General features: G+C 39.1%; 4 protein-coding genes and 1 long non-coding RNA gene across 11 annotated transcripts; all 5 read left to right on the plus strand.

Moving 5' to 3' along the window:
* Window positions 1–3,263: 3,263 nt before the first annotated feature.
* On the plus strand, window positions 3,264–41,046 carry LOC113089325 (immunoglobulin-like domain-containing receptor 2). Of its 5 annotated transcripts, XM_026256025.1 has the most exons (11): window positions 3,264–3,468; window positions 6,459–6,791; window positions 9,241–9,360; window positions 18,362–18,418; window positions 22,650–22,796; window positions 22,880–23,041; window positions 23,787–23,906; window positions 28,396–28,594; window positions 28,676–29,396; window positions 29,820–29,923; window positions 31,255–33,105. In XM_026256025.1, the coding sequence occupies exons 1-10, from the start codon at window positions 3,396–3,398 to the stop codon at window positions 29,910–29,912; spliced, it is 2,025 nt and encodes a 674-aa protein (XP_026111810.1). In that variant the 5' UTR covers window positions 3,264–3,395; the 3' UTR covers window positions 29,913–29,923; window positions 31,255–33,105. The 5 variants fall into 5 exon arrangements, with proteins under 5 accessions (XP_026111810.1, XP_026111887.1, XP_026111780.1 ...); XM_026256102.1 differs by lacking the exons at window positions 29,820–29,923; window positions 31,255–33,105 and adding an exon at window positions 39,955–41,046; XM_026255995.1 differs by having other exon boundaries at window positions 29,820–33,105.
* Window positions 13,030–17,757, plus strand: LOC113089825 (uncharacterized). The gene is made up of 3 exons (XR_003286726.1): window positions 13,030–13,189; window positions 17,116–17,118; window positions 17,517–17,757. It is a non-coding gene; the product is annotated as an uncharacterized LOC113089825 (long non-coding RNA).
* A 26,658-nt stretch (window positions 41,047–67,704) lies between the features above and the next one.
* Window positions 67,705–69,463, plus strand: LOC113105857 (paraneoplastic antigen Ma2). The gene is made up of 2 exons (XM_026267250.1): window positions 67,705–68,610; window positions 69,062–69,463. The coding sequence occupies exons 1-2, from the start codon at window positions 67,705–67,707 to the stop codon at window positions 69,461–69,463; spliced, it is 1,308 nt and encodes a 435-aa protein (XP_026123035.1).
* An 11,285-nt stretch (window positions 69,464–80,748) lies between these two features.
* LOC113090069 (immunoglobulin-like domain-containing receptor 1) lies at window positions 80,749–95,871 on the plus strand. Its single transcript, XM_026256166.1, has 8 exons — window positions 80,749–81,148; window positions 81,614–81,784; window positions 82,177–82,326; window positions 86,569–86,688; window positions 87,018–87,164; window positions 87,248–87,376; window positions 87,758–88,464; window positions 95,163–95,871. The coding sequence occupies exons 1-8, from the start codon at window positions 81,100–81,102 to the stop codon at window positions 95,199–95,201; spliced, it is 1,512 nt and encodes a 503-aa protein (XP_026111951.1). The 5' UTR covers window positions 80,749–81,099; the 3' UTR covers window positions 95,202–95,871.
* A 6,766-nt stretch (window positions 95,872–102,637) lies between these two features.
* On the plus strand, window positions 102,638–114,377 carry LOC113090212 (transmembrane protein 39A-like). Of its 3 annotated transcripts, none has more exons than XM_026256227.1 (9): window positions 102,638–102,903; window positions 103,644–103,809; window positions 105,927–106,149; window positions 106,801–106,884; window positions 107,302–107,456; window positions 107,912–108,239; window positions 108,788–108,975; window positions 109,203–109,323; window positions 113,077–114,377. In XM_026256227.1, the coding sequence occupies exons 2-9, from the start codon at window positions 103,703–103,705 to the stop codon at window positions 113,311–113,313; spliced, it is 1,443 nt and encodes a 480-aa protein (XP_026112012.1). In that variant the 5' UTR covers window positions 102,638–102,903; window positions 103,644–103,702; the 3' UTR covers window positions 113,314–114,377. The 3 variants fall into 3 exon arrangements, with proteins under 3 accessions (XP_026112012.1, XP_026111988.1, XP_026112045.1); XM_026256203.1 differs by having other exon boundaries at window positions 102,642–102,903; window positions 103,644–103,815; XM_026256260.1 differs by lacking the exons at window positions 102,638–102,903; window positions 103,644–103,809 and adding an exon at window positions 105,317–105,427.
* The last annotated feature ends 25,175 nt before the right edge of the window (window positions 114,378–139,552 follow it).

Raw genomic sequence — 139,552 nt, forward strand, 5'->3', positions numbered from 1 at the left:
GGGGGCGTGTTTAAACCAGTCGTTTTAGGGGGGCGTGGCAGAGTCTTAACTTTGATAAAGAATATATCTCTGGGTTTGAGACTCTAGTCTTGGCAACTTTACAGATCTTCTTTATGCACTAAGAGCTTGTAACACTCCAAAGAAAAAGGAAAATTTGTAATCACATCATATGACCCCTTTAAAGGTGCCATATGCAAAAATTGAGGTAAAAATATCCATAACATGACCTACACGCATCAAAAGAACGAGAAGAAATAAGGGCGATGATGTCATTAAAAAATGTCAAGTTATAGTGCTGCAGAGATATCAACCTTAATTAGCATTAGCATTACTAGCCCCGGCCCTACAGGTGTCGTAATACCAGTTTCTGCCATGGGAGGCGATATGCGGGCAACATAACCACCAGCCAACCTGCAGTACACGAATAACTCGCACGGCTTGTCGGCGTGCCTGAACCTCATGTCAATCATGTGGAAAGTACAGCCCACTAGTTCATTTCAGTTCAGGGAAGAGAGAGAAAGGATGACTGTAGCCCTTGGCAAGAGACCACCACCGCGCTCGGAATCACAAATCAAATCCGATAAGAAAAGGAGCCGAACCAGAGTAAACATCGGCACTGCTTTTAATCCCTGGAGACAACTAATGGACCTGAAAGAAATGAGGTTCGACTCCGAACTTGCAACATTTCTTTTGCATTGGTAAGTTAGATGCTGTTAGTATTTCGCTAGAAGTTTGTTTTATATGTTTGTGTATTTGTTTTCGGGAAGTTATAACATAGAAATGTATCGAAGGCTGTTCGATAAACGTGCTAATGTTAGCGATGGCTAACCGTAGCTGCGTTTGATAATTAGCTAGCTATAACTTAACGTTACCCATTTTATTATATCATAACTAACCTGCTCAGTCTAGTCTGTTGGTCTCTGTGTCCTCTTTGCTTCGTGGTTTTTCTGTCCATGAAAAAATTGATGTGTGGCGTGAAAGCGTGTGAAAAGAGTCAATGGGCTAGGTGCACAAGATGGCGCCGGTGAGCTTCAGCGACGCGAGTGTGTGCATATTTATTTCCGGTCTTGCGACGCTCGCATTGACTGTAAGGGAAACTCACATACAAAACGTGGATAGATGATTTTTTTAATGATTTTCAAATTTAACAGCGGATAGTGGGTATATCAAAAACATGGGGAAACATCCTCCCTACATTTTACGTACCTCTTTGTGGAAATTCATCAAGAGACAACGCGGAGATTGCTTTATTCTTCTGTTGATTATGCGGATCAGCGTCAGGTCAGGTCCACAGGGATTTCTTCTTTCAAACACAAACCTCTCAAATATGCAATACTTTTCATTTTCGAAGAGCTGGTTTTGTTCTGACTGTTATGTAAGATCAATGTTTCTGACTGTCAAACAAGACGCACAGAGATTTCTGATAAAGCATGTTTTATTAACTTTATTTGATAACAATTTATAACTAACTGTACAATTAAACGTAATATAATTATGGTAGGTTTGCCTTAAATAAAATATCGCTGTTTGCATTCATGTGTGTGTGTTTTTATCTATGTTTATTTGTTTTGTGAAAGATCTGCAGCATAAATCATTATCTGTCTATGAGCAGCCATGTATATTGTTATTCTTTTGCATTAATTATCAGATTAAACAGATATTAAAATTAGTCATGTATTTTTTTATTGTGTAAAATAATAAAATATGTTGTGAAAATAACGATGAAACAGACTGATGTATGTGTACAATTGAGAAATGGATACTTCTGAAGATAAATTGCAGTCCATGTCTCACGAGGTAAATATTTAATATAAAAAATAATAATAATAATGCAAACATTTTCGAAAAATAATTTGTACATTTACATATTTGGTAAGATAAAAATACATTATGTAGCTGTGTATACACACCATGAGTTCAACTTTCCTTTCGTGAACAGTGGTGAACATTACTGTATTTAATTCATTCACCAGACCCAAACATACACAAGTTTCAAATCCACTGGCTCAGTTAACATTTATAGTATAGTGATAATAGCAGTGTATATCTTATTTGCATTTGAAGTGATATTATAAATCCTGTAAACATATAGAAGGTAACATTTGGACTTCTCCGGTTCTCTGCACTGACTTTAAGCACAACCGGAAATATCTACGCACACACTCGCAAGACCGGAAATACAAGATGGCGGAGATATGCAACTAGCCCATTGCGTGTGTCTCACGGTGAATGCTTGAGAGTTGTCACATCAGTTCCCAAGCAGAATAAAGGACAGGTTGATTATTGCTGTTTAGCGTTTGTATTAATCTATGATGTGTTCCTGTTTGCGTACAGGGACATAAAAAATAAATTAAAAGTGATACGTGGACCAAGGTGTCTGAGATTGTTCATTTTAAGTAAAGGATCCTAATATTTCGTCCACAACAATATTTAATGAGGTTAACTTATAACTCCTTGTGGTTAGTGTGCACGAGATCAACAAGCTTGTTTGCTTTGCGGCCGCTTTAAATACAAAATTAGCATTCGATCTACGTTAGAGTGTCTGAGCGCTCACAAACTTTCTGCAGCGTCGTGAGCAGAGCGGCAAGAGCGATTTTTGACACTCTAGATGCCGGCGGTGTGAACGCACAGTTAGGCTTCGGCTATGGCTGTAGTGTTGTTGTCAAAGTAGGGGCAGAGCATGAGGACTATGCCGTTTCTCGTTTGTTACTCTAGAGTAGACCATTCCACTTTATTGAGGCATACTGCCCCCATCTGGTATGGAATGTGGAGTATGACTTGATTTTTTTTTTTTTGCCAAACATTACAGATGGCACCTTTAATGTCACCTCAATGTTATTGCATTCATAGAGCAAATCTTTTATTGTTTTCAATTTAACGGACATTACTCCCATAATTCTTGGGGTGTGGAAGACGTGTGATATTGTGTTCCATAGTTAAAAAAATATCATATTAGAATTATTAAAAACGTTTTAGGGGTTCAGTTATAATATGACACTCATTAAGACATTTAAACAGAGCTGCTACATTGATGAAAACAGCAGGCGAAATCACTGATACGTGTAATATTAAACTTAATACTTTAGACAAAAATGACCGGTTTGCTGTGGTTGAAAAAAAAAAAAAGGAAAGCCGTCACAAGAAAACGAGAAGTACGTTTTGTTTATATGTATATGCTTTTCTTACCAGTATTTCGAGAGAACAGAGTTATAAATTAATGAAATAATGAATGTGAGTAATGTTTGTGTTGTGGTCGGTAAAGCGTGACCGCGCTGAGGGCGGCGCGCGCCTCCTTTTCTTCAGACCCGTTACTCACGAGACGCAGAACAAGCGGATAGAACAGAAAAGAAAAAAAAAAACAAGAAAAGCAAGAAAAACACGGCAGAGATTTTGCGATGGTTCACAAAACGGAGCGGTTTAAAGTAATTTCTCTCATCAGATGCTGGATTTCACTCATGACATTCACAGGTGCGTCACTTTCTGAGAGTTTGTAGAAGTTGAGCAGCAGCAGCAACTTGTTTTCACTCCTTTAACTGTTCACATCCGTCATTGCTGTTTAGAAACTTAACCAACTTTGATTTAGGATTCTTTGTTAACTACTAATTTAACGTTAGTATCAGTAAATCTACTGTACGTTTAGCTGTTGTATTTACAGTAAATGTGATGTATGATCTTTATCAGCACTTTCACTTCATGTGATTCACGTTCAAGGTTTTTGGTTTATGTAGGTAACGTTAAGTTGGTCACTGATGATTTTGAGCGCGTTTAATATAGAGCGAAATACGGAGTATGAATATTACAGCTGCGTTAACTGCGCGACATAACGTTTGGCCTAACAATATTAAATGATAACCTGAAAAAAATAAAGCTGTTAACAGCAGTTGTTCGATTACCACGGTAACGGTCTAAAACTGCTTACAGAGCAGTTACACCTCAACGTGTTTCTGACCTTGCGACACTGTGTAATGTAATTATGCCTAAACCCTCTATAATCAAGAGCAGAGCTTCTTTAACCCTTATCTACACTGCAAATGCACTGCAGATCTGCTAGTGAGATATACAGTGAAATTTGTACAAAACTTTTCAGTTTGCCAGCTCAGTTCTGATACGCTGTATTCGCAAGATTTATTTTAAGAAATTTCCTTGCATGTTTTTCATCACATGACTTTTAAGAATCCACAGCAGACAGATAGACAGATAAAAATCAAGACATTATAAATTGATCAATATGCATTTCGTAACATAACTAACAGAACACATTAATAGCAAACATTACAGTTTAATTTGATTCACTGTTTTTAGAGGTTAAACAAAATCCACATACATATAAAGACCCTTCTTATCAAGCACATGATCTCCTGCTCCCTTACCAGTGAACACTCCCTGCCTGCTTCTCTCTGTCTGTCTTTCTGTCTGTCTGTCTGAATCTTAAATATTTAAACCAGCTGTTTCTGGGTGTGTTACTTTATAAACCCACCACAATCTGAGAAGAGCTATTGTGTTGACCGACTAGATTGATAGCAGATATTCAGAAGTTCAGAGGAGACATTGAAAGTCATATGACGTTGCTAAAAAGAACATTATTTTGTGTATTTGGTATGATGCAATATGTTTATGCAGTTTAAGGTTAAAAAAACACATAATTTTTACAAAGCTCATATTTCTGGAAAGCGAGGTGTATGCTGATTGGCCAGATATGCAGTGCATTGTGATTGGCTGAATGCCTCATGTACGTGACAGAACACCCCTAACAAGATGTGATGCCATCTCCTGGTGTGAGGAGACAAAACCAATAAAACACATTTCAAAAGAGGCATTTATTGCATCCATTATTTGGAGCCGCTCTGAGACACCATATTATTAGCTGATCGTGTGCACAATGTACGTGCTACACTTTAAAACAAGCAGCGCAAACAGACTTGATACATCATATTACACTTTCGGTTTAATTCTTTTGACGAATACTTGCCAAAGCAATGGCGTGAAACACAATGTTAAAGAACTTCTATGTTACAACCCTCTACATTGTGAGTAAATCACTCGCATATGCGACTAAATTTTAAACTTTTTCAGTTCATCTCAATGGACGCACAGCGCACCTGTATTTGATGCACTGTAAACTCTGTGAAGGTGCACGACTTGCTGTCGCTTTGCTGATAGCGCTGTTTCACACACATGCACAGAGAGAGAGAGCGAGAGTCTTACCACGCTGAATCGACGCGCTATACATGTAAACTATATTCTTTGTTGTATTTTCCTGTCAAAATAATGGAGTTCATTTAGAATTATTCAGCTTTTTACAACAAGCAGAAGATATGCCGGTTTCTCCGGTAATGGGCGGAGCTAATGCGCAAACGTCAACTCATCTATTACCGTCCCTGTTTTGATCTCAGCAAATCAGTTCCACCGAACACAGACAACGTGATTAACATTCATGAACCCCAGCGTCTCATCAATCTGTAGTGCATTGTATATTGTTAGTATGGTAGTAGTATTATCTTTTAATAATAATTAATATGATCTATTAATATATGTATATATATATATATATATATATATATATATATATATATATATATATATATATATATATATATATATATGATGGACCGCAACCCCGTGAATGCTGGAATCAGTTAACATGGGTGTTTAAAAAAATACGAAACGCATACGCACTGCAGACAGAGTATGTGTGAAACAGGCGTAAGGTTGTTTGGAGCTTGTGCAATGTGGAATTAGTTTACAGCTTTCTCAAGCACTTTGTGATGCATTTTGTAAACAGGAGATGAGCCCATGGTCTAATGCACCACCTGGCTTGAGAAACCTGTTCTAAAAGACTTACTTTTAGTCATTATTTTATTTGGGTAGCACACATATTTTGAATGCCTTTGGCAGAATTCAAATGAGCCATTTTAATCTAGATTAATCTAAATTAATTCCAAGATTACAGTGAGATTTATTTAGATAAAAAAAAAAATCTATGTGCACGACTAATTAATATATATATAACAACAGTTTTTTACTAGCCAATGACGATTATGTTGCCAAGGTGTGCGTAGAGGGTTGTGTAATATGAGGAGTGTATATCTTCGGTTTATTGTGAAACTATGGGCTGCCACAGTCTAATTAATGAATGGGAAACACTGGGTTCATTATGGTCCCTACATAATGTAGGGAATACCAGGGCACACACACATACTCACATACACTGTGCTGAATCAGCCACTCAAGGTAATGATGATAATATCAGTGTGTAGGGAGTTAAAGAGCATCTTACAACAGACAGAAACACACTCCATGCCTCACCATTTTTATTGTTTATTTATGATCAAAGAGAATTTATTGATGTTAGTGCATATATTATGTGATTATTTCTTCATGTTATGTGTCTTTCCACTCATTATCTATCAATCACAGTCATCTCGTTTTTTTCTCTGTCTTGCCTGCCCTGGTCTCAGCGGTGTCATGGTGTGAGGCCGTGCAGGTCTCAGTTCGTGATGAGCGCCGCTTTGCGATGCTTTTCCAGTCAGTGGTTCTGCCATGTCATTACACCAGCATCTCTTCTCAGACTCCAGTCATCCAGTGGTGGTACAAGTCATACTGCCGTGATCGCAGCCGCGATGCCTTCCGCTTCCCTGACACGCTGGCTGTCCACGGCTCTGAGCTCGGCTCTTCTGTTCACCTGGACTGTGGGGACAGCGGGCGGACAGTGCGCATTGTGGCATCTGGACAGGGATCGTCCATCACCCTCGCTGAATATTACAAGGGCCGTGACATTTCCCTCATCAACAGTGAGTTGCTGTGATTTCAGTTTGCATACGTGAGGTGCACAGCCATTAGCATTTACTCCTCGTCATGTCGATCCAAACTTGCTTGAGTTTCTGTCTTCTGTGGTACACGAAATGTTCATGATAAGTATTGGGGTTGCTGAGCTCCATGAAGCTCCTTGATAGTATCATAACAGGACGTATGATTTGTATAAGGTACATATTGGAGAACAGTTGAATTACGGCACATCAATGTTTTACATAAGTCAATAGCTTGTGAGTCTCATTATACATGCAAATAAAATTTTAAAATAAAATAAAAATAAAACTTAAATTTGAAACTGTTCCTCATGCAAAGTATCATATGACCACAGAAAACTTGTAAAATATTGCATGAGTGGTATGGATAACTGTTATGATGCTTTAACTGAGCTATTTTTAGCTATTTTGTTTTGTGCTTTAATTGTATGATACAGAGCAGCATGAATATTCTGCTAAACATGAAAGAAGACACACGTTTGAATGGCATGAGGGAGTGTAAATGATGACAGGATGTTCTTTTTTGTGTGCTGAATTAAGCTTGTAAATGTTAGCAAGCAGTACATTTGTAAGTTTGACCTTTGAAAAGCTCATCAAATGCAGTATATTGATCCTGTTATTTCAGTTTCTAGTGCTCTATTGCTGATAAGCTTATGATACTTGTAATCTTGATGCACACACACTTGTGTAAGTGCTGTTTTGAGTTTGAATAGAAGACGTGAGACAGGAGCTCCAAATTGATAATATAGGGTCCTATGAATCCTTTTTTTTATTTATTTATTTTTTTTTTTAATCAATTTTTTCTGTTTTATTTTTTCTGGATTCAATTTTGTTTTCCGTTTTATATTTTTGGGACTTTTTTTAATGGTTAGATTAAATTGTATTAATCAAAAGCATGACTAATTAATTAAAATAATGGAACTTATACAATTGTACATTAATTTATTAAAAGTTTAACAAAAATTCAATGTTTAGGGCCCTATGAATTCATATTTTTTTCAAACCATAAGTTGTTAGCAAATTCTGTGTTTTAGCATGTCTAATTATTTGAATACATACATCATTTATTCAAACTTATTCTTAAAATAGCCTTATGAAATGTTTTTCCCCCCTCAGAAATTCTGTGTTGTGATTTCATCCAAGGCATATAACATCCATTTAATTTATCTTTTAATTATTGAAAATTAAGCCAACATAATTTTTTCATTTTTTGGTAAACAAAGGGGATTTACAATTACAATTAAAACATGGAAGAAATCTCTGTTTCATTCTAGTAGTAGTAGTAGTCTGTGTACAATCTACTGAACAATAGTAATATGTAATTATTACTATAAGTAATATGAATTCAAAATTTCTTCTAATTAAACTAGACTTTTATTTTGATGGATTGTCGACATGAATACCTTACAGTTCTGTTTGTATATGGTATGACGCTATTTTTACTCAAATTAAAAGGTAAAATGCTCATGAAGTGACTCTCAGAAGAGTTTTGGAGATGTTGTTCATGTATACATGTCCTCATTTAGCTGAAATCACCTCGAGCATCCCGCGCAGTTCAGTATGTATGTGGGATTTGTGTCTGAGGCGTCTAGGGAACACCAGGCTGATGTCAGAAGTAGGAGGGATCTCTACAATTACTGACATTCAGAACCGCCTTGTGTTTAAACCAATTTGAGAACAGAATGATGATGTTACTGTGAATTCATTCTCTGCTCACCAACAAACATAATGCATTGATTTGTATACAGACTTAGCAGATGCATAGGCTCCATTTGCAGTGGCACAAACCATCTGATTATTTTTACTGGAATCAAACCATTTGCCACTTGCCATTGCTATCATTACGCTCTGCTGTGTGAGTGAGAGCCTATATTAACATGCAAATTAATGCAATTCCTCTGATTGTGCAGCAATATACACATAGGCGACTATAAAATCACAACCAAGCCCAATTAGCCAAGAAGCGCCTGACCTAAGCTTGAGTTTAGTGACCGATGATCTAATGTGGCTCTGCTGGATGCCTTTTTGTCTCTCCCTCCTCACAGGAAGTGCTGCTCATTGTACGGACTGTTTCCTGTTCCTGAAATTAGTCTGTTTACTCACTCCAGTGGCTGCAGGAATGATCATATCTCTCCTTCCTCTGACACAGTACAGTTCATGCACATTTAAAAGTGTATTTGATATAAAAGTGTCCATGTCGTTATTGTAGTGGTGGGATGAGCTTCTTGTTAATCACCCCTGTTTTTTTATTTGTTATTTATGTAAAGACCGGGGTTTTTTTCTAGTTTGTGTCACCATCTTTATGTTTTCATTATGCGAATTATTGGATAAATTTAACAGTCAAGGTCAGTAATTTAGATACTCCTGTCATGTGAACATCTGTTTTTAACTCTGGATTGACCAATATATGTCTGTCTGTCTCTCTGTCTCTCAGAGGCTGACCTGCGCATAGGTGAGCTGCAGTGGGGTGACAGTGGTGTTTACTACTGTAAGGTGGTGATTTCTGATGATCTGGAGGGACAGAATGAAGCACATGTGGAGCTTCTTGTGTTGGGTGAGCGCACAACACTCACAGGAAACACACACACTCACAACAGGAAATGAGTGACCAGACACTGGGCATGACATGAGATTTTCTCTTAAACCAGTTAAAATAAACCTTGTCCTGCAGACCCATCCTAAAAATTTATACGTGACCGTGCTGATAACCTACACAACACTGAAACAAATGCTAACTGTAACCTGCCTTAAGCTTAGTGTAGCATCCTGAACTTTTCCTGATTATTGACTGTGTGATTGAGTTGAGCAGTGAAATCTTCTGCGGGGTTTGTGCTGATCAAAATCACGCATGCAAACAGATGCTATGAGCATGTGTTTAGAATCATGACAGTCTTTGTTTCTTTTTTTATCAACCACTGATGGTGAAAATGTTGTATTCATGTGTCTGCAGTTAGAGATCAACAGTATTAGTAATAATCGATATTTCATTATGTTTAACAGTCTTGTTCACAAAATCCTCCTCAATATCTGAAATGACTCTGATATCTACAGTCTATTTGGAGTCTCTGAGCTTCCCTCAAATGGCTTTATTTTGCCAGTGGAATGAGAGGCACCTCTGTCTCTTACAGTGTATAATCTAAAGCAATATAAAGAGCTCTGACTTACCATTTGAACAACTGAAGTACATTCCTGATTTATGCCGGTTCATGACCCATCCGTTCACTGTTCTGTGTGGGTTATTCTCTTTTTAGAGCGGCTGCTTAGATGTTTATAAACTGGAGAGCCGGAGCTGAATTTAGTTTGTAGAGATCTGCCTTGACAATTCAGCCCATTTTAGAAGATATAGTCATGCATATAGTGTGTTTAACATTCAGAACATGTTGTTCATCCACCTTGGGAGGTCAAACTAAATATTATAAATGATTATAAACACTAAATAAGTATAAAATAAATTGATAATAAACAGTGCTCACTGCTCAAGGAATATACTTAGCAAGTTCTGCATGTTTCCAAGCAGAACATTTACAAATCTTAATTGGCGGTTATAGAGAGCTAATGGAGAGATAATTTACAAAATGTTGTATATTCAAAATGTATTTATGCCAGCCGACCACACAAAGAGCAGGATCATCCAGTGCTAGATGTGCTGCCATGGAAACAGTGAGGCTTTCAGTGTCCAGCTGCGCAGTGTGACATAAGGACTCATTGTACAGATCTGAATGGAGACGTGTAGTGTACAGGAATCAAATAAATAGCACACCAGTGATTAAGTATTTTACCTTTCATTTCAAGGGCAGGAGTTTGTCCCAATAATTTGCAGAATTTTCACAACATTTCTGATAAAATGAAGTTGAGCTGCCATGAAGTCTTTCAGAAGTAAAGTTTGAAATGAGAGATGTCAGTCAAGAAAAGCAGCAGTGAAAGATAACTGATGTTGACATTGTTAATACCAGTCAAGCACTTCAGTTTTCTCATTCTATTTACCTTAATGCTATGCATTAATTAAGAAAGGAATAATTGACTCCAGGCCGCTGAATTATTAGAAAAATAATGCATACCTGAGGTGGTGATGTGGCCACAATTGGTTTTCACACCTCTGGTGTGCATTATTTTTCTAATAATTCCGTGGCCCGGAGTCAATTATTCTGCTTAGACTACGGTAACCACACCTCAAGATATTGATCAGATGACATATTTAAAGGCATTTACATTTAAATTTGTCCGGATTATTTCTTCCACGTCTCATCCAACGCCTCTTTTGCTAGTTCCAAAACGTCATTTTAAAGCTGGTAATGGAGGCTTGAGCCATTGATAGCATTCCAATGCAATTATTAACCCTCTGGAGTCTAAGGGTATTTTTGGGGCCTGGAGAAGTTTTGTCATGCCCTGATATTTGTGCCTTTTTCAGTTACTTAATAGATATCTAAATAGCTAAAATCTAATCTCACTGTAATCAGTACACACTAGGCTATAATAATGGGTGAAAGAGTCTCTATGTGCTGAGAATTTACTGACCTCTGTGACGGGAGGCAGCTAGCAGACGGTCAGAAAACAGGGACAGGAGAACCAGATAGAATGGACAGAGACAAACAACCAGGTGGAATGGAGAGACAAAGACAGGACAACCAGGTAAAATGGAAAAAACAGAGACGGAACAACCAGATGGGATGGAAAGGCAGAGACAGGAAGGTGTAACACAAAACAAGGAGTCCAGGAGGGTGGTGGACCGCCGGAGGGAAAAAGGGGAGGGACGGAGGGCCAGGTCCAAAGGAGGAAAATAGACAAACAAATGCAAACAAAAACATGGGTAGTTGAGGACATTAGGTGATGCCCACCCGGGCGGAACAGAGGGCCATCACACCCATGTGGTCAAGGCAGAAGGCTCAAGCTGGCTGTACCACGACTTAGTGACCTTTAGCAAGGCACCGAAACCCTGCAACATAAATGGCTGCCCACTGCTCCGGGTGTGCGTTCACGGCTTGTGTTTGTTCACTGCTGTGTGTGTGTGTGCACTTTGGATGGGTTAAATGCAGAGCATGAATTCTGAGTATGGGTCACCATACTTGACTGTGTGTCATGTCACTTTCTGAAGCAGCATCTCTAAACAGTGCTGTTATTACCTTGCTAGTGAGAAATGCCACGTGTTGCTTCACTATATAGGCTAACTGATAAAATTATCAGGGCAGCGCTGACAACACCTTTTTGTGCAAACTGTAGTGCGAGGATGTGTGATTGCATTAATGTGTGCTGTATGGGTACTGTATGCTAATTTCTGTTATTACAATTAACTATAAGAAGTGATATGGAACTCAAAAGATCTGCCTGGAAATACGTTAACCGTGCATTTCCCTGAAAATAATTGCACACCAGAACGTTTGCCAGCCAATCAGATTCAAGCATTCAATGGCCCCGTAGTGTAAATGAAGTACAACAATGATCTTTCTGTACTTAAAGGGATAGTTCACCCAAAAATTACATTTTAATGTTTATCTGCTTACCCCCTGGGCATCCAAGATGTTGGTGTCTCTGTTTCTTCAGTAGAACACAAAGATTTTTAACTCAAAACATTGCAGTCTGTCAGTCATATAATGGAAGTGAATGAGAATCATGGCTTTGAGAGGCAAAAAAAAAACATACAAAAACAAAACCAAATTAAACCCTGCGGCTCATGACAATACATTGATGTGTAAAGACACCAAACGATGGCTTTGTGCAAGAAACTGAACAGTATTTATATAGTTTTTTACCACTTGCTTTACGGTGGATCACAGACTTATAACTGCATTACTGCCACCTGTCTTTCAAGCGCATCATTGGTAATGCACTTATAAGTCTGTGATCCACAGTAAAGCAAGAAGAAGAAGAGGCAATGCGCAGGCTGACAAAGAAGATCTGAATTCTCTCTGTACAGTTCTGACATTGTGGTGAATATCAGAGGTAAAAAAAATATATAAATACTGTTCAGTTTCTTGCACAGACCGATCGTTTGGTGTCTTCACACATCAATGTATCATCACAAGCCCAGGGTTTAATTTTGTTTGTGTCACAAGCCGGGCTAGAAGTCGGGTCTCTGGAGTGGTGGTTCAGAGATCTGCCACTAGGCCACAGAGGCTGAGATGTTGGATCCAAGTGAAATACTGAAGGCATTACTCCAGGCAATGTTGGTTTATTAAAAAAAAAAGGTCTTGGCAAGGCAAAAATACAAAAGTTCTTCTCAGACAGAGGAATTAATAACATGAGAGATAATTGAGAAACAAAAATCACAAGGGTAAATAAAAACTCCACAAGGGGGGAAAACTAAACTAGAGCATGTGGACAATCAAATAACGAAGAAAACCTTACTTGAGGTAGCTTGGAAAGACTTGGAAGGACTTGGAAATTAAGTCTGTGTGGGGTGGCAAACGGAGAAGACAAGACAGGTTTTAGTAATGAGACATGAAATGTGGGGTTAATTCTAAGGGAACGAGGGAGAAATAAACGACAAGAAACAGGGTTAACTTTCCTTGCTATGCGAAAAGGCCCGATGTATTTCTGGCAGAGTTTCTTGGATTCGACCTGGAGTGGCAGGTGCTTTGTAGATAGCCAAACTTTTTGACTGGCTCGAAAATTGGGTGCTGTCCGGAGGTGACGATTAGCCTAAACTTGGTATCTCTGGGAAGTCCGAAGGAGGGTACGTCTGGCCTTCCTCCACATAAGCTGACAGCGTTGGGCCGAGGGAACACCAACTTGTGCTTCTTCCTCTGGGAATAATGGAGGGGTATATCCAAACTGGCATTCAAAGGGGGATAGTCCAGTGGCCGAGGACTGGAGGGTGTTGTGGGCATATTCAGTCCAAATAATATAGGTGGCCCAAGATGTGGGATTGCTAGCCGCCATACACCGTAGGGTGGTCTCCAGATCTGGATTAACACGTTCTGTCTGGCCATTAGACTCTGGATGGAACCCAGATGATAGGCTGGCCGTGGCCCCAATAAGCCTGCAGAAGGATTCCCAGAACCGGGACTAGAACTGGGCACCTTGGTCAGAGACAATGTCCTGGGGAATGCCAAATATACGGAAGACATGGTTCATGAGGAGCTCTGCAGTATCCTTAGCCAAAGGCATCTTGGGCAGGGGAATGAACTGGGCAGCTTTGGAGAACCGGTCTACAACCACCAGGATGACTGTATTGCCCTTGGATGGCGGAAGCCCGGTAACAAAGTCCAGAGAGAGATTTGACCATTGCCTGTGGGGAATAGGTAAAGGACGGAGCAGTCCCTGAGGTCACTGTTGTGTAGACTTTCCTTGGTTGCATACAGGGCGGGCCTCCACATAGACCTTAACGTCCTTCTTGATGGATGGCCATCAAAACCACCGCTTAAGAAAGTCAAGGGTGCGAGCACTTCCTGGATGGCAAGTCAAGGGAGACTCATGACCCCACTGCAAGACCCTGGATCGGGCAGCTTGAGGAACAAACAGGCGTCCAGGGGGACTACCACCTGGAGAGAGGGCTCTTTCCAGTTCCAACTGAAGGGGCGTGACGATACTAGACTTGGAATTATTGGTGTCAAGGGCTTCTCTTGTGCCTCAGGAGAGTAGGCTTGAGACAGGGCATCTGGCTTGACATTCTTGGTGCCGGGTCTGTAAGATAGAAGAAAATGGAATCTATTAAAGAACAGTGACCATCTAGCTTGCAGAGGATTCAACCGCTTAGCCTGCTGGAGATACTCCAGGTTTTTGTTGTCCGTGAGAACCTGGAAAGGGTGCTGGGTCCCCTCGAGCCAGTGGCGCCACTCCTTCAAGGCCAGTTTTACTGCGAGCAAACTCACGATCCCCCATGTGGTAGTTGTGCTCGGCATCTGACAGGCAACGAGACATGAAGGCGCAAGGATGTAATTTTCCCTCTTCACCTCTCTGTGACAGGATGGCCCCTACCCCCACCTCTGGGGCATCCAACTCCACTACAAAAGGTCTGTCTGGTTAAGGGATCAGAAGAATGGGAGCGGAAGTGAAGCGGCGCATGAGATCTTCGAAGGCCCCTGCTGCCTCAGGACCCCACTGAACCTTGGTTCCTCCTCGCTTAGTGAGAACCGTCAAGGGGGCCACGACAGAGCTGAAATTCTTAATGAACTTTCTATAGAAGTTTGCGAAGCCAATAAAATGTTGAACCTCCTTGACAGTAGTAGATATGGGCCAGTTGTGGATCGCCTCTACCTTAGAATCCATCTCCAGGTGGCCAGGAGTGACCAAGAAACTGAGCCTGGGTAACATGAAATTCACACTTCTCTGGCTTTACATAGAGGTGATTGTCAAGGAGTCTCTTGAGAACCCTGCTAACATGCCCCTCATGCTCCTCCAGTGACTTTAAGAAAATAAGAATATCGTCAAGGTATACAAAGACGAATGGATTAAGAAGGTCCCAGAGGACATCATTAATTAGCGCTTGGAATACTGCGGGGGCACTGGTGAGTCCGAAAGGCATTACGAGATACTCATAGTGGCCTGTGGGGGTGTTGAAGGCAGTATTTCATTCATCTCCCTGCCAGATAAGCACAATATGGTAAGCTTTGTGGAGATCCAGTTTAATGAAAACAGAGTCTCCTTGAAGTACTTCAAAGTCTGTGGCCATGAGAGGTAAGGGGTATCGATTCTGAACCATGATCTTGTTGAGGCCCCGGTAATCAATACAAGGCCTAAGACCCCCGTCTTTCTTCTGAACAAAGAAGAAACCTACCCCAGCTGGGGAGGTTGAGGCACGGATGATACCGGCTGCCAAGGACTCCTTAATGTAGAGATCGATAGCTGAGCGCTCTGGGGGAGACAAGGAGAAGATCCGACCCCTGGGAGGGCAGGAGCCAGGGAGTAATTCAATAGCACAGTCGTTAGTGCAGTGAGGTGGTAAGGAGGTAGCCTGGGACTTGCTGAGCACTGCCTTAAACTTATGATAAACTCTGGGGACTCGAGACAGGTCGACAGACTCTTGAAACTCAGAACAATGAGCTGGGGAACTCTGAAGTAGGGAGGAGAGAGGACAATTAGAACCCAAGCTTAGGATAGTGCCAGTGGGCCAGTCGATATGGCGATTATGTCTGCACAGCCAAGGGTGACCCAGGATAACAGGGTACTCGGGTGAGTCCATAAGATAGAGGGTCGCCTCCTGCTGATGTTGAAAGATGGTAAGTCGCGGGGATTGAGTGGCCTCTGTCACTTTGCACTGTTCCAGAGGTCTGCCATCCAAAGCAGTAACTGCCTGGGGGTGAGGAAGAAGTTGGGTAGTTTTATTAAGTTTCTTAATCAAGGTTAGATCTAGAAAGTCGCCTGCGGCCCCAGAATCAATCATAGCCTGGACCTGATGCTGGTGGCCCTCCCAGGACAACATGACTGGAACTGCTAGGACGGCATTAGCAGGAGGAGCTATAATTTTCGCCATCACAGCCCTCCTGTTGTTGTATGGGGACAGGCATTTCCCAAGAGCTCGGGGCAAGAGGAACGGAAGTGGCTGGATCCCAGTTCCTGCAGCAGAGGCAACGATGCTCCCTCATGCGACGTCCCCTTTTGTTGGGAGAAAGCCTGGAACAGCCCAATTGCATTTCTTCTGGGGAATTGTGGAGCTGTTCAGGAGCTGGGGAAGTTCTGGATGAAGGAATACAAACTGAGGAACCGGACCTCCTCAGAGGAACTTGGGACTGAGACTCCTTGGGACAAGCTGTCCTCCGCTCTCTCAGGCGATTGTCTAGGCGGATGGCCATTGCTATGAGGGACTCCTGATCTTCAGCCGGTTCTCGAGTGGCTAACTAATCTTGAAGGGGCTCAGACAATCCTACCTGAAAACAGACCCTCAGTGCCTCATCGTTCCATCCACTTTTTGCGGCAATGGTCCGAAACTCTATGGTGAAATCTGCAGTTCTACAGGAATCCTGACGAAGAGTGAGTAGGCGCTTGGAAGCCTCCCGACCACTGACAGGATGATCAAACACCCACTTGAATTCTTCTACAAATGCCATGTAGGACTTACAACGAGCGTCCTGGGATTGCCACACTGCTGAGGCCCAAGAGAGTGCCTTGTCTGAGAGAAGTGTAATAATGTAAGCAATCTTAGAGTGATCCATGGGGAAACTTGATGGCTGAAGCTCAAAGGTGAGAGAGCACTGGGTGAGGAAACCCTGGCAGGAACTGGGATCTCCAGCAAAGGGCTTAGGAGGTGGTAGTCGGGGCTCCACCACAGGAGAAGGCCTGACGCCACTCGGAGGTGATGCAGAGGAAGGTGAAGAACCCAGGAGGTGATCAAATAGCTGGCAGATGGAACTCATCACATCGGCCAGGAGTTGAGAATGTTTGGCCATTAGCTCTTCTTGTCGGCTGAGAACGGCTTCATGGCACTGAAAAGATGCCTCATGTTGAGCAATCACTGCCAATAGGTCCTTGGAACTGAGTGTTTCTGGGTCCATGAATGACTTGGTTTTTCTGTCACAAGCTGGGCTGAGATGTTGGACCCAGTTGAATACGCAAGGCAGTAGTACCCCAGGCAGTGTTGGTTTATTTAAAAAAAGGTCTTTGCAAGGCAAAAATCCAACAAAAGTTCTTCTCAGACAGAGGAATTAATAACATGAGATAATTGGGAAACAAAAAGGGTAAAGAAGGGTAAATAAAAACTAACAATCTAATCAAATAACTAAGAACACCTTACTTGAGGTAGCTTTGAAAGACTTGGAAGGACTTGGAAATTCAAAGCAGGTAGCACGCAGCCTGGACTCAAAAACCAAGTGTTAAACACAGGGAAAGACTCAGCTAAAATACTATTAGAGAAACAAGGCACAGGTGACCTGGATAATGCTAACAAGAGTAGACAAAGAAGAATTAAGACAAGGGAACACAGGGGACCTCTAGGGGCACTGAGACAAACTACAGGAGGTCAAATGCTGACAGTTTGTGTATGTTTTTTATTTTTTATTTTTTTTACTATCAAAGTCATGATTCCCATCCACTGACATTATATGATAGACTGCAATGGTTTGAGTTAAAAAATCTTAGTTTGTTTTCAACTAAAGAAACAAAGTCACATACATCTTGGATGCCTTGGGGCTAATAAGATAAACATCAAATTTTCATTTTTTAGTGAACTATCCCTTAAACTATGTAAATAAAATCTTGTTTTTAAAGTAATGACAATTATATATTCATATTATGGAGTTTAGATGTGCGTAAATGTCAAAATAATGGATATTCTCAACATCTCACAACTGACAAACATCTTAACAAGCCAGAGATCAGTCCTGAGTCCTGGCAAACAACAACCTACATGAATGAAACAGATACTCCTTTAAGTGATTCAGGCACACCATTTTTACCTGCTAGACCAGAAAAAAAGAAAAAAAAAATCAAATTTCAGTATAAATATTTCATACCACAATCATTCATGTTTTAAACAGGCCGCTCGCTCTGCTGAGGCATACCTTATCAGATCTTCTCTCTAACTGCATGAACTATCTATCTGTAGCACATGATTCTCTGCTCAGTCAACAGCTGTCACTCTGCTTCACCTCGATCTGTCTGTCTGTCTTTCTGTCTGTCTTCAGGTCAGACAGGTTTTGCCGATGATCTTCTGCCTGGAATTAATGTGGAGATTGTTCCAGGTATGAGCTTTCAAACATACCGGCCTCAGTTTTCTATCTGATCTGCCTCGCTCCCTGTTTCTTATACTTTTATTCCCCTCTGATGTAATTTCCTGATAATCACAGCAACAATCACCAATCAAACCCTCTGATGGATCACTGTAACAGATGTTCTGTCTCATCTGATAACATCTAAATTAACTGATATAATTCAGCTCACTGATAATTTCATGACCAGATCAACCGGACTGTTACTTTACATCATTGTAAGGATTAAATCAGGTACAAATAAATAGTAAAAACAACAAAGGCAAGTATTGCTGACCAACGTACACAAAACTACCGTATTTTTGGACTATAAGTCGCACCTAAGTATAAGTCGCATCAGTCCAAAAATACGTCATGACGGGGAAAAAAACATATGTACGTGGCAATGGACTATAAATTGCATTTATTTAGAGCCAAGAACCAAGAGAAAACATTACCATCTACAACAGCGAAGAGGCTCTTGCGGCTGTAGACAGTAATGTTTTCTCTTGGTTAATTTCCCTTTGTTCATGTCAAATTAATTTTGATAAATAAGTCGCACCTGACTATCGCAGGATCAGCCAAACTATGAAAAAAAAGTGTGACTTATAGTCTGGAAAATACGGTATGTCATTAATGAAGATTTAGACAGAGAGCTTTCAGTCCCTACATTGAAAGTGTGTGCACGGTATACTGTTGATGTCCAGAAAGGTAAGGAAAACATAATTAAAGTAGTCCATGTGACATCAGAGGGTCAGTTAGAATTTGTTGAAGCATCGAAAATACATTTTGGTCCAAAAATAGCAAAAAACTATGACTTTATTCAGCATTGTCTTCTCTTCCAGGTCTGTTGTGAGACTGTTCAAAACACTGCAGTTTAGTAATATCCGGTTTCATGAACGAATCATTTGATGTAAGTCGAGAACGAGTCGATCTTTCGTTTGTTATCTGGCTCGGCTCGGTGTTCATCTTCAGTTCTCTCTTCACAGCAGTTCAGTCAGTCTATTGTTTGAGTAAACAAATTACTCCAGGGTATTGGTTTGTTTTAACTCAGAGGGAGTGTCAGCCACATTAAAAAAGTTAACAGCTTACGTCATTTTTGGATTAATGCTTATTGGAGATGCAAACTGTTTAAAACGATTCAGTCCGATTTGGTGAACTGGTTCAAGAAGATCTGGTTACATCGAATGATTCGTTCGCGAACTGGATATCACTAAACTGCAATGTTTTGAACAGTCTCACAACAGACCCAGAAGAGAAGACAATGCAGAATAAAGTCGTAGTTTTTGCAATTTTTGGACCAAAATGTATTTTCGATGCTTCAAACAATTCTAGCTGACCCTCTGATGTCACATGGACTACTTTGATTATGTTTTTCTTACCTTTCTAGACATGGAAAGTATACCGTACACACAGTTTCAATGGAGGGACTGAGAGCTCTTGGACTAAATCTAAAATACTCTTTTCCGAAGATGAACGGGTCTTATGGGTTTGGAACGACATGAGGGTGAGTCATTAATGACACAATTTAGATTTTTGGGTGAAGTAACCCTTTAAGGCTGCTGATGCAGCAATCGCATCAGTGATGTTTTTGGGTTTGACATTCAGTCGCATGTTTACTGTAAGATGCTGTGTGAAACTGTGCAGTGGGTATGACTCCAACACAGGAAGTCCATCAGTGTTGAGAGCTAACGAGGGAGTGTGTGTGTGTGTGTGTGTGCTCTTGTTTTTGTGACATATCAGGACACAACTCTGTATAATGACATGGGTATGACACAGGTATTACAAGGAGAGGGTGACTTATGAGGACATAACCCATGTCCCCATTTTTCAAAATGCTTATAAATCATACAGAATGGATTTGTTTGAGAAAGTAAAAATGCACAAAGCTAGGCTTAGGTGTAGGGTTGGTGTAGGGCGATAGAATATACAGTTTCTACAGTATAAAAACCATTACACCTATGGGATGTCCCCACTTTTCACAAAAACAAACATGTGTGTGTGTGTTTGTGTGTGTGTGTGTGTGTCATTGGTCAATTTTATAAAGTGGTGCTGTTTGTATCCAGGGTTGGGGAGTAACGGAATACATGTAACTGCGTTACGTAATCAGGATACAAAAATCCAGTAACTGTAATCCGTTACAGTTATGTCAAAAAACGTAGTAATCAGATTATAGTTACATTTTGAAACAAGTGGGAATACTTTCAGGATTACAATGATTTCATTTAAAACTAAATAAATCAGTAATCAGGCATAATAACACTTAATTATATTAAGCGCAGCTTGATTATTGACTCACGCGAGTCACGTGTGCCACCCGCTGGTGCATGGGCGAATAACAGCTGTCTACAATCTCCTCAGACGCAGATTGAATCACTGCTGCAAAAACACGTTAATTTCATGGAAATTCCGCTGCTATTTTGTTTAAAAATAAGAAATTGCACACAACGTTGTACAGTGCAAACTGTGCCTTCCAGCAAAGAAAACACTTTCTTCATCGAAGGATTCGACATCCAACCTAAAGAAGCATTTGCACTTTTAAAAATTAGTTTTATATTTGCAAAGATAAAAAAAGTGTATTCTCTATTTTCCTTTTGAAGAAAAATTTTACATTATCTAAAAATTGTTCTTATTATATTTTCATTGAAAAAAAAATGAATCTGTATTCTCTATTTTCCTGTTGAAGAAACATTTCCTTAAAATTCTTTCTTATTATATTTTCTTCAAAATAAAACAAAATAATCTGTAATTCCAATACCATGCACTAGATGTCTGTATAGACCTTTACATATATATTAATTCAGGGCTGTGAAATTCTTAATTAATAAATGTTGTTGTTTTTAAAAAATTATTTTTGACCTTGAAGTAATCCAGAAGTAATCCAAAAGTAATCAGTTACATTACTTTCTTATTGTGGTACTTGGATTACATTACTGAATACTTATTTTATGAAGTAATTAGTAACTGTAACGGAATACATTTTTAAAGTAACCCTCCCAAGCCTGTTTGTATCCCATTAACTACTACTGATATGGGTGACTGGAAAAATCACAGAGAACTTCTGATTAATTATACTATATTTTATGTATTTAATATATTTGATTGTTATTTCAATCTGATTAGAGTCTCTATCTGATCTCTGTTTTTGCTTTACTAAGACTGGACTTAAACAGTGTTCATTGAGGTCCATCTTTTGTTGGAAGTTTACATATTAATGAGCAGTTTTAAAAGTAGTTCAGTAGTTCACACAAAGCTTTAATTTAAAGCTGCGGTAGGGAACTTTTGACGCTCTAGCGGTTAATAAACAGAACTGCTTGCGTCTTGCGGAAGAACATCGTAGCCGGAGCTACTTCTGTTTATGTCTATGAAGAATCACAAAGGTACTGGGTTACTCCGCCGTGGTACCCCCGAAGCAATCTAAAATAGTCCGAATATAAACACTTATTATAGGTGTACCCTAGTGATTCAGGACAAGCTAAAAACACGGTTTGGAAAATGGATTCATGGTGTACTCGCTTATTATGTTAATTTTTCTACATTTTGAACACAAACAAAGTTACTGACCGCAGCTCTGATTGGTTGTTTTTTACCGGGAGCGCATGACTTTCTGCAAATGGCAATAGAACCACTGGGAGGAGCCAGAGGAGCTTGATTTTTTTCACAGATTATCTGTCTCATATTCTACTGTCAGGACATAATGACAGGTTTAATAAATATGTAAAAAATATTTTTTTACAAAAGTTCCCTACAGCACCTTTCATTGATTAGATTTTTTTAACTTTTTTTTAACTAAATCATAATGAATAAGTTCCACATAAAAAACAAACATTTGGGTTAAAAATGTGTTTATTACATTCTTTCATGAGTGATTTATTTGGAATATTTTATATTTATTATTTTACCCCAATATTAGAATACAATAGTAATCTTTACATGCAAATTACATTTCTTATTTGTTTATATACTGTTTATATATTTTTTATTGTTTAATTTTATGTATTTTATAAATTAATTAATCTTATATTATTAATACATTTTATTTTATTTTATTTGCTAAAACATACGTACAGTGACTTGAACATACAACTTGAATAAATGAACATGTTTATAATTAAAGTTTTTTTTTTTTTTTTTATGGAAATAAGGTTACTTCAGTTTGTAAAGTCATGCGGTGAAATTTGCGATTGTCATGATGACACTGACCTTTTTGTGATCTCTGTGGTAGAGTGGGTGTTTGTGGGCACCGTGGTCATGGGCAGTATCCTTGTCATTCTGCTGGTGGGTGTTTGCTGGTGTCAGTGTTGCCCTCATTCATGCTGCTGTTACGTGAGATGCTGCTGCTGCCCAGATACCTGCTGCTGTCCTCGACACCGTGAGTCCTGCAAACACATCCCATCATGCCACCAACATGCACCATCGACATGAATGTAGTCTGACTGTATCTCTCTTAAGTAGTATATGAAGCAGGAAAGGGAATCAAGTCAACACCTCACACACCAGTGCCTATGTTCCCCTCATACTACATACCTGGGATGCCCACCATGGTGCCTATTGCTCCGCCTTCCCTCATTGACCCAAACCTGTCCACTGCACCATCACTGGAAAACAATGGCTCAGGTGAGTGTACTGTAGTGAAACTGAAGTAAACCTGTTTACTGTTGATTACTGAGCTGCTGTCCTGTTGCGACAGTGTTAGATGCTCGAAAACCACAACATGATGTACTGGCACATTATAAAACATTTTACCACCCCAGTATTTCAGAGTAATTTTTAAGAATTTAAAATGAATTCAAACATCTAAAGTGAATGTGAAACATCTACAGACAGACTCATACTGTACATGTTGTTTAGATAGTTTACATTGTGATTTCAAAAATTGTAATCAAGCTTGGGCACAGTGTGTCATATTAAATATATACAGGCCAAATGTTCATCCATTTAATTATTGCTTTCCAGCTCCTTTGGGTAAATCCACGGAGTTCTTAGAGCTCACATTGGACTCCAAACCAAATCTGTTCACTTTCACCTCTGTTCAAGGATTACATTAACATGTGAACTCCTGAAATAATATGATTTAACATCCAATATTAGTCCACATATTCTTTCACGAAGATCAGGCTTCTTCAAAATCCCCAGTGATTTGAATGTCTCAATAATCACTGATGTGTATAAGTAAAAAATACAGTAAATATGACTTAATGACTGTGTATTGTAAGCAGTGTTTTTGTGCAGTGTCCTCACTTCAGTTTGCTTACTGATTCATAGTATTTATTTTCATCTGAGTAAAAGGCTATGTTAAAATTGCCTAAATTACCAAAAAAAATATCCTTGTAACACACATACATGGTGTTATCTCCTGTAGTGTGGAGTGGTTTCCATCTGCAGCCTGTGTCAGATGAGAGTTCTCTGAAAGTGCTGCAGTACGTGGAGAAGCAGCTCGCTCAGTTCAACCCATCACAGACTCTTAGCAGCAGCCGAAACTGTAAGACACAAATGCCATTTCAGATGCTTGACCACTGCATGATCCACTCAACATTCCCACTGCACTTGACCACTGCACACGGCCAACAATACAATCAACTGCAGATGTTTCGCTCAACATTCCTACTGCACTTGACTACTTCACAATCTACTGCACTCAAGCCCTTGCAAGATGTCCCATTCAGAATTCCCACTGCACTTGACCAGTCCACGATCCCACTGCATATGACCCCTGCACAATTCACTGCACTCAACCACTGCATGATTCACTGCATGATCCACTCCTTCTGTCTAAGCTTCTCTATATTTCTGTGTAAGAGCTGCATGCTTGACGACTCCTTTTCATGTTCCTCTGTGATCTCTTAAGCACTTTATACTTCACTTTCTTTATATTCTTTAGGTTTTTCATGTAGTGCTCTAAATTTTTCTACATTAATGATGACAAGACATGAATGAACGAGAGCAGTGCAATTATGGTTAAACATTCTAATACATAGGTCTTTAATCCTGCTCCTGGGGGACTGTCCTGAAGAGTTTATTTAAACCCTAGTTTTTCTAAATAAATTACACCTGAATTATTTAAAGGGGGGGTGAAATGCTCGTTTTCACTCAATATCCTGTTAATCTTGAGAACCTATAGAGTAGTACTGCATCCTTCATAACTCCAAAAAGTCTTTGGTTTTATTATATTTATAAGAGAAAGATAGTCTGTACCGTTTTTTCCTGGAAAAAGACGAGCGGCTGGAGGCGTGACGTGTGGGCGGAGCTAAAGAATCACGAGCGCCAGTAAGCTTTTCGGTTGAGAGCTGGAAGGTGTGACATTACCCTGAGGACCAAAACAAAACATGGCTAACAGTCAGATTCAGCCGTATATTTATGATCCAGAATCAGATCCAGAGGCTGAAATTGAACAACAGCAGCAGCAGCAACGATTACAGCACGGGGTCTCTATGTAGTATGTATTGAAACTGTATATTTGCTTAACGGTTTAGGAAAATGACCAAGTTCCACTTTATGTTGTCTTTTTTTTTTTTTTTTTTTTTTTTTAAGGTGTACATGTGGAAAGTGCAGTTTGATGACATCATCGCATGTTGTTTACTTGATGTGCTTACGCGCAGATAGCTAAGTTAACAACACAGAGATATTTGAAGCAGTTTTACTCACCGCCTGCGGTTCCAACACACGATCGTGACCCTTTTTCGTTGGGACTGCATTATCTTTAAGAAATAAACGAAATGCAAATCTGGCGTCAAACTGGGCCTTGTTTGTAAAACAAGCATATTCGAAATGCAGGGAACAAACAAAAACACTTGCACAACTCCGTTGATGCTCTGTAAAAAATAAACTCCATCCACTGGTCCCTTAATGCTGTTTTTTTTTTTTTTTTTTTTGTAATCTGTGCAGGGTTGTCTTGCCCTGGCAACCAAAAACACACTTCTTTTGTGACATTTCGGTCTCTCGCTCTGATCAGTGAATGTCTCTGCTCTGGTCTACGGGCGCGCGTGCTCTTCTGGGAGAAGTGCCCTTAGGACCCATATAAGGAAATTCCGCTCCATCTAACGTCACACAGACCCATACAAAAAAAACTTTCCGAAACTTGTGACAAACCTGTTAAAGAGTTGGATTCCCATGCTAAACATGGACAAGACTGGACTTCCAAAAATACTCCTTCAAACGTACAACTTAATTTTTTTAACTTTGTCCATGTTTAGCATGGGAATCCAACTCTTTAACAGTGTAAAAAACTCAGTATGCATGAAATAGCATTTCACCCCCCACCCCCCCTTTTATCGAGGTCTTACTGATCACTTGAAATATCACAGGCCCAAAAGGGAGGGTTGAAGACCTAAGATCTAATGTCAAAAAACTGTGATGGTAAGAATTTGCAAAAAGAGTTTGTCCAAACTCTCCAAATCCCCTTTCACACTGCGATTCCGGAAAATACACCGGTAATGTGTTCCGGCAGTTGTTCCCGGGTCACTAGATTTTACACTTTCACACTGCCAGTGATTACCCGGAATATGTGCGTGCGTTCAAACACAACCCGTAAAGGTCCCATAAAGACATGTGACATCAAGATTTACATTACATTTAGTCATTTAGCAGACACTTTTATCCAAAGTGACTTACAAATGAGGACAGTGGAAGCAATCAAAAACAACAAAAAGAGCAATGATATATAAGTGCTATAACAAGTCTCAGTTAGCTTAACACTGTATAAGTAGCAAGGGCTTTTAAATAATATAATAAATAAAAAGAAAACAGATAGAATAGAAAAAGAATAGAGCAAGCTAGTGTTAGAGGTATTTATATATATATATATATATATATATATATATATATATATATACACACACACACACACACAAAATTGCATAATAAATGAAAAAATAGAATACAAAAAGATTAGAAAGGTAGTTAGATTTTTTTAAGATTAGATTAGATTAGTGAGTGTTAAAGTTAGAGGGTCAAATAAAGATGGACGAGATGGGTTTTAAGCCGATTTTATGAAGATGTCTAAGGACTCAACTGCTCGGATTGAGTGGGGGAGGTCATTCTACCAGGAGGGAATATTTAATTTAAAAGTCTGTAAAAGTGTGCTTCTTTGGGATTGAACAATCAAGCGATGTTCACCTGCAGAACGCAAGCTTTTAGAGGGCACATTAAGCCTGATGTTATAAATTTAGGTAAATGGGTGCAGAGCCAGTGGTAGGTTTGTAGGCAAACATCAATACCTTGAATTTTATGCGAGCAGCTATTGGTAGCCAGTGCAAATTGATAAACAGAGGTGTGACGTGTATTCTTTTTGGCTCATTAAAAATTAATCTTGCTGCCGTGTTCTGGATTAATTGTAAAGGTTTGATAGAACTGGCTGGAAGACCTGCCAAGAGGGCATTGCAATAGTCCAGTCTGGACAGAACAAGAGCCTGAACAAGGAGTTGTGCTGCATGTTCCAAAAGAAAGGGCCTGATCTTCTTGATGTTCAATAAAGCAAATCTGCAGGACCAGACAGTTTTAGCAATGTGGTCTGAGAAAGTTAGCTGATCATCAATAATAACTCCAAGGCTTCTGGATGTTTTTGAAGGAGTTATGGTTGGTGTGCCTAACTTGATGGTGAAATAGTGATGATACGATGGGTTTGCTGGAACCACAAGCAGTTCTGTGTGTATATATATAATTTCAGTTCATGCATATTTTATATCAAGATTAAGTTCACAAAGATAGCTCTGCTACAAATCACACTAAAAAAAACCTATTCTTCAATCTTTATTATTAACTATCCAAGTATTTTTATGTGAATTTTGGGATATTGCGTTAAAAACACTAAATATTTTTAACGCAGTATTTTAGATAAAATCTTAAAATGTGCATTAAAAAAAACATATGCAATTTTGGCAATAATTATGAGGTGGGGAAAACCCTGTAAAAAACACTTTTTTATTAGTGACACATTGCACTAGTTTCCCAGGAAGTGACAATTTTGTGTTTTATTTGATAATCTTCATTTAGTTCTGAAGTTAACATTCGTAGCCTGGGAAGGAAGCACAACTCTCATCTGATTCTGTGTGTGTCTCGCATGTCTCATCTCAAGATGTGATGTGTAATGTACAAGTCAAAAACGCTGGGCACGTTAACTTTGTCTTAAGCTGGCAAATGATCTCAGCTTAGGGTGACCATATGCGCCGTTCATACGGGACACGTCCCAGCCAGGATTTTAATATTGGCTAAAATATCCAGGTTTTGGCTATTTGCACTGTGCAGGTTGATCGTTGTGTAACATTCATGAGAGCTATAAAGAGCAGAGCAGATGGCTACTTATGCTTTCGAATCACTTTCACATGTTTGTTCGTTCGTTTGACTTGAAGCATTGTTGTGCACTTTCTTTTTTTTTTTTGGATTTGTGCGCAGCGACGCTTCAAGTCAATCGAACGAACGAACAAACATGTGCGCATATTTGCATCGCTTTGATCTTTCCCGTCTTGATCTCACCTTCTCACACGCAGCCCCACGATTGGTCGATTATGTACAATACCTGCATGTTATTGGTTAAACTGCTCTGGATGTTTTATGCATTATTAAAATCCTGGCTGGGACGTGTCCCGTATGAACCGCGCATATGGTCACCCTATCTCAGCTTCAGCGCGGAAAGTGAGGAACTAACTGATCTCTGATGCATTACAGTTTGCACATATTTTTTTCATTGCGAACATTGATCTTCCTTCATAACACCTGGTAAAAGATAACGTGCGTCCTCACTTCGACACGGCATTAGTTCTGGCTTTTGTTCACACATCGCTTGTTCCGGGACTAAACCCGGCAATGTTACTAGGTCCCCGACCCGGGACCAATCCCGGAATCAATCCCGGGACGTGTTTGCTTTCACACAGAAGGTGACCTGGCAATGTTCCGGCGTTTTCCAGGTCCAATGTGCAGTGTGAAAGGGGCTCAAGTAAGCTTTCAGAGATATCTGTACTGATTTCTCTTTGCAGCCTGCAGTAAGTCTGAGCTGAGTTCCTTACATGATGCAGAAACAAATTTCCATCAAACCTATCGACAAGTCCAGAAAAAGGCTTTGCCTGCCATTCCTGATCTTGATGACCTCCAGACTACAGATTTATCTCCCATTCATGAGCCAGGATGCACTCAACAACCCCAGCATAGAAATCATGTAGCAGATGAAAACCCCAGGTAACAGAAGGCTGAGATGTAGTACAGCACTTGTCTTACTACACAATGGGCAGTTTAATAGTATTGATCTTTCTTTTTCAGGTGGAACCCTCGCTCAGAGCACTTGCAGAGGAAGGCTTTCCTGGAACGTGGACGGACAGGATCTTTGGATGAGCTTGAGGAGTTTACTATGGCATTTATGCAACAAGGACATCACAATGATCTTGGAAACAGGGAGGGTGACTATAGAGCAAACAAACTGGAAAAGGAGCGCAAGAGGGAGAGAAACCGGGAGCTGGAACGGGATCGTTACCGATTTCATTGTTCAAAGCATAACTCTCCGAAGGCCAGTCCAGTGAGATGTCCACCCGGCCCTCCGCTCTTACCTGGAAAAAGACGGGACCCATGTGACAATGGTCAACCCCAAAGGAATACACGAAAGTGGGATAAGAGCAGAAGAGTTTTCAGTGGTAGAGGGAGCATGCAGAACTACAGTGATGCCCTTCTCAACAGCTCATTAGAACGTAAAGCTAAAGCAGTCAAAAGCTGTTCTTCAAAAGTAGGACAGGCTGAAGAGGACTTAGACACACCTGCCAAAAATAGCTCCAAAAAGAGTATTGAAGGTTTCCACAGCAGGTCTCCATGCAACCAGTCACCTCTTGACTGGATGGCAGAGGATAATGAAGCATTACCATCCCACACAGAGAAGGAACAGGAGTGTTCCCGTGGAGCAGAGTCTCGACAACAACCTTTCAGCTACATAGGCTCTGGTCACGGCTCTATGCCAAGTGGGCAAGAGGAGCAGAACCGCCCTCGTAAAGTGGTGAGTGATCTGTAGGACTCTTTGTGACTTTGCTCTTCCATTGAAAGGGGGAAATTAAACCTTCACAGCACTGTCAACCTGAGTTTGTCTTGCATGCAAATGGATGCATTAGTGCAGTTAAAGAAAAGCACCAAGGTTCCACAGACTGAAGCCACTTCAATAAAAGCAAAGCCGTAGAAAGATCTTTATTTAGAGGAAGTGAAGTATGTAGTCCTTAAACCCTCCAACACAACTGGTAACATTATTGGAAATTTGTTTGTAAAAATGTATTTCAGAAAAATACCTCAAGTATGAAAGTTTAGTTAAAACAGTCATAAAAACATCCAGTACATGAAATAACATTAGAACATTAGCCATAAATCCACTTTCACCAGAGAAGCACTCTAAGATTTGCTTTTGTCAGTCATCATCCTTCTCTTGTAGACATTTTGTGATGAACAAAGTGTGCAGTTTGATTCCGACCTAGGTCTTTCAATCACGGTTCAATTTGTACCTCGATTTGACGACAGAAAATAAGCTGTATACAGGTAAAAAAAAATGTCAAATTAAACACATCTCTGCATGCTTCTTAATTCCTCCCCAAAATGTATTTGGAGCACAGCTTAAACTGTATATAAACTCCTAACCCAACTAATGTTACAGTGGTTCAAGAAAGCACTAGTTTGAAGCTATAAAACCTCTATGTTAGAAATGTTATGAGTATGAAGCTAAAGTGCTCCATTTATGTGTATAAATACCAAAGACTATATAACACCCAAGATGTGTCACTCGTATAGTTTTGAATGGGGAAAAATGTAACACTCTATAAACCCTTTTTCTGTTAGTAAACATTGTGACATTTTTCTGTTGGCAGAGCTAAGGTGGTGGCAGAAAAAGCCCCCTGATCGCACTAACACTAGCTATGAATAACAGGAGAAATTCAGATTTTATCTGCATACTGTATGTAAGGCCACTTACTGTCCAGGACTGCAATTGTTATTTGAAAAGGTTAACTATAATGAACGAAACCAGATTGGCCGACCCACACACGCTTTTACTCAAAGGATAGACAATCTGACAGGATTTCCTTCGGTTGACTGACTCACATCTAAAGAGTATTGCAAAGACAAACTCACAGAGTCTATCTAGTCATGAAAATGTATATATTTAAATTTCAGCAGGCAACTATTTTTACAGCTACTTTATTATTCCAGCCACAATTGCTCACAATGTATATACCACAGCTGTTGGTTTGTTTGTTTGTTGGTTTTTTTGTTGATGTTTTTTGGTCTTTTAGTGGCAGCAGCATTCAAATTTCAATATTTAAAAATTCAGACTTTTTCTCGCAATTCCGAGATTATATCTCACAATTCTGATATGAAAAATCAACTAGCCATTATCTCTGATAATGCCTATATCCCACACGTCTGAGCAAATATTTGATATTTGAGCAAAAGTAACAATTATGACACAGTTGTTATCAGATTTCTTTGATTTCAAATAATACATTTAATAAAGTTTAGTGAACAGTTTTGTATAATTTTTTTTCTCCATTAAATGAGATAGGAGTTGCTTTTGCACGCCCGAGAGGCGATTCACAGATGGCCGCCGAGTGACATGACTTGTCTTAAAAGGACTTTGATCAATACAGATGGAAAACTTATTCAGTATAGCTTGGAGAATAGAGTAGCTTTTCAAGTTTTGACTTTATTTCATTTTATTTTTTGTTTGTAGCATACATGTCTGGTCCTAATAATTCCAAAATAATCACTGACAGCGCTTCACCTGCCACTCTCACTGCTACACAAGATTAATCTACTCAAACAAAGCTGGCTTGGCTTGCTCATTCTGCTCACTCTTCTTTCCTTTCTTTGAACAGAGCACTCTTCTGAGCAGAGACTCGCTTGTAGTTTGATGTCTCAGAAACATAATGGGGAAGTCACCACGCTTGCAAAAACTCCACCGCCAACACACACTGATCCAGTGGAGCACTAGCGCTCTGGAAGGCAGGTTTGTGAGGTCTGGACATGAGTGTTGAAATATAACCTACCCCTTTGGCTCATAGCTTTGACATTGAGCTTGGATAAAATATAGAGTATTCATTCATGAGGCTCACTGGACAAGAGACTTTTCCTGACAGTTTAATGGATTTGTATTTGATGAAAACATTTGCCACACAGTGGAATGATGAAGTTTACATGGAGCATTATTGGATGTTATATATAGCATAACTACTAGCATGGTTGCCCTATCAACACCAGCTTTACTTCCCAGACAGCAAGCAGTTTCGGCCTAGATCTGGCCCACATTTGGCCCGCATGGATTTCATGCAGGCCAGATGTGGGCCGGTTCTGGGCCGAAACTGCTTGCTGTATTTTCATCTATATGCATATAATTTTAAAGTGCTTCATATGAATGGATTTTTAAATTTGCTAAATTGTTACATTCTGACAACCTATATGAATAAACATTCATAAAAAAACAAGACACTTGGTAACTGCTGTGCTAGCTAACTGTGCTTTTGCACATGTTTGCACATAATATGAATATTATTGCAGATCTTGTTACAAACTCATGCTTTTATTAGTATGTAAGATACAGACAATTTATTTTTCAAAGTAACAAATTATAATATTGTGTGTCTTGGGATGACACTGGTTTCCATATGCAAAGCTGAGCAAAGACTTAAAGATAAAAAAAGAACAAGATTACAGGGAGTCGGTTCCAGTGGTTTGTTATTAATTATCAACCAATCTCATCATATTAGATAAACAAGAAAAGATTTTCATTGAATTACTGTTGGTTGTGAGTTCATTGAAGCACACATCTGGATCATGTAGTTGAAGATTTCTGACAAAAAAAAGTACAATGTGGAGCTGTCTCCATTGAAACACTTCAGTATTAGTACTGAATACCAGCCTCACATATAATCATTTATCTTGTAAAGGCTCAGTCATTGTTATCCGTGGTACCTTAAGTTAGTGTTAATAGTAACAGTGTGACGTATATGTACTGGAGACAAGTGGACACTGCACACGCCAGCGGTGACATCATGGGACGATGTGCTCATCATTCTGGTGTTGGTTCTGTTGGCGATCAGGCTCTCAGACCGACATCGCTGTGTCAGATGTCAGTCTTCACCTGCAGTGCTTTAACTAGTTACAAGTCTTTTTTTATCTTTAAATTGATGTTTATATATGGTAGCTGTATCAAGCAAAGTGCTTTTGTCCAAATGCTTAAGGAAGTTATCGATATAATTAAAATTTTGCCATGAGGACTAAAATTCATGGTAATACAACTGTTTACATTTTTCACATTTACTGCCTTATGGAATATGTACAGTGCCCTCCCTAAGTATTGGAACAGTAAATACAAAATAGCTTTCTCTGGTGTGCAGTTAAGACATTTGCAAATATGATTAAAAGATGAATATGCTACAAAACTACAGAATGTCACATTTTATTATAAAGTCTTACGACACACATTTTACCAAATTAAAAGGACAGCACTTTTAGAGTTCATCCCACTATTTGATGTGAGCATAAGTATTGGAACAGCTGAATTCAAGGCATATGTAAATGATTCAAAGCTAATATTTTGTTCCAGATCCCTCACATGCAATCAGAGCAGTGAGTCTGCAACCCATAGACATCACCAGACTCATGGTCTTATGCTTTTCTCCAGCCTTTAATGCAGCCAATTCCAACTGTTAATTGTTTGGGGGAGTTTCTGTCTTTAGTCTGAACTGAAAACTGAACTGGCAGGGTGTTTTGGGTCATTGTCCTGATTTAGGGCTGTGCGATATGGACATAAAAAAAACCTATCACGATTTTTTGATAAATTTTGCGTTTTCGATTTTAATCATGATTTTGACACACAGAGATATGCTTTACAGTTATAAATGCCTTCAGTATAAATTTGAAACATATTTCCAAAAGAAAACCAGTGAGAGCTTTATCAAAAAGTTGTAACATGTCTCTAGAACAGACTTGAGGCAAAACAATGACTAAGTAAAGATGTCAAACAAAATCTAGACATATGGAAAAAAAATGATAATAAAAAAAATTAAATAAAACCCGTGTTCAGCTCACTGTATGATGCGCATGCTTAGATCATTGACTGTTTAAGGCTCAGATACACGTTGCATTACAACGTGTCTCCTCTCGCTCAACCTGTGTCCTGTGCACTCACAACTCTCTCTGTGCTCATGCGCAAGATATTAAATCTTTTCGCACATTTCTATTTATAACCTTTTCTGTTCTCATCTTTTTACTGCGTGCAGTGTGAACGTTCTGATCCGTTAACATGGGCTCGAAAAAAAGGCTAGGCATCACAGACAGAGTGTGTGAACCTGGAGTTAGGCATATGCCCAATCTGCTCTGTTCTCGCGCTCCACTTAGGTGCGCTGCATCTTGATTGGTTCAGATAACATACTCTGGGAGGTCGGGGCTGCGGAAAGTTGTGCTATAAATCGATTTAGAAATCGTGCATACTTTCTAATGTGCTTTCTAATGAATTTGGTGGCATTCTCTTGAATATTGGTAGCCAAGATGATTTTGTACCCTTCCAAATTCATTCTACTACAGCCTTTACTCATACATTAAGTCATCATTAAAATTAAGAGGTCCTGTTCAAGATACATGCATGCCCATGCCATGACACCACCTCCAACAAGCTTTATAGATGTGGTTGTATGCTTAGGATCATTTGCAGTTGCTTGCTTTTTTCTCCACACTTTTGCTTTCCAATCACTTAGATAAAGGTTAATCTTTGTCTCATCAGTCCATCAACTCAGTTCCAAAACTCTACTGGCTCACATTTGTGAAGAATCTTGCCTTTCTATTTGTGGTGCCACAGCATCTCGCTGTGTAGCTTCTGTAATTTTGTGTCAAAATCTCCTGTGGACAGTAGATTGACAGAGCATCACCCAATCTTTCTGGAGGTTGTTGGTGATTTTACAGACTTGTATTTTAGGGTTAATTTTTACAGCTTTTATGAAATGTCTGTCATCAACTACTGTTGTTTTTCTCAGCCGATCAGGTCGTCGTTGGTTGCTGATGCCGCCGGGAGTTTCCAAACTCTTGATTTCTCCATGCCCTTTGTTTTTATTTTATATTTTTCTTTCAGAGTCGGCTTCATCATGGTTTGTGTGTGTCATCGTCAAATGCAAGACTTAGAATGCAGAAGCTATGGATTTAAGTGATAAGACAGATTCCCTGCCTTTAATATCTGAATAATTCATGCAAAAGGACAAAGCTGAACACTTGCACTGAGCAACTGAGCAACTGTTCCAATACTTATGCTCACATCAGATAGGGAGAAGAAACCCTAAAAGTGCTGATCTTCTTAGCTGGTAAAATATCTTTGTGTTTATTCAACCAATAATAAATTGTGACATTCTGGAGTTTTGTCGTATATTCATCTTTTAATCATATTTACAGATTTCTTGACTCAACAGCAAACAGAGCAATTTTGTCTTTACTGTTCCAATACTTATGAAGGGCACTGTATATTAGCTGTATGCAGATTCATCCATGTTAACTACATCAAATTAATTTCAATAAAAAATCTTGACATTCAAATGCTAGCAGACTCATGTTATACAAGTGTTTTGTTATTTTTCTGTAGCATCACTTTGTTATATTGCTACAGCATTGTGTTTGTCTTGTGTTTGTGTCGGTGTAAATCAGTGTTTGTAAGTGTGTCATGAAACTCTTTGTTCATTGTTTAGACAATAGTGATGCACTGCAGCACATCAGTGTTGAGATGGAAACCTTGCGCATACACACACACACGCACACACAAACATGTTGGTATATTTGGTTTACGGGGACTCTCCATAGGTATAATGTTTTTTTATAATGTACAAACTGTATTTACTGTATCACCCTAGACCAAATCTAAACCTACCCCTCACAGAAAAAAAACAATATATAAATCATTTCAACACGACAATGTCCCAGAGTGGCCTCAGAGATTTTGTCTGCCTTAACTAAATTCTTGGGGACAGTTTTATCACCTCACAAATAGCTCACGCTGCCAAAATAAACTAACGCAGTCAAATAAACGGCTGTGGTGTTTGAGGTCTTCAGTATTCCCTGTTTCTGGCTGTGAGACTACGTTGGTGGTTCCTGTGGTCATGTGATGGTTTTCTGCAGGAATGTGAGGAATGTGGCTGAATGACTCACACATGCCTCAGTGGAGCTTCATGTCACGCTCAGCTTATATCTCATATTAAAGTGTCTTCTCATCAGTCCAAGACATCTGAACTCTAATCAATTGTTACCCAAAGGTTGCGAGTTTAAGTCTCAGTTCTGGCAGGAATTGTCGATGGGGGGAGTAAATAACTAGCGCTCTCTTCAATCCTCAGTACCAGACTGAGACCCTTGAGCAATATGAATGCCCACTGCTCAGAGTGTGTTTATGATGTGTGTGTGTGTGTGTGCACACTTGGATGGTTTAAATTCAGAGCACAAATGTTAAGTATGGGTCATCATACTTGGCCACGTTTACTTTAATTATCACACCTGTTCTGATGGTCCATGAGATAACTGATACCTAATCTTTTTTTTGCTCCTCATATTTAAAGTTTGTGTGAAAGCCTTTTGATTGTCACATTTTAAAAAGCAGAAAACACACTGCACATTCACAACACTGCTGAGCAGTAGTGTAAATTAGAAATCAGTTTTTGTACTTGTCAGTAGCGTAGCCAGAAATGAGACTCTGGGTGTGCATATAAAAATCTGGGTGTGCCACATTTATTGTCAGATTACTGTGCAAAATTATGGGATAGTATTTTTGTCGCACTGCTTCCGTCCAACCATACTCCCAGTGGTAATTTGCAGGTCGTGTCAAAATGTAGTTAATTGTTAAATGTAATCATTTTCTGTAATAATTTTGAACTTCTGGTACGATACTTGGACATTTCCAATCTGGCAACACTGTCTGTTGATGTTGGGCCCGGGGAGGGAGAAACATCCTCATCAGGTGTAACGTTAAGGCCTTGTGTCCGGCTGTTCATCAAGCCAAGGTTTTTTGCTAAAAAAAAAAAATTAAGAAAGGAGCTCTGCTACATATTGCTAGCTAGCAATGTGCAATCAAAAATTATCTGTTTATATCAGACTGCTGGGTTCACAGTCAGCTGCTGTTTGCAGATTGTTGGCAGTCCAAATGTCGGCAGATATATTTTAACAAAAATAATTTAAAATGTAAATTACATTTTAACATTTTTAGCATTATTGCACCATATATTGGATTCTTATTTCTGTGCCCCTGGCCCTGAGAGTATGATTTAGAATGTTCAGTGACGTCACAGAACTGCCAGATTCAAACAGCTTTCGCACGTTGACTGGCACTGAGCCAGAGACGGACGTGCTCAGCGCTTGTCATATATCACAATTAATATGCAGTGTTTTCAACCACATAATGTTTATTTTAGGTTTCATACATTTAAATATAGATAATCACTAGTAAAACAATACATTGGTAGTTTGTAAAATACAGACTGATGTCTGTGGAAGCAGCAAAAACTATCTATCAAATGTAATTTGCAGACGTGTTTTATTCATATATCAGACACACATAGCAGAACAATAAAGTTTACTCTATTCTTCGTCCAGTTCAACAGCCACTTACTTTCCTGTATTTCGGGAGAACCCTGGGGAAATCAAGTGCTTTACGTTAAATCCGGCTGACAGGACTCTGAACTGCAGTGCTCATCTCGTTATAGATCAAGATTATTTATAAAGGTTTTTAAACGAAGAATCGGAATATCAGATAGTTGACATGGTAATCAAGTTTGTGTATATATTTTAATAAAAAATGAAAAATGAAATAAAACGAATACCGATACATCTGTTAGTGGCTACGGTGTGTCACGTGACAATCATGACGCGTCGCCATGGAAACAAGGGGTCAGTTAAAATATTTGTAATTTACGCGTGAAAGGATTAATAAAAATAAAAAATAAATATATATATATATATATATATATTTTTTTTTTATTGATCCTTTCACGCGTAAATTACAAATATTTTAACTGACCCCTTGTTTCCAGGGGAAACAGGGGAATTTTGAGGTGTTCAGATTTATTTTGATTATAGAAAATAAATTTGATTGCTCTCCTCACAAATCAAATGTTTACTGTTAAGTACTGTTAAAATGTATACTAGATAAGCTAGACTTTAACTTAAGTTGTATTTGTAATTGGTGACTTGTTAGTCATGTTTCCTGTAAGGTACCTGTACATTTACTCAAGTATGGATTTCAGACACAGATGCTGGAGCTGCACAGATGTAAGGATCCATTTCAATAATCTGAGGAGCCAGAGATCAGTGATTATCCTCAATGAGACACTGACACCATCTGTTGGAGAAATGAGAAACTTCATCAACAACTGAAAATGGCTTCCCTGATCTGAGGCCTGTGGTAGATGAAGAAAAATAAAATTGCCCTAAACTATCAACAATCAAACAACCAGAACTATAGTATTGTTTATGATGTTGATATTAACTTATTTAAAAGTATTCAGGTAAACATGTTGTTGGGTAATACTTTAGAATACTGTTCTGTCATTAATAACTACACAGGAAGAAATAACTAATACACTAATAAGATTCTAGTAACTACTTTGAACTAACAAGAAACTCGTAGCTCCATGTAGCTGTTTTTTCTCTAGAATCTTTATCTTACTATCACTCTCTGTTGTTTAAAGTGATACAATATAACTTAATTCCCACAATATTTCTGATATTATCGATCAATCTTATCAGATTGATTTTGATCGTTCACTTTTATTTTAAATCCGTGAGTGCAGTGCACCTGCATTGCGTTAGCACTCATTACTGTAGCTTGTCATTAGCGTTTTCATTCGTACCTATCGCTGTTTTCTTTTCTCCTCTCCTCTCTCTCGCTACTCTCTCTCGCTCCAATTTTTCAAAGTTCATCAAACAACTGTGGTAAGGCTATTTCATCAAGCATGGTGAGTAATGGCTTCTCCTGCTATTGTTATTTGCACCTCTTGCCACATGTACAGTTTATCTGTCTCTGTCGCTGATGAGGGATTCACATGTGATAAATGCAGGGAAATAGTTAGGCTGACAGAGAAGATTTCAGAATTAGAAACATGCATCCAAACTTTAATTGAGCAATGTTAGTATGATAAGAATGTTAGGGCTCTAGATACGGCTTTGGATGGGTCTAGCTCAGGGATTCCTGTACATTGTTCGGTTCCGGCAGCAGAGCCCCTGCAGCAAGGCAACTGGGTGACAGTGAGGTGGCATAGTCGTGGGTCAAAACAACGCTCTTCTGTTCCGATCAAAACATTAAAAAGGTTCTCCCCACTCAGTGATGCACCTACTGAGAAACCTCATGAAAGTGCTCTAGTTATTGGCGATTCTATTGTACGGAACGTGAATATAGAGACACCAGCCACCACAATCAAATGTTTACCAGGACCCAGAGCGCCTGACATCTTGTCAAATGTAAAAGTGCTGGCTAATGCTAAACATAAATACAGTAATATTGTTATTAATGCCAGCGCTAATGATGTTCCACTTCGTCAGTCAGAGATCACTAAAAATAACATTAAAGAGGTCTGTGAACTTGCAAGCACGATGTCAGATACTGTAATATGCTCTGGTCCCCTCCCTGCTTACCGTGGTAAAGAGATGCATAGCAGATTGTCATCACTCAATGGCTGGATGTCTAAGTGGTCCCTGCAGAATAACAGGTTTCATAGAAAATTGGATGAGCTTTTGGGGCAGACCTGACCTGTTGAAAAGAGATGGTCTTCATCCCTCCTGGGGTGGCGCTGCTCTTCTCTCTAGAAATATGGCACATGGTCTTGACACTTGACTAACTAGATACTTGACTAACTGGGGCCCAGGTCAGAAAGCAGGCAGACTGCCTAAACCAACCGTCTGCTACCTGGCTCACCTCAAAGAGGTCAGTTAATTCTCAGCACATAGAGACTCTTTCACCTAGATATCACACTATAGAGACTGTATCTGTTTCCCGAACTAGAAAATACAAAAAATGTCCAAACCAATTTAAGAGTAACAATTTAATTGAGGTTCAACAAATACAAAACAGTTGCAATACAGATAAACAAATGATAAAGCTTGGCTTATTGAATCCCTGTGTTTGCACTTTGTGGTGAAGTCTGTGTGTTTCACGTCAGCACTGATTAGTTTGTGGGCGTCTCCGTTAATTGTCATCAGCAACAGCTGTCACTCATTACTCATTCCCTATATATTGGCTTGTCTCACGTCTTGTGTTTGTGAGATCATTGTTTTATGTCGTTTACTCTGTTTGTTGGCTTCAGTGTTGTCTGTGTTGGATGTTTGTGTTTTTCCCGGAACCTCATCCACTCATCCATCCACTTCCACTCAGCCACAAACACTTACCTTCGGCTCTATTCCCCGCAGTTCCTATGCCATCCTCTCCTGCTGCCTTCTCACCACCATCATTCGGATTCCTCACCACCTCACCACCATCTTGGATTGTCGTCTTCCCAGCATCATTGTCTCTTCTTGTTTGTTTATTTTTATTAAACCTGTTAACTCGCTATTGTTTCCAGTCCTTCCTTCACCCCACCGTCACAGAATGATCTCACCCATATGGAAGCAGCGAGCACCAACACCCTCACAGACTTCATGCACCACAGTGTGAAACGAATGGATCAGCACCTCAAACACATCAGCATCTCGAACACCAGACGCGCTGTCCAAGCGCTGGTGGCACAGGTGTCCGAGCCTCACCCAGCAGATCCATCAGCTCACATCTCCCACTGCGCCCATCCCACCGCCTGCGCCGCCTGTCCCCTGGGAGACCCCCCAGGATAACTTCCAGCCAGAGCCGCGACTTCCGGCGCCTGAAAGCTATTCCAGTGAGCCAGCATTTTGCAGAACTTTCTTGAATAAATGTTCTATGCATTATGCTTTGCAGCCCCGCACCTTCGTCACCGAGGAATCCAAGGTGGCGTTTACCCTCACGTTACTGTCGGGCAAGGCCACCCTATGGGGGACGGCGGTGTGGGAAAATCAACATCCGTGTTGTGCCTCGTTCCACGTCCCTCTCGGAGGAGATGAGGAGGATATTCGATCGTGCCACGGCCAGCAGGGAGGCCACTCACCAACTCTCAGAACTTATCGGTAACGGATTATTCCATCAAATTCCATACCCTGGCGGCCGCGTGCCAGTGGAATGAGGCCGCGCAGTGGGATCGATTCCTGCATGGGTTATCCGACCGTGTTCAAAAGGAGATCTACCTGCTCGAGCTGCCCCTCACACTTAACGGATTAATAGACTTGGCTCTACGAGTTGATGCACGGATTAACCGCCTGGGTCGCCAGCCTAGTCCAACACACCATACCATCTCTCCTGTCAGGGGGCGCTGGAGTCGAGAGAACGCGGTCGGTCCCGTCGACGACCATGAGCCCATGCAGGTGGGTAGAGCTCGGCTGTCCCGGAGGGAGAGGGAACGGCAGAGGTCCCAAGGACTATGTCTATACTGTGGAGGCTCAGCACACAACATCTACTCATGCCCGGTAATAGAGCCAGCCCGGTAGTAAATTTGAGGCTACTATCGGGTGGGATCTCCGCTGGGAAGTCCTCAATTACATCATCGACCCTCCTTCCAGTGAAACTGCGGTGGGAGAATCAATCTCACGAATGTCACGCCCTTCTGGACTCCGGAGCTGAAGGTAATTTCATTGATTCTTCCCTTGCACATCACTTGAACATTCCTGTCCTACCTGTGTCTCTCCCCATCCATGTCACCGCACTCAACGGCCAGGAACTGCCTCATGTCACACACCATACAGAACCCATCACACTGCTCACGTCTGGAAATCATTGCGAAACCATATCCTTTTTTCTCATGGACTCCCCTGTTGCTCCCATTGTGTTAGGTCAACCCTGGTTGACCAAACATAATCCACGAGTAAAATGGGGTTCCAACACAGTCACATTGTGGAGTGAAAGTTGTCATGAGTCTTGTCTGGTTTCTGCTTGTCCTGTTGTCCCTGTTTCTGTCTTTCAGAAGGAGAACATGGTTTTGCCAAACTTGCCCGTGGAGTATCTGGACCTGAAGGAAGTGTTCAGTAAGTCCGGTGCTGCTTCTCTTCCTCCGCATCGTCCCTAAGACTGTGCCATAGATTTAGTGTCAGGTAAGTCTCCACCTAAGGGCAAGTTATACTCTCTGTCTATTCCTGAGAGGGAGGCCATGGAAAAATACATTTCTGATTCTTTAGCATCTGGGTTCATCCGTCCTTCCTCTTCTCCAGTGGGGGCGGGATTCTTTTTTGTGGGTAAGAAGGATGGTTCTCTGCGACCTTGCATTGATTACCGAGAGCTGAACAACATCACGATAAAAAACACCTATCCTTTACCACTCATATCTTCAGCTTTCGAGAGGTTCTGTATTCACAAAATTGGATTTACGTAATGCTTATCATTTGGTCCGCATCAGGAAGGGGGATGAATGGAAAACCGCCTTTAATACCCCTAGAGGGCACTTTGAATACTTGGTAATGCCGTTCGGGCTCTCCAACTCGCCCGGGGTTTTCCAAACACTCGTTAATGACGTGTTGAGAGATATGGTAGATCAGTTTATATATGTTTACCTGGATGACATACTGATTTTTTTCTTCATCTCTCCAGAAACACGTTCAACACGTCAGACGAGTACTCCAGAGGTTACTTGAGAATGGGCTTTTTGTCAAGGAGGAGAAATGCGTATTCCATGCACAGTCTGTTCCCTTCCTAGGATATATCGTCTCGTCCGAGGGAACACGTATGGACCCTGACAAGTTTAAGGCTTTTGATAGATTGGCCATCTCCAGATTCCCGTAAGGCCCTACAGCGGTTTCTGGGGTTCGCCAATTTCTATCAGTGTTTCATTCGCAATTTAAGCCAACTAGCCCCACCTCTGACTGCCTTGACCTCTCCCAGTACTCCGTTCAGGTGGTGTCGCTAACCTCAAGAGCCACTTCGTTTTGGCTCCCATCCTTGTGGCCCCTGATCCCACACGGCAGTTCGTGGTGGAGGTCGACACGTCAGAGGTGGGGGTAGGAGCAGTGTTGTCCCAACGTGCTGCTTCAGACAATAAGCTACATCCTTGCGCGTTTTTCTCTCATCAATTATCTCCTGCTCAACGTAATTATGCGCAATAGAGAGTTGTTGGCCATCAAATTAGCGTTAGAGGAGTGGCGTCATTGGCTGGAAGGTTCAGGGGTTCCTTTTATTGTTTGGACCGATCATAAGAATTTAAAGTACATTAGAACTGCCAAAAGACTCAATTCCAGGCAGGCTCGGTGGGCTTTTTTTTCCGGTCGTTTTGAGTTTATTTATCGTACCGCCCAGGTTCCAAAAATATCAAACCCAATTCTTTATCACATCTTTTTGATCCCTCCGTCCGCCCGGTGACTCCCGAGTGTATTTTACCTGAGAAGTTAGTGGTCTCAGCACTCGTATGGGAGGTCGAGTCGAAGGTCAAGACGGCCTTACAAGGGGTAACGCATCCATCCGGTTGTCCACCAAACCGCTTATTTACGAATACGACCTTGTTACGAATGACTAACTAAAAGGTCTACTCAAAGACCTAATAAAAGTAACCCGTAACAATTAACAGGGATCCCTCTAGGAAAGATCCCTGGGGTCCCCGCTCTCATCCCCGTTAATCTCAACCACCACACAGGAATTAAAGGGTAGATAATAAATTTATTCAATTAAATAAACAAAAGAAACATCATAACTTCGGGAGGGGCAATATGCCAAAGTAAATTACAATAAACAAAACTAATTTTATATTCAAACTAACCTGAAAATCAAATAACAAATAAAACACAAATGCTTACCTCCCTGCCAACATAAACAGGAGAAAACGAACATAACAAACAGGCAGCCACCTCCCTACCAAGCGCCACTTAAACATGGAGGGGGAGCGAAACACCGGACATAAAGCAATATAACAATCAAGCCACTATTTGAGTGAATGGTTGACAACAAATGTCTACAACAGCGATCTATCGCTAACACGGATCACACCTCAAGATCAACTATAAAAACGCCAGGAGAGCGGGGAGCCAACGTTTCCTTCCGCCGGGTGGCTTAAATACTGCCGCGATCCTTCCAGTCACCAACCAGCTCAGTCCCAATCAGCTCTGGACAGCGCATCGGCAACAATATTCTGCGAGCCCTTCTTGTGTCGCATATCCAAAAAAAACTCTTGCACCATTAATGACCAACGCATTAATCGTTTATTCGAATTACACATCCTAGCCAAGAAAACCAGAGGATTGTGATCAGTGTAAACAACAATTGGAGAAACACTTCCACTCAAATACACCTCAAACTGCTGCAATGCTAAAAGTAACGCAAGAGCTTCCTTCTCGATCGTACTATACCTGCACTGACAGGGCGTAAACTTCTTCGAGAAGTAACACACTGGATGTTCAATTCCGAGTTCACTCTCTTGGATGAGAACGGCACCTGCCCCAGTAGCAGACGCGTCTACTTCCAACTTGAACGGGCGTCCAAAATCCGGCACTGAGAGGATAGGAGCGTTACACAGCAAATCTTTAGCTGCCCGAAAAGCTTGCTCGCAAGCAGGAATCCACACAAAAACTCGAGCTGTGCTGAGAAGATCCGTTAACGGGGAAACAACACTGGCAAAATTACGGCAAAAACCTCTATAATACCCTGCCATACCTAAAAATCTGCGCAGTTCTCTTTTATTTCTAGGGACAGGAAATTCCATAATAGCCGAAATTTTTGCATCAACTGGGCGTACTTGACCTTGTCCTACCATCTTTCCCAAATACACTACCGTAGCCTTAGCAAACTCGCATTTGGCCAGATTCAGTGTCAGGGAAGCATTGGCCAAGCGTGAAAACACTTCACGTAGAGAACTCACATGTTCTTCCCAACTAGAAGAATAGATCACAATATCGTCCAAGTACGCTTCACAATTCTTAACTCCATTCAATACAATTCTCATCAATCTTTGAAATGTCGATGGTGCATTGCGCATCCCGAACGCCATGACGGAATACTGCATAAAATCGTCAGGAGTCACAAAAGCAGAAATCTCAGAAGCACGCTGAGTAAGGGGCACTTGCCAGTATCCCTTTAAAAGATCTAACTTCGTTACAAATCTTGCTTGACCAACACGATCAATGCAGTCTTCCATACGGGGAAGTGGGAAAGAATCAGGTTTCGTTACTGCATTAACTTTACGATAGTCTGTGCAAAAGCGCACCGATGAATCAGACTTGGGGACTAACAAGCAAGGCGAACTCCACGCACTTTGGCTGGGACTCGCAAAATTGTTCTGACATAAATACTCAACCTCTGCTTTCATCAACTCACGCTTCTTGGGATTAAGCCGATAAGGATGCTGCTTTATAGGCTGCGCATCGCCAACATCGATATCATGCTGCAGAACTGTAGTCTGTGACGGAATATCACCAAAGAGTGAATGTGACTCTGCAATCAATGCAACAATATCCGCTCTTTGATTCGGAGCTAGATGGCTTAACTGAACACTTAAATCCTTCAAGGCTATAGAGTTCGACAAACGACCAGAAGACACGGTAAACCCGCGTTCGACATCATCAACATCTACTACAGACGGGAATGCAACAACAGCACTCGGTTTCACTGCAAGAGCAGCTGACGCAACGTCATCCTTCACATAAGGCTTAATCATATTGACATGAACCAAACGCGTCTTTCTCCGACGATCAGGCATACAGATTAAATAATTTGTGTCGGACAACTTCTTCGTCACTGTATAAGGACCAGAAAATTTGGGATTCAAAGCAGAACCTGGGGCAGCCAGTAACAGCAAAACTGACTCGCCTGGCTGAAACGAACGAGCGACAGATTTACGGTCATAATACTCCTTCATATCAGCCTGAGACTCTGCTAAATTCCTTTTCGCTCTCTCACATACCTTGCGAAGTCGTTCACGAAATGACGTAACATATTTGGACACAGGAACCAGCGGAACGTTATCAGCAACCAATTGTTCGCTCAATAACTTCAACGGCCCACGAACCGTGTGGCCAAATATGAGTTCTGCAGGACTGTAACCTAATGACTCTTGGACGGTTTCTCTAATCGCAAATAAGAGAAAAGGAAGATCATCAGCCCAGTCCCTACCAGATTCAACACAGTGAGCACGCATCATGGATTTGAGTGTCTGGTGAAATCGTTCGAGAGCGCCCTGTGATTGGGGATGGTAAGCGCTTGACACTACGTGACTCACAGAAATTCCATTCAACAATTGTTCAAACACTTTAGATTTAAAATTTGTACCTTGATCTGTCTGAACCACGCGAGGCAGACCAAATGTTGAACAAAATTTAATCAGCTCTTTCACAATGGTCTTTGCTTTAAGGTTACGTAATGGCACTGCCTCAGGGAAACGTGTTGTTGCGCACATTAACGTTAGGATATACTGGTAACCAGCTCTTGACTTTGGCAAAGGGCCAACACAGTCTAAAATAAGACGCTCAAATGGCTCTCCCATCACCGGAATAGGCTGCAAGGGAGCCGGTTTAATAATTTGATTGGGCTTACCAGCGAGTTGACAACTATAACATGAACGACAGTATCTTGACACAGCTGATCTTAAACCAGGCCAATAAAAATACTTAGCCACAGGCTTGAATGTTTTATTACTGCCCAAATGACCAGATAATAAATGATCGTGAGCAAGTTTAAGAACTGTAGCTCGATAACCTGTAGGTAAAACAATCTGGTAGTCCGCACTTAAACCAAATTCCTTAGCATCCTGAGACAACCACTTACGCATCAGTACACCTCGATCCCAAAAATACTGCACCTCATCTGCATTCTCTCCTTCCCCTTTCTTTGCAACCTCAAGACAACGTGTCAGGGAAGCGTCAGCTTTCTGGGCAATACCAAGTTGGTTTCTTCCCATCACCAAGGAAGATCCCTTATCAATAGACTTACTCTTACTATCGACTTCAACAACAGTGGGGTGTACAGATAGAGTCAGTTCAACAGGGGAACCTGGAGAAACAAGAAAAGTGTCAGACAAATCAATTACATCCTCATTTTTGCGTGCTTGTGCACGAGTAACAACGCACACTGGAAACGTTGCCGGGAATTGACTAACAAGCTCCCTATCACAAACAGGAGTACTTGTCACAATCGGACAAGGAAACACCTTGCCACCAGCCAGGTTATTTCCTAAAATTAAATTCACACCTTCTACAGGTAGTCTTGAACGTACTCCCACTTTTACAGGACCTGAAACTAGATCAGACGTCAGGAACACAGTATGAAGTGGGACCTTTAAACAGTTCAACACGGACCAAAACATCCGTCCCTGTATAGGTCTCATTTGAAAAAGGTAACGCACCTTCAAGGATGAACGACTGTGCTGACCCTATATCCCTCAAAATAGAGATGGATCTCACTGTAGAATCAGGAGAAACTGCTACATTACCCTTAAATACAAAAGGAGTAAAAGCAGATACATTCGAAGAGTCCTCATTCTGAACATTAACCATTGGTTCACAAACAACATTGGCAACACTTTTAGGTTTCGATGCAATGTTTTTCTTCTTCCAAGCTTTGCAGTCGACAATCAGATGACTAGGATCTAAACAATAAAAACATACTCTTTTATTCTCAGAACTCTCACCCTGTTCCTTATGCTGCTCTGCAGAGCGCGTCACAGGTTTCATAAAATGTGAAAAAGGTCTGTCGGTATTCGAAAATTTGACATACCATAACTCTGACCTGTAGCAGAAGAAAAGGCAGTCTTTTGAGTGAGCGTGTATTCATCCGCTAATACTGCGGCAGCTGAAAGAGAATTCACTTTTTGCTCATTTAAGTAAGTCACCAAATTATCTGGCAAACCACTCTTAAAATCCTCTAACAAAAACATTTCTTGCAATTGATCAAACGTAGTCGTTTTAGATGCAGCACACCATTTATCCAACAACATTCTCTTATCGCGTGCAAAACCAACAAACGTTTGCTTCGTTGATTTGGTGTAATTACGAAACTTCTGTCTGTATGCTTCGGGAACAAGTTCATAAACTCTCAAAACAGCAGCTTTTACTACATCATAATTTAGAGAATCTTCAATGGGTAAAGCAGAACATACCTCTTGTGCCTTACTTACTAGACTACACTGCAGCATCAACGCCCACATATCTCTCGGCCAGTTAAGCTTAGTTGCAATTCGCTCAAATGCAATGAAGTAAGCGTCAACCTCTGACTCGCGAAACGGAGGTACAAGCTTAATGTGTTTACCAGGGTCAAATGGAGTTACAGCAGCAGGTCTATGTACAACATCTTCTGCAGGCTGATCAATTTGAGACACACTTAGACGCGTAGGTGAAATAACAGTTCGCGCATATTCCCTTTCTTTATTTTTTTCTTCATAAAGCATTTCAAGTTCACGCAAATGTAGTCTACTATTCTCATGCTCTTGTCGTTTAATCTGTAATTCTAGCTCTTTTAATTTAAAAAGAAGCATAGGATCTGATTTAGATGAAGTAATATCAATTGCTCCAGCCATTTCAATTCCATCACTTTTTCCCTTTTCACCCTCTAAATCAGCTTCTGCAAACAATAAACCTTGTTCAACAAGTTTAGCGTACACTTCAGTTTTAATTACTTTTTTAGCTGCAGCACTTGATACAGAAATGTTCAAAATTTCAGCAATTTGCAAAAGATCTTTCTTACGAAATGCATTAAATTGCTGTATAGTAGGTTTGGAAACAAACGCTCCGATATCTGGCTCCATACTGACTAATGCTCTTTACGTTTTTACCAACAAGATAAACTATTTTTTTTTTTACCCACTGAAACAGTTAAATCACGGTCCTTTTTAGACATTCGTTAAGAATTTGTCCAAAATAACCAACAAAAAAAACGGACGAGCCCCCATTTGTTACGAATGACTAACTAAAAGGTCTACTCAAAGACCTAATAAAAGTAACCCGTAACAATTAACAGGGATCCCTCTAGGAAAGATCCCTGGGGTCCCCGCTCTCATCCCCGTTAATCTCAACCACCACACAGGAATTAAAGGGTAGATAATAAATTTATTCAATTAAATAAACAAAAGAAACATCATAACTTCGGGAGGGGCAATATGCCAAAGTAAATTACAATAAACAAAACTAATTTTATATTCAAACTAACCTGAAAATCAAATAACAAATAAAACACAAATGCTTACCTCCCTGCCAACATAAACAGGAGAAAACGAACATAACAAACAGGCAGCCACCTCCCTACCAAGCGCCACTTAAACATGGAGGGGGAGCGAAACACCGGACATAAAGCAATATAACAATCAAGCCACTATTTGAGTGAATGGTTGACAACAAATGTCTACAACAGCGATCTATCGCTAACACGGTCACACCGCAAGATCAACTATAAAAACGCCAGGAGAGCAGGGAGCCAACGTTTCCTTCCGCCGGGTGGCTTAAATACTGCCGCGATCCTTCCAGTCACCAACCAGCTCAGTCCCAATCAGCGACACCTACAATCAATTAAAGAGACAGCGGGAGAGAGAGAGAGAGACAGGGAGACACAGACAGGAAGATAACCTACACACACGCTGCGGATTACCCTGGCAACATGCGAATCTATTCGTAGGAGGAGTTAAGGTCCGAGGTTGTCCAGTGGGGTCATTGTTCTAATGTAGCTTGTCACCCAAGGATAAGTAGAACTAATGGGTTGGTTAGACAACGATTCTGGTGGCCACGTATGGCTTGTGACGTCCATGATTTTGTTTTGGCTTGCTCAGTTTGCACCAGTGGTAAGTCATCTAACTGACCTCCTGATGGGCTTCTTCAACCGCTGTCTGTCCCTTCGAGACCCTGATCCCACATCACACTAGATTTTGCTACTGCCCTCCCGCTCTCTAATGGCATGATGGTCATTTTGACCGTAGTGGACCGGTTCTCGAAGGCGGCACATTTCATTCCCTTGCCCAAATTACCTACAATTAAGGAGACATCGGTCACTGTCCTAGATCACTTCTTTCGGCTTCATGGCCTCCCGGTAGATGTGGTTTCTGACAGGGGATCTCAATTCATATCCAAATTTTGGAAAGAGTTTTGTAAATTGCTAGGAGCGTCAGTTAGCTTGTCATCGGGTTATCATCCCCAAAGTAACGGACAGTCTGAGTGAGCCAACCAAGATTTAGAGAGGACGTTGCCATGTTTGGTCTCCAAGAATCCTTCTTCCTGGAGTCAACAACTCTCTAAGGTGGAGTACGCCCACAATTCATTGCCAGTGTCAGCTACGGGCATTTCTCTTTTTCAGTGCAGTTTAGGTTACCAGCCACCAGTTTTTCTCAGTTTGGAATCTGAAGTCGCGGTCCCCTCCGCTCATGCATTTGTCCAGAGGTGCCATCACACCTGGACCAGAGCCCGCGAGACTCTGCTCCGGGTGAGGGAGCGCACTAAGGTCAAGGCCGATCGCCACCGGTCAAAGCCTCCCGTTTACGTCGTGGGTCAAAAGGTGTGGCTTTCTACCAGTAACATTCCTCTGCGTTACGTCTCTAATAAATTAGCTCCCAAATTTATTGGCTCGTTTACTATCACCAAGATCATTAGTCCGGTGACAGTCCGCCTCAAACTACCTCCAGTGTATAGGAGGATACACCCCGCTTTCATGTGTCCAAAATTAAACCCGTGTTTTATGTATGTATTAATCCGCCTCCTCCGGTCCCCCCGCCGCGTCTTGTAGATGGCGAACCGACTTATTCAGTTAATCGTATTCTGGACTCGAGACGGAGGGGACAAGGATTCCAGTACCTGGTGGACTGGGAAGGTTACGGTCTGGAGGAGAGGAGTTGGGTACCTGCTAGGGACATATTGGATCACTACCTTATTGATGAATACAATCAGCAGGTAGGCACTTCTGGGAACTCCAAGAGGAGCTCTTAGAAGGGGGGTACTGTCACGGTTGGTAAACCGTGATCTCGGGGTGTTTGCACTTTGTGGTGAAGTCTGTGTGTTTCGCATCTGCACTGATTAGTTTGTGGGCGTCTCCGTTAATTGTCATCAGCAACAGCTATCACTCATTACTCATTCCCTATATATGGGCTTGTCTCACATCCTGTGTTTGTGAGATTGTTGTTTTATGTCGTTTACCCTGTTTGTTGGCTTCAGTGTTGTCTGTGTTGGATGTTCGTGTTTTCCCGGAACCTCATCCACTCTACGCACTTCCACTCAGCCACAAACACTTACCTTCGGCTCTATTCCCCGCAGTTCCTGTGCCATCCTCTCCTGCTGCCTTCTCACCGCCATCATTCGGATTCCTCACCACCTCACCACCATCTTGGATTGTCGTCTTCCCAGCATTATTGTCTCTTCTTGTTTGTTTGTTTATTTATTTTCATTAAACCTGTTAACTCGCTATTGTTTCCAGTCCTTCCTTCACCCCACCGTCACAATCCCTTTCTACGAAAGCACTTTTTGTAAATAATATGATCACTGATCATATTATAGATGTGCTCTGTTTGACAGAAACCTGGCTAAAACCTAATGATTACATTATTTTAAATGAGCCCACCCCCCAAGATTACTGTTATAAACATGAGCCGCCTCCAAAAGGCAAAGGGGGAAGTGTTGCTTCAATTTATAACAATGTTTTCAGGATTTCTCAGAGGATAGGCTTCAAGTATAACTCGTTTGAAGTAATGGTGCTTCATATAACATTATCCAGAGAAACAAATGTTAATGATAAATCCCATGTGATGTTTGTACTGGCTACTGTATACAGACCACCAGGGCACCATACAGACTTTATTAAAGAGTTTGCTGATTTTACATCCAAGCTAGTTCTGGCTGAAGATACAATTTTAATAGTTGGTGATTTCCATATACATATTGATAATGAAAATGATGCATTGGGATCAGCATTCATAGACATTCTGAACTCTATTGGGGTTAGACAACATATCTCAGGACCTACTCATTGTCGAAATCATACTCTAGAATTAATACTTTCAAATGGAAATGATGTAGATGGTGTTGAAATTATGCAGCCAAGTGATGATATCTCAGATCATTATTTAGTGTTGTGCAAACTTCATATAGCCAAAATTGTAAATTCTACTTCTTGTTACAAGTATGGTAGAACCATCACTTCTACCACAAAAGACTGCTTTGTAAGTAATCTTCCTGATCCGAATTCCGTAGTATATGCAAAAACTTGAAGAACAACTTGATGATGTAACAAAAACAATGGACTCTCCCTTTTCTAGCATTTTAAATAGTGCAGTATGGAGTACCTCAAGGCTTAGTATTAGGGCCGCTACTCTTAACGCTTTACATGTTACCCTTGGGAGATATCATCAGGAAACATGGTGTTAGCTCTCACTGTTATGCTGATGATACTCAGCTCTATATTTCCTCGCGTCCTGGTGAAACACACCAATTTGAAAAACTAATGGAATGCATAGTCGATACAAAACACTGGATGACGAGGAATTTCTTACTTCTAAATTCTGAAAAAACATAGGTGTTAAATATAGGACCTAAAAACTCTGCATGTAATAACCTAGAACACTGTCTAATACTTGATGGCTGCTCTGTCAATTCTTCGTCATCAGTTAGGAACCTAGGTGTGCTATTTGATAGCAATCTTTCCTTAGAAAGCCACATTTCTAGCATTTGTAAAACTGCATTTTTCCATCTCAAAAATATATTAAATTACGGCCTATGCTCTCAATGTCAAATGCAGAAATGTTAATCCATGCATTTATGGCCTCAATGTTAGATTATTGTAATTCTTTATTGGGTGGTTGTTCTGCATTCTTAGTAAACAAACTACAGCTAGTCCAAATGCAGCAGCAAGAGTTCTTACTAGAACCAGGAAGTATGACCATATTAGCCTGTCAGATCCTTTTCCTATTTAGCACCTAAACTTTGGAATAACCTACCTAACATTGTTCGGGGGGCCGACACATTCTTGCAGTTGAAATCTAGATTAAAGACCCATTTCTTTAACCTTGCTTACACATAACACACTAATATGCTTCTAATATCCAAATCCGTTAAAGGATTTTTAGGCTGCATTAACTAGGTAAACCAGAACTGGGAACACTTCCCATTACACAAAATGTACTTGCTACATCATTAGAAGAATGGCATCTACACTAATATTGGTCTGTTTCTCTCTTATTCCGAGGTCAACATGGCCACCAGATCCAGTCTGTATCCAGATCAGAGTGTCACTGCAGTCACCCGGATCCAGTATGTATCCAGACCAGATGGTAGATCAAGCACCTAAAAAAGGACCTCTACAGCCTGAAAGGCAGCTGAGACGAGGACAACTAGAGCCCCAGATACAGATCCCCTGTAAAGACCTTGTCTCAGACTACCACCGGGACAAGACCACAAAAAAACAGATGATTCTTCTGGAATTTAACTGCTGGATTCCTCTGGTCAGAGGAGAACTGGCCCCCCAACTGAGCCTGGTTTCTCCCAAGGTTTTTTTTCTGCATTCTGTCAACGATGGAGTTTTGGTTCCTAGCCACTGTCGCCTCTGGCTTGCACATTTTTTCTTGCACCATTGTGATCAGTACATGAGTGTGGCAGTTAATAAAATGTAATTTGAAGATTTTATGAATACCTCCTGAAAATTTTATAGAAGAACCCTGACATACAGAATAACATTTCTATTAATTATGTGATATGTAGAGCACCGTCCGTTTTCTTCAATGCCCGCGAGTATTATGAGTCAGAGCACATTCACTCTTTTTCTACACATGAAATATAAAATAAATTTTTTGTGTGTTTTGTATGCAGCTAATGGTATTTTTATAGCAATAAAGGATGTTTATGACAAATATTATCTGTTATTAAACATATAAAGTGTGCATGTGTCAGCTTATTGTAGAATTAAAATTAACTATAAATTAAAATCAGGAGTTATAACAAGCATCAGTGATGGTTTGAAGTGGGCAAAAACATTAATAATTACGTTTTCAAGTGTAGCTTGATGTTAATTGTACAGGTATATCTCAGTAAATTACAATGTCATGGAAAAGTTAATTTATTTCAGTAATTCAACTCAAATTGTGAAACTTGTGTATTCAATAAGTTCAATGCACACAGAGTTCTGAAATCTCAACAAATTAGAATACTTAATAAGACCAAAAAAAAATGTACTCAATACTTGGTAGGGGGTCATTTTGCTTTAATTACTGCAGCTAATCTGCATTTTTGGCCTCTTGTTTGTCATTTTCCTCTTGACAGTACCCACAGATTCTCTATGGGGTTCAGGTCTGGTGAGTTTGCTGCCCATGCAGTCCAACACCATGTTCATCTAACCAAGTTTTGGTGCTTTTGGCAGTGTGAGCAGGTGCCAAATTCTGCTGGAAAATGAAATCAGCATCTTCAAAAAGCTGGTCAGCAGAAGGAAGCATGAAGTGCTCCAAAATTTATTGGTAAATTGGTGCAGTGATTTTGGTTTTCAAAAAAGAAAGGGTACTACTTTACAGTCTGAATCTTGTATCATGTAATCCCTCAATCAGTGTTTCAGCCGCACAAAGACGTCAATATAACGGCTTGTAAACAATGTCACGTAACATCACAGTTACCTCAGAAACAAACATTTGGTGACCATTAGAAACTCATTAGTCAGCTAGAAAAATAAACTGTAGAGAGGGGTATTTTGCTAAAAATATGCACCATAACATATTCATTATAATTCTTTACTGTGCTTATGTTTAATTTGTTTGAATAAATCCATAATTTTTTTTTTTTTATGACAGCCACCATTTAAATTTTATATTTAAAAAATACGAATTGAAGTAGAAATATTATTATTTAATTGTATGCTTTAGCTTACAAATCAGTCAATTTATATACATAGTACCAAATGACATATAGGCTATTCTACAGCATTAGTTGGGACAATTTTTGTTCCTTGAGAAAATTTGGCACGTACTGTACCCGATATACATCCAAAACAATCGATTTTGAATCAAATCAAAAGTTTGTGAATGAGGATCGAATTGAATCATGGAATTTATGTCAAAACCCAGCCCTACTTAAAAATGTTGAATGGTAAATGCCCACTAGAGGGAGCTGTTGTATTATGTGGGGAACTGGTATGCATGTGAGAAAAGAAGAAAGAGTGTGATCATGTGAGTTACCTAAGCTGTGTCCAAATTCAGGGTCTACATCCTTCGGAGGACTCATTTGAAGGATGTTAGGTCACAGCGCCGCGACGAAGGCTGTCCAAATTCGTAGGATCCTTCAAATGCGGCCCACAAATGCGTCCTCCTTTTCCCCGAATTGGAAGGATGGGTGTGGTGGATCCTTTCGCGTCCTACCTATCCCATAATTCTTTTCGGCAGGACGAAGCGAGCGGTAGCGGAGTGGGGGAGGAGTATTATTTTCGATGTTTTTTAAAAACTGGCTTTTCAAAAATATATATTTTCAGTGGTTTTCTAGTTAGGCATTTTGTTTTAGCGTTAAGTATTTTTTTTTTTTTTTTTTTACATTTGTACATGTATATGTAAAAAAAAAAAAAAAAAAAAAGTTTACTTTCGTAAACTAGCTTCTTCCTTACTGCCTGTGTGAATATCCCCTTACACACAGCTTATTTGTTAGTGATTGAAGCTGTTTTTAACGCTTCTAAGGACGAAAGAGCAGACAGAAGTGTTTATAAAGCTCCGGGGAGAGAACGATGAGCTCTTCACCCTCGTCTTGCTTGGCGCTGTCCCGGTTGCTAGGCGACAGGATATGAGCAACAGGTAAGGGAGGGAATTGAAAGAAGGGTAGGCTGTCCAAATTCACAAACACCGACTTCCGGTTTTTGCGGTCGTCGGAGGACCCATCCTCCTTCAACCGGGTAGGAAGGATCCTAAGGAGGATGCAGACCCTGAATTTGGACACAGCTCTAGTTACCCAGTACATCGCTAACTCAGTTTAAATGGATTTGATTTTTGGATGATTAATAGTAATAATTATATAGTAATAATTAAAATTATAGATACAGCCCGTTTTACTCACTGAAAGATTTATGCATCATAATTACTTCATAATTGTATTGAAGTCTTACACACATGCTATACAGATAATTTAGAGTTGTGCATCAATTTGAGTGATGAGAGCTATTATGTGAGTGGCTTGATGGAGCACAGGAGATGCAGATAACATGATCTTGACCCTTAAAGTGAGTGGATGTAGCATTAGGCTTTGTAAACACGCTAGCCGAGAAAGCAATTGAAACAATAACTATTAGGTCCTTCTCTAATCGGAACCCATGGGTGGACAGAACAATCCATGCAGCAGTTAACAAATGCACTGCTGCATACAACGTCAACGTCTTTTGTCGGGAAACATGAGCAAGTACAAAGCATCGTGCTATGCTCTCCGAAGCTCAGTAAGAGCCACCAAACTCCGATACAGGGAATGCATAGAGTCTCATTTTCAGCTCACTGACTCCCGATGCATGTGGCAGGGACTAAGGATCATCCATGCCTTTGGAAATTAATCCTCTGCAGAGGTCAGAGCAGATCTGTCACTGGCTGATGAGCTAAACTCTTTCTACAGCCGCTTTGAAAACAATGTGAGTTTGTCGATCAGCACATCAGGAAGCAGCAGTCAGAGCAGTGATACCGTATTTTTCGGACTATAAGTCGCACTTGAGTATAAAGTCGGATCAGTCCAAAAATACGTCATGATGAGAAAAAAAAACATATATAAGTCGCATTGGACTATAAGTTGCATTTATTTAGAACCAAGAGAAAACATTACTCTGTAATTACCGGCTGTAGACGGTAATGTTTTCTCTTGGTTCATGTCTCTGTGCTGATCAACTTGCTGGTTTGTTTTTACATCCATCTTTAATGAGTCTCTTGCTACCTCGGTGGTTTCCACCTCCTTTAAAAAAATCTGTCATCATCCCTGTGCCTAAGAACAATAAATCCTCTTGTCTGAATGACTGTTGCCCAGTTGCCCTCACATCAATAGTCATAAAGGCCTTTGAGGGACTGGTTAAAAACTACATTTGCTCCTCCATCCCGGATACTTAAACCCTTTTCAGTTTGCCTGTCGCCCAAATTGAGCCACTGAAGATGCCATCTCTCATATCCTGCACTCTTCTCTCACGCATATTGACAGCAATAACGGGAACTATGTAAGGCTTCTATTCATTGACTTTAGCTCAGCTTTTAATACTATAGTCCCCATCAAGCTTGCTTCTAAACTCATAGACCTTGGTCTAAACTCTTCACTCTGTGACTGGATTCAAGACTTTCTCACCGGCAGACCTCAAGAGGTGAAAGTAGGTCATTTCACCTCTAAATCCATCACCCTGAATGTGGGAGCCCCACAGGGCTGTGTCCTGAGTCTTCCCACAGCTCCACATCTTATTATCAGATTTGCTGATGATACTGTGGTTCTGGGCCTCTTTCACAACAATAATGAGACCGTTTACTTGGATGAGGTAGAGAAACTAACATCATGGTGCCAGGACAATTGTCTCTCTCTGAATGGGAGGAAACCTAAAGAGCTGATTGTTGACTTCAGGAAGAGACAGTAGCAGCCCTATACTCCTCTTATGATCAGTGGGACCCCTGTGGAGAGGGTGAGCAGCTTCAAGTACCTTGATGTAAACATCTCTGGGGACCTGACTTTGACTACCCACATTCAAACACAGGTTAATAAAACCAGGCAAAGACTGTACCATCTGCGACAGCTGAGAAAATTCAGGGTCTCACCAGCAATCCTGAAAACGTTCTATTCAGGGGCCATAGAAAGTGTATTGATTCAGTGTATCTCGGTGTGGTGTGGGAACAGCTCCAGTCAAGATTGCAAAGCCCTGCAGAGAGTTGTGCACTTAGCTCAGTGCATCTCAGGGTCTGCTCTACCCTCTCTGTGGGACATCTACCTCAAACACTGCAAAAGCAGAGCTGTTAAAATCATCAAGGACCCACCCCTGTAACCATCTTTTCAATTTGCTGCCATCCGGTAGGAGCTTCTGTAACCTGATGGCAAAAACTGATAGTCTTAGGAGGAGTTTCTTCCCCCAGTCCATCAAGCTCCTAAACTCAAAACCAGCCTCTTAACATCTACATGTCTCCACTAAATATTCACATAATCAGTAAGATATTCATCATTCTCTACCTCATATTGACTGTGTATCTTAATATTTAAGACTACAGTATAATTAATATTTGCCTCTTGTAAAATCCTGTGTATCTTAATATTGAAACTATATATGGGATAGTAACTGTGACTTCTGACCTGTGAACTATAATGAGTGAAGCAGATTAATTAGCATTTTGCCTGGCATGAGTAGTGAACATGTAGTGCAGTGCTTCAATGGACAGTTTCCACCTATCTTTTTGAGAGACAGGAAAGAAGATTTTCTCCACTGGCGCAGGTGATTGAAGTGGAGTCCACTGATCGTGGAGGCTAGTGCTGATTCTGATAACGCCAAGTTGTCTTGGTGGTACTCTTTTTATCTACGGGGACAGTTTGCCTAAGCAAGACTATAAACACGTAAAATAAAATAAAATAACCCTCTGAGGTTTAGGGGTTTTGGGTGGCCTGGAGAAGTTTTGATATGCCCTGACTTTTGTGCTTTTTTCAGTTGCTTAAAATTTTTAAAATATATTTAAATAGAAAGCAGTTATGTTAAATAGTAAAAATATTGAACAATATTACTGCTTTAGCAAACTTGTATTGACTGGTATGGTGTAATGTTGAAATATATAAACGAACATCACATAACTAGCATTTCCAAAGTGTATATCGTTTATGTTCTCTGAAATAAAAATGATAAACTACATTATTAACATTATTTTGATGGTCACTGATACTAGTAGTACAGTAGAAAATGTATATGATGTGAATTAAACTTTATAATGTTTCACTTGATTATGCATATAGTCAGGAAATATAGTTTGGAAAAAGTCTAACTAGTAAAATGTGAACATGTTGTGTGATAACTAATACAACAAAAAAAAACTTACTCATGTTTATGATCTCTGCTGAATCAAGCACTTAATTCTTTTTTCTGAGGAAATCCAAAACTCAAATCCTGAGGTAATCCTCAGCGCGTCTTCTTGGGATGAATAATGTCTTATTCCTGAAAGACGAACGCACCGTTTGTTTTCTTTATTTTGTAAATGCACAAAGTTTTGTTGTTATTATGGGTGTATACAAATAAAAGTAGACACTTTACAGATTCGATTGATGTTTTGCTCTTATCTGTACGATCAAAACTGAAAGTGTAATTTAAGTTGTTTTCAGTGTTATCAGGAGAAGATGCCACAAAATGCGTATTCGCGTTAATCGACTCCAGAGGTTAAAGCTGTTTTCGGAAAACAATGTTATCTGTCCACAAGTTATGTTATATGAGGCTAATGCAAATAATGGAGAAAAATTCGGACGTTTTGTTGCTGTAATTTAACCTTATCTACAGCTTTGCATACATGAACAAGGTGTAGATACACTGGATGCTGCTGTTGCATTGGCTCTGCAGATTGAGAAGGAACATCAAGCCATCAAGGTGCTGCTGCCGTTTCACCCACAACAGTGGAGTTCCTCAGCAACAGGAGTTTTCCCTGGATCTAGCCTCAACATCCATCCACAGACAGTATCTACCTCTCCCTGCTTCACAATGTCTACTTCCTGCGGTTCACTCAGCTACATCAGGGGACTTCATGAAACTTCAACGAACCCTGGAAAGTTTGACAGAGTTGATAAACTTCAGCTTAAGGTTAACAGACAGAAGTATGCCGGCAGACACCCTTCTTCACCAGATCGACAGCATCGTACTCTTTCCCCGGGCGATTCACTTGGGTGCACATCAGAACATCGCAGGTATGGACAGACATGCATATACTGACTGTGACACTCTGAGCAAAGTAGACCATCTGAGCAAAGTAGACCATCATACAGAGATATGAGTGGTGATAGGGACTAATACAATGCATGCATACATGAGGGCTATTTTGATCAAAGTTCTAGGATGTCACCAGAACGTGGACAGCATATTACAACTTGGGACTATCTGGATCGTGCTTCTTGTTCAGACAATGGTCGAGGTGACAGGTCAATGGCCCGCTACTCAAAGCAGTGGGTCATCGGTTTCTAAGTCCTGGTCACATACATTTCCAGTCTCCTTCACATGTTCATCAACTCCAGGGAAACTATCAATAGTTGACAATGAGGGCCATTTGCCAACTGCTACTGACATCCGGTCCACTGATAACATTGTTGAACATCATGTGACTTTAGACACTGGTCAGGCCGAGACACAAAATGTGGCACTTTTCACCACATTTTGACATAGACACAGTAGTCCATGCCTTTATTGATACTGGTGCTGATGTTTCTTTTATCAGTGGAGATTTCAGAATGTCTACTCCTACCTTGCATCAAAGTCCCTTGATGAAACAGTTTATACCTCTGACATCCCTTTCTCGTGACACTTTAAATTCAGTGGGTACATTATCAGTGAATCACTCTGAGAAAGCCTATAGTGTCACATTAATTTCAAGTGATCAGAAATTGCCCAAAAGCACTTGTACTTGTTTGGGACTTATTATCTATGCACAAAATTGTGATTAATGTGCAGAACATGTAAGGTGAGGACTCCATATCCTTTACTGGTGTAGATCAGCATTACCTTAAACTTGTGAATGTGACAGCGTGTACCACTACATTAATTGTTCCTGCTCTGTCAGAGGCTGTAATCACTGCAAAACTTGCATCACCCCACACAAGTTTGCAGCTAAATGGCTACACAGGATTTTAATATTGCCTAAAACATCCAGAGCAGTTTGACCAATAACATGAAGGTATTGTACATAATCAACCAATTGTGGGGCTGTGTTTGAGAAGGTAAGATCTAGAGGGAACGATCAAAGCGATGCAAATATGCGCACATGCTTGTTCGTTCAATTGATTTGACAATGCTTGAAGTCAAACGAACGTACAAACACGTGAAACACATGAAAGCGTTTCGAAAGCATAAGGAGTCATCTGCTCTGCTCTTTATAGCTCTCATGAATGTTACACAACCATCAACCTGCACAGTGCAAATATCCAAAACCTTGATATTTTAAGCAATATTAAAATCCTGGCTGGGACGTGTCCCATATGAACAGCGCATATGGTAACCCTACTTAGTAATGTTTTTAAAACAGTGATAATCATGTATATGTGGCAGTGTGGTGTCTCTTTCCTGTAGCCTGAAGATAAGTGTCTCTCAGCAGTGAGGTCCATGCCAGCTAAGATTGAAAGCCTTAGTGATCTGAAACAAAGAAGACGACAACCAAAATGTGCACAGTAATATGCTCATGCTTTTAATGGGGAGGGATGGAGGGTTGCGAGCCGTTGAGCATACTTGCCAAGCAGTGGTGCCACATGTATATGTCCCGTGTCTAATAGGAGAGTGTTAGTGATTGGAGCGATTTGACAGCGGACCGCATCAGCTGGTCGAAGCCTATGCCTCCGTGGCCTGACTGAACTAACACTGTGCTCGATAAGTCCTTAAGAGGGTTGCATTGGACTAAGTGTGTCATTTATTTGGATGACATCAATTGTATGGGTAAAGAATTTGAGGATCACATTAAAAACCTCTTTGGGTGAGGAGGAAAAGGACATTGCATATCTCGTATTTTTGAAACAATGTATTTTTGATGCTTTAAAATATTCTAACTAACCCTCTGATGTCATATGGACTACTTTGGTGATGCTTTTCTTACCTTTTTGGACATGGACAGTATACCATACACACAGTTTCAATGGAGGGACTGAGAGCTCTCGGACTAAATCTTAAATATCTTAAATTGTGTGCCGAAGATAAATGGAGGTCTTACTGGTTTGGAACGACATGAGGGTGAGTTATTAATGACATAATTATGATTTTTGGGTGAACTATCCCTTTAATATCACGAGTATGAAAAACAATATGCAGTGCATGGGAAGTAGCTCCAGAAGATGGCGGTAATCCAACACCAAGGATGCAAGCTGTGTTAAAACCAAGGTGGCAGGGTTTCGTGTTTTTTTTAAGCACCCCTGGGCGCCGCCATTGGTTAGCGGACCCTCACCTACTGTTAGCATTCCATTGACCCCCCCCCCCCCATTGGCATCACTTTGACAGTGAATAACTTTACATCTGAGGCATTTAAAGACTCCATTTGTCCATTCATTATTTCTAAAGAAACATGAAAATGCATAAAAGGCCCCATTACCTTGTATCTTACGTTGTGGCCCTATAGAAGCAGTTTTTGTAAAAAAATAGGCTAACGATTGCATCATAACCTGCGACTCTCTGTCGCACAGTAGAGAAATTACCATATGGACAGGAGAAGAAGCTCGCAGGCAATCTTTTACTGTCTATGAGGCTATCGGGGAGGATGTGGAGTCATGAAGTCAAAGGAGAAGCACAGAGAGAGTCTATAAAAGTAGCGGGACAAAATTGTTCAACAACGTCTGCAAGATTCGGTGGGTTATTCAGATTTCTGTTGGCACAGCGGTAAGAAGACTTACAGGTTGCTCACGTGACATTTACATCATCAAGTTCAGTTTGAGTTTGCGCAGTACGCTCGACCCCCAGGAAGTGCATGCTTCTAATTGGTCCAAAATCAAATACTTCTCTACTATATAGTATGGAAAAAGCAGTATGCGACAAATTAGTATGTTTGAATCTTTTGCGTTCATAAAAGAGTAGGCGAGAATTGCAATAACTCTCGCGAGATTCAGTTGTGCGTATACTTAATTTGCGTTCTAATATGCCTACTCACCTACTATATAGTAGGGAAAAAGAGTATGTGAAGAAAGAAGTACGTTCGAAACCTTAAACCATAAAACAGTATGCGAGTAAACCCCGGATGTCCTACTGCTTCAGCAAAGATTCTGAAGGGTTCATCGAGGGATACTTTTCAATCCCAGAATGCCACGCGAAAGTGATAAATAGTCATCGAACGTGAAGGAGAGCAGCGTAGAGGGTGTTTACAAATGTGAGTATTATAAAACAAAACACGGTTCCCATGTGATAAAATCGTATTTGTTGAGCTACTGTAGAGTAAACTGTTGATTTGTTAAGGTGTAAAGACGCTAGCCAGTAACATCATAGTATATTTGTGATGAAAAACAACATCAAAACATGTTTTATGTAAAGCGAACAGCGGATCTCCAGTAAGCATATGTACGTCTCCAAAGTGGATTTGCATGAACCATATAGCCTACATCTTAAAGACGATTCATTGTCTGTTTAATATGAGACAGAGAAATGTTCTAAAAGAACTGCAAAAGAGCAAATCACATGAACAGACATTTGAGTGAGAGATGTGTGTTATGTAGAATCAACTGTCTACATTGCTTTAGATGAATGTAAGTAATGTAAATAAATAAATCTATATTAAGTAAACATAAGTTATCTGTTTCATTTGAAAATTAGTGTTGTTGATAAATTGTGGAGCTCTTGTGTTGGATAAAGTGAGTGAACACATCAGCATCTATCTCAACATGTAAATGCAGTATATCACAGATAAATCACAGAGACTGACTCTTGTCTGGATGTTACAGGGACAGATGAGACACACGTGTGTTTATCTGCTGCAGAGAGACTGATGAAGAAATGCTGCCATCAAAGACTCTCAGTGAGAGGACACTACAGTCATCAAAACATATTTTAAATTTTAAGTTGTAGTTTATTAATAAACAGTTATTACAGCACTTTTCTGATTCTTGTTTGCTGTACATTTGATGCAGATATTTTGTGGTGGAGCAGGTGACAGCAGCATCTGTGGAAAAAACCTGAAAGAAAAATCCAAAGTAAGATCATTCTGTTACTTGTAATACAGAAATGAAGTGACACTGTGCTGTTAAAATGACTGCTTTTGTTTTGGGTTTGTGCATCTTTATAGGATCTGAAATGTCTGCAGACTGCTGTGTGCACTGAGGATGGAGAAGATGGAGTGTCATGGGTGAAATGCTCCAGCACTGCATCTCCTCTTGTTTCTTCTTCAGGACCAGATGCTGCTGTGGTCTCTTCATCTTCAATGACCCCAGAGCCAGCGAGAACATCTAGAGAAAGACCAAAAGACACTGAGGATGTGATTTTGGTCAAGTTTGTTCTGCTGGGTTCTGTTCATACAACATCAGTCAATAAAGCCTGAGTTTCAGAAGTTTCTAAAGTATCATCAAATAATGTCACGAAGAATCTGAAAGTCAGTCTCCATTGACTGATACTGTATGGACACAAACCAGCAGGAGAAACCTGACCAACATCACCTTTTATGTTCAGGCAAAGGATTGAACAGAATGGAGGCAAGTCATTAATGACTGAATTTATATGTTTAGATGACCTGACCCTTTAAAACCCCAAATAGAAACTGTATTAAATGTATGCATGCATTAATATTATAGTAGAACATTGAAGAAAAGAAGCTTTAAGAAACAAGCAGCTTAATTAAGCATTTTTCTGCCCAAGACACAAAAAAAGCATTCACAAAATGCACATTTACATGTATTAATTTGCCAGACACTTTTATCTGAAGTGACTTACAGTGCTGTTATTACAGGATCTCATTCTCAATCCCTCTGTAGTCACCTGTAGTAAAGACACACCAGTGGAGATTGATCCAGATACCTTCTGCTCACCAGTTCAGTTCTAAATCACAGAAATAATGAAGCTTTATCAAATTAACATGCAATTGTAAAAATATAAAATTTAATTCAGCAATAAATAGAATGCTGACAACATGACAAAGTGTTTTACTCTGTGTAAGTGTTTTCCAGGTCGTTGTGCTCATGGTGAGCAGACACAGATGTTTGGAGCAAACACCGCAGCAGTCAGATCGTCCCGCACATGTTCTCCTGCTCTTGTGCAGGGTTGTGTGGTTCAGGGTCTTCATCATGGTCTTCCTCATCCTCTCTGCACTCAGACAGGACTCGATGTCCCTCTCTCATCATGATCAGATTCAGATCGTCCCGCACATGTTCTCCTGCTCTTGTTCAGGGTTGTGTGGTTCAGGGTCTTCATCATGGTCTTCCTCATCCTCTCTGCACTCAGACAAGGACTCGATGTCCCTCTCTCATCATGATCAGATTCAGTCTGACTGCAGCAGTGAGGGACCTGATGGACGGATGTGGGTTCACTGTCTGTAAACATTCAAATACAGAACAATTTCTGAATAAAGTTTTGTTTCATGTGTTGTTGACTTGTATTTTATTTATTGTGACGGTTACTTTTATTTATTATTTTACTTGTTTATTCATGTCTCCTGTTGTTGTCAGTAAATAAAATATAGCCTAATTGTTTCATTAACACATACATTAATTCATTACTTGACTGAATATTTAGATGTATTAATCTTAGCTGCATTTGTCTAGTGTGAAGTTATGCATAGATATTAAAAAAAAACGAATTACAATTTGTTTTACAAAAAAAAATATATAATTATTAGTCACCATTTATCATTATTATTGTTGATAATTGTTGGGGTGGGCTAGAAATGCTTTCTGAGGTAATCTTAATTTCTAAGTAGTAATACTTACATTTTTCAAGTGTAAAATCAACATTCTTCTCCAAAGCCGAGATCTTCAAGCACCTGATAAACGTCTTATTTGTGCAGATATTACAAATACTGCAAAAGCTGAGGAAAACCGTACGAGGTAGGATTGTGGAGTTACTGATGCTATGAAGGGTTTAATCTTCAAGGATTAAACTGTGGGTCATTTCAATAGAGTTAAAACATAAAAACAACACAAATACACTGGTAAAACTACAATAACAATAAAAGGGCATTTGTGTATTCAACAAGACCGACCACAAAAGGAGCAAATTGCATCAACATCAAAATATTTAGGTAGTAAATAGTAAACCTGTAGCAGTCAGTCATATATTTGAAGTTGTTATAACGTCATAGGTCACATGATAACGTAAACATGGCGGAATTCATTCATACTCAACGAGATTTGGCTGTAGAGTACGTACTCTTTTAGCGCTCGTTAAGTAAGTACTTATTGAAATTTAGTACCTACTCGTTAAGTATGCGATTTCGGACGCAGCCATTGACTTCACTTGCCTCCGTTGAATCCAATGGGGTTGCTGTGTCTGTTTCTTTTGCTGTCTATGGTTAAAACCCTAAGAAGAATGTTACCTAAGTGCATGGACTCCGAAGTGCGCATTTGAAGTGCGAATGTGTCACAGCGTCACAGCGTAAGCTGTCCCAAAGTCAGAATGCGCACTCCAAAGGGCGCATTTTAAAGTGCGAATGCGTCACCGCTGCGCGACGAAGGCTGACGAATTTCGAAAGTGACTTCAAATGCACACTTTTGTTGTGTTTTTGAATGGCTGTCATGCAAGAGATCTACAAATGGTTTAACCAAACTTTAGCACTGCAGTATTTTGTATGCATGGCCTGCTGTATCATATTTCTATTGTTAAGATTACAAACCTGTCTTTATATCAGGCACGTGCACAGGTAGGGCTCAACCTGACCTGCCCTTTTTGCCCTTACACTCCGAAGTGCCCTTTTTTTTGGTGGTGTTTTTTTATTTTATTTTTATTATCAATGCTACTGGTCACCCTTTACGTCTGTCTGTCTGTTTTACAAATATTTAGCAAATGAAAGTTCTTAAAACGAGCTTGTGTAAATCTTATTCGATCCTCAAGCTGTCAGTAAGCTGATAACTCCGCCCCCTCTATATTCATTAAATCAACTAAAGTTCCACAGCAGCCGCACAGTAGACAACAGCTGAGCTGAACAAAGTTTTGCGAAGGGTAAATACATATCTTGTTGTTTTAATAAGTACTACTAAACACTATGTAACCCAGTAGAATAATATTCTACAGGTAATGAGTTTACTGCTTTATATATATTGATATAAATGTGTATGCTTTTAAAAACACGAGCATATATCAAGTTAGATTGTTTTACACACGTAGTTTTAACCTACAAGTTAGGTCTTTCTTTATTTTATTGGTTCAAGAGAGTTAAGTCCTGCCCCGCCTATGTCTTCTGGTTTTTGAGTGGTTGTTGAGGGGTGTGATTGACAAGAGAGAGACGCGCAGTATCCGAAAAACAGAGAGGTGAATGATCTGTGTTTTTTTTTACCAGTTTAAGATCTTGAACTGTAATACTGATCCCGTGTGAAAGACCTGATTTATATTTATTTTGTGTTATTGTGAGTTCGCTGTGAGTGTTTATACGGCATTCCGGTATCTTTAATCGTCAGTCACGCGCACGGACTGTTCGTTAATATCCTGTACACGTCATTCATCTGAACCAGACGGTTAAATTAGCGGAACATTTAAACAGAACCGATTGACCCGTGAAGGAGTGTTGTTTCCGGCACGACGCGGGAAATTGAGGACCAGATAGCGCCCCAAATACCCGCGATATTTGGGGTTCCTCTGGCTGCGTGGGAGGAGCGTTTCCTCGGCAGGCGAGAGAGAGCAAGCCCGAGGAGCTGCGGGAGGCCTAATACAGGAATCCAGGATCGCGGTTTGCTTCACACATCAAATTGAGGTACCAGTGTTGATTTGTTTTTGCTCAGGAGAGTGAAGGGGCTATTTGTCAGTTTCCCGGCCACCACGAACACAAGCTACGACCCAGGCCTGCAATGGTGTGTGTGTGTGTGGATGTTTAGGTTTGTTTATGTGGGCCCACAAAGTTTAATTTTCTTTCATATTGTGTTTATTCAGCATGCTTATTAACTGTGAATATTCTAAGTGATTTCTGACATCCGGAGTGAATAAATTTGTACATTTCATTTCAAGTGAAGTCACTCGTTCTTTTAATTTTGAGTGTTTTGTTACAGAGACCATTCTTGTACTCCTGTCTCCTGAGATATAGCTTTTGGGGGTTTAATTTGGTCAGATCTAAAGTCTATGTGATTGTGTGAATACATCACAGCATTCAAATTCTATCTTTGACTTTCTGTTTCTGTTCTAATTAAATTCTTTATATTTTGTTACTTATCTAAGAGTTTGTGTGTGACTACTTATTATAGTATATAGATAATATATTATATATATATTATTTGAGTATAGTACATAATTATTAATAACTTCTGAAGGAGAAGTAATTAATTTGTGACACCAGAGGGGCCTAACTTCAACATCTGTAGGCACATAGTTAATGAATCTGGTGCGCTGCCCTATTTAATCAACAAGAGAGGTAGGGGGCGCTACACAAAATGGGGGCTCGTCCGGGATCTCCCTCTGGCAAGTCACAACTGCGTTCCTGAAAGGAGGAAAGAAAAAAAAGTGAAGTTAATCTAAAGCATACCCTGTTGTTGCATTTTAAGAGACTGAGAACTGCATACAGGTTGTCATGGCTCTAACAAAAGACCCATTCCTCCAAGCAGAGTTGGCCAAATGGTGTAAAGATGCTGGCATTGATGAGACTCATGCTTTAATGCTTTTAAATGTACCTGTTCACACCGAAGTGGCTGAAATTGAAGAGGCGATGGAAGCAGTAAAAGCGTTAGGAAGAGTTCGTGTAAGAGACACGAGAGAAGGACCTACCTCACGTTCTCTGCTGGTATTGTGTGAGTGCAAACAAGCCATTGACCCTAAGCGCATACCTACTGACGTGTCCTGGGGAGAAAAGAATGAGCCATGGTCAGTCATAGTAATTCAGACACAGGAATCTGCATCTGACGCAGCTACTGGAGGATTTACTGAAAAGCTTGCAAAGTTCTTGATGGAAGAAGGAAAGTCTCTCAGTGATATACAAGCTTTGATTTCTCCTCACAGTGCCCCAGACAGTTCCCCTGAGTCGATTATACGCGCCATGGGTGAGGTCTTTGCAAAAACAGTAAAGCTCCCAAGTGACAGCAACGCTTATCGTCGCCTGCGCACCTTGTCAGCCGCTGTTCCAACCCCTGTGGGAGAGGAGAATATGGAAACTTGGATGGACCAAGCCAGGCTGATGATAACTGAGTGTGACTGCTCTGAAAAAGAAAAAAGACGAAGAATTGTGGAAAGTCTCAAGGGACCTGCATTGGACATCATAAGAGCTGTTCGATTTTCAGATCCTGAAGCAAGTGCTTTGCAGTATTTGGAAGCGTTGGAGAGCACATTTGGATCATCTGAATCTGGTGAAGATTTATACTTCAAGTTTCGTCTTATGCGCCAGGGCACCGGGGAGGCTCTGTCTGAATTTCTGAGAAGAATGGAGAAGACTCTTAGCAAAGTAGTGGAAAGAGAGGGACTGTCCCTCAGACTGGTGGACAAAGTACGAGTAGAACAACTGATTAGAGGGGCTGTTAATTCTGACATGATGTTGCTCCAATTGAGGCTGAGAGAGTGGAAAAATAACCCACCTTCTTTTCTAAGTCTGTTAAAGGAAATACGTGAGGCAGAAGAGAGTGAAGCTGCTCGCCATAGAATGTCTGCAAAAGCCAAAGCTATACAATTCCATGAAGATGAAAGAGCCAGCACCTCTGTCATCCAAGAACTTAAGGCCGAAATTGAAGAATTGAGAAGCCAAATAAGTGGAGGTGAACCAAAAACCTTGTCTACTTCATCATTAGTGATTAAAACAAATGAAAAAACAACCAAGAAGACTGAAAAAAACGGATGATTCAGAAGTCCAAGAGTTAAAGAAACAGGTTCAACACTTACAGCAGCAGTTGGCAGTTCTGAGTGTCAGTTCTACCCAATACTCACCTCATGTTCCAGAACAGCGGCCGACACCATCCCAGTCTGCCTCCACGTCCTTAAGATACAAGACAAGAGATGACTACTTCTGCTACAGGTGTGGAGACGACGGTCATATTGCAACAAAGTGTCAAGCTCCACCAAATTCTGATCAAGTGATTCAAAAACTGATTCGTTCCTTGCGGCAGGCAAAGAGTGGGAAGAACGAGATGGGTGAAGATAGAACTGCATCAAACCAGGCCTGTTTCTCCAAAAAGAGCCAGACAGACATCTACAACTCCAGCCGCCTTCCCAAAGGTCTAGTAGGGCCAGCATCCACTGTAGAAGTGAAGCTTAATGGCTGTGGGTGTCAAGCACTATTAGACAGCGGATCACAAGTGACGATAGTGTTTGACAGCTGGTACTCAAGGAACCTGGTGCTCAAGTAAATGCTTATACTGAGCCTAAAGTCACTTTTAAAATGTAAAAAAAAAAATAATAATAATCTCATGGGGACATGAGATATTTAGTAGGGGGAGCATGTAACCCAGTAGAATAATATTCTACAGGTAATGAGTTTACTGCTTTATATATATTGATATAAATGTGTATGCTTTTAAAAACACGAGCATATATCAAGTTAGATTGTTTTACACACGTAGTTTTAACCTACAAGTTAGGTCTTTCTTTATTTTATTGGTTCAAGAGAGTTAAGTCCTGCCCCGCCTATGTCTTCTGGTTTTTGAGTGGTTGTTGAGGGGTGTGATTGACAAGAGAGAGACGCGCAGTATCCGAAAAACAGAGAGGTGAATGATGCCGGTGTTCTGTCGATTTGTCCTACGCTGTCAGATTTTCCTACCTCCCACCAAAACAGTGGGTAGTACAATTCCACAACGAAAATTCTACTGTAAAGTTATGGTTTATTAACGTCTACACCTACCACAACCCTAATCATACCCTTACAGTACTGCAAATACAGTAATTATGTGTTATATTCGCGGTTGTAGCTAAAAGGGATACAGTTACAGGAAACCAACAATAAATATTATTTTCTACCAATTAGATTGCGTTTTTATTAACGTCTACAACTACCCCAGCCCTAAAACTACCCTTACAGTAATGCAGATACATTAAATATCGTTGTTTAGCATGAGACAAAGGACGCGATATTGATGTGCGCGTGCGCAGTAAACCCGCCTAGGAAAATCTGACAGGGTAGGATAAAATGTCAGGACACCGGCAGGGCCAGGCGCCGTCGCCGTTTTAATGACGGACAAAAAAAAAAAAAAAAAAAAAAAAGTTGTTTTTACCATCGGAAAATCATAACAGGTGCGCCCCCGCGCTGTTTCGTACTGGAACTTACACAAAGCGACGAGTGATCCTCGTCACCTACATAACTATATTTCTAAGAAATTTCTTCTATGATTTATGATTGCTGATACACTTAATTTATTAACATTTAGGCTAATCACGTGATGGTATACTCTCCGCTCGTCCTCACATGTATAAAATGTTGTAAAACATGGTTTTACTACAGTAATGTAGTAAGTTAGTAACAAAACAAAAAAAATTACAGAAGATCACTGTGAAATCGTTATATTTTATCATGCAGAATGTAATTCATGATTCATTCCAAGGGTTCATTTATTTGATCCAAAATACAGCAAAATCAGTAATATTGTGTAATATTTTTACAATTTTAAATAACTGTTTTCTATTTGAATATATTTTAAAATGTGTTTTTATTTTTGTGATCAAAGCTGAATTTTCAGCATGATTACTCCAGTTCAGTACTCTTCAGTGTCACGTGATCCTTCAGAAATGCTTTTCACTGCAACTGTAGTTTTCACACTTTTTATTTATTTTTTTATTGCTGGCTTATTTTAGGGAAAGTGTAGTGAATAAGAGACCTTCAAGAGACCAACATCCCTGGTCCACCACAGTGCCAAATTTTGCCAGGTACATGGCTCACAGAAGGTTGATGTTGTAATTAGGGTTAAAGAAGCCCTTAAAACCCTGTTTATCTATATTATCTAATTATCTAATATTATTATTATGGTTGTTATTAATCGTGAATAAATCTAAAGCTTTTGAGACTATTATTTTGTGTTATTGAATTTGTCATGAAGATGTGACCATTTCTTCCTTTTAATGCAGGCTTACTAAATAATCTTGATATACAAAAAGGGAGGGGGGTGCCCTTTTTCAGTTTCAGCACATGCCCCTCAAAAGGTCTGTGCACGGCCCTGCTTTATATGTTTCATAAGTGTTTCAATTTTCTCTTGTTTTATTACTGTTCTGGAGCGAGTGAGCCTGGTGGGATAGATTTCAAAATACAAAGTTAATAGACAGTTTTGCTGAAATTCATTGTGCTGTTGTTCTTAACAGGTATGGTTTATTTGCTAAGTGTCCTGGGACAGTTGAGGGGGTGAGTGGAAGCTTCTGAGGGTGGACATGTTTTCTCTTCTTAAGAGAATGCATAACAAATATATTCTTCATTAGCCAAGATATAACAGTAGGAAAAAGTGTGTATATTACAGGTTTTCAATATCTTTTTTTAAAATTTCATATTGTCAATGGAAAACCCCAATTTCTCTAGTTTATTTTTTGTAATGCAAATTAAAAATAAAATGCATAAGTTGTATACATTTTTCTTTTTTAGTGTGTAATTTATTCATAAATAATGCAGCTTATATTTTTTTTATCTGTTTCTTTTTTTTGTCCTGTAAATATTTTTGTTTATACATTAAAACAAATTGTTCTATACATAACTGAAAGTACTTTTTACAACCATTTACAGCATAGCTTTGGTTTAACATCAGAAAAATAACATCAGTTTGAGCGCGGTGCATCGTTGTGTTCTGGGGACTTCAGGAGGTCAATCTCTCTCCTCAGAGACTCAGAGGAGAGTGTGGTGGACAGTGGAACAAGGCACATGTCATACACTCTGGAGACCATCTTTATGATTTATCACTAGCAGAAGACAAACATCAGGGTCTGGATTGTGGCACTCCTCAGAAGATCCAGCAGCACTCTCAGGGCCTCACTGAACAGAACAAAACCATTAAACACAGCGCTGCCACATTCATCTTTATCTTGCAGTACAGGGGTCAAGTCTGATTTAGAGAAGGAAGGAAAAGAGAAATTGTTTAGAGCTATGACAATGTAATAAGTATAAGAAACACTGAGATACTTTAGTAAACTATATACCATATTGGGGAAAAACTGCTAGTTGTCATATTTAAAACCTTTGCTAAAGGGACAGTTCACCCAAAAATAAAAATTCCAAACCTGAAACAAATTAAGGGTGAGTAAATGATTACAGAATTTTTATTTTTGGCTGAACTGTCCTTTAAGTAAAAGTATTATCTTGCATACTCTAATATACTTGAGGTATTGAGAGTAAAACTGTTGGGTAGTTTATTCTACAACAATGCATCATGTTGTAAAATACTACATTTTGTAGTGCTGTTGTCCTGAGAAAAAAAAAAAAAACATTAGTACTTTATATTTGTACGAGTATCAGTTTATTCCGTTTTATTTTAATGGTTAACTGCCTTAAAAATACGGTTTGCAAACCTGTCTACATATGATCACCATGGTCAAGACAATAAACTACATTAAATCGCACCTTTGTAAGATAGGCTATCAGTCAGCATTTTAACTGCTATGTGTGTGTGTATTTTGTAGTTTTTCATAGGTAGCTTATCATTACATTATTCAAGTAGGCCTATATGAGGTGCCTTGTAGGATTTAAATCAAACTTAGATTATCAATACATACATAAAACACGTGCATATAACGTCACACACATAAATTACTCACATATATATGCATACTACTGGATGTTCAAAAATACATATATAAAATAAACGTGAACACTAATATGAAATCGATACCAATACATGTAATATTAGCATCGTATGCATACACACTTGTGAATAACTTGCGTATGAACTCAAGGCGTGCATATACCTCCTCGCACATACATATAAACTTGATCCGTGCATATACACCTATTAAACACTCGCACATACATATAAACTCCATGCGCGCATTCATAAAAAATATCATTTACTAACGTATACTGTTCAGATTAGAAAAACATACAAACACATATACATATACATATATATATATATATATATATATATATATATATATATATATATAGGGGAGACCGGGTATGGTTGTAACACTTTTTTCTTCAGCGCCTAAAATTAACTTATTTTTTTGGCTAAACGTCTAAAACTTCTAGGCAAAGTACCCACATGTTTATACTACAAATGGAAACAATTTAAATTTATTCAACTATATCACAGACTTTGTGAGATGATGACAAATACAAGGTTGGTCCTTTGTTACAACCTACCCCACTACTGGGGTAGGTTTTAACACATACTGGGCTAAGTTGTAACAGGTAGACAAAATATACAAAAACTAAGGGTACTCCAAGTGATATGCAACAACAACAGTTTTATTTTAAATGAATGGCTGCAACAATAAATATGTGTGAATATGGGGAGTGTATGAGCATATTGTGTGTTTTTGTGCATGTGTGTCTTTGTGTGTGTGTATGTTTGTACGTGAACATTCATATGGGTGTGTTTGTGTGTGAGTGTGTGCTCTTGTTTTTGTGACATATAAGGACACAACTCTGTATAATGACATGGGTATGACACAGGTATTACAAGGAGAGGGTGACTTATGAGGACATAACCCATGTCCCCATTTTTCAAAACGCTTATATTTTTTTGAGAAAGTAAAAATGCACAAAGTTTCCTGTGAGGGTTAGGGTTAGGTGTAGGGTTGGTGAAGGGCCATAGAATATACAGTTTGTACAGTATAAAAACCATTACACCTATGGGATGTCCCCACTTTTCACAAAAAGTGTGTGTGTGTGTGTGTGTCTGTGTGAGCAAATTAACAGACGTATGTTTAACACCACTCCAGAGAATGAACAAATGAAATGCATTCTTTACCAGTCACAATGGTGACAAGAACAAAAAAAAAAAACAAAAAAAAAAAATTCACTGAAAGTCTGGGGTTCTGCTTCATAAACGAGCCAAGCCAATCAGGCCCTGCCATTTTCTTCTCATTTTCTTCTCTGGCTTATGACAAAAGACTCCTCCTGCTGCCTGGTGAAGACCTGGTGAGGACTGTAGTATCCTACACGAGGAAGGCCCCTCAATCCCTGGTCTTTCAGTTCTTTATATTTCTGCCAATATCTGTTTAAGTTTACATGGCAGATTCAGTGGGATTTTGCCACTGCCCTAACAGACTTTCCTTTCCTAACTTTCTCTGCTGCTCTTTTTAAAAGACTAGCATCGACTCCAATATCTGTTTTTCCCAACCAAGTTCTAGGCATTCTGTAGTATTGTTAAAATCACAAAAATGTTCTTTCAAAATACGTGTTACAACCTACCCCTTCACTGTCACCCATTGTTTAGATAGCTGTATTAGCATGGTGCTTTGAAATTGGCAGAAGGGTGATACACCATTCTTTACTAGAGAAACTACAGTTTGACCTGATATAACTCATACAACATTATCTACAACGGTAGAAGTACTAAACAAAATATTATCTTTTTTTTTTTTTTTACTTTCTTACCTCAAAATTAGACTTTCTGCTGTAGCTTCAGGAGAGATAGCAACACAGACTGGAAAACCTCCATGAGGGATTGTAAAGGAAGCCTGATGAAACTGAAATTGTCACATGACTCCTATCTTGTCCCCGATTCATGGAATTGGTAGTGTTACAACTCTCCCCGTGTTACAACCATCCCCGGTCTCCCCCTATATATATATATATATATATATATATATATATATATATATATATACACACACACACAATATACACAATACATATACATACACACACACACACACACACACACACATATATATATATATATATATATATATATATACAGTCAGGTCCATAAATATTGGGACATCGACACAATTCTAATCTTTTTGGCTCTATACACCACCACAATGGATTTGAAATGAAACGAACAAGATGTGCTTTAACTGCAGACTTTCAGCTTTAATTTGAGGGTATTTACATCTAAATCAGGTGAACGGTGTAGGAAATACAACAGTTTGTATATGTGCATCCCACTTTTTAAGGGACCAAAAGTAATGGGACAGATTAACAATCATAAATCAAACTTTCATTTTTTAATACTTGGTTGCAAATCCTTTGCAGTCAATTACAGCCTGAAGTCTGGAGATCAATTAGACATCAGCGTACGCTGGGTTTCATCCCTGGTGATGCTCTGCCAGGCCTCTACTGCAACTGTCTTCAGTTCCTGCTTGTTCTTGGGGCATTTTCCCTTCAGTTTTGTCTTCAGCAAGTGAAATGCATGCTCAATCGGATTTAGGTCAGGTGATTGACTTGGCCATTGCATAACATTCCACTTCTTTCCCTTAAAAATCTCTTTGGTTGCTTTCCAAACACCAAACTACCCGGAAGACCATGGAAAACAACTGTGGTGGATGATCGAAGAATTCTTTCCCTGGTGAAGAAACCCTTCACAACAGTTGGCCAGATCAAGAACACTCTCCAAGAGGTAGGTGTATGTGTGTGTCAAAGTCAACAATCAAGAGAAGACTTCACCAGAGTGAATACAGAGGGTTCACCACAAGATGTAAACCATTGGTGAGTCTCTAAAACAGGAAGGCCAGATTAGAGTTTGCCAAACAACATCTAAATAAGCCTTCACAGTTCTGGAACAACATCCTATGGGCAGATGAGACAAAGATCAACTTGTACCAGAGTGATGGAAAGAGAAGAGCATGGAGAAGGAAAGGAACTGCTCATGATCCAAAGCATACCACCTCATCAGTGAAGCATGGTGGTGGTAGTGTCATGGCGTGGGCATGTATGGCTGCCAATGGAACTGGTTCTCTTGTATTTATTGATGATGTGGCCTCTGACAAAAGCATTAGGATGAATTCTGAAGTGTTTCGGGCAATATTATCTGCTCATATTCAGCCAAATGCTTCAGAAATCATTGGTCAGCGCTTCACAGTGCAGATGGACAATGACCCGAAGCATACTGCGAAAGCAACCAAAGAGATTTTTAAGGGAAAGAAGTGGAATGTTATGCAATGGCCAAGTCAATCACCTGACCTAAATCCGATTGAGCATGCATTTCACTTGCTGAAGACAAAACTGAAGGGAAAATGCCCCAAGAACAAGCAGGAACTGAAGACAGTTGCAGTAGAGGCCTGGCAGAGCATCACCAGGGATGAAACCCAGCGTACACTGATGTCTAATTGATCTCCAGACTTCAGGCTGTAATTGACTGCAAAGGATTTGCAACCAAGTATTAAAAAATGAAAGTTTGATTTATGATTGTTAATCTGTCCCATTACTTTTGGTCCCTTAAAAAGTGGGATGCACATATACAAACTGTTGTATTTCCTACACCGTTCACCTGATTTAGATGTAAATACCCTCAAATTAAAGCTGAAAGTCTGCAGTTAAAGCACATCTTGTTCGTTTCATTTCAAATCCATTGTGGTGGTGTATAGAGCCAAAAAGATTAGAATTGTGTCGATGTCCCAATATTTATGGACCTGACTGTATATATATATATATATATATATATATATATATATATATATATATATATATATATATATATATATATATATATATATACACACACACACACACACACACACACACACACACACACAAATGAACTGGAATATAAAGATTCTTAATCTCTCTCTATTTTTTTTTCATTTATTTTTATTTTTTATTATTTTTATTATTATTTAGTAGATAAAATGTACTATATAGTTATAAAAAGGTTGTAAAATGTCTTCATACACTTTGTTTTTGTCTTTAATCATATATGCATTGTGGTGCACTTTGAGATTAATTATCCACGGACCATGCTATCACCAGAAAATCCACCAACATGATCTTTTTTTACAAAACCCTTTATCCACGAAACATTATTTATTAGGTTGTGCTTAATTTGATTACCTTGATTATCCTGATTTCAAAAGTGTGGATTTCAGGAACAAAATGTAAAACTTTAGAACTGGTTAATAATACAACATTTGTATCAAATAGTAGGCTATACAAGTTTTAATTTTGAGAATGTTTACCCTTGGCTTTGTGTGTGCAATAGTGGCTCATAATAGAACTTGAGAAAATTTAATTCTCCCCCATTAGAAGAGCTTCTGCAAACTAGGAAAAAAAAATAACAGGCAGAAGTGCAAGTATCAAACTCTGCTGATTTGCAACATATAAGGCTCGAGCCGCGCGGAAAACGCGTGCATGCTAGAAATAGAATCGACGCCTATTTTTCACACGCAAGCGTTTTGGAAGCGTTTCCACGCAAAATATAATAGGAACATATGTTTATATGTCATTTTGTACATAAATACATATTAAATCATGACATGTTGATGTTTGAAAGTCTATAGATTGACATACATTCCGATATACATGTAATTAAAAAAAAAAAAATTATTATCGATTTTCAAATATTGCACCTGTCAAACATAGTCTATTTTGCCATCAATACTGTTGACGGTGTCCTTTATCAGTAGGCGTAGGTGTAGGTGTGTAAAAAAAAGTTGATATTGTTGTCATGAAGACAAGAGCCTGGTCTGTCGGCGGCCTCCCTCTGTCACCTACAGCAGCAGCAGCGCGCCAGCGCAGCGTCAGGCACAGAAAACACGACGCAGCCGCCACGCTCACGCCACACATCCAGTGTGTTACCGGTGTTCTGTCGATTTGTCCTACGCTGTCAGATTTTCCTACCTCCCACTAAAACAGTGGGTATTACAATTCCACAACGAAAAATGCTACTGTAAAGTTATGGTTTATTAACGTCTACACCTACCATAACCCTAATCATACCCTTACAGTAGCTACAGAAGGGATACAGCTACAGCAGGAAACCAACAATAAATATTATTTTCTACCAATTAGATTGCGTTTTTATTAAAGTCTACACCTACCCCAACCCTAAACGTACCCTTACATTAATGCAGATACGTTGTTTAGCATGAGACAAAAGGACGCGATTTTGATGTGCGCGTGCGCAGTAAACCCGGGTAGGAAAATCTGACAGGGTAGGATAAAATAAAATGTCAGGACACCGGCCTTATGATATTAGACTTCGTAGCCTATAATAAAAGATTATGAATTTCAAACCTTAACTAAATACATTTTTATTCAAAGATTAACAGTCTGTCATTAGTCTGCCACAAAAAAAAAACAACAACATTAAAATCATGAACTCAAATGTCATTGTAAAAGAAAAAAAAAAAACAATGTTGTAACAGTGCGTAAATCAGACCTTTCTGTAACGCTAACGATAATAAGCTTAAACGAAAATAACGAAATAATTGCGTAGCGGAGTATTTTTTGTACACAGTGCCGCGAACTGTCAATCACTCCTGTACGCGTGCATTACTGTCCTCCTCGCAGTTGCAACAACTTGTGCTCTCAATATCAAGCTTTAAAACAAAAAGGGGACAAAAAGGTCGTATTGTCTTTGTGCATATAGATTAATTAGATAACTGGATATCTAAATTCGTGCCTAGACGACTAAGTATTTTTTTTTAGAACACAGCCAATGAGCAGCCGGCGGAGGCTGGTTGCAGTGAGCTCAACCTCCGCAGACAGTTTATGTTTATCAGACAATAACTACTCTCAAGATTTTGCTTTAGTATAATTTTCGGGACTATTAGGGCCAGATTCGGGACAACAGTTTAGATTTCGGGACTGTCCCGAATTTTTCGGGAGGTCTGGTCACCCTAATATGCACGTGTTTAATGTATGTATTGATAAGCGAAGTTTGATTTAAATCCTACACGGCGCATCATACAGGTAAGCTCCGAAGCAGTACCTGCATTTAAAGTTGTAATCCGACAAACACACAGCAAACCAGTGTAATTTACCTGGCCTCGCTCTTGGCTAAGCCTGAGATACATCACCTTCTCCACTTTGACGTAAAACATAAACATAAAAACAAAAACGAGCAGTTATGGCTCCACCCAGGGCCGTGCAGAGACCTTTGGAGGGGCAGGTGCTCAAAGTATAAAAGGGGCACATGGAACAAGGTTTTAAATGGCGCTGTTCAAAATATCAATACAGCTATATATTGTGATGCATTCCTTGCGGATTCACGTATCGATATGGATGGTTATGTATTGATACAGCAGCAAATGCTTTGAAGCAAAGAAACAATAGAGAAGACAATTTTAAGTTTAAAATAATAACAGCTCTGGGATTAGAAACTGAAATGTCTTAAATTGTCCCAACCTGATGGCTTTTTCTTCTCTGTTTCAGCATTAATCTATTATTTTAACCATCACTACTACTCTTGCACCTACTCAATAAGTCCACCTTAAATATTGATACAAAACATAAAAAACTGATCCACTGGAATATAGTGATTAATATTATTATTACTGTTGTAGTTGTTATTGTCTAAAATTGAACACCTTTGCAACGTAAACAAATGACAGGCTACATTTGTTATTCATATCCTTCACACTGCACTTTGATGTCAGGTATATCATGCATTATTTTATTGACATTGATATTTTTACATTTATTTCCAGAGAGATATTATTGAGTTTAAAGGCTAAAGTGGTCTTGCTGTTGTAAACACTGTTGCTATTGCAGAAAAAAAAAATATTTGCGTCACATTTAAAATATAATTATATAATTAATTCCTGAATTTTTATAATGATAATTCAGAGAATGAGAAAATCTGAATAATCCTTAACAATGTTGTGATAATTATTTTTAAGGCACTCAACGTGTTAAAAAATAAATAAGTACTGTAATATAATAAAAGTTTAGTCAAATAACATAAAAAAAGACCAGACCCCTCGATGCCTGTGAAACCTTTCTCCCTCAAACAGCACGCTAGTGTTACTACTACAGGCTACACACAGCAACTTATCTGCATGTTCTCACATCATATCGTTCTTGTAAAATAATAATAAGTAAATAAACATCAAATACACTTAGCTGAGAATGAAACACCACTTACCAGCTGCCACGGTTCTGAAAATACAATTAAAAATGCGCGTGCGGCCTGAAGAAATTTCCCGGTCAGGTGAAAGGTCATCATATTGGTCATTTATTTACGACTAAATTATTATTAATAAATTGTAATAATATTATGATTGGGCGTTGGCAGGCATTCACAAAAGGGTATGTTATTACAAAAAGAAATTCGAGGAAACTTTGCTTTGACAAAAGGGCACTTTTGGGGCAAAGGAGCAGGTGCTCAAGTGAACCGGTTCTTTCGGACAATTCGATCAAATAAACCATTTGAAAAAAAACGGTTCACCGGTTCTTTTGCGCTCGATGTAATGTCATTAGCGATGACTGCCCTTAATTCAAGCCTTCAGTTTACCCGCGCTTATAACATAAGCACAGAATCAGTTCAGAATCAATCACCAAAAGAATCAGTTCGGTTCAGACGAGCTGTGAGTCAGTCTGCTTCACACTGCATCACACATGCGCAGTATCATCAGCTCCTCGGTTCTCGACGAATCAGACGCGTCTGACAGAAACGGTTCTCAATGAGCGCTTGAGAACTCCTGACCTGATATTTAGATGTACTATTCTTCAATAAATATATTTGTTTGACAGGGAAGCTGTTCGCAAACAGGAATATATATTATTTAAAAAAAAAAAAAAAAAAAAAAACACCCCAGAAAAAAGGGCACTTTCTCTCCAGGAATAAAAAGGGCAGGTGCTCAAGCCCCCTTTGATGTCTATGTGTGCACGTGCCTGGCTCCACCTCTCCTGACAGGATTGTGCAGAGCGGTAATCGGAAACACAAGGTGCACACTAGGAAATCCTGCGAAGGCGGAGCATCTCACGAACTTCGGAGTTTGATGAAGAGTGGGGAGGAAGAGTAGAGCAAATTAAACACAAACCGGCCACTGGAAAAGACACAACTTTTAAAACGTTAAAACTTCTTAGATAAACGCAGTTTTGACTGAGCTGCTCATCAGTCACTTTCATCATAGTTACTCTCGCGCTGGTTTCGTATCAAGGTTTCTGGAGTTTCATTAGATCACCATGAGAGGGATGATCGTGTTTGCGCTGCTTCTGATTCTACTGACCTCAGGTGAGCCTGATCTTCAAACAGAACCTCTCATACACACAGGCGATAGCCAGTAATACAATAACATTGTGAAGGTAGATCAATAGAAACCTGTAAAAGTGTCACCTGAACGCTTCCGTTTCGGTCACATGACCAATGATTATTGACCAAAATCCAAGAAAATCCGTTTGAAAACATGTACAAATATTTAAAGAATAAGATGTTTTAAAAAGCAATAAACAATAATGCATTTTTAATTCTTTCTTTACAATATTCTTTACAAACTTGTTGGACACTGATACTGAATTTGTCTGGAACCAGTAAAAAATTTCCTGCTCTTTGTCTCATATCCAGTTTTACAGGTTTGGCAGCCTGAGTTTATGTGTTATCAACTCTCTCTCTCTCTCTCTCTCTCTCTCTCTCTCTCTCTCTCTCTCTCACACACAAACACTCACTCACACGCACACACTTTCACTTCCATTCTTTTAGGGATTCTGTCTATCCAGGTCACCCTCTCTGAAACAGAGAAGCGTACAACTCTTTTTGCATCTATCACCTTGCGCTGTGATTACTCCACCTCAGCTCTGCCGCAGAATATTTTGGTCACTTGGAAATACAAATCCTTCTGCAAAGATCCTGTTCTGGACTATTACTCCACAGGTAGCACTTCAACATAACATTGTCATTTATTATGTCTGTGTGAAAGTGTTTCCTGTATGTTTCGCAGACCTTGGTGTATCTGAATAGGATGCTCTGTGATGGTGATGCTGGAGATGCTTCTTTTTATTAGATGCATCACTGTCATGAGCTTTTTCATAAAGTGGTGAGGAAAACAGAAATAGATTGATGTGTGCAGATTCACAATCCAGATCTGTGGCTAGAGTACAAATAAAAAAACGTGTTGGATTGAACTACTCACTCCTGTATTACAACCACATGTTTATGTTTTATCTTTTATGTTATGAGTTGTGGCATTGTTGTCATTGCCATCACATCAACACAACCCATCCAGTGCTAATGGGCATGTTGTTGTTGTTGTTGTTGTTCTGTAGCATATCAGTCTTCCCTTCAGCTTGGTCGAGACCCTGCCAATGACTGTGTGGACTCGCAACGCACCGTCCGAACAGTGGCTCAGAAGCTGGGATCTAATGAGGCAGTGCTGGGTGTTGAGTACAGAGATCGCAAAATCTTCATTCAGAACAGTGAGTTGATGACATGCAAAAAATTACACTGTACCTTTTTGTATTACTGTATTATTATTCATTTTTGTATGAAGAATGGTGCTGGACTAATAGTCGAGCATCTGACCTTAACAGACAGATTTAAATGTATGCAATCCTGAGCAATAAGAACTAGAATCAAATCAGTGCGATAGCAGACTAGTCAAACCTGTAAGGGTTGAACGGAGAGTGGCTGAAATCACTGGGGGTAGGGCAGTTATTGCTCAGCCATATATATATATATATATATATATATATATATCTGTATATATGTATGGGTGTGTGTGTGTGCAATGTATATGTGTATATTATATTTATTTTAATCACTTGATCACGTTTAGTGTGGGGGGGGGGGTTCACTGCACCTCTGCCCTCATTGGCTGAGGTGCCCTTCTTTCGCATCTCCTTCCATTTGAATAGACACATAAAATTGAAAAAAAAACCCATCTTGACAATCAGTCTGATAAATGCAATCGGTTATGTCTTAAGTCTTAATAATGGAAACTTCTGAGAACAAAATCGGATGTGTATCATTAGATTAGATACCTGTTGCTGTAATGCTAATCAAACAACAAATCACAGCTTTGACAAAGATTAATCTATATTACATTTATACAGTGCACTAGTGATGCACGGGTTGGCTTTTTTTCCAATTTTTTTCCAATTTCTTTTTTTATTTCTTTTCTGAAATTATTTGGCCCGCCCTGCAAATAAAGTAAAAACATTTGACCCGCCCTGGCATCGGGGACATCACGGAAGTTACATTGCTACTTAGACATTCGTATTGTAACCTTATCAAAGAACCAAATAAAATGAAAATATTCCAAATATTTAATATAGGCTATAGGGAATTGTAATAGTGATGGTTATATTTGAACATTATATATGAACAGTCTGACCAAACAATTAAAATGTTTAATTATGCAAGAAAACCTTGCGCTTTGTTCATCTGAACAAATTTAGACTATTTATTTAATGCAAACATGCACACACTTTAACAAAGCCAAATCAGTTTTTGTCACAAGTAAATATGTTTGTCTACTTAAGCCATAACACATAAGACACTCTTTTTCGTGACCTGCTTTGGCGTATTTGTGTATAATATGAAGAAATGGTCACTGAACACAGTGAGCGAATCTGAACGAATCATTTTGGTGAACGAACTGAAAATCAACGAATCCCTTTAAGTAATAACAATTTTCCACCACTAAATCCACGCACCATAATTTTTTTTACATTTTTGTTTTTAGTGACCCGCCCTGCAATAAAGTGCCAATTTCTTAACCTGCCCCAACCCGAGAAGCATCACTACAGTGCACACTATGCAGTGTTATTTTTCCATTAATTATTGCATTTCTGTACCTGAATACTACCAACCTTATTTTATTTATTACTTTGTTCTATGCTTTTACTTGTGCTTTTTTTTTTACTGGCTGTGTCTTTATTCATGTTTGACTTTCTTAGTTAGATTTGTAGTTTTTGCTGTGATATCAAAAAAGTGCTTAGCTTTAATAAATTGAAAGCATAGTTAAATTGAAATATATTTTTATTGCCGATCTGAAAAATGATCTGATCTTGTGACTCAAAAACCATAATATTATCCAAACCATGAAAAACTGAACTTTAAAAAAACGTGAATGTGAACTATAGTAAATTCAATTCAATTCAATTCAATTCAAGTTTATTTGTATAGCGCTTTTTACAAAACAAATCGTTACAAAGCAACTTTACAGAAAATTTTGTTTCTACAATATTTAGTAGTAGCTAGTAGTTTGTGCACATTTGACAGGATTTTAGAAAAACCAAAAAATAATAATAATACAAGACGTAGTCAGCTAGACGATGAACTATCAATATTATTAATTAAGTTATTATATGATTAAGTCACACATTTAGGAATAATTGTTAGTTCTGTTTGTTCATTCAGGGTTAGCATCATCTGAGGTCCTCTGAGGGTCAGCATCATCTCTTCTCAGGTGTTCTGGATCCAGACTGGAGCTTGTGTAAATCCTAGTTACCACGGGATGTGAATCCCGTGGCAAAACATAGAAACAAAATACAGACATCATTAGCATAGCTGCTGATCCAACAAAGTAAAATTAGTTTAACCCAAGCTAATGAATAAAAATGCACCTTTGATCAGATGCAACTACACTCACAATTAAAAAGATACATTATTCGAATGCTTGGCGAAAGAGATGTGTTTTTAATCTAGATTTAAACAAAGAGAGTGTGTCTGAACCCCGAACATTATCAGGAAGGCTATTCCAGAGTTTGGGAGCCAAATGTGAGAAGGCTCTACCTCCTTTAGTGGACTTTGCTATCCTAGGAACTACCAAAAGTCCAGCGTTTTGTGACCTTAGGGTGCGTGATGGGTTGTAGCGTGGTAGAAGGCTAGTTAGGTACGCTGGAGCTAAACCATTTAGGGCCTTATAGGTAAGTAATGATAATTTGTAACTGATGCGGAACTTAATAGGTAGCCAGTGCAGAGACTGTAAAATTGGGGTAATATGATCATATTTTCTTGACCTCGTAAGGACTCTCGCTGCTGCATTTTGGACGACCTGTAGCTTGTTTATTGAAGAAGCAGGACAACCACCTAGAAGTGCATTACAATAGTCCAGTCTAGAGGTCATGAATGCATGAACTAGCTTTTCTGCATCAGAAACAGATAACATGTTTCGTAGCTTGGCAATGTTTCTAAGATGGAAGAATGCAATTTTTGTAACATTGGAAATATGATTTTCAAAAGACAAATTGCTGTCTAATATAACACCCAGATTTCTGACTGTAGAGGAAGTTACAGTACATTCGTCTAGTTGCAGATTGTAATCTACAAGATTCTGTGTAGTGTTTTTTGGTCCAATAATTAATATCTCCGTCTTATCCGAATTTAATTGGAGAAAATTCTTTGTCATCCAATCTTTTACATTTTTAACACAATCTGTTAGCTTAGATAATTGGGAAGTTTCATCTGGTCTCGTTGATATATAAAGCTGAGTATCATCAGCATAACAGTGGAAGCTAATTCCGTATTTTCTAATAATATTACCAAGGGGCAACATGTATATTGAAAATAGAAGGGGACCTAGGACGGATCCTTGTGGCACTCCATATTTTACTGATGATAAATGAGATGACTCCCCATTTAAGTAAACAAAATGGTAGCGATCGGACAGGTAGGATCTAAACCATCTTAGAGCCTGCCCTTGAATACCTGTATAGTTTTGTAATCGATCTATGAGTATGTCATGATCTATGGTGTCGAACGCAGCACTAAGATCAAGTAAGACTAGAAATGAGATGTAAACTAGAATCAACCCTGGGCAATTGTGAACCAGAATCAAACCTGACTGATATTGAACTAGTCAAAACTGAGTGATAATGAACTTAAGTGAGTTAGAATAAAACTTGAGCAATAGAAAACTAGCATTAACACAATCCTTGTGTGAGATGCCCCAGACTCACAGTTTTCAATATAATTATGAATGAAAAGTGCCTGCTGCTAATTTAGATTTTTTTTACACTACTGTAAAGTAGAGTAAACTAGTGGGAAGTCGTGGCCTAATGGTTAGAGGGTTGGACTTCCAATCAAAGGGTTGTGAGTTCGAGTCCCGGGCCGGCAGGAATTGTGGGTGGGGGGAGTGCATGTACGGTTCTCTCTACACCTTCAATACCATGACTTAGGTCCCTTGAGCAAGGCATCGAACCCCCAACTGCTCCCCAGGCGCCGCAGCATAAATGGCTGCCCAATGCTCCGGTTGTGTGTTCACAGTGTGTGTGTGTGTGTGTGTTCACTTCGGATGGGTTAAATGCAGAGCACAAATTCTGAGTATGGGTCACCATACTTGGCTGAATGTCACTTCACACTAGAGCTGGGCAGTATATAAAATATTAGAGGCATTGTTAATTGAATCTCAAATTAAAGGATATCATGAATTGAAAATTGTTTAAAATTAATATACAAAAGAATGGTACCAGTAGGCAGTTTCACTCCTCCTTCAAACTAGTTATAATGTGTTCCAGCAACTAGTTTGAAAGAGTTTTTAGTGCCAGTGAGAACATGGTGTCATGCCACAGAGAATCTCTTAAACCAGAAATCATTGACAGACTTGTGTTCTTGGCTAAAACTTGTAAAAACACTTTGATGATGTGGTAAAAGTATTGTCTGCGTGTGTTATTGTTTTTTTTTTATTATTCTGCTGACTGTATGTGTTCAATCAGAGGCTGATCTGGTCATCAACGAGGTAATGTGGTGGGATAACGGAATGTATTTCTGCTCTGTGGAAGCACCTGGAGATACAGTTGGAGATTCAGACCAAGAGATGAAACTTATAGTGTACCGTAAGTCAATTAACTGATTACTAACATGAGTGTGTTCATTTAACTCCACAGAACAAAAAACCTTTAACGCAACGACAAAAAAATCATAAATGTTAAAACTTTAATTGCATTCAAAATAGAAGCAAACTCATACTCAATTACATATACAGATATAGATGCTTATAAATCCCCACACATGAACACACGATTATAGGACTTCAGTGAAAATCCTGGATTGATTTGTGTAGATGAATGGAGCCATATCATCTTGAACCGATAAACATATTCATCAGTGAATATGTCTAATCATCAGGGCTTGTCTGAATGTTTGTTGTGTTTTGTTCTTTTAGACTGGTTGACTGTTCTCCTCATCATCCTCGGTGTGCTGGCACTCATCATCCTCTTCTGTATCTGTTGCTGTCAGTGCTGCCCACAGAAGTGCTGCTGTTATGTGCGCTGCCCATGCTGCCCTCAAACCTGCTGCTGCCCCGAGAAAGGTTCAAACACAAAAACTATCAGCTTCTTTCATTGAACACATAGATAAAGGCACTTGCCATAATGCTCTATTGTGTCTGTTTAGCGGTGATGCAGCACAGGCTGATGAAGGAGGCGCAGAAGGCCATGACGCCGTGGCTTAATGGACAGCCAATCTACGCGCCCATGAGCAACCACAGCTCCGCTTACCAGATGAATCCCATGCTGTACGCAGGTCAGAAAATGTGATGTATTTCACAAGAGTAATAAATGAGAAATTGAATGGTTGGTGTATCTAGAATTTAACCCTGTAAACCTTAACATAATAATCTGGAATATATATTTTTAAATGGAACATTTTATTTATAAAGCACTATTTAATTTAATCAAAGTTTTGATAATTTGGAGGCCTTGGAGGAGAAAATCATCTATTTGATATGTTCAGTAGCGTTATGGGTTTAATGTTTTTAACAACAATTGTAACTTAAGTGTGTGTTTTTATAATTAAATATACATTAAAAAGCCATTTGAGGACAGATGCCAGTTGGTTTCACAATTTGTTACCAATGCAGTGAAATTTAGATTTGCTTATAAGCTCTCTGTTTTCCCATATCAGGCTCAGCATCAGGCAAAGGTGCGATGACACCTGTCCCACTGCCTCCTCCCCAGATGGTATCCATGCACAGTAACATGCCTCCTTCCAGCATTCATGGTAATGGCAGTGCTCATGGGACCAACCAAATGCTGGACTATCTGGAGAGTCAGATGCGTGGCATGGACGTCACCGGCCCACTGTTACAGCCACAGCCTGCCATCCCACTGCAGCACATGCCTCCTCCTCCCCAACACATGCCGCATCATGTGCCCTTCTCTGCTGGCCCTCCTAGCATGCTCTCCGGCCTGGACGATGGTCCCAACACACGAAGGGTACTGCCCGGCTCACGAGGAGGACGCCCACAAGCCTACTCCAGTGGCTCATCCACTTACGGCGCCTCCCACCGCAATGACCGCCACATCTATCGTCAGGCAATTCCACGCAGCTACAGTCAGGAAGATGTCCTGGACACACGGAGCCAGTCTGGAGAACACCGTCCTCGCTCACGTTCCAGGGATGATCTGCTCGCCGATGACCGCCGGGGCCCATCCAGACGAGACCATTATTCTCCTTTGCCCCGCCGCGGTTCATGGGGCTCAGCTAATGATGAGGACAGCAGACGCGGAGGTGCTCGAGGAGGTCGGGGAGGCAGCTGGTCCAATCATCCATCCAGTTACACCGAGTATGAGCCCGGAAAGAAGCCGATCAAGCGGCCTGAACGTTTCTCTGTAAGAGTTGCTGTTTAGTTGTTTATTTAAGCATTGAAAGCTGTCTGTCTGAATGTGCTAACACTAACAAAATTGTTTGCCTTTTTAACGTTGGTAATCTCATCTGATCACACCATTTTAAACTAAAAAAGAAACCATTTTGAAACTGGAAGGAACAATGATAAATTATGAGAATACAGAGCTGTAATGAAATTAAATGAATATGTCAGAAAGTAATTGATCATTTAAGTCACAGGATAAGGTCAGATGTTCTTCTTCCAGTCAAAATCTTTGGATCATCTCAGATCCCGATGGAGAACATGATCATCAGGGTTAGTTCATGTAGTTCTAGTGCAATTACAAATATACAATACAAATATTGATATTTATGAATCCAACATTCTAAGTTTAACTGTTCCCTCTCGAGGCGGTAACTCAACATTACGTCAGCTAAGACGTATGTGGCGAGTGGGGTGGGGCAGAGAGGCGTGGGAACGAGGAGTGAGGCCAGGTGTAGTGATTGGAGATGAGCTACACCTGCGCCCTACCGCCAGTATCGAGTCCCACGTAGGAGATGGAAGGATATAAAACTGGAGCGACTATAGTGAAGGACGAGAGAGGACCAGGCCTGGGACATTATGTTATGTTTTGCTTTTTATTTATGCGCACCAGTCATCCGTGAGGGGCTGGTGCGCTGTTTTGTATTTATTTTGATTATTAAAGTGATTTTTGATTGTGCGCCGGTTCCCGCCTCCTCCTTCCCGACGATTATGGAGTTTTTATATTACAGTCGCTCCAGTTTTATATCCTTCCATCTCCTATGTGGGACTCGATACTGGCGGTGGGGCGCAGGTGTAGCTCATCTCCAATCACTACACCTGGCCTCACTCCTCGTTCCCACGCCTCTCGGCCCCGCCCCACTCGCCAAAACGTATATGGGAACTCTTCCCTTCTCCACTTTCACTGAAATCTTATTGCCTAACGGCAGCCAATTGATGCGAAGCATGCAAATACTGACAGGTCAGCGGGCAGTATAAAATGCATGGGCACGAAAATTACGTCAGAATCTCTTTCTTCACGCTAGAAGTCTTATTTAAGTCATCGTGGAAGTTGCAATAGAGGACTACTCACCCTGTTTTTCCTCACCGCATCCGATGGCTGCTAATGCTAGATTCGGACCTTCACCAGTTCTGTGTGACCTGCCTGGGTTTCTCACACGGACCACACGTGCGCCTACTGTGCCGAGCTGCCAGTGCGCACCCTCAGAGCCAGAATGGCTCGGAAAACAGCGGGAATGAGGCCCACTGCCGCCAGCGAGCCGCTGGTGGGCCCTCCCCCGCCCGAAGACGAGTTTTACGTCGAAGTGGTGGATGATAGCTTCCGCTCCGCGAACTTCGTCCTCTTCGGAGCTGGCGAGGAAAGCGACTCCATGTCACTTTCGACGTCAGAAAAGGTTTGGAAAAAGACCGCCCCGACCAAGAGGGCCCTGCAGACCTCCAGGAGGAGCTTGTCAGGGTCTTCGGAAAGGCCGTCACGGAGCTGGGTCTCACTTACTCGCACCTGACGAGCCTGTGAAAGGTAACTGGACTCGCGGCTCCTCCAGTCGAGCTGCTACCAGACGGCATTGAGGCATGCAAGAGCTTGTGGTGAAGTCGTGGGCTGCACCCCAAACGGCGCGCACCCACTCTGCTACGCAGGCCATGTTCACGCACAAGGACGGGGCGGAAACCCTCCCCCCGTCGAGGAGACTCTAACCGCACACCTGTGCCCGTCTCCCTCTGCATTTGACTCGGACCACAGCCTGCCTTCCAAGCCGTGCAGTTCACGGCCCTTAGACGGACAAAGCCTATACTTCTGAGGGAAGGAAGCTTCTGCTCTTCATGCCAGGGCAATACTCAAGGTGTTTCAGGCAGACGGCGGCACAGTAGCGCTGACGTCATCAGGGATCTGCACGCGCTAACTGATCTCACGCTGATGGCTACTAGCGCTCTGCTCAGCCGTTTCATGGGGCTCATGGTCTTCCAGCAGCGGTAAGAGCCTGGGAGGAAGCGTCAGGGTCAGCTGAGGACCCCGCGCAGCGAGAGAGCCAGCACGCCATCGAGCCGTCTCCCAGACGGTGAAAGAGTGAGTGCGCGGGAGGCCCCGTCCCCAAGCACCATGTTCCTTGCCTCGCGAGGGCGCGAAAGTGCCAACACCACATAAACACGGTGTCACCCTCCATGTTCAGATGCATCATGTCCCCCATGTTTCTTCGGGCGACGATTGCTATGTGTTTTAAAAGATGTTTGTGTGAGTAAAAATTGTATTATAGAAGCATGTATCCAAATTCTTGCACCCAACATTGTGTCACTCGCCCTGTCTCAAACAGCGCAGAGCCACAACCCATGATTATAATAGCCTCTCAATGGCGCAAGACTGTCAAACAATTACGCGACGCAACCCGCCCTCCCGCCAGTGCTTCCAGTTCGGCACAATAACCGCCTCGAGAGGGAACGTTTCCGGTTACTATCGTAACCTCGGTTCCCTGAGAGGCGGGAACGAGACATTACATTAGCCGCCGTGGTCGCTGTTTGATCAGCTGTGCTAGCGTTCAGTCGTGATTCTGACGTAATTTTCGTGCCCATGCATTTTATACTGCCCGCTGACCTGTCAGTATTTGCATGCTTTGCGTCAATTGGCCAGCTGTCCCCAGCTGGCGTTAGCCAATAAGATTTCAGTGAAAGTGGAGAAGGGAAGAGTTCCCATATACGTCTTAGCTGACGTAATGTCTCGTTCCCGCCTCTCAGGGAACCGAGGTTACGATAGTAACCGGAGACGTTTTCTGTATTCTGATAAAAAAAAGAATGCAACAAGGTAGCGTCTCTGATGTTTGGACCCCTATGAACAACAGTTCATAATCACTGAGATCTACATCTGTGTGCAGACCAGTGTTAGGCAGTAACAAATTACTTAGCAAGGCGTTACTGTAATTTGTTTACTTTTTTAGTAACAGGGTAATTTAATGCGTTTTATAATTTTCAAAATAGTAATCAGAATATGTATAGTTACAATCTGAGGTCTCTATGTATTACTGCCATTTTACATTGCTGACAGAATGCAGTGTTTTAAAATCTAGAGATTGTAAAAAGGATGTAGCACATGCACACTCAAGTCAAGTGCCAGTGGATTAGAGATCTGCTCCTGCGAGACCAGACACAGCATTTACATTTAGTAATTTTGCTGATTTTATCTGCAAAATGTGATTTTATCCAAAGTAAATAAGTACAAGCTAGTAAAAGAAAGAATAAATAAAGAGTTTTTTTGTTGTTGTTTTTGTTTTTACGATGAAGATTTTGAGTCTCTCTATGATGGTACCACAAGGCTTCGCTCACTAGCAGATCTCTGACTTCTGGAGGGAAAGTAGATTAGTAATAGTGAGTGGAAGTATGCAGGGGCTTAGCATGTGGCTGTCTATATGAGAGGCATCAATATCTTGAATTTGATGTGTACCACAACCAGTAGCCAGTGCATGGAGATAAAGTGAGGTGTAACATGGGCTCTTTTGGGTTTGTTGAAGATCAGACATGCTACTGCATTCTGAATCATTTGTAGAGGTTTGATTGTGTTTGATGGAAGTCTAGCCAGAAGAGCATTGCAATAGTCCAGCCTAGAAATGACAAGGGCCTGGACAAGAAGTTGTGAAGCATGCTCCGTTAGAAAGGACCTGATCTTTCTGATGTTGTGCTATGCAAACCTGCGAGATTGGGCAGTCTTTGCAATGTTGTCTTTGAAAGTCAGCTGATCATCACAGGTTACACCAATATTTCTTCCCCAAGTTGATGGGGAAATTGTAGAAGAGCCTAGCTGGATGGAGAAATTATGCGAATCATAAGAATTGGAGTGGCAGGGAAAACCAGAAACTCAGTCTTTGCCAGGTTGACCTGTCAGCAATATTCTTTCACCCATGCCGAGATGTCTGCCAGGTAGCCTGAGATCTGTGCAGCTACCGTTGAATCATCTGGTTGAAATGAATGATAGGGCTGTGTGTCATCAGCATAGCAATAGTAGGAGAATCCATGTGCCTGTATGATGGGACCCAGTGATGTCATGTATATGTAGAAGAGGAGGGGTCCAAGAACTGATCCCTGAGGAACCCCAGTGACAAGTTGATGTGCTTTAGATACCTCCCTTTTCCAAGCCACCCTGAACAACCTATCAGTAAGATAGGATTCAAACCAGCAAAGTGATGCCCAGTGATGAGAGGGCAGACAGAAGGATCTGATAATTGACCGTGTCCAAAGCAGCAGATAGATCCAGCAGAATAAGAACTGATGATTTGGAATCAGCTTTTGCAATTTGTAGGGCTTCCATGATTGAGACTAGTGCAGTCTCCATTGAATGGCCACTCCTGAAACCTGACTGGTTAGCATCCAGTTTTGTTGTTCCGTGAAAGAAATGACATCTGTTGAAAACATTTTGGAGGGGGATAGAGGAGAGAACTGAATGCTTTGATGAGATTATGTGTGTCTGGAGTGCTGTTGATCTTGTTGTGGAAGTATGAAGATTTTGCAGTATGGACTTCAGCAGAGAAAGATGAAAGCGAAGACCGATACATCCTCAGGTCTGGCGGATACCATGGTCTTTTGATTTGCACCATTTTCTTTCTGCTGCCCTGAGTTTGGTCTGGTGCTCATGAATGTCACAAATCAACAGAGTGCAGCACAAGTGCTGGAGAAGACTTGATGGGCAAGTGCAGAGACTTGTGTGTGTGCGGGATGCAGGAGGATAAAAGTATTCATGGGACTTTCACAAAATAGAAATATCTAAACATTAAATATCTAAAACAAATAAATTATTCATCTATTCCATAAAAGCAATATAACCTGATATAAACAATTAACAGTTGCAAGTGAATGCAGTTTCTATTTAGACTATAACTTGTGTTTGCTGCCTTGAGCAATGCAGTGCTTAAAAATCCTCTCATCATAACACAAATTGTAGATATTATGGAAGATTTATTATGCATATATTTAGAATGGTCTAACAGAGGTTTGTGAGATTGTGATAAACTGAGATGTCTTTTAGAGATTATAAATGGAGCGCTCTTTACCAGTGATGGGAATAACGGCGTTATAAATAACGGCGTTACTAACGGCATTACTTTTTCCAGTAACGAGTAATCTAATTGATTACTCTTCTCATCTTAATAACGCCGTTACCGTTACTGCCAAAAAATGCGGCGCGTTACTATAACTGATGATGAAGCTGTTTTTTTTTTTTCATCAGACCAACTAGATCTCTGAGCGAGAGGCAAATACTTTTTTTTACTGTTCTTCCTTGGTTAGTGGGCAGAGCACAAGACAAGCGCATAAATGCTGACGATTGGCTGAGGTAGAGTAAAATTTCATTGTAAGCCAATCAGAGGTAGAGTTGGGCGGGTTTTCGAAAGCACGCATAGTAGTGATGGGAATTCGGCTCTTTTGACTCAGCTCACTGAAAAGAGCCGGCTCTTTGGCTCACAAACGGCTCTTTAAATGACTTTGACTATAATATTTCAATTTTTATTACATAATTATTTAATTTCTATAGGCTAAATTTGAAAAAATAGAGTTGGCTCTTCAGATATGCGAGCCAGCTCCCGAAGTTCAACTAAAAAAGCCGGCTCTTAGAGTCGGCTCATTCGCGAATCGCGAACGACTCATCAAAAGCTCATTCGCGAACGAGTCGATCCATCATCACTAACGCTCATTCGCGAACGACCCATCATCGGACAGGACAGGACACACAACGAACAACACAAGCCAGTCAGTCAACGAGAGACAGGTATGGCGACGAGCCCAAATAATCCAAAAGTAGCCTTCTCTAAATAGAAGTATATACATTACTTTTTCCTTCAAGAAATTAAAGAAACAATAAAAGGAAATATCAAAAGTTCCCAAAAATCTATCGTGTTATTTGCATTGATCCACTATATAAACATAATATCTACATACATGCCATTTGATTGGAGGCTAGTCTCACTTTGTCCCACAGCAACTTTTTTTTTTAGATGTGTGTACAATGTTTCATGTTTCTGTTAATAATGTATTGTATTAAGTGTCCATTTCATTATAATATTCAGATTTATCATAAATAATTGAACATGCACATGTATTTTAAGTTCCTTTAAAGAGGGGTAGAGGTGGGGTCACGTTTGAGCATTTAAAATTTAATTTTACTTGAAAGTAACGCAATAGTTACTTTCTTAAGTAACTAGTTACTTTAAAAATTTGTAACTGAGTTACTAATTTAGTTACTTTTTGGAAGAAGTAACTAGTAACTGTAACTAATTACTTTTTAAAAGTAACTTGCCCAACACTGCTCTTTACTGGCATTCTGCCATGTTAAACTATTCACGCAGCAGTCACTTGCTTTAGTTAAAAATAACTGTTATGTGAATGTTGACGCTTCAATAAATATTTGTTGGGAGCGTATGCTGGGATTTCATAAATTTCATGGAGAAAAAAGTAACATAACTAGTAATGTAACTATTTACTTTTGAAATAAAGTAACCAGAACAGTAACGTGCTTACTTTTAAAAGAAGTAATCAGTAATTTGATTACATTTTCAGAGTAATTTGCCCAACACTGGTGCAGACACACACACACACACACACACACCTGTCTTCTGTTCAGTGGGTGTTGTTGATCTTGTGGGTGTGTTAATGTTGATGTATAACTACACTTCTTCTGTCCTGCAGGATAAAAATTCTCGAAGTGGGACCAGTATAGTCATCTGACATCTGCATCTGATCCACAGTGCCTGTAGACCAACTTCATTGAAGCTTTTGTGTTAATGTGCACAAAACCAAGTACATTTGTTTTACTGAACATGCTTGAAGGATGTTACACTGTACATCATATTATTGTGCAGAGCAGTTTAAATAATGTGAATATCATCTTCTATTAATGGCATTAGAAGAAGCTGTATTTTAACTATAAAATAATTTTATAGGTTGCTTGGGTTTTATGATTTATCTGTGTAAACTAAATTTGTGTCAATATATTTATAAAGCTTTTTTTGTAATATAGCCACAGCATTTACAGCATATGGATATAATACAAGAAATTGGTATGACTCTCTTGTTTGCATTGAAATTCAGCCTTGCGTTTTTATATTAACTTCAACTATGTGTATATGTTAATCACTGTTGCTGCACTAAAGCACGTGAACTGCCTCTGTAAAGTTTTTTTTGGTGGGGCATGTTTTTTTAATTTGCAAATATGATAGACAATCTGTCAGTATGTTTATGTATCATATGCATGTCTCCTGCAAGCAATTTGGTGCAATCCTTCCTTTTCTATCTGCAAAAATAAATCCTGAGGTCTGTACGAAAAGCTCACACATTTGCATGTGCAAGTTCATCAGTGCGATCTTCTCAAGCCAGCATCAGCTGATAGGATCTGTCCTCGGAACAATACATTCATGTTTTTAGCCTTGAGAAAAATTTACGATTTCTCTGAGTTCAAGGTTAAGGACTGTGATTGACACAATGCTGAATTTGATTAAAATGAATGTTGCTGTAGTTCAAATCAAATATGAGAGCCTCATCAGAAGGACCAGAGCTTCTCATTTCATGCGGTCTCTTAATGCCAAAGAATGTTTGCTCTGCTCTGTTTCAGCAGGGGCCAGTAGCCACTATGTTAAGACTATGTCTTAAAAACTACTTTGACCAACCCCTAGTTAGCCAAGAGATAATCAGTATCACGTTTCTGATAAATTTTCGGCCAATCAACATTTTTGTATACAGGTGCTGGTCATATAATTAGAATATCATCTAAACGTTTGTCACTAATTCCATTCAAAAAGTGGAACTTGTATATTATATTCATTCATTACTCACAAACTTATATATTTCAAATGTTTATTTATTTTCTTTAATTTTGATGATTATAACTGACAACCAAGGAAAATCCCAAATTCAGTATCAGAATATTGTGAAAAAGTTCAATATTGAAGACACCTGGTGCCACACTCTAATCAGCTAATTAACTCAAAACGCCTGCAAAGGCCTTTAAATGCTCTCAGTCTAGTTCTGTAAGATACACAATCATGGGGAAGACTGCTGACTAGACAATTGTCCAAAAGACAACCATTGACACACCTTGCATAAGGAGGGCAAAACACAAAAGGTCAATGCAAAAGAGCCTGGCTGTTCACAGAGCTCTGTGTCCAAGCACATTAATAGAGAGGTGTATGGAATTACATTTGCTTCAATAAAAATGAACGAAACTTTAAAAAACTGAACGTAACTTTTTCAGAAACTATCTAAAATATGCCATTACAAAAAAAGAAGAAAAAAACAATGCAAACGAAAAAAATGAACTCAGTCGCACAAATTTAACAGGCTCTTCAAATATGCTTCATTCTTTATTAATGTTTTTCAAAGATTCGTTTTCGCTAATTGTGGATTCTGAATTCATTGCCACAGATTTGGTTTATGTTTCAGAGTTTTTCGTTTGGTGTTTTGACACAAACCTCTCATGCGGGCGGGGATAACTGTGATCTACTCTGATTGGATAGTGAGCTTTTGATGGACAGGTGCTCTCTGACCGGGAAGTACAGACGCCACTCAGTGGCACAAATATTGGAAAGCTCTCGTGATTGTGATTTGTACTACTTACTAAATATGTAAATAATATTTGACCTTCGATCGTCTCAGTCTGTAAAGATGAGCTCTTGTCCTTCAAGGCAGCCTGTAGTAAGCTTGTGTTACTGAATGACAATAATAACCAGCAACAAACTGTAGCACACTGTAACATTAAAAACTTGTACCGATGTTATTGGTTACTTCAGTAACACAAGCTTACATCAAGCTGCCTTGAAGTACAAGCGGAGGAGGAAGATGACGCCGTGCTCTGTTTCTCTGTCTCCTGAAAGCTTATCTTTACTGAGACGATCAAAGGTCAGATATTATTTATATATTTAGTAACACACGGAACGTTTTATTGCATACAAATCACTGTGAGAGCTTTTTTTCTTCTTTTTCTATTTTTATTAATGCAAAGAACAAAAACATACAAAAGGTATAAACATACATCACATAATATCTTTTCTTATTAGACACTGAGATTACATTGAATTAGTTTTCCATTTCTTTTAGGAAAACAGAGAAGATTTTTTTTTTTTTAATTAATAACAAAACTGTTATTTTCGTTTGTGGGGTCAGAGTCATAATACCCAAATATAATGTTTTTCATTATGTACTGAGAAGCCTGGCAAAATCTTACAGTTGACAAACACACCAATATCATCCCAAAGTTTCTGAGTGTAGTGACATGACCAAAATAAATGTACGGTTTCTTCAGAACTCGAACAAAAAAAATCAATGTCAGATTTAAATCTTTGTATACGCTTCTTTACAGGGTAGGACCGGTGTATGAGCTTAAAATAAATGTCTTTCACTTTGTCTGTGAAAAAGAATTTTTTGCGGTAGAGACCAGATTTAATCACCGCGAGAGCTTCCAATATACGCGCCACTGGGTTGTATCTGTACTTGCCGGTCAGAGAGCACCTGTCCATCAAAAGCCCACTATCCAATCAGAGTAGATCACTGTTAACGCCACCCCCATGAGAGGTTTGTGTCAAAACACCAAACGAAAAACTGCTAAATGTAAGCGAAATCTGTGGCAATGAATTTAGAATCCACGATTAGCGAAAACAAATCTTTGAAAAAACATTAACAAAGAAAGAAGTATATTTGAAGAGCCTGTAAAATTTGTGCAACTGAGTTCATTTTTTTTTCTTTCCAGTGTTTTTCTTCTTTTGTAATGGCATATTTTTGATAGTGTCTGAAAAAGTTACGTTCAGTTTAAAAAAGTTCTGTTCATTATTATTGAAACAAATGTAATTCCATAGAGGTGAAGGGAAGGAAAAGATGTGGTAGGAAAAAAGTGTACAAGCAATAGGGATAACCGTACCCTGGAAAGGATTGTGAAACAAAACCCATTCAGAAATGTGGGGAAGTTTCACAAAGAGTGGACTGCAGCTGGAGTCAGTGCTTCAAGAACCACTATGCACAGATGTATGCAAGACATGTGTCAAGCCACTCTTGAACAAAAGACAGCATTAGAAGCGCCTCGCCTGGGCTAAAGACAAAAAAGAATTTGACTGATGCTGAGTGGTCCAAAGTTATTTTCTCTGATGAAAGTAAATTTTGTATTTCCTTTGGAAATCAGGGTCCCAGAGTCTGGAGGAAGAGAGAAGAGGCACACAGTCCACATTGCTTGTAGTTTCCACAGTCAGTGATGGTTTGCGGTGCCATGTCATCTGCTGGTGTTTGTGTTTTCTGAGGTCCAAGGTCAACGTAGCCGTATACCAGGAAGTTTTAGAGCATTTCATGCTTCCTGCTGCTGACCAACTTAATGGAGATTTAATTTCCCAACAGGACTTGTTACTTGCACACGGTGCCAAAGCTACCCGTACCTGGTTTAAGGACCATGGTATCCCAGTTCTTAATTGTCCGGCAAACTCACCTGACCTTAACCCCATAGAAAATCGATGGGGTATTGTGAAGAGGAAGATGCGATATGCCAGACCCAACAATGCAGAAGAGCTGAAGGCAACTATCAGAGCAACCTGAGCTCTCATAACACCTGAGCAATGCCACAGACTGATCGACTCCATGCCACGCCACATTGCTGCAGTAAATCAGGCAAAAAGAGCCCCAACTAAGTATTGAGTGTTGTACATGCTCATACGTTTCATGTTCATACTTTTCAGTTGGCCAAGATTTCTAAAAATCCTTTCTTTGTATTGGTCTTAATTTATATTCTAATATTCTGAGATACTGAATTTTTGATTTTCCTTAGTTGTCAGTTATAATTATCAAAATTAATAGAAATAAACATTTGAAATATATCAGTCTGTGTGCAATGAATGAATATAATATACAAGTTTCACTTTTTGAAAGGAATTAGTGAAATAAATAAACTTTTTGATGATATTCTAAATATATGACCAGCACCTGTATATTGTTCAGTCTTTTATTGCATGTGCTGTTGAGCTTGGAGCACGTCTCCATCTCAGCAGCTCTTGAGCTCTTCGTCTGCGTATACTGTGCGTTTGGGATGCTAAACGTTTGTCTGGGAAAACAGTGTGCGTTATCTCACTGGATTTAAAAAGTATATATTTTAGAAACCCATGCCAGCACAGGAGAATGCATAAACATATATATGCGCGATTTCAAAATAAAAGTTTAAGCTCTGAGTTTGCATGTGACCAAATATTACAATTATATGGATTTAAACTTAGTTTTCCTTTCACTTTGGAGTGTTACAAGCTGTTCGTGAATAGACAAGATCCCTAAAGTTGCAAAGACTAAGGTCTCTAACCCAAAGAGATATTCTAAAAGAACGTTTAGATTTGTTTAAACACGCACATGTCTATGTCACTATATGGGAAGATTTGCAACTTTCATTGTGAAAGCGAAACTACTTTGTTTGGCCTTCCAAAAGTGGACACAACTATAAAATAATTGGTTAAGTTGTATACAACACTGTCCCAGAACAGTTCAACCCAAATATTCAGATGTGTGCAGCAGTCAGTTTATGGAGGATTGTTTCCTGAACCTGGGAGAGAACGTTATGCCAGCACTTCTGACTCACAGTCTGGAAGTATGTTTTCATATGTAAAGGATTTGCCACTGATGAATCAAACGTGAGTTTTGAGCTGTGTAGAGTTGCGCTTGTTTGTCTTTTCTCAGATCACAAATGCAGACATGGTTTTATGTTTATGTGGCGCCATGTAATGCCACATGTAAAAAGACAGTAAGCCAATATAATCAATAATTACGTCCGACTGGATACAACAAATGCCTTGCTTGTAATGGGTTTTATTGTTTTTGTCTTCTCGTGCTGTGTTCTGACTGGGACATGCATCGCAGTATAGTAAAGGGGCGTAACATTTCTGTCACACAGAATGTGGCAAACTTGAGGTTTTTATTTTATTTTTTTATTAATGATCTTCAGTCTTCACGGACCTTTGCAGGGTTTAACAAGACAGTTACATGAGTTCCACCAATCAGATGCATCACTGTTGGATTGTTCAGGATTGTGGGTAATGAAGTACTTATACAAGACATCGCAAATAAAAGGCATTTATCTCAAAACAAGGTTAGTGCCCCATGAACTTTTGGCATTTATATGAGCATATACTATCGTTTAGTACAGCCGTAGCTGGTTTAAAGTCTACCATGTATGGTTACGTTTTTAAATTTTTACTTCCTGCACCGCCTGTGGGCTGGACTGTGATGCTCTATTTGGCTGATTACAACGCACTGGATAGCTGGCCAATCAGCATACACCTTCAGAAAGGCGGGGTATAGAGGAGAAACAAAAAATGTACAGTATATGGAAAATAATGTTTTTTTAAAGGTCCCATGACATGGATTATTTCCTTTTCTTTAAATGCTTTTTAATGTTTCCTTAGGTGTATTTTTATTGTTAGTATGATTTTTACATTTAAAATTTAGAAATAAAAAGCATTTTTATATCCTGACATTAGCCCTCTGGCTTGAATGCTCTGTATATATATATATTACTATTACAGCTGTCGAGATTAACGAATTGTGGAAGTGTTGATTGTATAATTATTTTTTCGATCTTTTCCCCATCACATGAAAGGCTGCAGTGATGAGCATTCAGTAGACAGTCTGTTTATCGCGTGTATGCAGTAATCTCGTCATTATTGCAACACGTTTTCTCTCAATGCTTTCACCACAGTTAACAGCAAACACATGAATACAGTAAGAGCTCCGTTTTGCAGAATAACAGCGTCATTCATTGTAACGGCAGTTTGGGCAAGTGTGCAGATATACTCCCGATGTGTAACAGCTCCGGAAAAAAGCGAGCGTTCTTTGATCGCTCTCTGTAGTTAAATCACAATTTAAATAACAGATTTGTTTAATGCTACTAAGAGAAACAACGTGAAGTTGATCGTTTAGTCACTGGCTTGATTCACTGATGCATAAACAGTATTAAACGATTTAGAAAGAAAGTCTGTGTGAACTTGAATGATTAGCTACACATCAGAAATCACTGATCACAGATCAGGCATTAATGAACACTGTTGCTCACTGTTTGCGCCGGTGCTGTCGAATCCATATCATAAAAGTCTTTTTGAAACGCCTGTGCTGACATTACGACTGAATTATATGTAAATATTTGGGCGGGCAAAGCAGAGAAAGGGGAGGTAACAATTCTCGTTACAACGTCATAACGAGGAGATTCAAGATCAGCCCGTTTGAGCTTCCATTTTCTCAAAGGCAGAGAAAGATAGAAAAATCTCAATTTACACCGATTCAAATTTCTAGAAACCTGGGGAGCATATACAGGCTAGGGGAACTCATATTAATGTTAAAAAACCTCAGAAAGTGAAATTTTTCATGTCATGGGACCTTTAACCTTAAACTGCATAAACACATTTCATTACACCAAATACACAAAATAATGTTATTTATTTAGAAACATCATATGACCATTTTCACTTAGGTCTTATTAACAAAAAATTTTTGTCAAAATAATAAGATCATTTGATTACCAAAATAATTGTTAAGTTACGGCTCTAGATAAGTTAAAATATTTCTAAAACCATCTACATTGTTTTGTGCAGCTTAGCATCTTTTTGTGATTTAAAGAAAAATATTTTGTCATTGAAAATTTCTTTAAAATTGTATTTAAAACACTGTCTCGTTCTAGTAAACTGTAAGTATCTGTATTTTGTCTCATCTCATGAGCTAAATGAATTGTCACACCCTAGTGTCCATAAACGTGATCTGGCTCAGAATGTTTCCAAGTGTGCTGAGGCTTTCACCTTCAGGTTAATCATGTTCATGGGGGAAAAAAATTATGAATAAGGAAATTGATAACTTTGCCATAATATCCTTTCAAATGTTAAAGTTGCCACAGTAATTGTATGCCTTTAATGTGCTGAATTGTATTTGTACCATTTTACATAACGATTTTGTGATCTCCGATTTTAGTCCTTGAAAACCAAAAAGTTCTGGAATTTCATTTTGCAGTTTCTGTGCCTACCCTGGTAATACAAACTTAAACGCATTTTTTGTTTGTTTGTTTGTTTACAAGCAGAACGATAATGCCAATCAGCCAAAAGAATGACAATAGCCTCTACTCGAACACGTTTTTCTTCTGTGTCCTGTCCAGCGCCTGCGCATCACATACGTCGCATCTCTGATGGCGTCATGTGACGCAGCCATCGGTTTGCCACGTCGGTCTGTAACTGCAACGCGAGGAACTTCTGCAAGTTTGTTTTGCATTTTAAGGCCGTTAATAAGGAGCAGCACGCGACTGCAACAACACGCGAAACAAAATCTCCACACGGTCCCATCAGAAACCCCACAGTCTCATTACTACAGAGAGAGATACAAATGAGGTTGTTACAGAATTTAGGTGACTGATGTCTGCGCTCATGATTGATGTGCGGTAAGTGTTGGTTTAATTATTAATTTTTAAGTGTTAATTATGCATTCAGTCACTATTTGATCTAATGAATCAGATCATTAATATAAATATAGTTGAGGTGGTTATGTTAGGGTTAGTTCAGTTACCTGCGACAAACCAGTTAGTAAGTTTATTTCCTGTTCGTGTTTGAAGTGTGTGTTTGTTAGCCGATGTGTTAGTCTGGGGTTCAGCCGATAGTTAGTGGTGGTAGTTCAGTCGTTAGTCTGGTTATGTGTATAGTTGATGTGTTTGTCTGGTTGTAGTGGTAGATTAGCTGTAAATCTGGTCTAATCTTGCAGCATTTCTGAGCATCATTGGATGAGTCCCATCAGCAGCAGCAGTGTGTGTGTGTGGATGAGTCCGTGTTCATCATCACGGGGAAATGCAGTTTATACAATTTTTTCCCTTCACAGTTCAGCTTCTTTACTCTCAAAGTTCCTCTTTTAGTGCAGCAGTTTCAACTGCGGCTTTGTGCCAGATGGTGAAACACTCGTTTATCAGACTAGTACCAACTCATCTCTGACCTGACTGCTAAGATGAGAGTTGATTGAATTGATTCTCTTGAATGACTTGACCGTAGTTTTCTTCTTTGCCATGTAATTTCACATCATGTTTAAGGGTTTTCTTCTTTCACTGTTTGCTACATTTGTTACCAGGTTAATAACACTGTAACGGAGTTAGCAGTCAGTAAACAGACGGAATATTTAATGTTTCTCCCACAGTGTCCAGGCTGCATTGGGCCAAGACGTGAGGACGTGGCCGCTGGGAGCCGCAGACAGAGATGCCCGGGGGCCGCAGGGGTCCAAGTAGACAGCAGCTGAGCCGCTCTGCACTGCCGTCACTGCAGACACTGGTGGGCGGTGGCCTCAGCAATGGAACGGGGCTCAGGTGCAGGTGAACTTAACTGAGCAGTATTCACTCATCGTCACTTGCTTTATTAAGAAATTCATCTGGTGGATTCTGGAGTCCCTCTTCCATTTTAAACCGTAAATAAAAACTCAGGAATACATACACAATTATGCTGTTACTAATTTCAAATAGGAAATAAACACATGAAGAGCAGCATGCCAAATGATACTGCTTTCACCTAATTACAAATTATTCAGATATAAGGTTTGTTTTCCGTTTTTATCTAATGATCCATGTGTGAATTTATTAATGCGAAAACCTTGAACACCATTGTCTTTATAGACAGACACATGTATGTCAATTGCTGCATAACTATAATGATCAATTTTATGTCAGTTATACCATGGGATTATCGCTGTCTGCTTACACATCAGTGCACAATGTTTAATATAGTCTAATAGCCTTCTTTGGGCAGTTTAAAGCCAAATAATAAGATGCTCACCATCAGGTTCATCTTATATCATGCAGTATGTTGATACTGTTAAAGTCCGATGTTTCAGGGTGAGGTGAGTAGCTAAAGGCCTATTTACACTAGTGCATTTTCGTTTTAAAACAGCATTTTAAAATGAAAAATTTCCTCATCTACACTTGCGTTTTAACTGCATTTCAGAATCATTTTTGGTCCACACTACACAATAGAAAATGCATATCACATGATCATTCATGCAGGTAAAACAAAGTGAAAGCGGGCAGCCACGCTTTTTTTTTCCCTCTGTTTTGGTCTGTTTACAATGAAACACAACCCGTGGTTTTTAAACTTAAACAGGGTCTGCAGCATTTTCGAAAGTCTCCATTTTTGAGGGTCGAAAATGCCAGGGTAGTGTAAAGGACAGTCCTAACCGTAGTTAAAGTTATGTGTTTAAAAATGAAATGCACTTGTGTAAAATGTGTCTCAAGACTTTGTGGTGGTTTTAGTTTGAAACCTGTGTCTGATGTTTTCCTGTTCATAATAACCTGATAAGATGAAGCCAGTACTAGTGGAGTAGATTTCACACCGTATAATTTAGGTATTGTTTGTTTGCGCTCACTTTTTTTTTTTTCCTCTTTTACTCAATTGTTAATAAAGCTCAGAATTGGCTTGGCAGATTTGCATTCTGTCACCATGTTTCTTACAGCAACTGCTGGTTCACATCTGGCTTGTTTCTAATTATGCTGGAAATATTTTATGCGTGTTTTGTGAACTAACATTGTTTTATATAATCTCCAGTAAACCGTTTATTTTTTTTTTACACATTTTTTTTTTATCCTGCTACTTCCTACCCCTCACAGGATATAGAAGATCTAACATGAGCTGGTGTTATCACTGTTTCAAATATCAGAATGAAATCTGCTTCATGATGGAGTTAGAGGTTTACTGAAGAGAGATTTAGTGTTTTGGCTTGATGTGTCTTAATCATTCACTGCTGACTGTAGTTGTATGTAAAGTGGTCCTGTGTGTGTGTGTGTGTGTGTGTGTGTGTTTAACTTATGAGGGCCAAATGTCCTAATTTCTACAGTAAAATATGACAACCTACCAGTGAGGACATTAAGGCCCAAATACATTTATATAAATGCAACAGCGTACCGTGGAGTTTCAGACGGCCTTCAGTAAGCAACTGTAAGCTAAATACCCTTACATATCTATCTTATACATCTCTGTTAGAGCTAACGCAGCCATATGCATATAATTTGCCTATTAAGCCACACACAGGCTCTCGACGACAGTGACAGCTGATCAACAATTTCAGCAGTGGGCTAAATAAGGGTTGGTTAAATGCAGAGTAAATTTCCCTACATGGATCAGTAAAAGTAATCCACCAATACACGGGTCACTATGCACATTCACGTCACTCTTAAATGACGACGTGCCCACAGCAGCAAAACTGCAAAAATGCTGCACATACACCACGCAACTGCATTATCAATGCACCACGTACACCTCCATAACTATGTGCATGCTTCAAATTTTATACATTTCTTTGAGGGGTAGGTTTTGGGGTAGAGTGTTGTGTGTTAACAGGATAGAAAATATAATTAACCAATGAGTCAATGGAAGTCTATGCAATGTCCTCACCAATATAGTCAAACAAGCTTGTTCATGTGTGTGCATGTTGCAGGAACAGCGGTGCAGTGGGTCTGTCGGCTCCACCCCTCACAGCTCTCATCACTCCTGAACCTGTCCGTCATTCCTGCATTCCCGACCTTCCTCTGGACAGTAACGTGCTGTTTGAGTCACTGCTCTTCCTCTACCTGCTGGTGGCTCTCTTCGTTCAGTACATAAACATTTATAGGACAGTTTGGTGGTCTTCATACAACCACCCAACAGCCTCTACTTCAATGGTACAATCAAATGAGAGAATACATTGATATTACTACTAATATATTATTGATATTAGTAATGTACTCTGCCTTTTTGCTAGTTTCCTAGTAGAACACAAAATGAGATGTTTGGCAGGATGTTCATGATACCCTTTTTGTAAACCACACAATAATCTCTGAAAAATCTTCTGTTTGGTTGAATTTGTTGTGCCACAGTTGGGCATGCAACATACACGAATCAGTATCATTTGGCATCATTTTACTGTATTACTCTGAATTTATTTTCAGTGTATAATGACTAAACAGACACAAGTTAATCATATGATTTAAGAAGACTTGAAATATAGCGCACCACAACTCAAATGGACCATGTTCATAATGCTTCATAGGAGCTTGACGGGCTGATCACCTTTTGCTTTCATTGTATTATTCAGGGTAGTGTGAACATCATGCTAAACATCTCCTTTAGTGTTCCACTGAGGAAAGTCAGTCATATAGTTTAATGTAACATGAGAGGGTGAGTAAAGGAAGAAACAATTTGAAGTCATGCTGTCATTTCACATTTGCACACATTAATAATGGTAGCAGTGAACATGACAAAAATCCCCTTTCAATATGAAGCAGTATGTAATAAAAAAAAAATATATGTATTTATTTATTTTCTGTGTTAAGAACTTCCATCTGATGGACTATCACCTGGCTGTCTTCATAACCGTGATGTTGGCCAGAAGACTCGTGTGGACCATCATCTCAGAGGTGCTTCTGAATCTGTTTTTAATGATCAAGTAAAGCTTTTCAAATGATTGTTTAACCATGTTCCCTTTATATTGGCAAGCATAAAAATTTGATTATGCAACAATTAGTTGTGGCCCTTGAATCTATTTGGTTGAGTAGTCCTCCATGAGTGTTGATATACAGTCTAACAGCATTGACACTGTTTGTAGCTCAGAGGGAAAGTTTGTTTGTAATGTATTTGCATGTGGCCTTCCCTCAGTGGGTGTGTGTGCATGTGTGCGCAGGAGGAAGTTTGAACCAGGGTTTCTGTGGTCTATTTGTCACCTCATCAATGTGACCTTCTCAATGATGATTATCATTCACTGTGAGCTGAAAGTCCCTCAGGATGAGTTTTTCCACTGTTTCCTTCTAATAAAGATATTGTGTGTCATGTTTCAGGCCTCTCTGGTGTGTCCATCGTCTCTTGTCTGGTATGTGGCTCTGATTGCAACCCGCTTGATCCTGCTGACATTGTGTGGATGGGTTCTGTGCTGGACTGTCATCAACCTCTTCGACAATTACTCCGTACTCAACCTGCTCTTCCTGGGATATCCGTAAGTCTCCAGTTTTCTTTATGAAACTGCATGTATGATTATCTCTGTGTCCACGCATGTTTGGTGACAGTGGAACTTACTGGCCAGACGTAAGATCTGATCTCTTCATAGCCTTTGAACACCCTTTCAGAAAATATAGACAAATCCGCTGAATTTGTCAGTCAGTGTTCAGGGAAAACCTATTGAATACCATGTTCATTTAAGTTATGATTGGGACGGAAAGATTTTATTTGTAACAAGCTAACCTTTGTGATCGGAATTGCTATTATTAAATATTAAATAAATGAAAATCCTTATCCACTAGTCACAAATGGTTGGAAAAATCATAAGGGATAGGCCATGGGATGCTGACGGTTCTGCCACTGGTGTTCATGTTCTTGTTTCTGCTTGCACTGTATTCGTTTAATTTGCTGTTGTTTTAATCTACATATTCTGTGTCTTTGTCTCTGATTCAGATTCGGTGTTTATGTGCCACTCTGCTGCTTCCATCAGGAGGGTCGAGCTCAATCCACTCCAACCGAATGCAGCTTCTCTGAGCAGGATGGATATGACAGGCCTCTGCTGCGGCCCAGAGACTTCCTCACACTGCTGCGTGAAAGTCTGCGTGAGCAGTTCTCCAGCCCCACACACATCCCCACACACACCTGCCCGCCTTCACCTGAGCTCATCCGCAGTGAAGTGGAGGAGCTCAAGACCGACTTTAACCGCCGCATCAAGGAAGTTCTCTTCAATTCACTCTTCAGTGCTTATTATGTGGCCTTCCTACCCCTGTGCTTCGTCAGGGTGAGCCATCCTCTGACAGTAGTCACTGAATGGACTGTTCAGTCACTCTGCAGCTTGATCAGAATGACAGAATTGTGATTTATGTACATGTAGTTACCAGCCCATTTTTTTAGAGGTGTAGTTCACTGTTGGATCAGCATGATGTCATTGGTGACAGAATTTTTTATTTATTTATGTATTTAATTTCTTAATTCTACTTCATGTTTATGTGGTATTTGGATCCGTGTTTATCTGAAAGCAATCATCATTGATGCACAGTAATAGACAGGGATGGAAAAATGTAGTGAAATATAATCAAATCAGCAGTCCAGCCAGAGCAGCATCCTATTCCTACTCAACCAAACAGCCAACTACTCAATCAGATAGATTAGTGAGAGAGTACTTTGTAAGCAGTGGTGCTTTGAATAGAATGAACTGGGAGGTGCAGCTGTTGCTATTAACATTTTAAAAGAATCTATCAGGTTAATGATACAATTTTGTGTAGAAGTGCATAACAGCCAGTCAGATTGGAGCTTGTGGTTTTACCCTTTATGTTCAATGTTTTCCAGAGCACGCAGTACTACGACATGCGCTGGTCATGTGAGCACCTGATCATGGTGTGGATCAATGCATTTGTGATGTTGATGAGTCAGCTTCTGCCACCCAGTTACTGTGACCTGCTGCATCGCTCCGCTGCACATTTGGGCCGCTGGCAGAAGCTAGAACATGGATCCTACAGCAATACGCCACAGCACATGTGAGTTTACCTCCATCACATCAATTCACAAACACCTTCAGTGAATAAGAAATGAATGAACGTTCCTTTTGATCGATTCATTGGAGATTCAGCTCTCAACTATGTAGCTGTTTAGACATAGTTTCAAAGTCAAGTTCTTATAAAAACACTTCCAGAACACTTCACAAACAAAATATCAGCAGTGTTATGGGTATTTATAATTGTTGTTCTCTTTGGTATGTGTTCAGCTGGTCTGAGAGCACCATCTGGCCTCAGGGAGTCCTGGTGCGTCACAGCCGCTGTCTTTATAAGGCTGTTGGGCCGTATAATGTGGCCTTGCCCTCCGACGTCTCGCATGCCAGGTTTTATGTGAGTATCTGTTATTTCTCGTCCTTTAACTTAATATGATGACATGAATGCAAATTAATATTTACCCACAAATTAAAGGGATATTTAACCCAAAAATTTAAATTGTCATTCATTTCCCTTCCTCATGTTGTTCCAAACCCGTAAGACCTTTGTTCATCTTCGAACACTAAACACACAGTTTTCTGGCACTCCATAGACAGCAAGGGTCCTACCCAGTGTTGCCAACTAAGCAATTTTGTTGCTAAATTTACCCAGTGTTGCCAACTTAGCAATTTTGTTTCTAAATTTAGCAATCTTTCATAGTACCCTAGTAACTTTCTTCCAAAAGCACCTAGCAACAAATTAAGCCATTTTTTTATTTAATTTGCCTACTTTTATAGCAACTTTTGATAAGTGATTCAAAAAATAAAAAGGGACACATTTTCCATCTAAATTCCACAAAAAGAGGAAATGATAAACCCTTGTTGTGATTGTTGATCAGTTAATATACTGTAAGGAAATTATCTAGAAAAAGGAAAAAGGTAGGCTACTAGTAGTTTTCCTGGAAATTGTCTAGTATCCTTTGTAAACCCTTTGTAAAAAAAAAATTATTAATATATTAATTATTTTCTTAGTGTTTCATACTGACTAATAATACACTGCTTAAAACTATAATTGTTCAGAATGTGTAGTGTAGCTAGTTTACTAGCTAATAAAAAAAAACGTATAATCGCTGTGTAATGTCTAAAGTGTTAAATAATTCAATGTTGTGTATATAAGAACGTTATTTATATTTTAACATTTAATATTAAGCATTTATATTATTCTACAAACATATGTAAATTAACATATAAACATATTTTTTTACCAAGATTAAAGTGGTAACTCAATTAAGCATTGTGATTACGCAGTAGGGGTTGTACGACTACTGATTTCTACTAGTAAATTTTTTTTATTTAAAAAATACTCTAGTTACTCAACTACTCGTTGTTTATGCTACTGTAAATGAAAAGACATTAAATGTGTTTTTTTAATTTTATTTATCGATACACGTTTATTAATTCATAGCCTTATGCAACAATTACATATATACATTTTCAAAACTATTATGACATTACATATTTACATTTTCATGTAACAGCCAGTACGTGTATTTGTGTCTGTTACAATCACAACATTTTTCATATCTGCATTCGCATACAATGTCGTACAGTACTTGATAAGACCCCTGGCTCACCTGTTATCTAGCAAACTCCGGCATGTGCCAGCTTCAGCTGTGTGTTCTGGCAGAATTATTCCTTGTCTGTTTTTCATTTTTGAAGCCATTATCTGTGCCATTCGGAATAAGGTATTCGGCTTCAGTCACACCCCTATTTACAAATTTTAATTTTACATGCAACATAGATAAGGTCATAGAACGTAACAGCTACAGGTGCTGGTCATATAATTTAGAATATCATCAAAAAGTTGATTTATTTCATTAATTCCATTCAAAAAGTGAAACTTGTATATTATATTAATTCATTACACACAGACTGATATATTTCAAATGTTTATTTCTTTTAATTTTGATAATTATAACTGACAACTAAGGAAAATCCCAAATGCAGTATCTCAGAAAATTAGAATATAAATTAAGACCAATACAAAGGTAGGATTTTTAGAAATCTTGGCCAACTAAAAAGTATAAAAATGAAAAGTATGAGCATGTACAGCACTCAATACTAATACTAAATTTACTTTCATCAGAGCACATAACTTTGGACTACTCAGCAGCAGTCCATCCTTTTTGAAGCGAGACACTTCTGATGCTGTCTGTTGTTCAAGAGTGGCTTGACACAAGGAATCCGACAGCTGAAACCCATGTCTTGCATATGTCTTTGTGTAGTGGTTCTTGAAGCACTGACTCCAGCTGCAGTCCACTCTGTGAATCTCCCCCACATTTTTGAATGGTATTGTTTCACAAACCTCTCCAGGGTGCAGTTATCCATATTGCTTATACAATTTTTTTTTTTTCTACCACATCTTTTCCTTCCCTTCGCCTCTCTATTAATGTGCTTGGACACAGAGCTCTGTGAACAGCTAGCCTCTTTTGCAATGACCTTTTGTGTCTTGCCCTCCTTGTGCAAGGTGTCAATGGTCGTCTTTTGGACAACTGTCAAGTCAGCAGTCTTCCCCATGATTGTGCAGCCTACAGACTGAGAGACAATTTAAAGGCTTTTCAGGTGTTTTGAGTTAATTAACTGATTAGAGTGTGGCACCAATATCGATCCTTTTCACAATATTCTAATTTTCTGAGATGCTGAATTTGGGATTTTCCTTAGTTGTCAGTTATAAACATCAAAATTAAAAGAAATAAACATTTGAAAAATATCAGTCTGTGTGTAATTAATTAATATACAAGTTTTCACTTGTAGTGAAATAAAAAAACTTTTTGATGATATTCTAATTATATGACCAGCACCTGTACATGCAATATTGTAATCCTAAAATTCATGTTGTACTTGCAAACTCTTTGTACGCATCATGGTTAATGCATGCTCGAGTAGTTGATTGTTTCCAACAGCGCAGACTAGTGGTTGAAGTAGTCGATCACTCGACTAATCTATGCAAGCCCTATTATGCAGTAATGTCATCATGCAATGACATCACAAAGTAATTTAACACAACTTTTATTAACAATTTTACCTCCCTTTAGCAACTTCTCCTGAAAATTTGTTGAAAACCGTGGTCCTACCACGGTCAAGGCACAAATGTAGTAAGGAAACTGCCAAAACGGTTCATGTGACATCACTGGTACACCTGTAATTTTACAAAGCTACGAGAATACTTTGCTTATTGAATAAAGTCCTTTTCTTTGCACACAGATCATGCAGGTGGTTTATCAGGCAATAAATAATGAGATAAACATCTGCATTAATAAATAGAAAAGAGTTTGTCTGTTACTCTGCTGTCATTAGATCAGGATTCCTCCGATCTGGTTCTGCAAAGTTAAGCTCAAAACATGATTACAAATTCAAATATGTGTAATTTTCTAGTAACTCTGAAAGAGATTGATTATCTTAATCTAGGGGTGTTTGATTAGGTTTGGAGCTAAACTCTGCAGGGCTGGATTTGAGGAACGCTGGTTTACATCGCTTGTTTGGGGTAAGTCATTGCCTAATGGTCAGAGAGTCTGACTTGTAACCCAAATGTTGTGGGTTCGAGTCTCAGACCAGCAGGGCTTATAGGTGGGGGGAGTGAATATACAGCGCTCTCTCCTACCTTCAATACCATGACTGAAGTGCCCTTGAGCAGGGCACCGAACCCTCGCTGCAGCAAAAAATGGCTGCCCACTGCTCTGTGTGCGTGTTTGTGTGTGTGCACTTTGGATGGCTTAAATGCAGAGCACTAATTCCGAGTATGGGTCACTGTACTTGCCCACATGTCACTTCACTTTCACTTTCCCAACCATGTTCCAACCTTGCATGTCTTTTTTGTGTGACATGCATTTCAGATCTTGGAGTCTCTTAATGACCTAATGAGCTGAATCAGGTGTGTTGGATGAAGGATACATGTGTAATGTGCAGTGGGGCTCCAGAAATGTGGTCAGGAACCACTGGTTTTAGATGTTGAACTGATATTAATTGTTCATGTGTTTTGATCATGTGTTGTGTTAGCCATCGGCACTGTCAATATTTACTGATCTTAAGTTCCCCAAGCAGAGCTCTGCTGATCATACTGTGATATTCGCTTCCCATGTGACTGGTGCTGATGTTGTTTTCTTCTGTTTAGTTTCTGTTCCATAAGCCACTGCGGATCTTGAACCTTCTCATCGGAATTGAGTCAAGCGTGATACTGTATCAGCTTTACTCCCTGTTGCGCTCTGAGCGCTGGAACCACACCCTGTCTCTGGGCCTTATTCTCTTCTGCAACTATTACGTGCTGTTCAAGCTGCTACGGGACCGTATAGTGCTGGGTAAGGCGTATTCATTCCCACTCGGCAGCAGCGGTCTGGGCATTAAGTCATAGTGAAACCGAGCAAGGAGATAAAACCAGATCCCTGAAACAATATTTCAGGAAGAGACTGGGAAATTCTGTTGCTTTTGATAGTCTATTTCTGTGCAACGTTTGTATCTATTTAATAAAATATTTTATTTTGTATACTGTTACACACCACAAGAAGACGGGCTTTACCTTGCTCCACACTGTCACATCCTTTTGTAGCCCGTATCTCACATTAAATCTAAATTCAGCCAAAGAAAAAGAACTGGAAAGAGAACTGATCATGATGAAGGACCGGAAAGTCCAGTTCACTGAGTGCTGTTTGATCACTTCCACTGTTACTGTGTTTTATGAGTATTATCTGTTTATAGTTTCTTTGTGTCCACTTTGTTTCAATCAAAATTTGTAGAAAAACCACACTGACAGGATCTATTTTGAAAGCTTCACCAATTAGCATCCTTATATACTTTGTCAACTCTGTGCCAAATCCCAAAGGGCTGTGAGCCATTGGAGTGGGCGTGGCTAGTTGTTTGTCTGTCAGGTTTGCAGTATTTTACAAAACTGCTTTATTTCAAGTACAGATGTCATAAACCGGAATAAAAGACAAAAACAGTGCCAATTTTTCCCAGATCTGTTGGTGGATCATCGTTTTCACGAAAACTGTCAAGAAATATATGGGTCATATCTCACACCAAGATAAAAATAAGACATTTTCAAGAAAATTTAAACCATTAAGATTTTATTTACATTATGACAGTATTTTTGTTTTTCATATTTAGTCATTTTGAGGTGTGCTACATGTGAAAGTTCCAAAAGCCTTAAAATAAGCTCTATTTTCTTATGATGTTTGGGTGAAATATGAGCTAAATGTTCTCGACAAGCCACATGCCTTTTATAAATAAGTAATTGTATGTTATGTGCATTGTCTAATCTGAGCAGTTGCTACGGCAATTTCTTATTCATGACTGGTGCTTTTATTTTTTGATAAAGCTTTTAATATGTTGTTCATAACAGTGGGCATTAACATTTTCAAAATGATTCCTGTCAATGAATGAATAAATGGCAAAAGTGCAAAATGTCTTTGACTTACAGTATGTGTGTGTGTATGGATATCTGTAGAACTGTCTATGACCACTAGAGGGAAACAAATGCCTGTAAAAGCGGTATTGTTCTCTCACACAGCAATACATGACATTTCCACATAACCAAGCACCTTTATTCAACAGGTTGCAGTCCACACTAGAGAAAGCAAACACTTTACAGATATTGTGCCAGTTGTATCAGGGCTGTGTACAGAAAAATCTGTCTTCTGTTCGTCAGTCTCAAGCTCTTCACTAGTGACTGTCCCGAACTGTGATATCAAAGGCAGCAGATGGAAAATATTTCTTAAAAGCCTTTGAGATAAAATAAAAAAACGGACACTGAAATGTAATTTATGTTTGGCTGTAAATGGAGAAAAATTATTTAACCCTGACCTTGCTTAAGATGATTTGGCAAAACACGTTTTTTTTGTACAATATGTATTGTATGGCTTAAAAAATGTTAAAAGTATTCCTAAGCCAAGTAGTTATATTAGTTATTGATTCTTCAACGTTCTTGTGTATTGTTGCACTGTTCAGCTTTCCTGTGTGAAATAATAGTATATCTACGTGCTAATGAAGTGAATGCAAAACTGCTGCTCAACCTTCTCTGCAGTCTACGTAGTTCCCTTGATCCAGTAGCAGATTTAAGTGGAGTGATGCACACCGCCACGTTGAACTCTTGAGGCGTTCCGCTAAGGTCCACACACTGGTGTCCAGAGAAGTTCCAGATTAATTTTTGCTCCCAGCGCTGAAGTCTGTGGTTCCACATGTGAACATAAACTTCAGAGCCACTGGTGCCTTGTTGAGCAGCATCGCAGTGTTAGTACAGGAGGTCATAGGTTTCATCCCTGGCCTCACAGAACAGAAGTGGTACTTCTGTTATATATAACTTATATATATTAAATTAAAATGTATTCATTTAGCAGATGCTTTTAAACAAAGAGTGTATTCAGGCTTCATAACGCAATGCTCTACCACTTGAGCTACAGGAACACTACATATAATTGATGTATAACTTTTCAGGAAATATCTGTTTTAGGCTTACAATCAGGGTTAGGTGCTTCTGCACCCTTGTTAATCATACACCCTTGTTAATCATTTCACACTAATTTTAGGGATAAAATACTGGTAGGGGTAGGGATTGGGTTAATTCTATACTTTTGGATAATAATGTTGATCCAGGATCATCAAAAGATGTTGATCCAGGAAAATGTCTTTGCAAAATCACAGTGACCTGTATTCTATGCAAACATAAAATCAAGATGCAAACAAATATTATGTGCCATGTGTGAGTTCAGAGTCTGTCTGTCAGACATATGTGATCTGTCTAATAGATGAATAATGCAAAGGCTTTTCGAAACATTATTAATCTATTTCAGTTCCAACTGATTTAACGAGTGAGAGTGTTCAGAGGTTCAGGAATTGTCTTTGTTCACCAGGACAAATATTTTTGAAGGATGACTGAGAAAATACCAGCTTCCATGACAGCAATGAAAACAAAATATTGTTGACTTCAAAAACAGTTCAGATGTATTACAGAACTTACATGACCATAGTTACAAAATAGATATGATATTATTATTATTGGGATCCCTGTTATACAAATGGGGAAAGGAAGATTTTTTTTATCATCTTAACAAATAAAAGAACATGGTGTCTAATTGTCATTAAAGAAATACAAGCTATATACATATTATCTTAAAATAATTAAGTGGAATATACTTAAAGTGGTCATATGATCATATGGTCATTTTCCTTTCTCTTTAGAGTGTAACAAGCTCTTGGTGCATAAAGAAGATCTGTAAAGTTACAAACTTAAAAAGTAGGCTAGGTAGGCCATGTTCATACCATCTTACTTCTGTGTGACACATTTTTAAACCTGATCAATTAATTCATTATGATCAGTGTATCACTTATTGTAAAACATTGATGCTTTTGGATTTAAATCTTTAACAAAGAATGCAAACAAATGGCCGCTTTATCATGTTCATTTTGTGATCACGCTAGTTCCAGTGACTTATTTTTTTATTAGTTTAAAGCACTGGCCCAACAGTGAAAAAGCGGCAATTGACCTTTTCATTTTATTTGGTACACTTTGAACACTTGTATTACTAAATACACTGTATAGTTAGTATTAGCGGCATCAAATCGCCACACAGAGGTTAGGTAGTGGGCTCGTTACAAGTTCATTACAAGTACAGTCATTATCTCATCAAAGAGAGATAATTTTACATTTATCAGACACTTTAATCCAAAGCAATTTACATGCATTCAAGCTGTGCATTCATACAGTGCATTTTTTTTTTTTACCAGTATGTGTGTTTTCTGGTAATCAAATCAACCTTTTTAACTGTAAATACAATGCTCTACCACTGAGTCAGAGGAACACTTAACCTTAACTTGCTTTCTATTTTTATTTAACCACATGAAACATTAGACCTATGCAATACGGTCAACTGAAAGTTGGCTCACCCTCCTCAGCCCTTTTCCGAACAAAACAAACAATCTGGCAAAGGAAAAAATAAAGAAAATCGAAGTGATCACACAGCAAAATCCCCAGTGTTAATTTAACACTCCCCAGTGTTAATTTAACACTCTGAGTGTGGACTCATATAAACACTGAAGCAGTGTTAAAAGTAACACTGAAGCAGAGTTGAAGTTAATGAGATAATTAAGAAGTTAATTGAGTTATGATTAAGCATTATTGATGTTAACAAGCAGAATCACAAACGAGAAAAATCACAATTTGTGTATCACCATTATAGTGTTCAGTGTTTGCTTTAGCTGGGATCTTGGCTTGTAACTTTTTACTGTTAAAGTTTGTTTGTCAAACCAAGAGCAAAAATCATCGCGTGTTGATGATTATGTTTTAATGTAATCGTTGTTTGACATGAATCACTGAACTCATTTACAGTCTTTTCTCAAAGTAAAACTTCCATTATTGATTGTCACAGCTTTGATTCCACAATGAAAAAATCTGTATTTTCTATACATTTTGTAGGTATCTCTTGCAAATGATTCTGATTTTTTTTTATTAAAGAATTCTAATTTTAGGCACACACAGATAACAAGAATCAACGTATGAATCTCAACAATGGTGACAAACAACATATTCAGATAAACAGACCAACTCTGAACATCACAAAACTAGATACAAAATGTTAAAAAGACAGTTCAGCTCATAATTTATTCATGCCGCAATGCATGCTGGGATGAGTTTTTATTGGCTACAACATGCTTTTTTGATGGTCACCGTTGTTGTGATGCTCACGCTGATTCCTGATGTCTGTGTGTCAAAACAAAAGATTACTTTTTTACGTAGAACTAACTATTAAAAACGTCATACTATGTCAGAAATTCTGGGTTGCTTACTTTTCTTTTTCACTTAATTTATGTATGCAGTAAAGAAACTTAAACTCAGGCATTCAGGTCACTCTATAACAAATAGCTCAAATCACAATCAATGACACACACGATTGCCTTTGCTGTGGTCTGTCTCTATGATATAATTCAGTCACCACAGCCACATAAAATCTAAAGATAATAACTGAAGGGTCAAGATCCCAACTAAAGCAAACATTGACCACTATAATGGTGATACACAAATTGTGATGTTCTCGTTTGGTGATTCTGCTTGTTTACATCAGGTGTCTTCAATAATGGTCAATCATAACTCAATTAACTTCTTAATTATCTCATTAACTTCAACTCTGCTTCAGTGTTATTTTTAACACTGCTTTAGTGTTTATATGAGTCCACACTCAAGAGTGTTAAATTAACACTGGGGATTTTGCTGTGCACCTGTGCCCAATTGACTGTGAAAAACCAATAAGAAATAACAAACAATTAATGTGCTTACAGTTAGGATTCTGATTAAAACAGTGTAACTGGGGGTCTGAAAAAACTGCTTGTGAATAATTTGTTAATATTGTAATCTTTCAGCTGAATACATTAAATAAGTGTTAAATTAATGGTATTGTGCACTTTGTTTCCAACCACACTGTTATTTAACTGTAGAGCGAAAATATTGTATGTGATTTTGCATTTGTTATACAGGACAGTACAGAAAAGTGCAGAAGTGGGAGAGAGTGGAGGGGATGGCATCAGAAAGGACTAAGAGCTGGGACACTTTCAAGGATCAAGGCTTTGAGTTCTAAGATTTTAGGGTCCCTTTGGTAGAAATCACATTCCCATCTTGGGGGGCCCCCTCTAATGCTGGGCCCTTGGAATCTTCTTAACCTCATACCCCATCCGCGTTTTTAAAGTTGATTCACTTTGCAAAATAAAAAACCTAATTCAACGTTAATCTAACATCTACAGAACGACTATAATTCACCCAAGATGAAGGTAAGATGGTGAAAAAGAGTCGTGATTTCAACGGTGAAACAAAGTCACAATATAAAAGTTGATCCAATCTGCTAAATCAAAACCAAATTCAATGTTAATCCAGCATCAACGGAAAAACCTTTATTCACATTCACCCATGCTGATATATCAACGTTGATCCAATTTTCAACATCAAAACAATCCCATGTTGACTCAACAATGGTACTGACGTTGATTCAATATTGAAATGCTGGCTGGGAGTCCTGTGTGCGAGTGATATCTTTTGAGATATCAATTATAATAACTTTTTATAAAACACAAGACCACATTATAAAATTCTAAATGTAGGCTATTTAATATCTGCTGTTCTCCAGTTGTCAGTCAGAATGACAGTTCTTTCATGAACATTATAGGCCTATATAAACCCAGGCCAATTTATTATTCTTTCCTTTTGTCTTGGTGTTTAAAATATTTATTTTGAAACTAATTAATTAATTCATTTCTTAATTAAACGAACAGACTTACTGGGTGAGCCGGGTAAGCTATAACAGCTGTCATATCATACTCTGCAATACACATCTAATGAAAAGAATAGAATTTATATCTACACAGAAGAAAGCCCTGTCTAGATGACAGCTGTGTTGAGCCATTAGCCTGTTTGTTTGATGAAAAAAAAAAAAATGTAGTTGCAATAAATGCATTAAGTAGTGGGGGACTTTTATCCTGCTGAGTTTTACTGAGGAAGAACTGATTGTGAACTGACTGTACGGTTTGATCTTAAAATGACCAATCAGCAGAAAGGGGTGTTTAATTCTTGCCCACGTGCAAATATTCAAGCTGTTTATTCATTTTACTACCCCTGAACGAAAAACAAAAATTTCTTGAATTCTCGTTTTTTGTTTTTTGAAAAAAAAAAAAAAAAAAAAATCCCTGAAAAATAAAAATCTACTTTCAATATTAAATAAAAAAATGAATGATTGAATGATACATGGATTCTGCTGCTTCTCTCCTGTTGAAAATTAACTTGCGGTTGCCGCTTATCGGTGCAGTACAGAAGGGATGAAAGGCGCATTTCAGCATAATCTCATTTTTGTACCCATGAACAAAAGTACGAAAAATCCAGCTAAATTTTCATTTTTCGTTTCTTAAACATAACGAAAAAATTAAAATCAAACTGTTTCTCATTTCTCTTTATTTATTTTTAAGTTGAAAATCGAATGACCAAAAGATACATGGACCCCAATATTATAAATTATATTATAAAAAAAAAAATATATATATATATATATATATATATATATATATATATTTGTTTTTTTTTTTTGTTTTTTTGGATCAAATCAAAAACTTCTTAAAAGACATAAAAAATAGTAATAGGTCCAAAGTTTTGAGCAATACTGTATTTACATGTTAATCAAACTTTATCTAAGGCAATCTCTTTTCTGTTTGATGAAGATGTTGTTGTTTTTATTATTATTTTGCTGTTTTTTTTTTTCAATTCATTCACAGTTCCAGAATATCACTTTATTAGATGAACATCAGTGCTTTTATCATTATTTTCCAAGCTGGGTATGGGCCGGATTTCCCCCTCCCATTTAATCAATATTGACTACAGATATCGTCATTTTATTAATATCAATAATATGATAGCTATGTATTGCATTGCTACCTTAAATATACTTTATATACACAAGTCAATTGGAAGAGAAAGTCACAATCACTATTTAGCAGTAAAAAAATATTTTCTAGTTAGCTGAAATTGTAAGTTTTATGTTTTAGCAGTGATCAAATCATCAGCAGAATTATTACGACACATCCATGAGATCCTTTTATTTGAAAAAAAAAATGTTTTTTTTAGTGTGCTTGCTTTTTAACTTTGAATACAAACTTATTTACTCTTACTTTTGTTGCTATGTTCCTGACACTGTGTCATTTACTGTATGTGGAAGTGCAAAGTGCCGCGTATGGGCATGTCAACAGTGCTTTTGCTCTTTTAAACTCTTAATAAAGAGGTGAATGATCTTTCCAGAATGCTAATCATCAGAAAAAGTTTATATTTCGGATCTGCCAACACAGAGATGCGTTAAGCTGTATATGCATTAAATTTGTATCATGGCATTTTGTCCACACAGATTCAGCATTTTGGGAGAGTGACATCAGTTGGATAAAGCAACAAAAACATGAACAAACACTGAACGATTGTCTTTTTATTAACTAACATAACACAGATTAATAAATGTATTCTTCCATGTTTGTATGTATACCGCGCGCAAGGTTTATTTGCATAGTCCAAGTCATCTTCTCCATTTTTTGTGTATCTCTGTGGCAGAATTTTCAGTGCCACATTCTGGTCTGGGATGTATACTACATTGTTTTGTGTCAGTTTAGTAGTTTTGTGTGGACCCAGATATTTCTTGAGACAAGGGGAAAAAAAGAAATGGCTTACATGTAACAATATGTATATGTAACAGATATACAATCGTGAGTGTGTGAAACATGGATGCATCAGTGAAAGATGGGTTCTTTTAACAAATAAAATAATCCTGTAAGAAGAACTGCATAAAAATGTATCATATCTGTTCTGTGTGTATCATTTGTAGTGGCATTTTTTGAGGCTTTACTCATGCACGAGTTTAACATTTTCTGAGGTTTCAGTGTGGATGACACAAAGTTTGCAAAATGCTTGAAAATGCTAGGAAGAGTCCTGCTTGTTTCAAACTTTCACTTGACCCTTCAGTGAGCTCTACAGGAGCTCTAACATATATAAGCAAAATGAATGCTCTTGAGCTAAATTTATTTTGCATAGAAATCATTTTATTTTTTTAATACATTCGCAAAGATCTTAAAAGCCTGAAATCACATATATATCAAATAAATCTGAACTTGTACTAAACTAAGCTAACCAACATTTCATGCTGTTAAGGAACCATAACCCTTCATGGTTCTTCCCAAGTTTTTTTTTTTTTTTTTTTTTTGACACCTTGTGGAGTTTTTCATTCCTTTTTACGGTCTGCTTTGACATGCTCTCTGTGCCAAATATTAGAGCTTACCTGATTAGAGATGGCCTATTGAATTTCCTAAATGTACTACAATGTTTACTTTACTTTGTTTCTTTGAAATGGTTAACACTGCATAATGTCAATTTAGTAGATCGGACATTATATTTCATTGATGATATGTTAATATGATATATTCAGATGTATTCAGCCCTGCACTTGGAGACCCATTGTTCTGCAGAGTTTAACTCTAACCCTAATCGAACACCTGAAGCAGCTAACAAAGATCTTCAGCATTGCTTATAAATCACAGGCAGGCATGTTGAAGCAGTACAGTGGGTCTCTGAACCTGCTAAGACCTCTGCTCTAGTTTGTACATGACTTGATCACTGTAGTAGTTTGTAATTCTGATGTGGTTTTGATTGTCAAAGAGACCAGTTGTGTTTTTGAGACTGAAGCCCCACCTGGTTTCCATTTATCTTTTTGCTGGACTGACCACTCCCAACAGACTAACAATGCATTTAAAATAAGACCCCCAATAGCATCACTTCTCCAATAAGACACTATAATAATTTAAAGCATTTAAAAATTTATTTATAATTTAAACTGATTTAATTTGATTTAATAGTGTAAAATATTCAAGCTCAAAACTAAGACAAACATGTTTGATCACATACAAACATTCGTCAGAGAGCAATACAATCTAAATAGACACTAATGCATATGAAAGCTCACAGGAATTATAATGGAAAACTGTATTGCTGTATAAGTGACGTGACATACAGCCAAGTATGGTGACCCATACTCAGAATTTGTGCTCTGCATTTAACCCATCCAAAGTGCATGCGCGCGCGTGCGCACACACACACACTTGTGGTATTGCCAGCCCAAGACTCAAACCCACAACCTTAGGGTTAGGAGTTAAACTTTCTAACCATTAGGCCATGACTTCCCCACTTTAACTAATCTAAGGTGTGCACTTGTGAAGGTACACCTCTGTTAATCACTGCACTGCACTGGCTTCCGTGTTTAGAAAGGTTACTTAAAAAATTTATTTCACTACAGATTACAACATTCATGGTTGAAAAAGTAATTTGTGATGTAGTTTGTTAATTACATAACTTTTGTAACCTAATATAAATATTTTAGAATACTTTGGATTGTGGAATACTAATAAGTTATGTAACACAAAGGGTCTTATAGAGAAACATGATATCCACCAAACACAGGATTTGGTTTTCATCTGCATATTATTTTTAATAACATCCATTTTCCACAAAACTTCTGAAAGGAAAACAAAAACAAAACAAAAAACAACAACATGAAAAATAAAATAAATAATAAATAAAAATAATAGTAAAATAAATGTAACTTATGTTGGCAACACAATACATTAAGAGCCAGGATGTTACTTGAGCATCAGTAAATATTTTCACCTTTTCTGTGAAATGTGTACGAGTCCCTCACTTGTCCTTTATGTGAAAAGATGGATATCAAAATCATACAGTCATTTTTTTTTAAAGATGTTAATTATGCATATGGTGCTGGAAAACCTGTGAATGTGTAGAACCTTGAGGATTCTATCCTGAAGAACAGCAGGCAGTTTAACTTTTCAGGACAAATAAAATACTCAAAAACAACTATCACAAAAAATGAAAACAATTGTGGATCATTCAGGTAACAACAGAGTTAAGATTCAAGGGTATGGAAATTTTTCAATGGGGCAGTTTTTATGAATTCTGATATTTTGTCACGTGGAGTATATGTAAACTGTAAAGCTGTAATCTGAAATAGCTTATTCAGCACTAACTGAAAAAAAAATGCAATTTTTATTATCCCTATAATTTTTTTTTTATATTATTACAATTATTCATATTCTGCAAGGGGTACGAAGAACTGCAGCTTAGGATATGGAGAATAACCAGCTGCTGCTTACAATTAATTACAATCATTTGCCTTTTACAGTTTACAGTACAAAGTAAATGACATTAAAATTCTAAGTAATTGAATTACTTTTCTGATACTGTAATTTGATTACCACCCATTTGAAATGTAACTGTAAATAAAATACAGGAACTCATATTTTGTATTTTAAAGGGGTAATATGATACAATTTCCTTTCTCTGTGCAGTGCTACAACCTATTTGTGAACAGATAAGACCCCTTAAGTTGCAATGACTAAAGTCTCAAACCTAAAGAGTTATTCTTTATAAAAGTTAAAACTCTTCAACACCCTCCTAAAACGGATATCTGCATCACGATGTGGGAAGATTTGCATAATGCCACTTAAATGTTCACACAAAGAAAGAAGGCATAACTTTATTGTTGCTGTCACCGCCACCATCATGTTGTGAAGAGGCTGCATTTCTTTGTGAAAGCGATAATACTTTGTTTGGCCTTCCAAAAAAAGACACAAATAGAAATCAGTGGTAATGTTGAATTTACAACACTGTTCCAGAACAGTTCAACTCAAATATTTAGATGTGTACAGTCCATTTTATGGAGGACTGGGATAGTAGACTACGATGCTGGCTGTTCTGATTCACAGATTGTAAGTGGGGTGTCATGCACTCATTATTTTTGAGGGGGCACAAGTTGTGGGGGTTGTCATGTGACACAAAGCAGCCACAACAGCAATTATGTTTTATTTATTTTTTTCCTTTTTATTCAAAACATTCCCAAGTGCATTAACTGAATTATGATGAAGTATCTTGATTCTCATCTTTATAGATTATGTTGATAAACAGTGGGCGATGGTCAAAGTAACCTTATAATGTAATCTATTAACTATGCATACGTAATTAATTGATATGGGTGTCATGCCATAACGAGTTTATATTTAATGTGAATTTAACATTGAGAGTTAATGTGAATAAAAATATTGAAAGTTAGGCTAAACATCAGAGGCACACTTAACCATTAGGCAAAGGTAGTTAACTGCCTTGGGCCCCCAAAAGTCAAGGGCCCCCTAAAATGCTTTTTTATTTACAAGTGGCGCGTTTAGTGTGCAAGCACAAGTTGTTGCTGTAGTGTTCATTAACGTCTGCATTTAACGTGCTTCTTGTAGCAAAAATAGGACCCTATGATTTCTGCAACGGAGAAAACAGGGACAAGATTAGGGAATCCATTCATGAAAAAAAATTATTTGTTGTGTAACGTGGATAGTAACGTGAATGGCACAGACTCACGGTTTGTAGCGCTTTGTCCCACATGGAAAGAACCTATATGTGGATATATGCGCATATATGAAACCTATATGCAGTGTATATGCAAATACCGTATTTTCCGGACTAAAAGTGATACTTTTTTTCATAGTTTGGCTGGTGCTGCGACTTATAGTCAGGTGCGACTTATTTATCAAAATTAATTTGACATGAACCAAGAGAAATGAACCGAGAGAAATGAACCAAGAGAAAACATTACCGTCTACAGCCGCGAGAGGGCACCCTCTCACGGTTCTAAATAAATGCGACTTATAGTCCAGTGTGACTTATATATGTTTTTTTCCTCGTCATGACGTAATTTTGGACTGATGCGACTTATACTCAGGTGCGACTTATAGTCCTAAAAATAAGGTATATGCACATATATGATAATATATATGCTGCATATATGCCATATATATACTGCATATATGCGTATATATACTGCATATATGCGTACAGTATTGTTCAAAATAATAGCAGTACAATGTGACTAACCAGAATAATCAAGGTTTTTCGTATATTTTTTTATTGCTACGTGGCAAACAAGTTACCAGTAGGTTCAGTAGATTCTCAGAAAACAAATGAGACCCAGCATTCATGATATGCACGCTCTTAAGGCTGTGCAATTGGGCAATTAGTTGAATTAGTTGAAAGGGGTGTGTTCAAAAAAATAGCAGTGTGGCATTCAATCACTGAGGTCATCAATTTTGTGAAGAAACAGGTGTGAATCAGGTGGCCCCTATTTAAGGATGAAGCCAACACTTGTTGAACATGCATTTGAAAGCTGAGGAAAATGGGTCGTTCAAGACATTGTTCAGAAGAACAGCGTACTTTGATTAAAAAGTTGATTAGAGAGGGGAAAACCTATAAAGAGGTGCAAAAAATGATAGGCTGTTCAGCTAAAATGATCTCCAATGCCTTAAAATGGAGAGCAAAACCAGAGAGACGTGGAAGAAAACGGAAGACAACCATCAAAATGGATAGAAGAATAACCAGAATGGCAAAGGCTCAGCCAATGATCACCTCAAGGATGATCAAAGACCGTCTGGAGTTACCTGTAAGTACTGTGACAGTTAGAAGACGTCTGTGTGAAGCTAATCTATTTTCAAGAATCCCCCGCAAAGTCCCTCTGTTAAAAAAAAGGCATGTGCAGAAGAGGTTACAATTTGCCAAAGAACACATCAACTGGCCTAAAGAGAAATGGAGGAACATTTTGTGGACTGATGAGAGTAAAATTGTTCTTTTTGGGTCCAAGGGCCACAGGCAGTTTGTGAGACGACCCCCAAACTCTGAATTCAAGCCACAGTACACAGTGAAGACAGTGAAGCATGGAGGTGCAAGCATCATGATATGGGCATGTTTCTCCTACTATGGTGTTGGGCCTATTTATCGCATACCAGGGATCATGGATCAGTTTGCATATGTTAAAATACTTGAAGATGTCATGTTGCCCTATGCTGAAGAGGACATGCCCTTGAAATGGTTGTTTCAACAAGACAATGACCCAAAACACACTAGTAAACGGGCAAAGTCTTGGTTCCAAACCAACAAAATTAATGTTATGGAGTGGCCAGCCCAATCTCCAGACCTTAATCCAATTGAGAACTTGTGGGGTGATATCAAAAATGCTGTTTCTGAAGCAAAACCAAGAAATGTGAATGAATTGTGGAATGTTGTTAAAGAATCATGGAGTGGAATAACAGCTGAGAGGTGCCACAAGTTGGTTGACTCCATGCCACACAGATGTCAAGCAGTTTTAAAAAACTGTGGTCATACAACTAAATATTAGTTTAGTGATTCACAGGATTGCTAAATCCCAGAAAAAAAATGTTTGTACAAAATAGTTTTGAGTTTGTACAGTCAAAGGTAGACACTGCTATTTTTTTGAACACACCCCTTTCAACTAATTGCCCAATTGCACAGCCTTAAGAGCGTGCATATCATGAATGCTGGGTCTCGTTTGTTTTCTGACAATCTACTGAACCTACTGGTAACTTGTTTGCCACGTAGCAATAAAAAATATACTAAAAACCTTGATTATTCTGGTTAGTCACATTGTACTGCTATTATTTTGAACAATACTGTATATATACTGCATATATGCTGCATATATGAGGTGCATATATGTGCATATACAGGAAATATAGGTCTCCTGTATTGCTTCTTTTTTTTTCCACATATAAGCCCTATACATACAAGATATGTCTTCTATATAGTTAATGGCAGGATCTGGTCATTTTGTAGCTCATAACCCATTTTTGACTGTCATACATGATGCCTAGCTGATAATTTCTATTATCAAGGCAAAAACTAAGAATTAACGGAAAAATTATGCAAGAAGTTATGTATGTGCGAACATGTGAAATTGGTATCACATGTTATGGAATTTAACTATGGCAATATATTAACATGATATACAGAGCCGGACAGTAACGGAGTACATTTACTTGAGTACAGTACTTAAGTACAATTTTGAGGGATCTGTACTTTACTCGAGTATCATTTTTGGGGAGTACTCATGACTTTACTCAACTACATTTGAGAGGCAAATATTGTACTCTTTACTCCTCTACATTTCTATCCATAACCATAAGTACCCGTTACTTCTTCAGCCCTGTCCACACGGAGACAGACCCCTGATCTTTTTTTCCCTCATCTCAAGAAATATCCGCGTCCACACAAAACCGATGTATTTTACATGCCAGACCAGCATGTGGTGCTGTAATTCTGCCACAGAGATACATAAAAAATGGAGAAGACATGGATTTGCTGTGCGTGGTACACAAACGAACATGGAATAATACATTTATTAATCCATGTTAATGTTAGCGTTCAGTGTTTGTTCATGTTTTTGTAGCTGTTACGTGATGTAGTGGTGTTTGACTAGGGGCGAGACATGGGCTGATGACGCCATATTGTCAGAAAATGTATGGATTCGCCGTCGAGAAGAAACGCAAAGGTGGCGTCCACTCTGGGACCCGGTTTCAAAACATCGGTTTCACTCTTCCAAAACGCCAGATCCGTGTGGACGAAAATTCCTATCCGCTAAAACATTTGTGCGCCGAACAAAAATAGAGGAAAAAATAATAAAATCTCGGACACCCTATCAAACGTCATTGGATAGTGCAGGAAGGAAGAGGAAGAGGAGGAGGAGGAGGATAATGAGGCGCTTCATGACAGACCTTCAAAGAATAATAAAGATAAAAAAAAAATTCTGCTCAGTTTTTTGTCTTATTTTTGTTCTTGTACTATTTGATTGTTCTTGTAAATACGTAATGTCCATTTCTATATTTTGGACTTTTATTTATGTTGCCTAGAGGTTTTTTGTCTTATTTTTGTTCTTGTACTATATTTTTTGTTTTGTACTATTTGATTGATCTTGAGTAAATAAATAATGTACATTTCTACATTTTGGACTTTTATTTATGTTGCCTAGCAGATATGGATTTTAATTTTACTATTATAGGTGAACATATAGGTACATATAGGTTTCGTCTGGTCAGAGGAGAACTGGCCCCCCAACTGAGCCTGGTTTCTCCCAAGGTTTTTTTCTCCATTCTGTCACTGATGGAGTTTCGGTTCATTGCCGCTGTCGCCTCTGGCTTCCTTAGTTGGGGTCACTTCATCTACAGCGATATCGTTGACTTGATTGCAAATAAATGCACAGACACTAATTAACTGAACAGAGATGGCATAACTGAATTCAATGATGAACTGCCTTTAACTATCATTTTGCATTATTTACACACTGTTTTCCTAATGAATGTTGTTCAGTTGCTTTGACGCAATGTATTTTGTTTAAACAACAAAAATGTAAATAGAAAGCACATAATTGTGTCCCTAATAATGTAATTTTATGTTACACTTAAACAAGTTTAATGATTTCAATTAATTAGAAGATAGTCTGTACCGATTTTTCCCGGAAAAACACGACCGGCTGGAGGCGTGACGTGTGGGCGGAGCTAAAGAATCATGAGCGCCAGTAGGCTTTTGCGTTGAGAGCGTTTGGAAGCTGTGACATTACCCTGAGGAAAAAAACATCCATTTAGCATATCCCTATAAATCCCACAACCTTTTCGCAATTTTAACATCTTTTTTCTTTCTCCCAACTCTGCTCTTCTCGTTCAACTTGCTGTATGTTTACATTCGTGAGGCCAGCAACATGGTCGCCACGTCCCAGAATTCAACTTGGCGCCCAAGCCCTATTAATAGTTTAAGGGTCAAGAGCCCAACTAAAAAAAACACTGACCACCGTAGTGGTAACCAAAATTTTGATTATTCTCCTTCAGTGATTGTATTTGTTCACATCAGTTGTCTTCAATAACTCTGTTTTGGGGGCTTGAAAACATAAGCTTTTGAACACGATGCCTGTATCATCTCCATGTAATCAAGAAAAACATGAATTTGTGAATTACATTTTTGCGATGTGTTTCTTAGTTGCCAACTACTGGCCTGGTATGCAAAACATAGTATTCATCAGCATAGTGGGGTTTTTTTTCTCTCAAAGAAAGGTTTTTTTGTGCTATTTGACTCATTTTGAATTAGGCTGTCACTTATAGTTCTAAAATCGATTGCACAATCGATCGGACAAACCAAAAACAGTTTTGAAAATGAAAATAGGAAATCGATTTTAACCAAATATGTACACTATTAATTTTTAAATAATTAAAAAAATAATATAGATGTAACAAAACTCACAACCAAGCAGAAAAAGAAAATAAAGAATTCCGAAAGTGCATTATGCGTTGCGAAAGCTAGACAGTCCTCTTATGCTGCGTTCACACCAAATGCCAATAGAACATCTGGCGCGAATAATTTCAATGATAAGTCAATGTAAGGGCGCGTTTACCTGCGTCTTGAGGTCTCGCAGCATGGTAGACGCGAATTTGCCTCATTTGCGCATCTAGTTACAGGAGATTCTGAGTTATGAAAAGGACCATTGCAAGCTGACAGCGGCCAGTAATACCCCCACCTTGCGCAGCTGTACCCGAGTGTCCCTGGGACATCAGTGCGGTCGGAGCGCGGCTTCTCAACAGCTGGACATATAGTGAATAAAAAACGCTCTGCTCTGGACCCCGAAAATGTTGATCGACTTGTTTTCCTGTCCAATAAATTTGTAATGGCCCTAACCTTTTTGCGCGTTTCATGCCTGCCTAGTGCTGCCTAGCCTAAGTGTCGGTTACGTTCAATAAAAAAAATTAAAAAAAAATCACACATGGCCTGTTATAAAGTCCATTTAAAGTTTCATTTTTTGAACAGTTGTTTGAAATGGATTGAATCATTATTTAAAATAATTTTTGAAATGCCTAAATCATAAATGCACCGGGTTGAAGCCTGCAATTATGTTTTTCTTTTGTTATGACAGTCGTCCCCTCTGCATATATTTTTTTTTTTTTCGAGAATGTTGCACTCCTGTTGCTGTTTGTTATTCTGCCAGAAACTTCATGCTAATAAATAAGAAATATTGCTGACTTGTGCGTTTTCAGTGCTCTCTTTACGTTCGTCCGTTATTTGACGTTGAAAAAGGAAACAGTCTTTTTTTAGACATGGAAAATCGATTTTACAATCGATTCGATGAACACTTATGTCTTAAAAATCGAAAGCGATTTTTTCACAAAAGTGACAGCCCTATTTTGAATGGTTATTTTCTTAGCATCTCATTTGATTAATTTTAATTAATTATTATGTGTTAAATTTAATTAATAATATTGATTGTAATCTGTTGCCATAATATTATGAAGTAAATATAGTGTATTATTTTTAACAGTGTACAATAACTACGCACACATTTCCTATCATGTATGCCTATGAAACATTATCGAATCAATCAGAGTAGGTATGGGGTGCAGCAAAGGGTTATTTTTTAACCCTTTGCTGCACCGACCGGAACCCGAAAAATCAAAAAATTATATAGAAAGTGGCATAACATTAGAAGTAAACAACATACAGAGACAAATGAACACATTTTTCCATACAATTCTGATCCCAATTTAATGGAATGGTTGTTTTTGACATTTGACAACATATTGACCTTATTTCTGGACAAAAATAGCAAATAATGGCCAAAGATGTGTAGAGGATCAACTATTTTTGCGTTTTCTCAAGCGCATAGGGTGATTTTTTTTCCACAACATATTATTTCTTTATCATTCAAGTGTCTATTTTAAGATTTAATTGGGTACCAAGCTGAAATAATGTCCAAAATGCTTAATTTTTAACCCTTTGCACCAAACCCGAAAAATCTAAATATGATTTAAAGTGACATAGCTTTTGATGTAAACAACTCACAGAGACAATTGGACACATTTTTCAATACAATTCTGACCCCAGAAATTGTTATTTGTCATGTTTTATAACATCTTGACCATCTGTGGTCAAAAAGAGCAAAAAGTTCATTTGACAGTGTTTTTATTATACTTAGCAGCCTAAAATAGGGTTTATTTGAACCTTTTACTTCACCTATCCTGGACCTGAAGATATTTAAAATTGTTTTACTTTTGAAGTTAACAAAACAAAGCAAATTAACTTAAATAAATAAAAATAATAATAAAATAAATAAATAAAACTACAGAAAAAAATTCAAAAAGGTCCAAAAAGTTGACTGAGCATAGACTGCAAATTTTTTTTAATTTTGAGGCTTTGCAGTTGGCAGTTGTGGTCATCGGTTCATACCTGCAGATCGCCATCTCCCACTGCTCTCTCTTTTGGAAAAATTTCAGTAAGTATTTGAAACTATAATTAAGATATACCTGTGATTTTTCAACAGTTTTACTATAATCACAGGCTTTTGGAAATCGAATCTGTATTCTTGACTAGCAGTGTTGGTAGCTTAGTTGGGTGGGGGATATGAGATATGAGACTCTGTGAAGACGTCAGTTCACCATACCACATGGGGGATATTTGTGAACAGATTCCATTTAAATTAGAGGACTTGTCTTTGGATACAACTGGCCATTACCAATATTGCTATAAAAGCTTTACAGGGAAAATAAATATTTTACAAGTGTCAAAGGCTTCTACATCTGGTGAATCATTATCATTGAAAAGGGACTCTCTGCACCATGTCAAATCACTGTCAGTTCAATCTGAAGGAGCTCCAAGAAGGTGTTCCTTCTTGTTTCCCAATCTGTGCATTTTTTTTGACAAAGCAAACTCCAAGTTCAAGGGCAAGACTGAATAGCTTACAAAGTTTCAGAGTTGGAAACACAAGTAACCAGGCTGGAAAGTTATTGAAACTAGGGCACAGGAATCAAAGAAAGAGGCTCTTTATCGCAAGGTGCAGGGCAAAAACCTATTTGTAATGGAAGCTAAGTATCATCCATCATGCAGAAACAACTTCAACACAGAGTACCAAACCCATGAGCGTGGAAGGGAGAGAGTAGAAAAGGCAGCAGACAACACTGACAGCCTGCAGGCCCAGAAGATAGCAACACATAACAAGTCATGTTGTGTGGTAAAGGATTACATTCTTAGGAATGTGATTGAATGCAAAGAGGTTGTCCAGCTAAGATCCATGTCACCTTTATTTATATAGTGCTTTAAACAAAATACATTGCGTCAAAGCACTGAACAACATTCATTTGGAAAACAGTGTCTCAATAATGCAAAATGATAGTTAAAGGCAGTTCATCATTGAATTCAGTGATGTCATCTCTGTTCAGTTTAAAAAGTGTCTGTGCATTTATTTGCAATCAAATCAATGATATCGCTGTAGATGAAGTGACCCCAACTAAGCAAGCCAGAGGCGACAGCGGCAAGGAACCGAAACTCCATCGGTGACAGAATGGAGATAAAAACCTTGGGAGAAACCAGGCTCAGTTGGGGGGCCAGTTCTCCTCTGACCAGACGAAACCAGTAGTTCAATTCCAGGCTGCAGCAAATTCAGATTGTGCAGAAGAATCATCTGTTTCCTGTGGTCTTGTCCTGGTGGTCCTCTGAGACAAGGTCTTTACAGGGGATCTGTATCTGGGGCTCTAGTTGTCCTGGTCTCCGCTGTCTTTCAGGGCAGTAGAGGTCCTTTCTAGGTGCTGATCCACCATCTGGTCTGGATCCGGGTGACTGCAGTGACCCTCTGATCTGGATACAGACTGGATCTGGTGGCCACGGTGACCTCGGAACAAGAGAGAAACAGACAAATATTAGCGTAGATGCCATTCTTCTAATGATGTATAAAGTACGGTGTTATGTGAAGTGTTTCCGGTTCCGGTTTACCTAATTAAGGCAGCCTAAAAATCCTTTAACGGATTTGGATATTAAAAGCATATTAGTATGTTATGTGTATGCCAGGTTAAAGAGATGGGTCTTTAATCTAGATTTAAACTGCAAGAGTGTGTCTGCCTCCCGAACAATGTTAGGTAGGTTATTCCAGAGTTTAGGCGCCAAATAGGCAAAGGATCTGCCGCCCGCAGTTGATTTTGATATTTTAGGTATTATCAAATTGCCTGAGCTTTGAGAACGTAGCGGACGTAGAGGAGTATAATGTAAAAGGAGCTCATTCAAATACTGAGGTGCTAAACCATTCAGGGCTTTATAAGTAATAAACAATATTTTAAAATCTATACAATGTTTAATAGGGAGCCAGTGCAGTGTGGACAGGACCGGGCTAATATGGTCATACTTCCTGGTTCTAGTAAGAACTCTTGCTGCTGCATTTTGGACTAGTTGTAGTTTGTTTACCAAGCGTGCAGAACAACCACCCAATAAAGCATTACAATAGTCTAACCTTGAAGTCATAAATGCATGGATTAACATTTCTGCATTTGACATTGAGAGCATAGGCCGTAATTTAGATATATTTTTGAGATGGAAAAATGCAGTTTTACAAATGCTAGAAACGTGGCTTTCTAAGGAAAGATTGCGATCAAGTAGCACACCTATGTTCCTAACTGATGACGAAGAATTGACAGAGCAACCATCAAGTCTTAGACAGTGTTATAGGTTATTACAAGCAGAGTTTTTAGGCCCTATGATTAACACCTCTGTTTTTTCTGAATTTAGCAGTAAGAAATTACTCGTCATCCAATTTTTTATATCGACTATGCATTACATTAGTTTTTCAAATTGGTGTGTTTCACCGGGCTGCGAGGAAATATAGAGCTGAGTATCATCAGCATAACAGTGAAAGCTAACACCATGTTTCCTGATGATATCTCCCAAGGGTAACATATAAAGCGTGAAGAGTAGCGGCCCTAGTACTGAGCCTTGAGGTACTCCATACTGCACTTGTGATCGATATGATACATCTTCATTCACTGCTACGAACTGATGGCGGTCATATAAGTACGATTTAAACCATGCTAAAGCACTTCCACTGATGCCAACAAAGTGTTCAAGTCTATGCAAAAGAATGTTGTGGTCAATTGTGTCAAACGCAGCACTAAGATCCAATAAAACTAATAGAGAGATACACCCACGATCAGATGATAAGAGCAGATCATTTGTAACTCTAAGGAGAGCAGTCTCAGTACTATGATACGGTCTAAATCCTGACTGGAAATCCTCACATATACCATTTTTCTCTAAGAAGGAATATAATTGTGAGGATACCACCTTTTCTAGTATCTTGGACAGAAAAGGGAGATTCGAGATTGGTCTATAATTAACAAGTTCTCTGGGGTCAAGTTGTGGTTTTTTTATGAGAGGCTAAATAATGCCAGTTTGAAGGTTTTGGGGACATATCCTAATGACAATGAGGAATTAATAATAGTCAGAAGAGGACCTATGACTTCTGGAAGCACCTCTTTTAGGAGCTTAGATGGTATAGGGTCTAACATACATGTTGTTGGTTTAGATGATTTAACAAGTTTATACAATTCTTCCTCTCCTATAGTAGAGAATGAGTGGAACTGTTCCTCAGGGGGTCTATAGTGCACTGTCTGATGTGATACTGTAGCTGATGGCTGAATGGTTGCAATTTTATCTCTAATAGTATCGATTTTAGAAGTAAAGTAGTTCATAAAGTCATTACTGTTGTGGTGTTGGGAAATGTCAACACTTGTTGAGGATTTATTTTTCGTTAATTTAGCCACTGTATTGAATAAATACCTGGGGTTATGTTTGTTTTCTTCAAAAAGAGAAGAAAAGTAATCAGATCTAGCAGTTTTTAATGCTTTTCTATAGGATATGATACTTTCCCGCCAAGCAATACGAAATACCTCTAGTTTTGTTTTCCTCCAGCTGCGCTCCATTTTTCGGGCTGCTCTCTTTAGGGTGCGAGTATGCTCATTATACCATGGTGTCAAACTGTTTTCCTTAACCGTCCTTAAGCGTAAAGGAGCAACTGTATTTAAACTGATAGAAAAGAGAGAGTCCATAGTTTCTGTTACATCATCAAGTTGTTCTGAGGTTTTGGATATGCTAAGGAATCTGGATACATCAGGAAGATAACTTAAAAAGCAGTCTTTTGTGGTAGAAGTGATGGTTCTTCGATACTTGTAACAAGAAGTAGAATTTACAATTTTGGCTATATGAAGTTTACACAGAACTAAATAATGATCTGAGATATCATCGCTTGGCTGAATAATTTCAACACTATCAACATCAATTCCATGTGACAGTATTAAATCTAGAGTATGATTTCGACAATGAGTAGGTCCTGAAACATGTTGTCTAACACCAATAGAGTTCAGAATGTCTATAAATGCTGATCCCAATGCATCTTTTTCATTATCGACATGGATATTAAAATCACCAACTATTAAAACTTTATCTGCAGCCAGAACTAACTCGGATGTAAAATCACCAAACTCTTTAATAAAGTCTGTATGGTGCCCTTGTGGCCTGTATACAGTAGCCAGTACAAACATAACAGGGGATTTATCATTAACATTGGTTTCTCTGGATAATGTTATATGAAGCACCATTACTTCAAACGAGTTATACTTGAAGCCTGCCCTCTGAGAATCCTGAAAACGTTGTTATAAATTGAAGCAACTCCTCCCCATTTGCCTTTTAGACGCGGCTCATGTTTATAACAGTAATCTTGGGGGGTGGACTCATTTAAAATAATGTAATCATCAGGTTTTAGCCAAGTTTCTGTCAAACAGAGCACATCTATATTATGATCAGTTATCATATTATTTACAAAAAGTGTTTTCGTAGAAATGGATATGATATTCAATAAGCCAATCTTTATCATTTGTTTATCCATATTGCATTTGTTTTTTATTTGTTGAACCTCAATTAAATTGTTAACCTTAACTTGGTTTGGACGTTTTTTGTATTTTCTAGTTCGGGGAACAGACACAGTATCTATAGTGTGATATCTAGGTGAAAGAGTGTCTATGTGCTGAGAATTAACTGACCTCTGTGACGGGAGGCAGCTAGCAGACGGTCGGTTTAGCCAGTCTGTCTGCTTCCTGACCTGGGCCCCAGTTAGTCAAGTATAAACACTAAGACTATGTGCCATATTTCTAGACAGAAGAGTGGCGCCACCCCAGGAGGGATGAAGACCATCTCTTTTAAACAGGTCAGGTCTGCCCCAAAAGCTCGTCCAATTGTCTATGAAACCTATGTTATTCTGTGGGCACCACTTAGACATCCAGCCATTGAGTGATGACAATCTGCTGTGCATCTCGTCACCACGGTAAGCAGGGAGGGGACCAGAGCATATTACAGTGTCTGACATCGTGCTTGCAAGTTCACACACCTCTTTAAAGTTATTTTTAGTTATTTTTAACTCTTTAAAGTTATTTTTAGTATTTTTCATGTGTAACTTGTACATGAAGACATTGGAAAATCAAGGTTTTCCTAATCCTGAATATTGCAGTGAGAAATTGGCAAGACTGTTACAGGGAGACAAAGACATCTCTCATGAACTCATGTTGTTGCACCTTGGAGAATATGAGTGTATTAAGTTGAACCTCATATACAGCTCAGCATTACTGTAGATGAAGCAGTTGGATGTGCATACAAACTTGGAACAGCTGACCAACTTCAAGAAGCAGCACCCACCCTCCATTCTCACATTATAAAGTTGAGTTTAAGCAATTTTGAGCGTGGCATGGTTGTTGGTGCCAGACGTGCTGGTCTGAGTATTTCACAATCTGCTCAGTTACTTGGATTTTCACGGGCAACCATTTCTAGGGTTTACAAAGAATGGTGTGAAAAGGGAAAAACATCCAGTATGTGGCAGTCCTGTGGTCGAAAATGCCTTATTGATGCTAGAGGTCAGAGGAGAACACGCACAACCTTGAGGCGGATGGGCTACAACAGCAGAAGACCCCACCGGGTACCACTCATCTCCACTACAAATAGGAAAAAGAGGCTACAATTTGCATGAGCTCACCAAAATTGGACAGTTGAAGACTGGAAAAATGTTGCCTGGTATGATGAGTCTCGATTTCTGTTGAGACTTTCAGATTGTAGAGTCAGAATTTGGCGTAAACAGAATGAGAACATGGATCCATCATGCCTTGTTACCACTGGGCTGGCTGGCTGGTGGTGTAATGGTGTGGGGGATGTTTTCTTGGCAAAATGTAGGCCCCTTAGTGCCAGTTGGGCATCGTTTAAATGCCACGGCCTACCTGAGCATTGTTTCTGACCATGTCCATCCCTTTATGACCACCATGTACCCATCCTCCGATGGCTACTTCCAGCAGGACAATGCACCATGTCACAAAGCTCAAATCATTTCAAATTGTTTTCTTGAACATGTAAATGAGTTCACTGTACTAAAATGGCCCCCACAGTCACCAAATCTCAACCCAATCTTTGGAATGTGGTGGAACGGGAGCTTCGTGCCCTGGATGTGCATCCCACAAATCTCCATCAAATGCAAGATGCTATCCTATCAGTATGGGCCAACATCTCTAAAGAATGCTTTCAGCACCTTGTTGAATCAATGCCGCATTAAATTAAGGCAATTCTGAATGCGAAAGGGGGTCAAACACAGTGTTAGTATCGTGTTCCTAATAATCCTTTAGGTGAGTGTATTTTCCCTGTAAAGCTTTTATAGCAATATTGGTGATAGCCAATTGTATCCAAAGACAAGTCCTCTAATTTCAATGGAACCTGTTCACAAATATCCCTCATGTGGTATGGTGAACTGACGACTTTACAGAGTCTCATATCTCATATACTGTGCTTCTTGCTTGCCCTCCCCACCTGCATGTGTTGAGTGTTGTAAAATTACCATACTCAGAAAGAGTTGAGACATGTAAAATACGTGTTAGGGAAAGAATCTTCTTTGGAGGCACTTCAGCTGTGTTACAATGTTTAATTTTCCCCTCGGTGAGTATGTATGAAGTATTGAGCCTGAAAAAACAAAAACAACTTTAGCTACTAGCTATCAACTAAGCTACCAACACTGCTAGTCAAGAATACAGATTCGATTTCCGAAAGCCTGTGAAAAATCACTTTAAGTTATGACTACAAAGGTATATCTTAATTATAGTTTCAAATACTTACTGAAATTTTTCCAAAAGAGAGAGCAGTGGGAGATGGTGATCTGCAGGTATGAACCGATGACCACCAACTGCCAACTGCAAAACCCCAAAATTCAAAAACTTGCAGTTTATGCTCAGTCAACTTTTTGGACCTTTTTGGATTTTTTCTGTAGTTCTTTTTTTTTTTTTTTTTAAATTTAAGTTAATTTGCTTTGTTTTGTTTACTTCAAAAGTAAAACTATTTTAAATATCTTCAGGTTCAGGATAGGTTAAGTAAAAGGTTCAAATAAACCCTATTTTAGGCTGCTAAGTATAATAAAAACGCTGTCAAATGAACTTTTTTTGCTCTATTTTTGACCACAGATGATAAAGATGTTATAAAACATGACAAATAACAATTTCTGGGGTCAGAATTGTATTGAAAAATGTGTCCAATTGTCTCTGTGAGTTGTTTACATCAAAAGTTATGTCACTTTAAAGGTGCCATATGCAGAAATTGAGGTAAAAATATCCATAACATGACCTACACGCATCAAAAGAATGAGAAGAAATAAGGGTGATGATGTCATTAAAAAAATGTTACTAGCCCCGGCCCGGCAGGTGTTGTAATACCAGTTTCGGCCGTGGGAGGCGGTATGCGGGCGACATAACCACCAGCCAACCTGCAATACACGAATAACTCGCAGGGCGTACCTGGACCTGATGTCAATCGTGTGGAAAGTACAGCCCACTACTTCCAGTTCAGAGAAGAGAGCGGAAGGATAGCTGAAGCCCTTGGCAAGAGACCAACACCCGCTACAGGGAAACAACCGCGCTCGGAATCACAAATCAAATCCGATAAGAATACCAGAGTAAACATCGGCACTGCTTTTAATCGCTGGAGACAACTGATGGACCTGAAAGAAATGAGGTTCGACTCAGAACTTGCAAGTTAGATTTTTGAAGAAGTTTGTTTTATATGTTTGTGTATTTGTTTTCGGGAAGTTATAACATAGAAATGTATCGAAGGCTGTTCGATAAACGTGCTAATGTTAGCGATGGCTAACCGTAGCTGCTTTTGATAATTAGCTAGCTATAACTTAACGTTACCCATTTTATTATATAGGGCTGTGCATGTCTTTACTCATGTACATCTCATCAGTAAAGACGCTCCTGTAATTAGGAGTATATCTCCAGCACGTGTGTTCAGATCAGGATTGCCAGATTTTCACAACAAATCCTTCCCAGTTGCTTCTCAAAACTAGCCCAATGTCACTTCCAGAAGGTTCCCC

This window comes from Carassius auratus, chromosome 1 (genome assembly GCF_003368295.1).
Source record: "Carassius auratus strain Wakin chromosome 1, ASM336829v1, whole genome shotgun sequence".
NCBI classification, from domain to species: Eukaryota; Metazoa; Chordata; class Actinopteri; order Cypriniformes; family Cyprinidae; genus Carassius; species Carassius auratus.

What these genes read in the sequence shown, in the direction of transcription:
- LOC113089325 (XM_026255995.1), top strand. Translation starts at nt 3,396, where the DNA reads ATGGTTCACAAAACGGAGCGGTTTAAAGTAATTTCTCTCATCAGATGC. An exon ending in TAATGTGGAGATTGTTCCAG is followed by an intron (nt 18,419 to 22,649) that starts GTATGAGCTTTC and finishes TCTCTGTGGTAG; the next exon opens with AGTGGGTGTTTGTGGGCACC. An exon ending in GTAGCAGATGAAAACCCCAG is followed by an intron (nt 28,595 to 28,675) that starts GTAACAGAAGGC and finishes TTTCTTTTTCAG; the next exon opens with GTGGAACCCTCGCTCAGAGC.
- LOC113105857 (XM_026267250.1), top strand. Translation starts at nt 67,705, where the DNA reads ATGGCTCTAACAAAAGACCCATTCCTCCAAGCAGAGTTGGCCAAATGG. An exon ending in CCCTCAGACTGGTGGACAAA is followed by an intron (nt 68,611 to 69,061) that starts GTACGAGTAGAA and finishes GTTCCAGAACAG; the next exon opens with CGGCCGACACCATCCCAGTC.
- LOC113090069 (XM_026256166.1), top strand. Translation starts at nt 81,100, where the DNA reads ATGAGAGGGATGATCGTGTTTGCGCTGCTTCTGATTCTACTGACCTCA. An exon ending in TCTGATTCTACTGACCTCAG is followed by an intron (nt 81,149 to 81,613) that starts GTGAGCCTGATC and finishes CCATTCTTTTAG; the next exon opens with GGATTCTGTCTATCCAGGTC. An exon ending in GAATCCCATGCTGTACGCAG is followed by an intron (nt 87,377 to 87,757) that starts GTCAGAAAATGT and finishes TTCCCATATCAG; the next exon opens with GCTCAGCATCAGGCAAAGGT.
- LOC113090212 (XM_026256203.1), top strand. Translation starts at nt 103,703, where the DNA reads ATGCCCGGGGGCCGCAGGGGTCCAAGTAGACAGCAGCTGAGCCGCTCT. An exon ending in TACCCCTGTGCTTCGTCAGG is followed by an intron (nt 108,240 to 108,787) that starts GTGAGCCATCCT and finishes AATGTTTTCCAG; the next exon opens with AGCACGCAGTACTACGACAT. An exon ending in AGCAATACGCCACAGCACAT is followed by an intron (nt 108,976 to 109,202) that starts GTGAGTTTACCT and finishes GTATGTGTTCAG; the next exon opens with CTGGTCTGAGAGCACCATCT.